The sequence below is a fragment of the Apodemus sylvaticus genome, chromosome X (genome assembly GCF_947179515.1).
Source record: "Apodemus sylvaticus chromosome X, mApoSyl1.1, whole genome shotgun sequence".
In the NCBI taxonomy this organism is placed as follows: Eukaryota; Metazoa; Chordata; class Mammalia; order Rodentia; family Muridae; genus Apodemus; species Apodemus sylvaticus.
Window position 1 is genome coordinate 18,106,225 of NC_067495.1, and position 131,907 is coordinate 18,238,131.

The window sequence follows — 131,907 nt, forward strand, 5'->3', positions numbered from 1 at the left end:
TGGTAGAGAGATAATTCTCAGCCATTTTCTTTTTTTAAATTTTTCTGTTCTTGTCTAGGACATAGGGTGTATCACTTTATTTATTTTTGACTCTATTTTCAGTATCAGACACAAGCTCTTTTCCATGATCAGGCCTTAAGACCAATTAGCCTGCCTTTGGATACTTCTAAGACAAGTGCTGCTTTTACACCCTTGAGTGTATCTCACCGTGCTCATCATTGCTGTGGTTGGTTGCCTTTACAGCTGGGTTTGACTATTGTCTTTCCTTTTTCTCTTGACAGCTTACAAACCATTGGCTAGGAGTAGGAGTAATCCAATCCTTGTAATGAGGCTTCCAGAAGAGTTCCAGATCAACGTCTCCAGTCTCATGTCTAACATGTACATAGTTATTAGGCACAGGGGCTTACCTCTAGTTCTGGGAGGCAGGCAAGAGCAATGGAGACAGCCTCCCTTTTCTCTGGACTCTCTTGGATCAATAACAAAAGGGAGGATCCCTGTGCCAGGTAATAGTATTTTTGCTTGATATTCAAGGATTCATGGGGAGGCTCATTTCCATTTATCAAGATACTTTAAAGATATTATTAATAAAATCAACTTGGTACTGGCACAAAAATAGACATGTTAGATGAATAGGACAATGTGAATATAACTATAGTAATCTGATATTTGACAAACACCCATTGGAGAAGAGACAGAATTTTCAACAAATAATGCTAAGAAAACTAAATTCCTGCTGTCCTGGAGTTCACTCTGCAGACCAAGCTGGCCTTGAACTCAGAGATCTGCCTGCCTCTGTCTTTCCAGTGATGAGATTAAAGGCGTGTGCCTGTACTTTCAGGGATCATTTCTACGGTTCGTTACTGAACTACACTCTTAGTGTTTGAAGAAGGAAACAAGAAATATATACAGAAAAAACTACTTAGCAAAATATTGAAACATGCAGTTGATAAAACACTGTCATATGATTCTGAACAATGAAAATACACAGGTCCTTCTTTTAGCATGAAGATATTATGCTGTATCAGCACAGACATTTGGTGAAAATGTGAGACTAGAGAGATTTGCTCAGTATTAAAGATCACTGGCTACTCTGTTCACTGATTAGTCTCCCAAAGGACCCACATGGTAGCTCCCAAAAATCTCTTTCTCCACTATCAAGGGATTTTAAACTCTCTTCTAGCCTCTCAGGGCATAGCACACACACACACACACACACACACACACACACACACACTGCATAGACATTTTTGTAGGCAACAAACACTAATGTATTAAAACATTCCAATTTCAAATAAAGTATAGATATTTTCCATAGTCCTCCCTTATCATTAATATTTTGTTTCAATGTTTTGAGGGATTGGCTAGCCTATCAAGTGATAAAATGAGAGAACACAGAAAATACCATAGTTTATTCCATTTTAATTCCATTCACCATGTCATTACTGGTTTAGGGACATGTTATTTGAAAATTGGGATATGGAAGCCCAGCGTGGTGGTGCACGCCTGTAATTCCAGCACTTGGGAGGCAGAGGCAGGTGTATTTCTGAGTTGGAGGCCAGCCTGGTCTACAGAGTGAGTTCCAGGACAGCCAGGGCTATACAGAGAAACCCTGTCTCGAAAAAAAATGGGATATGTATGTAATAGAGGAATACAACCCAAGAAACAATCTTTGGAAACTATATATTTTTTTGTTTTTGAAATGGGGTCTCCCTTCCTATTTGGGATGTTCTGGAACTCCCAGTGAAGTCTAGGATAGACTTGAAGTTATATAGGTTCACCTTCATCTGCTTACCAAGGGCTGTGATCAAAGGCTTGTGACCTCTTGCTCAGGAGTATCATAATTTTGAAAAGAACAATGCCAGGAATGTTGGGTGAAAGTGATGATTTTTGAGGGTGAAGGAAAGAATGAAGAGAACAGACATGAAAGAAATCTTCATTTGAGAAATTAGCTCATGGGCATATCTCTGTATGGTTTCTCCTCTAAACTCCTTAAGTTCAGTCCATCATATTACCTGCTTAACCTTACAGGGAATGATCTTCAAAATATGGTACTCTTGCAGCATTGGGATGGGCTCACAGACCCCAGAGTTTATGCTTACCCATCATGGTGTCTTGGTAGTGAAGCTTTCTAACAGAACAATTCTGAACCATCCCCACTCTCTTGCTATCTCTTGACTGGTGATATTCCCCAGCTTCCAATCGTGATCTCCTGTCCATTATGTGATGGGGTTACGTGTGGTATATCACAGTAAAAGCCTTTAACTGCAATTTTTGGGAGAGTGGGCATATTTAGCCACCTGGTCATTAAGGGAGCTTGAATGACTCACAGCTCAGTAAGACTTTGGATGCCTTTTCTCCCCTACTTGGCTTGATTACAGTTTTCTGATTGTATTTAAGGCCATTCAACAGGAAGGAATTGGTAAGAGGCACTGTAAACTCTGCCAAGGCCTGAAGCCTGGGAAGGTCATATGCTCAATGGGGGATTTATGCCGTATTACTCTTATTGTGCTAAATTAACATAGTTTCAACCTGCCCTCTAAATATCTAAATCAATTGAGATGAGTCTATGTATAAAGTCACTTGCTTAATTTCAATCCTAACAACCTAAGTTCAATTATTTCTGGCACTCTCATGGTAGGAAACTAATAACTCCCAAGGCCTTCATGAATTCATGTCCCTGAATGTACACACACACACACACACACACACATATACGCGTGTGAGAGAGAGAGACAGAGACAGAGACAGAGAGACAGAGACAGAGAAACAGAGACACAAAGAGACATGCAAATGAAGATAATAAATGTAAATACAAAACTTATACCTCTGTTTCCATATATGAGAGAAGCTTTCACCCCTCAGCAGAGAAGCATTTTCAATGGTCAGAAGTCAAAACTGAGACTCACAGCTACTAAAAATTCAGAGAAGAGGTGACAGTGGAGTGCTCAGCCCCAAGTGGAACATCTCTACCACTCCCCTTCCCTTAGGGCTCAGGGAAGATCAAGAGGTGGCAGAAAGATTGTAAGAACTAGATGTTGTAGAGGACAGGAACAGAACACAGTAGTGTCTTCTGGATATGACAGGATGATCGCAGTCATGAACTCACAGCAATTGTGGTCATCTATCCAAGACTGGCAGGAGATCATCCAGTTATCATTTTAGCATGCAGAGAAGAAGGGATCCTGAACCCCAATCTGTAGCTGAAAGGTATGGGCATTTGGTGGTTATAACAGAAAGCAGAGTGCAGTTTTACTCTTATAGGTTGCCTTGATTCTGGTGGATGGCCTTAAACTCAAGAACATATTGGCAGTTCTGATTCCAGAGGGGTATAAATAAAAATGAGGTCGGTAAGTTTAGAGGAACCAAAGCTGTGTGTATCAAAAGACAGGAGGTATAGGGTGGATATGTTTAAATATATTATATACATATTAAATTCTCAAAGAATAGATAAAATTACAATATTTAAAGAACCTTAATAGAGGGCAACAGAACATTTTTCTTACCACACTCAAGAGCCCCATGAACTTCTACTTTCTGAAGTGTCTAAAATTTGGTATTTCACAACAGAAACACAAAAGGGGGATTCCAAACTAAGGACATTGTAGAGAACTGTGGGTATACTCATTCTCGATGTGATGAGTACATAGGTCTAATGCATATACAAATGGCATCAAAATATACACATTTAATGGATTTACATTTTATTGTTTATTTTATATGTGTGTCAGTATGCATGTGTCTTTCTGGGTATGTTTGGGTGCATGAAGAATGCCTATGTGTATACACCTCTGTGTGTGTGTGTGTGTGTGTGTGTGTGTGTACAGCAGAAGACAACTTTCTAGATTTTCAGGTGCTGTCCTCATTTAAAACCACAGAATCAAAAGAATAACAACAACAACATCAACATCATCAACAACCCACCAAGGTCTCTCAATAGTCTGGGACTTACCAGGTAGATATGCTAGCTGAACAAGGGTCAAGGATTAACCATTCACCTCTTCCCCAGTGCATTAACTACAACTTTTAAGCCCCAGTTAGATTTTTTCTTTTTTTTTCTTTTCTTTTTTTTTTTCTTTTTTGGATTTGGTTTTTTTTTTTTTTTTTTTTTTTTTTTTTTTTTTTTTTTGAGACAGGGTTTCTCTGTGTAGCCCTGGATGTCCTGGAACTCACTCTGTAGATCAGGCTGGCCTCGAACTCAGAAATCTGCCTGCCTCTGCCTGGGATTACAGGTGTGTGCCACCACCGCCCGGCTAGATATTTTTTCAAGCATTAGTTTTTGAGACAGGGTCTCATTATGTAAACTCATAGTTATCTACATGTCTCTGCCTAACGAGTGCTGAGATTAGAAGCCCATGCCACCATGCCCACCTTAGGGATGGTGTCATTTTTAAGGTGAATTCTATGGATCAAACTTGTGTTTCTCATTCCTGTGAGGAACAAACTAAATCATCTCTCCAGCCCCAATTTACTAATTTACAAGTAATTCTCCAATAAACTGTTTCCAGGATACCTCCTGAAGGGAATAAACAGGTGTTAGAACATGCAAAGTGAAGCTATATGGAAAGACATGGTTGTTTTAAAACCTTTAGACATTACTGCCTTCATGTCTGTTAGGAGTACTGGTTGACAGACCACTCCTTGCTGACCTATTCCTCCCGCAGTTTCTAAAGTAGTAGGTTAAACCTTGGCTGCACTTGCAGCTTCCAGTCAAGATTACTGTCTTTGTTATACATTGGGACCTTTGATGGGATGAAGTCTTTGGCCCTTCTGAGGGTCTAAGTACATGAGATCATCATGAGGAGTGTGAGAAACACAAGGAGGTAGGAGTCCTATAGTTGATGTGCTGCCTGTCTTGGGACTTGGATGCATATTAGATAGGTCTAATGCATATACAAATGGCATCAAAATATACACATTTAATGGATTTACATTTTATTGTTTATTTTATATGTGTGTCAGTATGCATGTGTCTTTCTGGGTATGTTTGGGTGCATGAAGAATGCCACCCACAGTTCATATCGATGTAAAAGCCTTAAACCATGGTTCATGCATAGCCACAGACCTGTACGAATACTCAGGGCTTTCCTTGTTCTTCAGTAAAATAAATCTTCAGGGGGATGAATAAGCTAGTTCAGTTCTGACCCTCCAGTGCCTGCCTATAAAGTGGTTGTTCATCCCTCTCTGAATCTTGTAGAAACCATAGTCCTTTCCTATCATCTACCTTGTCTTCCCTTCCCTGAAATGCCCCTCCCACTCCCATTAGAGACTGAGAGTGACATATATATTTTCTCATCTGATTGATTTTATTGTCACCATCACACAAAGTAAGTGTGGTCAAATTTGCCGTGATATCAAGACCATGGGTCAGCTCCCAGACCTATTCATTGATGTTTTCTGGGTCCTTGGACCGGCTCGGGGTCGTAGAGATGGCCTGGTCTTCATGAGGAACCTTGGCATTGTTGGTGGATGGTGAGGCTTCCTCTAATACTATAAAGATCGCATTATCATTCATTGGCTCTTGAATGAGTAATGCCAGAACAGGTTCGCAGGTCTCTTCATGAATTCTAGCACTGAAAGGTATCTTATTCTTTGTCCCTTTAGCCCTTCGACCGGATCTCTCACCCTTTGTCGTTATCTGCGAGAATGATATAGTAATTGCGAAAACTACATAAGTAATGTCATCAGGGCACTGGTTTGGGACAATGATAGATAGAATGTGGATGGGGGATTCATGAGAAGGGGCAGAGGTAGATGTGAAGTTTACAGCAGCCTGAAGTCTTAAGGGAAGGCATGGGTACAGAAGGGAGGGAATGAGATTAGCCTGGGAACTCTCACCTTAGCGGGGCATGGGCAACAAGAGCACTGTTGACTCTTCTTGGGACTTTTTGACCTGGATGGGCATAAAGTTCTCTGATTCCTTTTCGACTTGGCTTTTGGCACTGCTCCTACTGACGCCACAGCACTAGGCTTGTGGCCTTTATTGACCTCGCTCGCCATACGGAGCTCTCCCAGGGAGTGGCTTCAGAGCTCTGCTTATCTCCCTGTCAGAACAATGGTTGGCCACACCCATCAGTTATGATTGGTCAGAACGTTCTCCCTAGCCAATGGCAGCTAAGCTGTGGCTGAGACCTCCCAAAGCCCTTCCTTTGGGGATATCTTAACCTATGCCAGGTATGGTTTGAAGGCTTGCAACAAGATAGTTCATGTAATGGGTTCCTGCCACCATGGTCCCTGAATCTGTGCTCATTGATCCTCTAACTGCTTCAAAACATAATCTCCCAATTAAATCCTTTCCTTTGTAAATTGCACTGGTCATGGCATCTCTTCACAGCAAACAAAAATAACTAAGAGTTACAAGCAATGGGAAATTTATATCATGAAAATATGTCTTATGTTTGCATAAAATTATCACAGAGTGCACTGTATGAGAAAAAAGAAAATTGCTGAATGGTATTGTGCAGATTGAAAATGACAAAGAAAGAATCAGTGAACTTTGAGGACATCAAGAGAATTTGTCCTTCTTAGTCTAAGATATACTGTATTTTATGTTATGTGTGTAGGGGTCATGTCTGCCTGCATGTCTTTGCCCCTATTCTTTCAGAGCTCATTGATGGAAGAATAGGGTGTTAGATCCTATGCAACTGAAATTAGAGACATCTGTGAGCTCTAATGTGTGTGCTGAGAATAAAGCCTGGTTTCAAAGAGAATATTATTCATTCTAAATGCAAACATGGTATCTTATCAGATTACAATCAAAGAACGAACTTTAATATCATCAGTACCCTAGATGGAAACTACATTCCCCCCAAAAACACCCATAAACCTTGGACCTAAGAGAAAGAGAAGAGTCTAAATTGGATGGTATATAGAGAAAATTATTTATATAGTGTTTGTGTTGGCAAATACAGAGGAAAGGCTCATAAGATTCACAGTTCAGGGAATTTCCTGTAAGATAGTGGCCCCTGGTTCTGGAAAGGCTCAGTGCATCAGTATAGTGCAATACCAGAACATGGAAGTGGGAAGGGGTGGATGGGGGAACAGGGGGAGAAAAGAGGGCTTATGGGACTTTTGGGGAGTGGGGAGCTAGGAAAGGGGAAATCATTTGAAATGTAAATTAAAAATATATCGAATTTAAAAAAAAAAGTATACAGACTGGACCAGAACAGAAATTCCTCCTGTGACATAATAATAAAAACATCAAATGCACTAAACAAAGAAAGAATATTAAAGGCAGTAAGAATAAAAAGGTCAAGTAACATATAAAGGCAGACCTATCATAATTACACCAAACATCTCACCAGAAACTATGAAAGCTAGAAGATCCTGGGCAGATGTCATACAAACCCTAAGAGAACACAAATGCCAGCCCAGACTACTATACCCAGCAAAACTTTCAATCACCAAAGATGGAAAAAACAAGACATTCCATGACAAAAGCAAATTTACACAACATCTTTCCACAAATCCAGCTCTACAAAGGATAATGGGTGGAAAATACCAACACAAGGTGGGAAACCAAACCCTAGAAAAAGCAATAAAGTGATCTTCTTTCAACAAACCCAAAAGAAGATAGCCACACAAACAGAATTTCACCTTTAACAAAGAAGATAACAGTAAGCAACAATCACTATTCCTTAATATCACTTAGCATCAATGGTCTCAATTCCCCAATAACAGACTGGATCCGTAAACAAGACCCAACATTTTCTGCATACAAAAAACCTACCTCAGTGGCAAAGACAATTACTACCTCAGAGTCAAAGGTTGGAAAACAACTTTCCAAGCAAATGGTCCCAAGAAACAAGCTGGAGTGGCCATTCCTATATCAGATGAAACAGACTTTAAACCAAAAGTTGTCAAAAAAGATAAAAAGGAACACTTAATACTCGTCAAAGGAAAAGTCTACCAAGATGAACTCTCAATTCTGAACATCTATGCTCCAAATGCAAGGGCACCCACATTCATAAAAGAAACTTTACTAAAGCTCAAAGTACACATCACACCCCACACAATAATAGTGGGAGACCTCAAAACCCCACTCTCAACAATGGACAGATCATGGAAACAGAAACTAAATAGAGACACAGTGGAACTAACTGAAGTTATGGAACAAATGGATCTAACAGATATCTATAGAACATTTGATCCTAAAGCAAAAGAATATACCTTCTTCTCAGCACCTCATGGTACCTTCTCCAAAACTGACCATATAATTGGTCACAAAACAGGCCTCAACAGACACAAAAAAATTGAAATTGTTCGATGCATCTTATCAGATCACCACAGCCTAAGGCTGGTCTTAAGTTCAATGGACAACACACAAACACATGGACTTTGAACAATGCTCTTCTCAGTGATAGCTTTGTACAGGTAGAAATAAAGAAATTAAAGACTTTTTAGAATTTAATAAAAATGAAGACACATCATACCAAAACTTATGGAACATAATGAAAGCAGTGTTAAGAGGAAAACTGATAATTCTAAGTACCTCCAAAAAGAAAATGAAGAGAGCGTACACTAACAACTTGACAGTATATCTTAAAGCTTTAAAACAAAAAGAAGCAAATACACCCAAGAGGAGTAGATGTCAGGAAATAACCAAACTCAGGGCTGAAATCAACTAAATAGAAACATAAACTATACAAAGAATCAAAAAAAAAAAAAAAACAGGAGCTGGTTCTTTGATAAAATCAACAAGATAAATAAACTCTTAGCCAGACTAACCAGAGGGCACAGAGACAGTATCCAAATTAACAAAATCAGAAATGAAAAGGGAGACATAACAACAGAAACTGGGGGAATTCAAAAAATCATCAGATCCTACTACAAGAGCTTATATGCAACAAAATTGGAAAATCTGGACGAAATGGACAACTTCCTAGATATATACCAGGTGCCAACATTAAAACAGGATCAGATAAACAATCTAAAAAGTCTCATAAGTCCTGAAGAAATAGAAGCTGTTCTTAATAGTCTCCCATAAAAAAAAAAAAAAAAAAAAAAAAAAAAAAAAAAAAAAAAAAAAAAAAAAAGCCCAGGACCAGATTGGTCTAGTGGGGAATTCTGTCAGATCTTCAAAGAGCTAATACCGATACTCTTCAAACTATTCCACAAAATAGAAACTCAAGAAACACAAACACTACCCAACTCATTCTATGAAGCCACAATAACACTTATACCTAAACCAAACAAAGACCAAACAAGGAAAGAGAACTTCAAACCAATCTCCCTTATGAACATCAAAGCAAAAATACTCAAAATTCTGGCCAACCGAATCCAAGAATGCATCAAAACAATAATTCACCACCATCAAGTAGGCTTCATCCCAGGGATGCAGGGATGGTTCAATATATGGAAATCCATCAATGTAATCCACTACATAAACAAACTCAAGGACAAAAACCACATGGTCATTTCATTAGATGCTGAAAAGGCTTTTGACAAAATTCAGCACCCCTTCATGATAAAAGTCTTGGAGAGATCAGGAATTCAAGGTCCATACCTAAACCCATACCTGAAAGCAATATACTGCAAACCAGTAGCCAACATCAAACTAAATGGAGAAAAACTTGAAGCAATCCCACTAAAATCAGGGACCAGACAAGGCTGCCCACTCTCTCCCTATGTATTCAATATAGTACACGAAATCCTAGCCAGAGCAATCAGACAAAGAAAAGAGATCAAAGGTATACAAATTGGAAAGGAAGAAGTCAAAATATCACTGTTTGCAGATGATATGATCATATACTTAAGGGACCCCAAAATTTCCACCAGAGAACTCATACAGCTGATAAACAACTTAAGCAAAGTGGTTGGATATAAAATTAACTCAAACAAATCAGTAGTCTTCCTCTACTCAAAGGATAAACAAGCTAAGAAAGAAATTATGGAAATGACACCCTTCACAATAGTCACAAATAATATTACATACCTTGGTGTGACTCTAACCAAGTAAGTGCAAAATCTGTATAACAAGAAATTCAAAACTGAATAGAACACCAATGGCTTATGCTCTAAGAACAAGAATCAACAAATGGGACCTCATAAAACTTCAAAGCTTCTGTAAAGCAAAGGACACTGTCAATAGGACAAAATAGCAACCAACAAATTGGGAAAAGATCTTTACCAGTCCTACATCCGATAGAGGGATAATATCTAATGTATACAAAGAACTCAAGAAGTTAGACTCCTAAGAGTCAAATAACCCTTTTATTAAAAAATTGGGTACAGAGCTAAACAGGGAATTATCAACTGAGGAAAGTTGAATGGCCCTGAAGCACCTGAAGAAATGTTCAGCATCCTTAGCTATCAGCGAAATCCAAATCAAAAACACACTGAGATTCCACCTCACACCAGTCAGAATGGCTAAGATGAAAAACTCAGGGGACAGCAGATGCTGGAGAGGATGGGGTGGGGGGAGGAGGAACACTTCTCCATTGTTGGTGATTGCAAGCTGATAAAACCATTCTGGAAATCAGTTTGTTGGTTCCTCAGAAAATTAGACATAGTACTACCTGTGGACCCAGTTATACCACTCCTGGGCATATACTCCGAACATGGTCCAACACGTAATAAGGACACATGCTCCACTATGTTCATAGCAGCCCTATTTATAATAGCCAGAAGCTGGAAAGAACCCAGATGTCCTTCAACAAAGGAATGAATACAGAACATGTGGTATATTTACACAATGGAGTACTATTCAGCTATTAAAACCAATGAATTCATGAAATTCTTAGGCAAATGGATGGAACTAGAAAGGGTCATCCTGAGTGAGGTAACCCAATCACAAAAGAACACACATGGTATACACTTACTGACAAGTGGATGTTAGCCCAAAAGCTCAAAATAAACAAGTTACAATTCACAGACCACAGGAAGCTCAAGAAGAAGGAGGACTGAAGTGGGGGTGCTTAGGTTCCTCTGAGAAAGGGAACAAAATACTCACAGGAGCAATATAGGAGACAAAGTGTAGAGCAGAGACTGAAGGAAAGGCCACCCAGAGACTGCCCTACCTGGGGATTCATCCTATAAACAGTCATCAAACCCCGACTCAATTATGGATGACAAGAAGTGCATACCAAAAGAAGCCTGTTATGGTTTGCAAATCGAACCATTATCTCCTCGTACAAAGCTCAAGTCCAAATAGATCAAGGACCTACACATAAAACCAGACACGCTGAAACTTATAGAGGAGAAAGTGGGAAAGAACCTTGAATACATGGGGGCCTCCAGAGGGGCCCTGCCAGAGCCTTACACATACAGAGGCAGATGCTAGCAGCCAACCATTGGACTGGGTGTGGGGTCCCCAATGGAGGAGCTGGAGGGAGGACTGGAGGAGCTGAAGGGGTTTGCAGCCCCATGGGAAGAACAACAATGTCAGCCACTCAGACACCCCAGGACTCCAGGACTAAACCATCAACCAAGGGGCACACATGGTTCCAGCCAAAAATGTGGCAGAGGAAGGCATCAGTAGGAGGAGAGGACCTTGGTTCTATGAAGGCTCAATAGAGGCCCCAACAAAGGGAAATGAGGGGGGGATTCGAGTGGGTTGGGTGGAGGGGCATCTTCTTGGAGGCATGGGGTGGGAGGATGCATTGGGGGTTTTCTGGGAGGGGGGAAACCGGGTAAAGGTTTTACCACTTGAAATGTAAATGAAGAATATATTCAATAAAAAATGTTTATTTAAAAAAAAAAAGAAAAACCCTTCAAAATTGGAGGATTCAAAATTCTCAGCTTCAATAGGATCTAACCATACATCCCCATCCCAAAGTACAGGATCCCATCCTTTACCAATAAGTGCCCTTAGTTTGACCACCAACACCCTCTGAGGCTAGAACGTGAACTTTCACTGTAATTTAGCCAGTCTTATAATGTGGGATTAGGTTTGGTTTTTCTGCTTACTCGAGCTCTGTGGCTGCTGGAGAGATTTTCTTTCTGAGCACACTCAGAAATCTTTAGACTGTTTCTGTGCCTCTGGAGCCAATTCCACCACTGAGTTCACTCTTTTCCTTTGACACTGTATCCTAGGCTACTAGAAGCTGATTAATTTTATGCCAAATCTTTTTTTTTTTACTTTGTCAGTTTATCCAGAATTGCTGGAAACAAGCCATTATTATCCTTATTTTTCCAGAGTTTTCAAAATTTTTATTTTTTAAAGATTTATTTATTTATTTATTTATTTATTTATTCATTTGTTTATTCTATGTATGTGAGTCACTGTTGCTGCCTTCAGGCAACCAGAAGGGGTCATCCGATCCCATTACAGATGGCTGTGAGCCACCATGTGGGTGCTGGGAATTGAACTCAGTACCTCTGGAAGAGCAGTCAGTGCTCTTAACTGTTGAACCATCTCTCTAGCCCCCAAAATTTTATATACAGAGCCACTAAATTCCTTTTTCTCCACAGCAAACTGTTCAAATATTTCTAACCATGGTCTTTCAGTGTTCTCCCTTCTACCAAGGAAGTCTTAGGTAACTGTGGGTGTTGGTGAATTGCCAAACCTGCTCCAGAAAAAGTCATCCTCACAATTCTGTTTCTTTAGAGACACTCCTGTTACTACAATCCGTACTGGTCATAGTTCTCTAAAGGTCCAAGTAGACAAACAATGGTTGTCTCTTGACAGAAAGACCAAGGAGCCCATAATTGTTCCATCCACAAGACTGGTATTCTCAGCAGTCTGAATCCATTGATGGAGTCCTAGAGAAGTCCTAGAGAGATGCTGGGTTTCAGTCTACATTGGAATCCCAAAGAATTGGCTTCTAACATGAATGAAGGAATGGCCCAGAACAGGGGAGATAAATCTGCCAGCAAGAGACCGGTCAAGCAGACAAAAGGGTCAGGGCAAGAAGACAAAAGGCAAAAGCTTCCTTCTTCCATGTCCATCTTGGAAGATGCCACCAGAGACTCTGTGACAGCTCACATGTAGGGTGGGCCTTCCACATCAAATGATTCAACCAAGAAAATAAGTCCCTCAAAGGTGTGCCCAGCTGCTTGGGTTTTAGTTAAATTCCAGATTGAAAAAAAAAATCCTATATGCAGAGACATTGAAATGGTCTTATTTACATGGAAAGTTTATTCTAAAGCAAAAATATTTCAACAATTTGGAATGTATATGTAGTCTGCCCTATGGTAGAACAAAATTAATTTTAACATGATCTGTTAAGTGTTTATTAAACTATTTAACAATGCACTCTGGATTAAGAGATACTATAGAATTTAATGTGAATACTGTCAACAAAAATAAAATAATGTCATTCCCATAATAGAAAAGACTCCTAATTCATCAAACTGCAGAGAATAAGAGGTTGGGGAGAACTGTTTTGAAACTATTGGCTGCACACAGCAAGGCCATTGCACATATGAACTCACGGGCTGTGCCTGCACACCAGACCTACATTAGGTTAGGATAGTCAACAGTCCATCAGTAGTAGGGGAGGGGTTCATGAGCTCCCACTCTTAGCTGAGGAAGTACTGACAGTTGATGCCTTCTAGGAGAGGGAATGTCAGTTTTCTTCAGGGATGCAGCCCTAGGTAGGTTGCACATGGCCCAAGAATGGATAGCCTTACACTTATACCCACACTGGTAGCACCAACTGAACTCATTTTTTCAGAGTACATAATGAGAGAACAGTACATACTTTCTCCAGACACAAATGGGAAGCTGATTACCTCCTGCCTCACCAAGAAACTTCTAAAGTTCCTGAGGGATCAAAGGAAATAAAGACATAATAAATGAAGATAAGAGCCATGACAGCTTCGAAGGCTGTGGTGTATGTCAAATTATTCCATTGTGATGGTCCTGAATTCATTGTAAAAAGAGAACACATACTAACATCAGGAATAGTGAAAGCCATGTTGAGTGGGCTCTTTCTTCCTTTAGTCCTTCTCCTTCCTAAAAAAGTTCAGTGGTGTGTTATCTTAAAATAAAATACTCCCAGTGCCAAAGAAACTATTCACGAATGCTGACATTCATAATAACAACTAGAATTACTGCTTTGACTGACCCAATCCTTTTACCAGACAAATGGCTCCCATTCCTTTGCATTTAACAGAACTTAAGAAAGGCCTTAATGATCCAGAGACTGCCCCACCTGGGGATCCATCCCATATACAGTTACCAAACCTAGACACCATTGTGGATGCCAACAAGTGCTTGCTGACAGGAGCCAGATAAAGCTGTCTCCTGAGAGGCTCTGCCAATGCCTGACAAATACAGAGACAGATGCTCCCAGCCAACCACTGAACTGAGGTCCCCTAATGGGGTCCCCAATGCAGGAGTTAGAGAAAGGACTGAAGAAGCTGAAGGGGTTTGCATCCCCATAGGAGGAACAACAGTATCAACCAACCAGATACCCCAGAGCTCCCAGGGACTAAACCACCAACCAAGGAGTACACATGGAGGGACCCATGGGTCCAGCCACATATGTAGCAGAGGATGGCCTTGTTGGACATTAATGAGAGGAGAGGCCCTTGGTCCTGAGAAGGCTCAATGCCCCAGTGTAGGAGAATGCCAGAACAGGGAAGCAGGAGTGGATGGGTGAACACCCTTATAGAAGCAGGGGGAGAGGGGAGGGGATAGGGGATTTTCAGAGGGGAAACCAGGAAAGGGAAAACACTTGAAATGTAAATAAAGAAAATATCTAATAATAAAAAAAGAATCTAGTAAGAGCCCAGAGGAATGGCTCTGTAAGAAAAGAGAAGAAAGAAAGAAAATGAAAAAGAAAAAGAAAGAAAAAGAAAAAGAAAAGCTTTAATGAGTTATCAGCTGGCACATCACAAAAATGATTTTTGAAGACAGAATATTGACTGAGTTTTGGAAAATATATGAGCTGGTTTTCATGAAGCACAGTCAATATTGTGAAAATTATAGTACCTCATAAATTGAGAAGGATGGGATGAGTGGGTGGTTTTTAACTTATTAAATGATTACTGGACTACATAGTTCTTGACAGTGTGTTTTCTAATATTTGACTGGCTTTGATGACACTAAAATAGAATACCAGAGATCCCACTTATATTAAGAAAGAAGCCAGGGACCCATGAAAAAATTAAATTCAATGCTCAGACCTTAACAGGATCTCTATATAAAACCATCTCCTCCCAAGGCTCAGAGAGCATTGGAGAGGGTAGAAAGAGTCTTTAGCAAGAAGAGATGGATGGCTTCAAGTAAACAGTATTTTCTAAGCACAGCAGGGCAACCATGCACATGAATGCACAACAGTTGAGACAGCATGCAGAAGCCCTGTGCATTCTCAAGCCAAACAGAATCCCAGCAAGAAGAGGAGAGGAAATAGACATGGAGTCCCACTCCTAGATGAGCTGCTATTGGCAATTGATACCTACTAGAAAGGAAAGTTGGTTTTCCTTAAAGAGCATGGCCTCTTTGAAGGTCTGGTAGAATTCTGCACTAAATCTATCTGGCCTTTGGCTTTTTTGGTTGGGAGGTTTTTAATGACTTCTTCTATTTCCTTGTGCGATGTGGGCCTGTTTAGTTTACCTGCTCTTTTTTTTAATTAGATATATTCTTCATTTACATTTCAAATGCTGTCCCCTTTCCTGGTTGCCCCCCCCCAAAATCCTGTAAGCCCTCTTCCCTCCTCCTTTTCCCCAATCAACTCGCTCCTGGTATTCCCCTATACTGCTGCATAGAGCCTTTCCAGGACCAAGGACCTCTCCTCCTTTTGATGTCCAACAAGGCCATCCTCTGCTGCCTATGCACCTGAAGCCATGGGTCCCTCCATGTGCACTCTGGTTGATGGTTTTGTCCCTGGGAGCTCCAAGAGTACTGGGTGGCTCATATTGTTGTTCCTCCTGTGGTGCTGCAAACCCCTTCAGCTTCTAGGGTCCTTTCTCTAGATCCCCCATTGGGGACCTTGAGCTCAGTTCAATGGCTGTCTGAGAGTGTCCCCCTCTGTATTTGTCATGCACTAGCAGAGCCTCCCAGGTGACAGCTATATCCGGCTCCAGTCAGCAAATACTTGTGGCCATCGATAATAGTGTCTGGGTTTTATAACTGTATATAAGATGGATTGTTAGGTAAGGTAGTGTCTGGATGGTCTTTCCCTCAAGACTCTGCTCCACACTTTGTCTCTGTATCTTCTCCTGTGGTTATTGTTCCCCCCTCTAAGAAGGACCAGAGTATCCATACTTTGTTCTTCCTTCTTCTTGAACATCATTTGGTCGGTGAATTGTGTCTTGGGTATTCCAAGTTTCTGGGCTAATATCCACTTATCAGTGAGTGCATACCATGTATATTCTTTTGTGATTGGGTTACCTCACAGAGGATGATATTTTCCATTTCCACCCATTTGCCTAAGAATTTCATGAATTCATTGTTTTTAATTGCTGAGTAGTACTCCATTGTGTAAATATACCACAGTTTCTATATCCATTCCTCCATTGAGGGACATCTGGGTTCTTTCCAGCTTCTGGCTATTATAAATAAGGCTGCTATGAAAATAGTGGAGCATGTGTCCTTATTGAACGTCGGGGAATCCTCTAGTTATATGCCCAGTAGTGGTATAGCTGGGTCCTCAGATAGAGAACTATTGATTTTACTTTGGTATGTGGTATCTGTCTAGAAAACCACCAGTTTCATCTAGATTTTCCAGTTTTGTTGAGTATAGGCTTTTATAGTAGGATCTGATGATATTTTGATGATATTTCTTCAGTTTCTGTTGTTATGTCTCCCTTTTCATTTCTGATTTTGTTAATTTGGATACTGCTTCTCGGCCCTTTAGTTACCTTGGCTAGGGGTTTACAAGTGAGGATGCCTCAGTCCCACTTGGGAGGGAGAACAAAGCAATCATAAATGGGGAGGGAGGGAGGGAAAGTGGACAGGGGTGAGGGAGTCGGGGGAGAGGGGAACATGATCTGATATTGGGTGAGGGAAAAGGACTGAAGCCCTGAGAACCAGCAGAAAGAATGGAAATAGGCAACCTCAAGAGGTAGGATGTTGGGGGGGGGGGGGAACCCTCCAGAATACATCAGAGACCTGAGAGATGAGAGACTCTCAGGACTCAAAGGGAGGGACCTTAGATGAAATGACAGACAGTAGGGAGAGGGGACTTATAGAGCCCACCTCCAGCAGGACAGGGCATCAAATGAGGGAGAGGGGAGCCATCCCATGGTCACAACTCTGACCCATAATTGTTCCTGTCTGAAAGAACTGCAGGGATGGAAATGGAGAGAAGGTGGAGGAAAAGAAGGTCCAGCGACAGGCCCAAAGTTGAGTGGGATCCAGCTCAAGGGGAGGCCCCAAGACCTGACACTATTACTGAGACTATGGAGTGCTCACAAAAAGGGACCTAGCATGACTGCTCTCCGGAAGACCCAACAAGCAGCTGAAAGAGTCAGATGCAAATATTTGCACTCAAGCAATGGACAGAAGCAGCTGACCTGCTGTTGGATTAGGGAAGGCTGAAAGAAGCTGAGAAGGGCAACCCTGCAGGAGGACCAGCAGTCTCAATTAATCTGGACCCCCAAGATCTCTCAAACACTGGACCACCAACCAGGCAACATACAGCTGGTTCTGATATGAGGCCCCAGCACACATCCAGTAGAGGACTGCTGGGTCTGTGTTCATTCACAGATGATGCACCTAACCCTCAAGAGACCGGAGGACTAGAAGTCAGGTGGGGTGAGGGGTGGGGACATCCATGTGGAGACAGGGGGAGGGGAGGAGGTATGGGATGTGGAACACTCAGAGGGTGGATGGGGGTGGGAGGAATAAAATATGGAGTGTCAAAAATAAATTAATTTATTTATTTTTTTAAAAAAAAAGCATGGTCTCTGCTAGAATGACTGCAGACCAGGGGAAGGTCAGACATACAAAAGTAAGTGGGCAGCACAAGTTAGACTAATTCGAGAGGGGAGGAGGGAGTGGGAGGGTGGGTGGGAGCACACCCTCATAGAAGCAGGAAGGGGGTGGGATAGGGGATTTCTGTGGGGGAAATCGGGAAAGGGGATAACATTTGAAATGTAAATAAACAAAATTAAAAAAGAGGACACAAAGGTGGGTGAGTGAAAAGTGGGTGTGGAAGAAGTTGTGGGAGAGGTATATATGGTCAAAATGCTCAAAGAACTGAACACAGCATGGTGAGGCACGCCTTTGATCACAGCACTCAGGAGGCAGGGGCAGCCCAATTTTTGAGTTCAAGGCCAGCCTGATATACAGAGTAAATTTGAGAACTACACAGAGAAATTGTTTCAAAAACAGAAAGGAAGGAAGGAAGGAAGGAAGGAAGGAAGGAAGGAAGGAAGGAAGGAAGGAAGGAAGGAAGAAGGAAGGAGGGAGGGAGGGAGGGAGGGAGGGAGGGAGAGAGAGAAGGAAAGAAGGAAGAATGAAGCAAAGAGTAAAAAGAAATCCTCGAAGAACTACTATTATAAAAATAAGTAAATTACTACAAAATGTACAAAGATGAACTAGATAAAAGAAGAAACCTCTATTGCACACATACACCACATTTACTTTACTGAACACCTGTCCATAGGCCTCTAGTCTGATTCCACATCTTGACTACCGTGAATATATGGATATTGAAGTATCTACATGGTATGGAGTATACCACATAATGTATTTGGGTTAATGGAAGAATAAATAAAACAACACTAAAGATGGTTATCACAAATGCAAAATGAAGACAACAGATTCTATTTATCAAGGTTTTCATAATAGAAATGGGCAAGAACAAAAGCAATATACAGATTCAACACAATCCCCATCAAAATCCCAACTCAATTCTTCACAGAGTTAGAAAAAACAATTCTCAAATTTGGAATAACAAAAAACCCAGGATAGCTAAAACTATTCTCAAAAGTAAAAGAACTTCTGGGGGATTCAGTATCCCAGACCTCAAGCAATACTACAGAGCAATAGTGTTAAAAACTGCATGGTATTGGCACAGGGACAGGCAAGTGGACCAATGGAATAGGATTGAAAACCCAGAAATGAACCAACACACTTATGGTCACTTGATCTTCGACAAAGGAGCTGAAAACATCCAGTGGAAAAAAAAGATAGCCTTTTCAACGAATGGTGCTGGTTCAACTGGAGGTCAGCATGCAGGAGAATGTGAATTGATCCATTCTTATCTCCTTGTACTAAGCTCAACTCCAAGAGGATCAAGGACCTCCACATAAAACCAGTCACTCTGAAGCTAATAGAAAAGAAACTGGGGGAAACCCTTGAGGACATGGGCACAGGGGAAAAGTTCCTGAACAGAACACCGATAGCTTATGCTCTAAGATCAAGAATTGACAAATGGGATCTCATAAAATTACAAAGTTTCTGTATGGCAAAGGACACCGTCAAAAGGACAAAACAGCAACCAACAAATTGGGAAAATATCTTCACCAACCCTACATCAAATAGAGGGCTAATATCAAATATATACAAAGAACTCAAGAAGTTAGACCCCCAGGGAACCAAATAACCCTATTAAAAGTAGGGTACAGATCTAAACAAAGAACTTTCACCTGAAGAAATTCGGATGGCTGAGAAGCACCTTAAGAAATGCTCAACATCATTAGCCATTAGGGAAATGCAAATCAAAACAACCCTGAGATTTCACCTCACACCAGTCAGAATGGCTAAGGTTCAAAACTCAGGAGACAGCAGGTGTTGGCAAGGATGTGGAGAAAGAGGAACACTCCTTCACTGCTGGTGGGATTGTAAGATGGTACAACCACTATGGAAATCAGTCTGGAGGAAATCAGAAAACTGAATGTGACACTACCAGAGGACCCTGCTATACCACTCCTGGGCATATACCCAGAGGATTCCCCGGCATGTAATAAGGACACATGCTCCACTATGTTCATAGCAGCCTTATTTATAATAGCCAGAAACTGGAAAGAACCCAGATATCCCTCAATGGAGGACTGAATACAGAAAATGTGGTACATTTACACAATGGAATACTACTCAGCAATTAAAAACAATGAATTCATGAAATTTTTAGGCAAATGGTTGGAACTGGAAAATATCATCCTAAGTGAGGTAACCCAGTCACAGAAGAATACACATGGAATGCAATCATTAATAAGTGGATATTAATTAGCCCTGAAGCTCTGAATACTGAAGATACAATTAGCATATCAAATGATTCCCATGAAGAAGGAAGAAGAGGGCCCTAATCCTGGAAAGGCTTGATCCAGCATTGTAGGGGAGTACCAGGACAGAGAAAAGGGAGGGGGAAAGACAGGAGAATGGATGAAGAGAAGAGGGCTTATGGGACATATGGGGGGGTGAACTGGGAAAGGGGAAAGCTTTTAGAATGTAAACAAAGAATATAGAAAATAAATATAAAAAGAGAGAGAGACTAGAGGCCCCAGGGAGTTTACAGGCCAGGTGGGGTTGGGGGTGCGGATATCCAAGTGGAGACAGGGGAGTGGGGAGGATGTATGAGATGTGGAACAGTTGGAGGGTGGACAGGGGTGAGGGGGGATAAAATATGAAGTGTAAATAAATAAATAAATATCAAATACCCTAAAAAAAAAGAAATGGGCAAGAAGAGACTTGACATAAACTGGAGAAAGCATCTCACACCCTGAAAAACCTCCACTCTGAGAGTTAAATGATTTCAACTACCTTTCCATACCAACAGAGGTCATGTAGGGAAACTGAAGTTGCTACAATTCTGCAGATTGTGTACTTTACCCTGCTAAACAGAGTCAGGGTTCTCTGGGTGGTATTTAAAGAAAAGGACAACATGCCTAACAAGAGGCTGCTTATCTAAATGTTTGTGGACTGTTAAGGAAAAAGTACGACAAATTTTAAAACTGCTTATTATTTAGCCCAACAATTCTACTTATAGGAATTTGTCCCACAAATATATTCAAATATGTACAAAAGGCAAAGAAATTCACAGAAACAATTTGCAATGCAATGTGGGAGAGCCTAGTCCATTGTGGGTTGTGGCATCACTAAGCTGACAGTCCTGGATTCTATAAGAAAGCAGGCTGAGCAAGCCATGGCAAAATGAAGGCAGGAGGAGACAGTAAAATTCAGAAAGCAGCAGATGAAAATTTCCATTTTTTAAAAGATTTATTTATTTCTATGAGTACACTGTAGCTGTCTTCTGACACACCAGAAGAGGGCATCAGATCCCATTATAGACGGTTGTGAGCCACCATGTGGTTGCTGGGAATTGAACTCAGGACCTCTGGAAGAGCAGTCGGTGCTCTTAACCACTGAGCCATCTTTCCAGGCCCTCTGACTTTTTAGTAAGCATCTCCAGAGAAGAAAAACACTGTGCCTCTAAAACTAGATCCATTATCATTATTAAATAAATAAGCAAGCCAGAGAAGACAGTACTATTATCAAAACAGAAGGAAATATTTCAGAAAAAATAGGAAACCTATTTTAAAGAACTATTTACTTATATTGTTTATGTGTATGGGTGTTTGCCTGTATGTTTGCTTGTGCATCACACGCATGCCTAGTGCCCCTGATGGTTAGGGGATTAGATGCACAGACAGTACATCAGTTAACTAATAAACGTCCAGAAAAAGAGATCCAAGTAACTGGAGGCAAGGAAGTGTGTGTGTGTGTGTGTGTGTGTGTGTGTGTGTGTGTGTGTGTGTGTGTGTCTTTATTCTAGACCTGAAGGACATGGCTCTCCAGATTGGTACATTATATCTAAAATTAATGGTTTTGATTTAAGACATGGTGGTATGTGCCTATAATCCCAGGTACCTGAGCGGCTGAAGCAAGAGACTTACAGGTTTAAAGCTAGCTGGGACAGTATAGCCAGAGTCATTTCAAATGAATAGTTTATAATTCAAAGAATATTACACAAAATTGAAATGAGAAAAATATTTGTATTTTTTCCTCAGAGGACCTGGGTTCAATTCCCAGCATCTACATGGCAGATCCCAACTGTCTGTAACTCCTGTTCCAGGGGATCTGATACCCTCACACAGACCTACATACAGTCAAATACATATAAAATATCACACTAATGAATATACAGGGGATATGAACAAAGCCTACAGGCATGTGAAAAGCTGCTGAATATCATAAAACACCAGGAGAAAAAATAGAAATCATCAAGAGGTAGTAAGTAATTCCCATTCAATAGGATTGCTATAAAATATATTGTGTGGACAGTGAGCTCTGCTGAGGATGCACAGAAACTGCATTGGAAAACAGTGCAGCCAATTTATTGGTAGTTACCTAAAGGAATTAGATGGTTGCATGACCAAGAAATCTCAATCTTAGAAGAGAAAGCAAGCAATAAAACAAACACACATAAATATTTATAATAGCAGAAATGTAGACTGATGTGTCCATAAATTGACAAATGGGTATACAAACCATGACGTAATTGTACAATGGAATACTAGTCAGCCATTAGAGAGAATGAAGTACTGAAAATGGGGGCCAAGTATTCATCTGACTCTTTTTGACCAGGTATACACAATGAGATTTAATTATTGCAGCTTTTCAATTTATGTCCATGATATTTGGGGCCTTCTCCCATTCTGTCCCTTGAATATACTCTGGAGAAGTCCCCAAATGCCAATGAGCATAGATTAAAAGGTGACACATTAGTGTAAATGCAATTTTTTTCTTTTTTGTTTTGTTTTTTTCAAGACAGGGTTTCTCTGTGTAGCCCTGGCTGTCCTGGAACTCACACTATAGACTAGGCTGGACTCAACTCAGAAATTTGCCTGCCTCTGCCTCCCAAGTGCTGGAATCAAAGGCATGCGGCACCACTGCCCGGCTTTTTTTTCCCTTTTTCTTTTTCCTTTTTTTTAATGCATTTTTTTATGCCCATACTTCATCCCCTTCTTCATGGTTGCATTAATTTGCATTCCTACAAGAGTGTAAGGGTTCCCATTTCTCATACCAGCATTTGTATGGGGAGAGGGCTATATATAACAGCCACTCTAACTGTGGATACAAGGGGCATGCCTTCTGTGCTTGATTTGTATTACCATTGTATCTAATGATATTAAGCAATTCTCATACATTTATCAGTTTGTCATTCATATTTCTTCATTTGAGAAGTCACTATTGAGATTATTTGCCAATCTTTAAATTGCTTGGACTTTTGTTCCGTTTTGGGGGGATGTAAATCCTGGCAGATAAATAAATACCTAGCAAGTATTCCCTTCCATTCTACAGACTGTCTACTCACTCTCCTGTTCCTTTGCTATGCTTGATGAAATCTCATTCATTAATTTTTGCTTTTGCTCCCTACACTGTTCACATCCTATCTAGAAAAACATCGCCTGTGTTTATATTTTGAAGTATTTTGTTTATGATTTCTAATAACAGTTGAGTTAGTTTTAGTAGAGAATTAAAACTGTGCATGTCACTTTTCAGTTTTCCCAGCCCCAGGTTTGAAAGAGGATGTCCTTTCTGCAATGTCTGTTTTTACCAACGTTCATCAAAACCTACCTGATTGTAAACTGCTTTGTTCGTTTGTGTGTGTGTTCTCGATTCTGTTACTTTGCTCGTTTTCATGCAAAGATTATGCTATTTTAGTACTAAAACTTGAAACCAGGTATTTGACACCTACAGTATTAAATCAATCTCCCTCTCTCTCTTTTTCTCTCTGTGTGTATGTGTTTGTGTTTGTGTGTTACTCTTTTCACACCAACTTCATTTGTTTGTTTGTTTGTTGAGACAGGGTTTCTCTGTGTAGCTCTAGCTGTTCTAGAATCCACTCTGTAGACAAGACTGGCCTTGAACTCACAGAGATCTGCCAGCCTCTGCCTTCTAAGTGCTGGGATTAAAGGCATGCACCACCAGCTCATAGCTCTTTACACCTATATGCATAAATTCTAAAAAAGCAAAATAGTGCGGTACTAAGCACTAAAACCAAGCATGTAGACCAATTGAACAGTATAGACTACACACAAGCAAACCCATACATTTCTAGCCAACCGATTTTTTAAAAATATTTCAATAACAAACCATCAGAAAAGCATAATTTTAAATGGGATAAGTGAATACCCATAGAGAGAGGAATGAAATTAGACATTGTCTCTCATCATACATAAAAATCAACTCAGAGTGGAAGTTCTAAAACCTTAAAATGACCACAAGAAAACACAGAGGAAATACTATATGCTATTGATCTGTCCAAGGATGTTTTTGAAAGAAAACCTCAAAAGCACAAACAGATGAACTGGAGGATAGCAAACTTTCCAGGATGATAATAAAACAGGACCTTAACATAGTAAAGACACGGCCAACAGAAGAGAGGGAAATATTTGCAAATTCCACATTTGACAAATGAATAATATAAGAATAGATATAAGAAACCCCAATGATTCAACAACAAAAACCAATAAGCTAATTTCAGAATAGGTTAAAGGCATGAGCAAACATTTCAGAAAAGATATACAAATGGCCAGATATCAAAAAAAAAATGCTCAATGTTAACTATCAAAGAAATGCAAATCAAAACCAGAGTGCAATATCATCTCAGCTCAGCTAAAATGGCTATTATCAGGAGGACAAAAAAATATATAGTTTCTTCGCTAGAGGTTGGGACTTGATGTCCACTTCTCAGTTCTGGAATTGTATCTGGTTTATACCTGCACAGGTCTTGTGCACACATGTTGTCACAGTCTCTGTGGGTTCCTGGATGTATCAGTCTTGTGTCTGGAAAACTGTTTCCTTGGAGTCACAGCTGACACTTCTGATCCTTCTCACTCCTTCCTATTTCATTCCATGAGGTCTGTGTGCTTTTGGTTTTGGTTTTGGTTTGTGTCGTAGTCGGGGTTTCTATTCCTGCACAAACATCATGACCAAGAAGCAAGTTGGGGAGGAAAGGGTTTATTCAGCTTACACTTCCACATTGCAGTTCATCACTAAAGGAAGTCAGGACTGGAACTCAAGCAGGTCAGGAAGCAGGAACTGATGCAGAGGCCATGGAGGGATGTTTCTTACTGGCTTGCTTCCCCTGGCTTGCTCAGCCTGCTCTCTTATAGAACCCAAGAGCACCAGCCCAAAGGTGGAAACACCCACAAGGGGCCCTCCCCCTTGATCACTAATTGAGAAAATGCCCCACAGCTGGATCTCATGGAGGCACTTCCCCAACTGAAGCTCCTTTCTCTATGATAACTGCAGCCTGTGTCAAGTTGACACACAAAACTAGCCAGTACAGTTTGTTTTGTTTTTTGTCTTAATGGTTTGTTTGTTTTGATTTTCATTTTGTTTTTTTGTTGTCGTTGGTGGTGGTGGTGGTGCTGCTGCTGCTGTTTAGGGAGTTTTTTGTTTTTTAGATAGAGAGAAAGAAAAAAACATGATGAAGATGGTTAGGTAAGGAGATGGGAAAGGCCTGAGAAGAGGTAAGGAGGGAAAATATGAACAAAATATATATTGTATGAAAAATCATAAAAATAAAAAGATAAAAATAATGATTCCTTGAAAGAATGTGGAGAATGAGAATGCTTGCACATTTTTGGTATGAACATAAATTAACATACTCGTGTGAAAATGAATGTGACAATTCATGAAAAAATAAACACAATTTCTGTATAATCCAACAATCCTACCAGCCATGGGTTTTATTGTCATGCTGTTTATAATTATCCAAAATATAAAAGTCAGTCTAAATGTTTATAAAAGGATGATTAGATAAAGAAAATATGCTGTATATACATAATGGATTATCATTTGGCAATAGGAAGAATGGAAGCCTATCATATGCAATTATATGAATAAGAAGAGGACATGAAGCTAAGTGAAATAAAACAGGCACTGGGGGAAATTCACAGCATTCCTATTACCTACAAAATACTCAAAACGTTGCTTTTATAAAATAGTGGTTAACAGAGGCAGTTGAGAAGTGGGTGAGAAAAGACCAAAACAGAGATTTGTCAATGGGTACAATGCTACAGCTAGAAAGAATATGGACTAGAGTCAGGTGTGATGGCATATTGACTTAAATCCCAGCACACAAGGCAGGCAGAGGCAGAGGCAGAAACATAGGCAGAGGCAGAGAGGCAGAGGCAGAGGCAGAGAGGCGGAGAGGCAGAGAGGCAGAGAGGCAGAGAGGCAGAGAGGCAGAGGGGCAGGGGCAGGGGCAGGGGCAGGGGCAGGGGCAGGGGCAGAGGCAGAGGCAGAAGCAGAAGCAGAGGCATGCAGCTCTCTATGAGTTTGAGGCCAACCTGGTCTACAGAGTAAGTTTCAGGACAGCAGGGCCATACAGAAAAACCATGTCTCAAAAAAAAAAATTGTATGCTTGTAAAAATCTTCAAATAACAAATATGAGTATAAGAACACAGCAACAAGGATCCAAGTATCTCAATGAAGCCGGTAATGCCAGCATGCAGAAGACTGAGGCGGGAGGGAGAGATTGCAATCTATCTTGGGCTACATGTGAAGATCTCACCTAGAAAAAAAAACAAACAGAAAGGGAGAAAGGGAGAAAGGGGGAGGGGAATTAACAAACAAAAACCATTCTGTTCTGTTTCATGGAAGACATTGTCTAGAGAATGAAAGAAAGGTCCCAGGATGAAAAAAACATAAAGCAAAAATATGCCAGCATGCACTTATTTAAAAAAATATGTTTTCTCTTGGACCACATGAATACTTGCAAGTGCTCTACACCAAGCCAAAGAATAATGACTGAGTTGTTTTAAACTGACAAAATGACGAGCTGGTAAAGTAGCTCATTGGGTACCTGCCTTCAACAAGTACCTGTGCTTGGAACATAGTACTGACAAATTGTCCTCTGACCTCCACATGCATGACCACACACATTCACCCACCTACATCCACTTATACATACACATACACACATGCACGCACACACGCACACACACAAATAAATAATAAACATAAATAAAGGAGTTTGAGACATGGCTTGGTGGTTAAGAGTGGTTGCTGCATAACCGTGTTGGCTGGAGTTTGGATTCCAGCACTCACATAAGAACCCGGATGTCCCCAGCACGCCTGCAACCTCAGCTTCTAGAGAGGCAAAGACAGGAGGATGGCTAGTGCTTTGCTTGTTTCCAGGCCTTGCTGAAAAAAATATGAGGCACAGGTTCAAAGAGAAACTATGCTTGACAAGAATAGATCAAGAGTAGTAGAGGACATCCAGTGACTTCTTCCAGTTTTTGCACACTTATGTGCCACAATTATGAGAACCTGCACATGCATGCACACCCTTCGTAATACATTAAATAAGTAAATAAGTAAATAAATAAATAAATAAATAAATTGTAATTGGCAGAGTGCCTGGAAAACACCTCATCAAAGAAGATATTCAGGTAGCAACTTTCTGTCCTCTTCATGCTATCCATCTTCCTTTCGTCCTCTTGCCCACCTCCCAGCTTCTGACTATTCTACATTCCTACCATTACTCTGTATTCAGATTTACTATTGCATATGAAAGACAAAGCACAGTACTTATTTGTCCAGCTTATTCTGTCTATTTCATTAGAGCAGCGAAAGCTCCAACAATAATGAAACACCACTCCACATTTTAAGAAGTTCTGGAAGCACCGAGGGGTGGTGACTACAGAACAACAAAACTCTCATGCACTGCTGAAAGAATAGAAAGTAGCCTGGACCCTTCAGAAGACAGGCTATTTCTTTCAAAGCTAAACATCATGTTTACCTTATGACCCTGTAATTACACCCCTGCTGCTTACTCAAGTGAGTTCAAAGTTATGCAAGAGTCTGCACACAAACACTTAGAGAGGCTTTATTCATAATTGTTAAACCTTGAAAGAAATCAAGAGTCCCTTTAATGAGTAAACAAATTCTAGGGCAAATGCTATTCAATGATTTAAAAATGGAGCTTTTGAAACATCAAAGAGCCTTGGATAAAGCACATATTCCCAAACAAGTACATAATTGTTAAAGAATGTTATTTCTAACCAACACCAGTATCAGGATAAATTATGAAACATGAGAATTTTTAATAAAGTCAGAGAAGGGGATAAAGCCTCATCATCACCACAATGACTATTCTGAAAACAGTTTATAATACCATAGACAAAAGAATGAAAGGAGGCATAAACTTCGAACTAGACAACAATCTTATTTGTTGATGGCAGGGGAATATACTGTGGTAGCATGATGGAATCTGTACAAAACATATTCGAAGCAATAGCAAGCTTGAATGATGTACTAATAATCACTGTTCCACAATGAGTAAAGAAAATATTAAGGGAAGCTTCTACACAGCAACAACCAAAAGTATTCAGAGGTATTTCAGAAATATTCAGAAATGTTCAGAAAAATGGATCTAGGAAACTTAAAATACTGTTGAGAAACAGAAAACACAGGAATAATTTGAAACTCAGACCCCGCTCTGGGCTAGGAAGACTCAACATTCTCACAGCCAGATGAAAATCTTCTCCAAATTCACTAACAAACTCAATATCAAAACCTCAGTGTGTATTTTGGAATAATCAGACTCACAGGGAAGAATATGCAGAAATATCCAAAAAAATGTTCTGGAAATGAATCAAAAAGAAGTACTGCCGTCCAAATATGAAAATGTATTATAAACTTCTGTTGATTAAAACAGGACAGCACTTGTACAGGTGTAGACACCCAGGTTGACAGAGTAGAAGACAAAGGACAGAAAAAAAAAAAAAACAGAGTGCATATGAAACCTCGATGGCAAGAACCCAATTCTATGGGTCCAGGGAATTACTTAATAGCTGTTGGACTGAAACAGCAGACCTAGCATTTGAAGGGCAAAGAACTCTACCCCAAAATAAGTTCCACATAGATCATAGGCTTAAAACTGTAAAAGTAGAACCATGAAAGCATTAGCAGAAAGGTTTGGTAAATCACTTTTAATATTAATATTTGGAACTAATAACATCTTTGTAAGGCATAAAATGAAACCCAGACCCCATAAAGTTAAGGATCAACAAACATGACCAATATAACTTTAAATAAAGTTGGTCATCACATCTATGACAAGGAAAGTTAAAAGACAACAAATGGGTATGGGAAGCATTTGGGGAAATAATGTATTTGACAAGAATATCTATTCAACATCACTTCTTACAATAAGAGGAAATAATATCCACTAAGAAAAACTTGGTTACATAATTTCTGGTGTATACACAGACTGACATACTATAGGGTTATCGTTTTAATGAGGTTCTGCTACACAAAGATTTTATTGATTAACTGTTATACACTGCATAAAAACAAGTTGCAGAATTTCCATTGTTTTTTTTTTAAAGTGATCATATGTATCTTTATAGAAAGATATATGCACACTTGTAGAGTCATACAAAATGCCTCTGGAGAAACATTGAGAGAATAGGGTTGATGAAGGACTTTTTTTTTAGTTTATACATTCATTCATTCATTCATCAAATAGCAGCTTAAGTTGTTCTATGGAGTATCTTTTAGGTCCCAAGGATACAGGTAGGGCTTCGGCTGTTATTTTTTGAAGGGGAGCTAGACAACAAGAAAATTATACAAATGAGCAGGAAGATTTTAGACAGTGAGGCTGTGAAGTTGACCAAAGGCCTCTCTGAGGAGATGACAAATAGAGACTTAAATGACACAAAGGGGGGAAACTACCAGAAAATCAAGAGGAAAAGCAGTCCAACTAGAAACTGAATGGGACAGTTGGAGTAGCTGATTGACAGTTGGATCAGGTAAAATCAGATAAGATTAAGCCTATATCCTCCTTTACTTTTTTATAAATAAAATACTGGTAGCAATTTTTAAATAAGAAATTAAGAAACCAATTCAGGGACACAGGTAGACTGGGCACATCCCTTAGTCACGCTAATTCCATTAAGCCTCAGCTTGTCCACTTTGTAAAATGAGGAAAAGAACACTCACCTCTGAGGGGACGAAGCACAAATTAAATGGAATCTATGGAAAGGGTTGCTTGGGTGGGGCCTCTTTTGGATGCAAGAAACAGAAACCAAATGAAGCGAGATCAGGATGCAGAAGTCCAAGGGTAGGAATTCAAATAGAGCTCATTGTACCTGGAGCTTGAGGAAATGGCTAGCTGTAGCATGAACCTCTCTGCTCTAGAGGTCTGTCGTTCATATAGCTCATCCTTGTCACATGCCTGCTTCTCTCTGCACAACTGCCCCATGCTCCTTGCTTGGCCAACTACATTTAGCTGTTCAATAGGCACTTGACCTAGTCCATAGCACTCCCAACCCAAGCAACATCTTGGTGTACTGGACCTCTCAGCTTAGCTCCCCACAACTAACTGGCAACACCCCTCTGCATCTCTTATTTCACATTCCCAAGGAGAGCAGATCGGATTGGTCCACCTCATCTACTAAAGCTGGCCCATTCACTCACAGGTAGTGGGACTAGCCTTGGGTTGGGTACTGTGCCCTAAACTGAAAGATGGGCTGCATAGTTAGTCCTTGCTTGGCTGTTTAGCAAGAGTTGTCTGTCAGTAGAACTCCTGGACTCCACAGACAAGGAGATGTAAGGATGGCAAGCAAGAATTGGCATCTCTGATGCATTTAGGTAACAGAGGAAATGGCATGTGGTACACGTGGTACAACAAATGGTCGTAATTATTAACAGTAACATTATGCCACCTCTTACAGGAAGCCTTCCTGGAACACTGTCAAGCTCCCTAAACTTTTCCTCTCGAGTCAGAGCCCCAACAACAGGAATCATCCAGTGCTTTCAAGGTGGAAAGTACTGTGCTGGACACACACACACACACACATACACACACACACACACACAGACACACACACGCACACGCACACACACAAAGCAGGCCTTTATCCTAGCCTGAAGGGCACACTGCAAGGTAACAGGCAACATATGCCACAGAGATCAAGACAGGGGGCCCTGGGAGTTCAGAGCAGGGCAGGCTGTTGTTTATCCATATGTACTCCCGTCTCCTAGTTACCTCCCCTTAGACGTCCCAAAGGCACTTAGAACTAAACATATTTAAAACTGATCTCATCTGCTCCCTCCCAAACCTGTTCCTCATCTCAGATTCCCTCTCAGCAAGGCAACTTCACCCAAGCCACTTGCTCGAGCCTGAAACATGAGCTGCAGTGGCTCATGTCAGCTGTCGCAGTTGCTAAAGTTGTCCCTGAACCTTTGGTGTGTGTTTGCCTTGCCCCAAAGGTCAAAACTAATAATAAAGTTGAGCCGAGCAGCAGGGCAGGGAAATTAAACCCAGCCTGGAGACAGACAAGACCCAGCGTCACCAGAGTCAGTTTCTGATTTGACCTCTGATGTCAACCCATATAATCCCTTTTGGGAAAGTGGGTTGACAAAAGCCTAAAAAAAAAATGTTCATGGTATTTTTCCCAGAGATTCTGCTTCAGAATCAACGACCATTTATCTGTGTCCCCTCCTGAGAAACAAGCATTCTAAAAGCAAAATTATCCCTTGTGGGGCCCTTTTTTCCCTCTGATGAATTACTGGGAAGTGGTCTCAGCATCCAACAAAAGTAAAAGGGTTAAGCACAGCTGCCTACAACTATTACCTAGGGAGGAAAGCTGTGGAGATTCTATAGCAACAAGGAAAAATTATTATGCTGTAACTAAGGATACAGGGTTATGTGTATGCTCTGAGGGCAACAATGTAAAATTTGTGGGAGCATAGGATTGGCTGGGGCGTCATTTAAATTTTCTTCTCTGTGAAGTTAAAAAATAAAGATCCAAACATTGCCATTTAATGAATTATCCTTCAGCTGTTGATTTATTTAGCCAGTCTCATCTTTCAGTCAAGGGTCTTAATCATGTCTGTTTTCTATCAGATCTTCTCTGAGAACTGCTCTGACAAAGGCCAAGTCACGCAGTATCCATTTTCTCTCGTATGTTGGGGCAAGAAAAGTAGGATACAAAAACAAGCGCTTTTAAAACATATGGTGCAGACTGTATGGAGCCCATTTGGAGTGTTTTGCAGGCATGGTCACCCCCTGGTGGCCACTCGCCTGGTTGCCTTCGGGTGGACACAGCGGGCTCACCTCTCCCTGGCCCAGCCCCAGCTTTTTCCCTGGCGTCCAAGACTCCTCCCTTTCTGTCCTTCTGGGCGGGCTCTCAACAGTCTGCACCGCTGGCACAAAATCCCCACCAGGTTGCGCTCTCACACCTTCCTCCCCAAAGTCTCCTCCAGTTGCAATGACGTCTTTGTCACTGGTTCGCATGCGCCCTCGCCACCGACCAATGATGGAGCATCACTGCCAGAGGCCCCGCGGCATCCCCGCTGATCGCCCCCCATCCCCGTAATTGGAAAAAATGGAGAAAATCTAGTACTAAGGCGATCCTCCAAATTCGCGGTTCTAAAAGACAGTGACACACAAGAAAAGCTACAGTCCCCAAGCCAACTACTTGTTTGGCCATCGTACCAGTACCCGCAGCTCTGCAGCACAGAACGCCCACCCTGCCTATGCCTGGCGGCCCCCTCCTCCAGACATCCAGACGAGGCCCCGCCCTCCTTGCCACTAGCCAGCTGGGTGTGTGAACACCAGGGCAGGCTACACTAGGCTGATGCAATCTGAAAGCTAGTGGAGAACATCTGGTGAAAGGGGTGCTGGGAAAGAAAAGAGTTCCTGCAGTAGCTGTCCCCCCAGCAGTCCCATTTCTGTAGATGCATACAAACCTCGGATGCCTATCTCCCGTAATGCTTCAGAATCACCTTGTCAAAACAAGAAGGACTGTTGGGAGTCATGAACTGTCAGGGATTCTGTGTCCATTGGTTTAAAATGTGCAGGAGGATCACTAATTTGAGGCCAGTCTGGATGCTGTATCCAAAAAACACAGGCTATGCTAACACAAATTAATATGGAAAGATACTCTGTGATAGAGGCAGTACATTATCCGAATGATAGCACAGACACCGCAAAAGTCTTATTTCTCCATAGAAACACTGCCATGGAGGGGTACGCCTTACTGGCTAGTTCTCCATGGCTTGCTCAGCCTGCTTTCTTCTAGAACCCAGGACCACCAGCTCAGGATGGCACAACTAACAATGGGCTGGGTCCTCCCTCCTTGATCACTAATTAAGAAAATGTCTTACAGCTGAATCTCATGGAGGCATTTCCCTGACTGAGGCTCCTTCCTCTCTTGTGACTCTAGCTTGTGTCAAGTTGACACAAAACCAGCCAGCAGAATAGGAAAGCTTATGAGAATCTTTACTTGGCCCCCCAGTCTATAGAAAAGAGAAGCCTGCATTCCCTTGTGGAAGCCTGGTATTTGATTCTGGAGGAAAAAAGCAGACTCGATGGGTAAGTTACCCTTCACATGTGTTCTAACTTGCTTAGACTTGGAGGAGTAACAGAGGATACTGATCTGTTTCACTTCACTGAGACAGGAAAAAGGATCAAAATAGGGTGAAGGAAAAACTTTGAGTAAAAATACCCATGTATAAAATTTTCAAAAAAAATGAAATTTTTTATTTAAAAAGTGAGATTTTGCTGGGCGGTGGTGGCACATGCCTTTAATCCCAGCACTCTGGGAAGCAGAGGCAGGTGGATTTCTGAGTTTGAGGCCAGCCTGGTCTACAGAGTGAGTTCCAGGACAGCCAGGGCTACACAGAGAAACCCTGTCTTGGAAAAAAAAAAAGTAAGACTGGATTCCTCAAAATTAATGTAAGAAAAACTAGGAATACACATAGATGCCTAGAGTAAAAGACTGAAGCAGAATGTAAAATGAACCACTTAAGGCCATTTTTCAAAAAAAATGAAATTTTTTATTTAAAAAGTGAGATTTTGCTGGGCGGTGGTGGCACATGCCTTTAATCCCAGCACTCTGGGAAGCAGAGGCAGGTGGATTTCTGAGTTTGAGGCCAGCCTGGTCTACAGAGTGAGTTCCAGGACAGCCAGGGCTACACAGAGAAACCCTGTCTTGGAAAAAAAAAAAAGTAAGACTGGATTCCTCAAAATTAATGTAAGAAAAACTAGGAATATACATAGATGCCTAGAGTAAAAGACTGAAGCAGAATGTAAAATGAACCACTTAAGGCCTGGGGACAGAGCTGAGGTGGGTTTCTTTGAGAAATTGGAATATTCAAAAGAAAAAAACATAAATGGCAGAATTCAGGAGACATTCTCAGAAAAGGACTGAGCAGAGCCCAGCCATCACCATGCATGATTCTTAAGCCAACACTACTGAACACAGGGCAGTTTGTGCACAACTAAGAAGATAAGTTTTCTCTATTACTTTTGACAAATTGTTTTTGTACATTTGGTTTTTGGCTTGCTGGAGGGTTTGGGGAGGGAGTGTATGTGTGTTTTGGCTCCTTATGTTTAGGAAATCTCTATAAAAACACCAACTAAGAAACAGAGACTTCAGTAAGTACACATAAGGAATACATTGTTCACAAAATTAGTTTGGAAAAGTCACCTAACAAACACATTATTAAGGCTTTAAAAAACAGCAAACTCAGTATGAAGGGAAGAGGAACTATAATTTGCAGCATAAACATGTTAAGACATTCAAATGTATTCTCCTTTGTCTGATCTGGAACTTACTAAGAACCACCCCCCCCCTTCAATCTTTGGATCCTACAGCCTCAATCTCCATCTAAATGTAAGGTTTGCCAGAAAAAATAAAAATCACAATGCATGTTAAAAAGAAGAAGAAGAAGAAGAAGAAGAAGAAGAAGAAGGAGGAGGAGGAGGAGGAGGAGGAGGAGGAGGAAAGAGCCGGGCAGTGAAGGCGCACGCCTGTAATCCCAGCACTTGGGAGGCAGAGGCAGGTGGATTTCTGAGTTTGAGGCCAGCCTGGTCTACAGAGTGAGTTCCAGGACAGCCAGGACTACACAGAGAAACCCTGTCTCAAAAAAGCCACAAAAAAGGAAAGAATAGTCCCGTTAAAGGAACAAAATAAGGAGCCAGGAGATGGCTTGAATATTTTAGATTACTTGCTGCTCTTGGGAGGCCTGAGACTAATTCCCAGCAACCATGACAAGCAGCTCACAACTACCTGAAACTCTAGCACCAAGTAATCAAATGCCCTGGTCTGGTCCATACAGGCACCCACACACAAGTGCACATACTCACACAGAAACACACACACAGACACACAATAAAAATCAGTCTTTTAATAAAGGAACCAAATAAATAGGTAGAAGCCATTCCTTGGGAAGTATAAAGAATTAGGTTTATCAAGTAAATACTTTAACACAATTGGCTCAAATATGCTCAGATAGCTAAAGGAAACATGGGCAAAGATTGAAAGAAAAAAATGTTCTAATCGTGTGTTAATGTAAATGTAAATGATAGAAACTATGAAGGGACACCAAAAAGAACTGCTGACTATGAAAACTACAGAAACTGAAAAGCCCATCAGAGACATTTGAACAAAAGCTCTAAGTATAAAGATTAGAACAGAAATAAAATATAAAAAAGAACAGATAAGTTTTGATTTTTGACATGATAAATGCTTTACTACCCCTAACAAGCCTGAAATATATAAAATCCAAACGGAGGGCCAGTGAGATGGTTTAGCAGGCAAAGGTGCTTGCAGCCAAGTCTGACAGCTTGAGGCCAATTCCTGAACCCTGGAAGAAGAAAACAACTCCCTTCCTTTGGCCCCTGAACTCCACAACTTTCTAAAGTGGAATAGGAAAAAAAATAGCAAGAAGAGACAAATAACATAGATCAAAGTAATGATTACAAAACTCCCACTTCTCCAAAAAGCCCAGGGCAAGGTGGCTTTACAGCTGAATTGTATCAAACTTTCAAATAAGAATTCACACCATAACTGGCAAGATGGCTCAGGGGGTAAAGGCACCTGCTGTCTAGGTTCAATCCTCAGGGACCACATGGTGGAAGGAGAGAACCCACACTTGATTGCCCTTTGACCTTCACATATACACTGTAGCGTGTGCACAAGCACACACACACACACATGAATACCAACATCTTTTGAATGATTTCAAAACAAAAAGAAATTTGAAGCTTCTCTTAGCAAGCAGTGATGAATAACACGAAGGCCCACAACTGGCCAAGGTGTAGAGAATAAGAGCCTGCAAAACACTCAGCCCTAAAAGGAACATCTGTACTGCAGCCCCTCCTCACAAGTCTCGGGGATCTTTGCAGAAGAAAGGACAGAAAGACTGTGAAGGCCGAAGGTGGTAGGTATCTACAAGGAAATGGCGTCCTCCAGACGCTAGAGGGCATCTGCACACACGAGCTCACAGCAGTTATGACAGCATGCACAAACCTTGTGCCAGCTCCAGCCAGAACAAATCCCAGCATGGAGAGGAGAGATGAATATTAAGTCCCACCCTTAACCAAGGAACTACTGACAATTGAGAGCTGTTGGGAGAGGGAGAGTACGTTTTCTTTAAGACTGCAGCTGTTGATCCACTGACTAGACTCCAGTGGAAGGTGACACATCCATGAAAATACGGGGCCAAATTGGACTTGATGGCTGAAGAGGGGAAAAAGGGACACAAAGTTGGGTATGTAGAGAAAGACTGGGGATCTGGAAAGAGTTGGGGGGACAGGTGAATACAGCCAAAACTCACACTTTGAAATTCCCAAAGAACTAAATTAAAATATATATATATAAGGAAAAAAATTACAAAAAGATCTGAAGGCACTTCTTCCTACACACTTCATGAAACTAATGTCACTTCATACCTAAGGTGGACAAAGACATTACCCAAAAATATCTACAAAGCAGGATCTCTGATAAATATTTATACAAAATTCTTAAATAACATAAAACAAGTCGGGGCTGGGGAGACAACTCATTAAGGTACTTGCCACCCAAGCATAAGGATCTGTATTCAGATCTCCATCACTGGCATAAAAATATGGAAATGGAACTGCACAGTGGTGGCGCACGCCTTAATACCAGCACTCAGGAGGCAGAGGCAGGCAGATTTCTGAGTTCGAGGCCAGCCTGGTCTACAGAGTGAGTTCCAGGACAGCTAGGACTACACAGAGAAACCCTGTCTCACAACAACAACAACAACAACAACAACAACAACAACAAAGACATTGCAGCAAGCACCAGTAATCCCAGTGCTGGGAAACAGACAGGAGAAGGCCAGCGGCTTACTTGCCAGCCATTCTATAGTAAAATAGTAAAATCAACAAGCTCTAGGTTCGGTGAAAGACCTGTCTCAAAATATATGGTGGAGGGGCTAGAGAGATGGCTCTGTGGTTCAGAGTACATGTTGCTCTTTGCAAGGGACCCAGGTTCAATTCACAGTATCCCCACGGTTTATCAACCATTTGTAACCCTGGTCCCCAGGAGTCCAACACCCTCTGCCAGTACACATGTGGCACACACACATACATGTAGGCAAAATAATTATACATGCACATAAAGTAAAATGAATAAGTATTTTAAAACATTTAAATATCAAAATATATAGATATAAATTCAAAAGGGAAATTGGACAGTTTATACACTGAAAACTATAAATACTAATGAAAGAATTTGAAAAAGACATAAATGTTCAGTGCTCATAAATTGAGAGAATATTGTTTAAATGTCCATATTTCCTGTAATATATAAGTTGAATGTCACCCATATAAAAGCCTCCATGTCTTCAGAAAAATAAAGATAACCTTTGTAACTAATCACTTAATTTGTTTACATCTCAAATGATATCCCACTTCCCAATTACCCCCCACCAATCCCCCATCTGCCCCCCCTCCCCTTTGCCTGTATGAGACTGCTCTCCCACCAATCCACATTTGGGAGGCAGAAGCAGGTGGATCTCTGAGTTCGAGGCCAGCCTGGTCTACAGAGTGAGTTCCAGGACAGCCAGGGCTACACAGAGAAACCCTGTCTCGAAAAAACCAAATCCAAAAAACCAAAACCAAAAAAAAAAAAAAAAAAAAAAAGATACATTCATTTATTTCAAGTGCTTACATTGTTGCTGTCCTCAGACGCCCAGAAGAGGGTGCCAGATCCCATTACAGATGGTTGTGAACCACTATGTTGTAGGGAATTGAACTCAGAACCTCTGGAAGAGCAGTCAGTGCTCCTAACCACTGACACTGAGCCATCTCTCTAGCTCCAAGATGTAGCTTTTTAAGGAACTTTTATTTTTTTTAAATAAAGAGTCTGACTATGTAACTCTGGTTGGCCTCTCACTGTATAGACCAGACTGGCCTTAAACTGCCTCTCAAGTGCTGAGATTGACAGTCTGTGCTATAATTTTTAATTAGCATGTATGAACTTTACATATACTAAGTTTAGTGTGATATGCCCCTATATATACAGTCTATACCGATCAAATCCTATTATGGGATATCCAGCAGAGAAGAATGTTTGGGCACAGGTGTAAGCCATTAGAAAGTCTTTATTAGTTGGTCAGCAACTGCATCGGGTGTTTGTGATCCCAGGGTAGCCTTGAGTTTTTCCTCATTCCAATCTGAATCCCCATGAGAACAATACTTGCTATCAACATTTGTACAAGCATTCTGGTCTTTTCTTCTCCCAACCAAGATGGCCTGTTACTCTCTGCTTATAGCTCTCTGGGGCTTCTCTAGCCCACAGCTCCAAACTCTTTTCAACATTCGTCCTTTTTTGTTTGTTTTTGTTTTTCGAGACAGGGTTTCTCTGTGTAGTCCTGGCTGTCCTGGAACTCACTCTGTAGACCAGGCTGGCCTCTAACTCAGGAATCCACCTGCCTCTGCCTCCCAAGTGCTGGGATTACAGGCGTGTGCCACCACCGCTCTGTCTTCTATACTTCTAATGAATGAAAATTAAGAAAACAATTTCATTCACAACCTCAACTAAAGAATAAAATAGTTGGGGCTGCAGCTATGGCTGTTCTTCAAGAGGACCCAGGTTTGGTTCCCAGCACCCACATGGCAGCTCACAACCATCAGTAACTCCAGTTCCAGCTCTGATGCCCTCTTTTGGCCTCCATGGGCACCAGTACACATTCATACATGCAGACAAAACACATATAAACAGAATATAAAACTTTAAAAAGTACTCAGGAACAAATTTAATAAAGGATACAAAAGACCTGTTAGTAAGAAATACAGAGCATTACTGAAAGGAATGAAGTAACATCCTGTGCTGAGGAAGACTTACATGTTCTTTTAGGAGTTCATTGGTTTGAGATAAGGTCTTCCTATAAAGTCATGGCTGACCTGGTATCGCCATGAATTCAGAGCCCCCAACTTAGATACATGCTCCACTATGTTCATAGCAGGCCTATTTATAATAGCCAGTAGCTGGATAGAACCCACATGTCCCTCTATGGAGGAATGGATACAGAAAATGTGGTATATATACACAAATGGAGTAGTACTCAGCAATCAAAAACAATGAATTCATGAAATTTTTAGGCAAATGGTTGGAACTGGAAAATATCATCCTGAGTGAGGTAACCCAATCACAAAAGAACACACATGGAATGCAGTCACTGATAAGTGGATATTAGTCCAGAAGCTCCGAATACCCAAGACACAATTCACATATCAAATGAAGCTCAAGAAGGAGGAAAACTGAAGTGTAGGTCCTTTGGTCCTTCTTAGAAAGGGAAACAAAATACTCATGGTAGGAGATACAGACGCAAAGTATGGAGCATAGACTGAAGGAAAGGCCATCCAGACACTGCCCCACCTGGGGATCCATCCCATATACAGTCACCAAACCCAGACACTATTGTGGATGCCAAGAAGCGCTTGCTGACAGGAACCTGATACAGCTGTCCCCTGAGAGGCTCTGCCAGAGCCTGACAAATACAGAAGTGGATTCTCTCAGCCAACCATTGGTGAGCATAGGGTCCCCAATGGAAGAGTTAGAGAAAGAACTGAAGGAGCTGAAGGTGTTTGCAGTCCCGGAGGAAGTACAACAGTATCAACTAACCAGAACCCCCCTCCCCGATCTCCCAGGGACTAAGCCACCAACCAAGGAGTACACATGGAGGGACCCATGGCTCCAGCCACATATGTAGCATAAGATGGCCTTGTCATGCATCAATGGGAGGAGAGACCCTTGGTCCTGTGAAAGCTCAATGCCCCAGTGTAGGGGAATGTCAGGGCAGGGAGGCGGAAGTAGGTGGGGAAGTGGGGGAACACCCTCATAGAAGCAGGGGGAGGGGGATGGGATAGGGGATTTTCGGAGGGGGAGAACAGGAAAGGGGATAACATTTGAAATGTAAATAAAGAAAATATCCAGTTAAAAAAAAAGAAGAAATGTAAATAAAGAAAGTAACCAATAAAATTAAAAAATAACAAGTCAAATGGAAAAATAAAGATGCCAACCCTAATCCAACTCAATTGCAGATTCACATAATTATTATTAAAATTCCCTCAACATAGTATTAATATGTCTCTTACAGATCAGATTCAGGGAAATCATCTCAAGGAAGAGCCCTGTGAGCACAGCAATCAGAATTAACTACTTAAATAGGGAAAGAGCCCCGTAGAAGGAGCAAAGGAGGGAGGTGGGAATGGATTTGGCTTAGAGAGCAGGAAGGAAGCTCAGTAGGCAATAGTGACCAGATCACACACTTGTCTGTGTGAAGACTGCAACTTTTTAATAAAAGTTGGGAGTCGTATACACGTTCTAAGAAAACGGGAGACAGTACTGGATTCCAATTTTAGCAGTTTTTCCTCTCTGATCAAGTGTAGTAGAAATTATTTTAATGCTGGCCCAGGGCTTCTACCCTGCCTTGATATTGACTTCCTGGATGAAGACACACTCATAGCCTTGATATGAGCTAAAGAGCTGCCCACCCTCCATGCTATTAGAATCTACTTTCCTATTGATAATCCTGATTTATTACTTACTAGTTACTATGTTTCATCTGGGCTGCTCTTAACTCCAATTGGGGCAGCCCTTAGGGCCACGATCTCTTGACCTTTATCCCATGGAGGCTTTGACCAAAGCAATAAATAACAATGTGATGCAAAATGGTAATCATTGGTTTGGTTTGCTTTTTGTCAAGCCAGCAAGTAGTTGAATGTCCCCAAGATCAATCACAAGTGGACAAGAGGTGGGAGATGAGGGAGGAGGTGACAGATTATCAGATCAAAACAGACATTGAATTCCAGCCACAGAAGCTTAATGTCTATCCTATAAACAAGAGAAAATTAAAGAAGTCTGCGTATAGGAGAAATTCTGTCATATCTGAATGTTAGAACCACCCCACAAGAGCTAATATGAAGAGCAGGCTGGCTATCAAAGTCACAGACAAAGGATATAACCCAAGGTAGTTGAGATGTGAGGATGAATGAAAGGGGTACAATTTGCAAGCTCTTAAATAGGCAAAATGGACCACATTTGGGAAAGGCATATATGAAGATTTAGTGATCTTTTATTCATTCAACCAACTCCAGCCTTCAAATAGCCCAGTTAAAGTAGTACACATAGCATATTCTATTCCCCTTACCTTGCTTTATTTTTCTTCATAGTACTCATAACTGCCTTACACAATACTATGAAGTCATCCCTCTATATCTTCAATTTCTACAGCTGCAGATTCAAATAACCACAGACTGAAAACATTTGAAGATATGTTTCTATTCTACACATGTATAGATTCTTCACCCTAAACAATACAGTATAACTTCTGTTTCTATGGTATTTACATTGTTAACTATTATAAGTAAATTTAAGCCGGGCAGTGGTGGCGCCATGCCTGTAATCCCAGCACTCGGGAGGCAGAGGCAGGCGGATTTCTGAATTCGAGGCCAGCCTGGTCTACAGAGTGAGTTCAGGACAGCCAGGGCTATACAGAGAAACCCTGTCTCGAAAAAAACAAATCCAAAAAAATAATAATAAGTAATTTTAAAATGATTCAAAATTTACAGAAGAGCCAGGAAGGACAGACAGCACAGGAGATCACCTGAACCCATAATTTTGAGACCATCCTGGGAAAAATATTAAGATCTTGTCTCAAAATTAAATTCATCCAGCCAAGTAACTCAGACCTGTAATGTCAGCAACTTACTCAAAGCTGTCAGCAACTTATTCAAAACCTGCCTGAGCTACAGTAAATTCAAGTTTAGGTAGAGTAATTTTAGTGAGGCCATATCTCAATATAAAAATATCAAAAGAAGGTATGTGCCTAGCATGTACAAGAAAATACAATAAAAACCATGAATGCTATTTTATATGTAGAATCTTGTTTGTATGACATGAAAAGAGAAGAAGGACCATTTGGACAAAGGAAGGAGTGAACAGAAAGGGAGAGAAACAACAAACTAGGGGGCAAATATGAGCAAACTATACTTGTATATATGGATGAAGATGTCATAATTGAAGCCATTGTTTTGTAGCCTAACTAAAATAATAACAAACAATGCAGAACATGCAAAGTCTATATGCAAATGTTACCCATTTTTATAAAACAGTCTTAAGCATGCATAGATATTAGTATTTGCAAAAAAGACCTGGAATCAAGTCCCCAGGGATACCTAGGGACAACTGTGTTTTTCTTAATGACTATTGTCGACTTTTGTCAACCTGGGCAAATCTTGTCTCCTGGACCTGAGATCTGAGGACCTAAAATAGGGTAGATTATAGTGTGATACTATCGACAACCTTACTTCAGTTTCAGAGTACTTGATACAGGAATGTAACCAAGAAAGCAATGATCCAAAGAAGGCTGCCCAAGTTCAGAAAAATATGATCAGAAACACGTAAATAAGCACCAGTAAGAACATACCAAATATTAAGAGCAGCCCCTTTCCAGAACTTCCTGAAGATAGATGAATTTAAACACAACTTCCTGGTGGCACATACTGTAGATTATATCTGGGAAGGCACAAAAGCAAGGCAGAGGGCCATATCCAGGTTTAGGGTACACTGACCAGATTGGGTTCTAAAGCTCTGTTCTGATATCCAACAAGAATAAAGATGCCTTATTAAACTGAATGTAAATGTTTGTGCCAGGAATCATGAAGTCATGTCTAAGGACAATCCAGGGAACAGACTGCACCTCAGGTAAAGGTGCTCTGCCTTTTTCCCTGGAGCCTCCCTCACAGTTCCTCAAGGCATTGCTCACCGTGCGTCATTCTTTCGCCTGTGTTCCCATATCTCTATTTTTGTTTGTTTCAACTTTAAGCTATTTAACCTTGTTTGGAGCCATCACAATCCTAAGAGAATTATGATCAGACATATAAGTATAAGATATAAGAGCATTATGCATGGTACTTTACCATCAGGAAAAAGGATCTCCTTCTCCTATTGCTTCTCCTCAAATTCCAGGCAATTGTTTGGAAAATGTCTGAAAATTTTCATCCTGGTACCCAGTGGTCTAGTTCTTTATACCATATGGGACACACGGCAATGGTTGCATGGATCAGTATCCTGTCTTGGGGCAAAAGGTTTAAGTAAATAAGGTAATAGCAAGGGGAATATCTTGAGAAATAGTTCCTTTCCCCCCCCCCTTTTATTTTTTTTTAAATTGTTTCCTTCTTTATATATTTATTTTATGTGCATTGTTGTTTGACTGCACGTATGTCTGTGTGAGGTTGTTAAATTCCCTGAGGGTGTCAGATCTCCCAGAATAGGAGTTACAGATACTTGTGAGTCACCATGTGGTTGCTGGGAACTGAACACAGGTCCTCTGGAAGAGTAGCCAGTGCTCTGAACTGCTAAGCCATCTCTCCAGCCCCTAAAAGTTGCTTCTTACGGGTAGAATGTGTATGTTCTACAAATGTTTGACCTTACGGGTTATAAGAGATTCTAATGATGTGTTTAATTTGCCATTCTTCATAGAATTTCTTAAAATTCCTACTAGTAAGAATTGGACCATTATCAGTTTTTAACTATGTAGAAATACCCATAACAATATGTCTGCAATAAGATGGGAAATAAAGCTTTGAAGGAGGGTAAGTTATCTAACTTCGACTATTGAATAGTTACTATTTTATCATGTAAGGCTTGAACATCAATACTTAAACTGTCAAGTGACCATCTTTCCTTGAGAAACAATATAATTAGCAATGGGGTACCCAAGATCTCAGAGTCAGTGGCATAAACTGGGATGTTAGTCTCTTCCCAATTAACAAAACAAAACACAGGAGGATCAGGTATACAAGCCCAGCGTGTCTCCAGAGCAACAAATGCATTCAACAGAGACAACATAGCAAGGTGCAGCCATTCTGCCGCCACGCCCATCCCTGAAATCCATCAACTCTTTTCCTCCAGTCACCAAATTCTTCATCTGAATCTCTGTCCCTTGGATTTGCCAGCTCTGTCGTTCCATTCTCTATCTTTTCCTCAGGTGCAGCCTTTTGAAGACGCCTTGGAACATCTTTACCCATCTGCCATAGGTCAAGTCAGTCTTTTAGATGTCCACACTGGCTTTTCAGCAGTCTGAGGAAAAAGCGCAAGCACAGCCTTTGCTCAAGTGAATTATTGGAGCCAGGCAACTTGATTGGCCACACATAACATCTTTCTAAAGAACTGTGACACTGAATTGTTTCAGAGCAACCCCAAAACATTCTGCAGCATCCTTGCAGGTTTTTTTTAAAAAGTATATAATAGAAGATATTTTGAAGAATAGTCGAACTACGCTACTCCCGCTCCTTTATTTTTAAATAATGTTTAAGTTTTCCATTAGCTCTTCCTACAAACGATTGACCCTGACCAGTATAAGAAATGCTTGTGCTATGGGCTATATAAGACTGTTGGCAAAATTCCTGAAAAAGAGTAGCAATGTATACAGGAGCGTTGTTAGTTTTTAAGTATTTTACAGGGGCACAAATAGCAGATCCCACTGTTAAGTCATCCAAAGTATTTAACAAAAATTTTAAAGCCAGGCAGTGGTAGTGCATGCCTTTAAGTCCAGCACTCGGGAGGCAGAGGCAGGAGGATTTCTGAGTTCAAGGCCAGTCTGGTCTACAGAGTGAGTTCCAGGATAGCCAGGGCTTTACAGAGAAACCCTGTTTCAAAAACAAAAAAACAAAACTTAAAATTTTGAATTTTATTTTTTAATGAGGAATACAAATTTAAAGGGTTAATCTAATATTTATTTTTGTAAGCAAATCTGTTAGCATTGTATTCTTTTCTGTAGAAAGCAGAATATCATTTATATGATGGAATATCATCTATATGATGTATAGTAAAAGCAAGAAGAAACAGCCCTTCAGCTCTTTTTAAAGCAAGTTAAGCCTTGAGTATAGGATGGCCTACTATCAGCACAGAGGCAGATTTCATCATTAACATCTCCTTTCTTTCTAAAGGGATGGATGAGAGTCTGGCCTGCCACATTAACATTCTCATATGCCAGTTGAGTACAAATAAGTATTTCTGCCTCTATAAGACATCAACTATAAGACATTTGACCAGCTGTAGCAAATGGGAAACAAACTCTTGATGTGACTCATCAGGCCCCTCTCTAATTTCTCAAAGTTCCACTATTTTTCCAGAATCTAGTAACTTCATGCCATGTGTTCTCACTCCCAGAAAGCTCCTCACATGCCATGGCCTTTTCTAAATCCACTGGCTTATCCCCATTTATTGTTTGTATCGCATTGTAAACCATTGCTCAATCACCCAGAACTGTATTGGAATACTTCCTCCTTGACTATGGGGTTTTGCTATATTTTCTTTAATTTGATCCCATACTCCAGGATTTAGGATGGCCTTTCCATGAAACCAAGGATTTTATTCTGTTATTGAATCCCGACAGTCTTTCAGCTGGCTTTAGACGTGGCAGCACTAGTCTTTTTAAAGAAATGATGTGTCAACTCATACATATGGTGCCATCTTCCAACTTTTAGCCCCATATTAATCCCTGCTCACCTCCTCCTCCTCCAAGGGTCCTTGTCCTCTCATGGCTTTTCATTTAGGTCCCTGACCCCTTGTCAACATTTTGGGTGACCTGAGCAGATCACGTCTGCTGGACCAGAGATCTGAGGACCTGAAAGAATAGGGTGGGCCACCATCTAATGCTGTTGACAACCTTACTTCAGTTTCAGAGTACTTGATACAGGAATGTAACCAAGAAAGCAATGATCCAAAGAAGGCTACCCAAGTTCAGAAAAATACGATCAGAAACACGTAAATAAGCACCAGTAAGAACATACCAAATATTAAGAGCAGCCCCTTTCCAGAACTTCCTGAAGACAGATGAATTTAAACACAACTTCCTGGTGGCACATACTGTAGATTATATCTGGGAAGGCACAAAAGCAAGGCAGAGGGCCATATCCAGGTTTAGGGTACACTGACCAGATTGGGTTCTAAAGCTCTGTTCTGATATTCAACAAGAATAAAGATGTTCTATAAATTGAACGTAAATGTTTGTCTCAAGAGTCACAATCCAGGGAACAGACTGCACCTCAGGTAAAGGTGCTCTGCCTTTTTCCCTGGAGCCTCCCTCACAGTTCCTCAAGGCATTGCTCACCGTGCGTCATTCTTTTGCCTGTGTTCTGACAACTATGCACTCATTAGACTAAACAGTCCACAAGGACAGCTAGTCTACCTATCTGGTCCACCATTTTATCTTCAATCCATAGATGTGTGGGTAAAATGTAGGAAGGACTAGAGATGGCCTTTGGAAAGTTTGAAAACCACATGAGGATCTCAAGATTTTTTCTGAGGTTCTTGAATCTCTAAGTAATCCATTGTCATATCATTAAACAACACAACCATGTTATTAATACAAGCCAGCAAGTCACTGGTTTTTTGTTTTGTTTTGTTTTGTTTTGTTTTGTGGGATAGGGTCGCATGTAATCCAGGCTAACCTCAAACTTGCTATATGGCTGAACTTGAACTCATGATCTGCCTGCCACTACCTCCCAACAACTGGGATTACAGGCATGGAACACCACACCACACGCAGGATCACCCAGTATCATTTCATTCCTAAATGTAGGAAAGCATCGTGAGAGCAAGCTGGAATGAAACCTTTTAAGGCGGGTGTGGTGGCTCACACCCAGCACTTGAGAGGCAGAGACAGGAAGATCCCTGAGAGTCTGAGGCCAGTGTGATATGGATAGTGATATCCAGGCCAGCTAAAGAGAAGATACAGCCTGGCGGTGGGGCTGTGGTGGCACACGCCTTTAATCCCAGCACTTGGAGGCAGAGGCAGACAGATTTCTGAGTTCCAGGCCAGCCTGGTCTACAGAGTGAGTTCCAGGACAGCCAGGGCTATACAGAGAAACCCTGTCTCAAAAAACAAAAAACAAAACAAAACAAAAAACAAAAAACCAACAAAAAAAGAAATCCTATTTTTTAAAAAAAGACATGATAAGATCACACTTTATTTTAGATTGGGAATTAGATGCTGGTGTCTCAATTAGATATTGGGAGCCTCAACAAATGGAATCTGGAATTCACTCAGGTTTGGCCCAAATTGTCCACTCCCACTAGACATTACATGTGTACATAGAGTCTCTTGAGACAGAACAATTATTTTAATTAATTTATCTTTCCAAGTTTCCAGGCATTCCCTCCTTAAGCAGAAGTCTGATGCTAACAGACAGCTGACTGCATAGTTAAACTCTGATCTGCCAAACACAATTTATGTCAATCTAGATTAAAGAGAATGCCATTTCTCTGACCTTATCCTTCTACAGGGCTCTGGTATACAGAACAGCAAGCTGCACAATTACATTTCCTCTTGCTAAACCAAGAATTCTGCTAATAATAATGCTGAAGAATTTCCCCCATTAATGTTGTCTCTTAATGCTCACCATGACACTATAATTGAGGAGACCTGATGGTTGACTTCTGAATTTATAATAGCCAATAAAAAGTATCCTGAGCTCTTACTTCAAACCAAACCTACTCCATGTAGTAGTGCACAGTGGTGACCAAAAAAGTCATCAACCTTGCAAATGCCTATGACAAAGCCTGCCCAAATTTCATCAGATGGTTATGTTGCCTGTTCTTTTCCCCTATTAAGAGTAAATCTGCCCCAATCTTATTTCTCTAGGAATTCTAGTGGCACCAACAGTGTCACTTTTTGCATGTTACAGATGCTACCTTGTACACACACCAAGGATCCATGCTACCATCACAGAGCCTTCTTATGCTCTGGATCTTTGTTATCTACTAAGTTTTATCATGGCTTCTTAGATTGACCCTTTTCTGACTCACTAAAACCTCTTCTAAGCAGGGTGATGATGGCACACTCCTGTAATCCCAGCACTTGGGAGGCAGAGGCAGGCGGATTTCTGAGTTTGAGGCCAGCCTGGTCTACAGAGTAAGTTCCAGGACGGCCAGACAGCCGGAGCTACACAGAGAAACCATGTCTCAAAAAAACCAAAAAAGAAAAAAACCCTCTTCTACATTGTGGTTCCTTCAGTCAGTTCAGAAGCAGTTAGGAGTCTGTGCCCAAAACCCCTAACAGTAGTAGGGTGACTTATAAGAAGGGACTGGGCACTAGGAGTTGGGCAGACTTCCTCGTAGGCAGACAGATAGGGAGCACAGCTATGGCTAAGGAAATAAAGGTGGTGAGCTTCCAACATCCAACATGGCTAGCTCCCTGCTCACCCTCCTGGCATGTGTGTGTGTGTGTGTGTGTGTGTGTGTGCTGTAAAAGAAACTGTTGTCAAAGAAACCAGACATCTATGACTCAGGGAACATTGTGGAAGAGGGGACAAAGGTTCTAAGAGCCAGGAATAAACATGACTGCATACACAAGACTGGAACAAGAGCCATATCAAATAGATAGGCCAACACTAAAAGGGGGAAAATCTCACTGGGTTCAATACCTATACAAAGAGCTACAGGCAATCAATGACTTCTGAAAGAGGGAGAATTAGCCTTTCCCAAGACTGAACCCCTTAATTGGTTATCTAATACAAATCATGCACACAAACAACAAAAACACATTCAATGAGTTCTCTGTCTGTCTCTCTGTGTCTCTGAGAGAAAACCCACTGAATATACATTTACACATACACATATACATAAACATATACATATATATGTATACCACAAATATAATCAAGGAAAAAGAAGCCATCAACTTGAGAAAATGCACAGGAAGGTTTGAAGGAGACTCTAGAGAGGAAAGGGAAGGGGAAATAACATAATATTATTTAAACTAAAAGCATTTTAAAAGTTGAAAAAAATAATTTTTATCTAGAGAATATGCTTTGTCACAAAAGGCATCATAGTCATCAAAGTCACCTTTAAATATGTAACTTTGGAATTGTACTGACTTTTATATCTATAATACTTTTATTAAAAAATACTTTTTTCACTACAAAAAGAATGAATACACAAGAAGAAAACTTTCAGGCCAGGCGTGGTGGCACACGCCTGTAATCCTAGCACTTTGGGAGGCAGAGGCAGGCGTATTCTGAGTTTGAGGCCAGCCTGGTCTACAGAGTGAGTTCCAGGACAGCCAGGGCTATACAGAGAAACCCTGTGTCAAAAAAACAAACAAAAACAAAACAAAACAAAAAAAGAGTGGTGTTTAGTGTGGTGGCACATGCCTTTTATCCCAGCACTTGGGAGGAAGAGGCAAATAGATCTCTGTGATTTCGAGGTCAGTCTAGTCTATAGAGTGAGTCCCAAGACAGTCGGAACTACACAGAGAAACAGTGTCTCAAAACAAACAAATAAAAATCATCTTGATTGAGTTGTTTTGAGTCAGTTTCCTCCTCTGGGACACTGGCACCTTTGTGACATCCCTAAGGTTGTGGTGGCAAATACATGTTCTGACTTGTGGAAACAGTAAATGCTGTGCCGTGTGTTTTCAGTGTCCAGAAAGGGGGCGGGGGAGGGGGCATAAAGGACCCAAGTGAGAAATCCTGGGGACACAGACTGGTTGGAGTTGGAGGGTAATAAAAATAGGCTTTCTGAAGTAAGGCCAAAGGGGTGTGGAATGAGTGACTAAAGCAGAGAAAAGAAGACTATGGCTTAGGTGCAGTTCAGAGAAAGCTGTGGAGGTGACTTATATGGGCATGTCAGGGGCAAACTGCGCGACTACAGGAAGAGGCCCATGCTTCTGTAACACTCTCTTTGAAACTCATACCTCTTATCAAATTATAAAGGAACACAAGACTAGGAATATCACAGGGACCTTGTCGTCCCTCCTAGAGGAGAGGAATCATCAGTATACTGCTAGATCCTAGAGAGGAAAGAAGACGTTAATGGAGACCGAGGAAAGCTGAAAAGGCTAGAATGTCGCGTGACTAGTGATCAACATTCTTTTCTTCTGACTCATGCTGGGGACCTCACACAAGAAACAGGATATGTATAGAGCACAGGGACCCCTGCTATTTTTGCAACCTTTCTATACATCTAAAGTTTTTCACAAATAAAATACAAATCAGCTGGGCGGTGGTGGCGCACGCCTGTAATCCCAGCACTCTGGGAGGCAGAGGCAGGCGGATTTCTGAGTTCGAGGCCAGCCTGGTCTACAGAGTGAGCTCCAGGACAGCCAGGGTTACACAGAGAAACCCTGTCTCGAAAAAAAAAAATCCAAAATACAAATCAGTATTTTATGGGCCAGATCTCCATGGTGAGCCCCTGGTCCGAGTTAGAGATCCTGTTTGGAAAAACAAGATGAGTGGTTCCTAAGGAATGACCCAGGAGGTTAACCTCTGGTCTCCACATGTACACATACACAAACACACACACACACACACACACACACGCGTAAACACACACACACATACATACACAGAGAGAGAAAAATAAAATATTTTATCATTCTTAAATCTCCCAAAAAACAATTCATAAAAAAGTAACAATCCTATGTATGTATGTATGTATGTATGTATGTATGTATGTATGTATCTATTATGCATCAGACAACAAAACTGTAAAATTTGCAAAAACTGATACGGTTCAAAAGAAAAGTAGGCAAATTTGCAGTTAGAATTGAATATTACGATTTTACATGTATTACGCACACATACACACACCATGACATGTAGAGAACTTGCTAGAACTGCTTCTCCCCTTCCAGTATGAGTACTGAGTCATCAATCTTGACAACAGGCACCTTTACCTGCTGAGCCATCTCTCCAGCAGAGCTGAATATTCTAAGACCCTTCTGTTAACAATTGATACAATAATAAGAAAAGAACACAGTAGCCCACAATCAATAAACAAGAAGTAATAAATACAGGCTACTCCATCCAACAGGAGTAGAATATGCATTATAGTCTATTACTAATCAAACAGCTAACAAAACAGGTCATGTCAAAACTCGACAAAAACATGAATTAACTATATTTCTATATGCCAGCAATGAAAAAGTAGAAACTAAAATAAAATAATCTTTATTTCAGCTCAAAAAACCTAAACACTTAGAAATAAATCTAACACCGGGCTGTGGTGGTGCACGTCTGTAATCCCAGCACTCTGGGAGGCAGAGGCAGGAGGATTTCTGAGTTCGAGGCCAGCCTGGTCTACAGAGTAAGTTCCAGGACAGCCAGGGCTATACAGAGAAACCCTGTCTTGAAAAAACCAAATCTAAAATACAAATACAAAAAACAAACAAAAACAAAAACAAAAAAACAAAAAAACAAAAACAAAAAACCCACAACAACAACAAAAAAAAAAACAAATTCAAAAACCTAAAAAAAAAAAAAAAAAGAAAGAAAGAAATCTAACAAAACATATACAGGGTTCATATGCTTTAAATTGCAAAATAATGCTAGACATAATTGTGCATAGCTATAACCTCATTACTTGGGAGGTTGAGGCAGGGGAATCATAAAATTCAGGGTTACCATAAGCAGCATAGTGAGTTCCAGGACACCCTAGGCTATGTAGTGAGAACGGATCTTAAAAAACAAAAGCAAACTATTTATCGTACATTACAAACTAAGTCAAGACTGATGGTTCAGGCCTCTAATCCTAGCTCCTCAGGAAGCTGAAGCTAAGGCAAGGGAAGTACAGGTTGCCTGGGAAACTTACAGAGACCTTGCCCACCCCCACCCCCACCCCGCGCATGCCCCAAAAAGGAAAACCAGCTGGCTGGAATATAGATCAATGTAGAACATTTGCCTAACAAACAAGGTCCTGGCTTTCGGCTCTAATATTAAAAAAGAAATTTTAAAAATCCACAATTCCACAATAAATTGTTGAAGAGTGAAATCAAAGAAGACTTGCACAAAATGGAGATCTATTGTCTTCCAGTTTGGAAAGGCTTGTTGCATAAGTCTTTTTTTAAAAGAATATATATGTATATATATACATACACACCTCATTCTGTTATTTGCTAAACCCAGTTTTTCAAATAAATGAGATGAGCTGGGTGTGGTGGTGCATACCTCGATCCCAGCATCTGAGATCAAGGTAGAGGCTGGCAGATCTCTGTGAGTTTAAAGCCAGCCTGGTCTACATAATAGTGAGTTCCAGGCCAGCAAGGACTACTTGGTGACACCCTGTCTCAAAATAAAATGATATAAAATGGATGAATGCTTAAATGTAAAGGCACCTTAAGGCCTTCTGTGAGACATCTCAGAACGAGTAAGGCACATCTGGACATCAGTGTATCTCTAAAGGAAATGAAACTTTTAATTTTGGTAGATGAAGTGTTCCATTCTCCCTAGCTTATCAGCTCTTTTCGATATTATCTTGGATAAATGTCATCTGTAATTTCCTCCCAGACCTTAGACTCATTGTACTCTGTGTCACTGTGTGTGACATCACTGAGTTGCTATGGATACAGATCACTCACTTTCCTGTGGAAGTGGGGAAAGGGCAGAAAACAGGCAGGACGCTGTATCCCAGACAAAAAGCAGCAGCTGGAGATGAGTGTTCTCTTATACAGCATGACACTGCACCCGTCTCTTTGTGGCCTGCTCATAAGCCACCATCTTTGCAGATGAAATTAGGAGGCAGACTGAAGGACAGGAATGTTTTTTCAAGGACTGACACAGCTGCGGCTGTGTCCATATGGAGAAGATAGCTTTGACCTTGGGCCTTAAAAAGGCAACTATCTAAAACAAATGCATTTGGTTAGTGTTATTTCTACCCAAATCTGAAATTCCTTATAAGATTTTTAAGAAGCTAGTAAGCAGCTTCCAAAGCCTATATGACAATGCTGAGAAATGGGATGTCCATAGAATCCTCGAAAACTCCAACATATTTCCAGCAATTTGGAATATTCCATGCTATCCAGGGCTGTGCTCATACATAGGGATGTGTACACTGATGGGCAATGAGGGTGCCATAAAGCACATATGTGACTGAAACCAGAGAAATAGAAGTTGTGACAGAGCTGTGAGCTGCATTACAAGAAGGGTGTGCCTCAACAAAAGATGGGCACGCTTGGAAATGACAGTCACTGGTTCTAGACACTTAAGGAAACATCTGGGCAGCCATTAGCTGACCATGTTGCTCACCAAGAAGAAGCTTCAGTGGCCACACATGACAAATGATGAGTTTACAAAATTAGTTCAAAAGCCAGGTAGTAGTGGCAGAGCACTTGGGAGACAGAGACAGGTGGATCTGAGTTCGAGGCCAGCCTGGACAGCCAAAGCTATACAGAGTAACCCTGTCTCAGAGACCATCCCCCAAACAATAGTTCATTAAAGACAATAAACAAAAAACCAACAATATACCAGAAAGAAACAGAAAAATCAGATTATCAAAACTGCCATTTATTTTATAAAAAAAAATGTACATGACAGGGTCTAACTATGTAGCCATGACTTTTAGAACTCATTATATAGACAAGTCTGACCTCTCACAGAAATTAGCCTGCTTCTGCCTTTCAACTGCTGGGATTAAAAGCATATACCACCATGCCCAGCATACTGTATACTTTTTAACTTGCACTTTTCAATGCAAAATTAGAAGGTATAAAAATAGTAAGCAGTATGATTCATAGGCAATCAATAGAAACTGGTGGGGTGGGAGGGACAGACATTGGCCTGTGAAATGGCTCAATGGGAAAAAGTCCTTGTGCTAACAACACAGCAAATGTCATGCTAAACATAGAGGAATTCAAAGCTTTCAATAAAATCAGGAACAAGACAAGGCTGTCCATTCTCTCAATACCTACTCAATATAGTACTTGAAGTCTTAGCTAGAACAGTAGGACAAGTAAAGGAGATCAAGGGGATCAAACTGGAAAGAAAGAAGTCAAAGTATCACCATTCCCAGATGATCTGATAGTATACATAAGTGACCCTAAAAATTCCACCAGGGAACTCCTATAGCTGATAAACACTTTCAGCAAAGTAGCTAGACACAAAAATAACTCACAGAAATAATCAGTCTTCTTATATAAAAATGAAAAATGGACGGAGAAGGAAATCAGGAAAACAACACCCTTCACAATAGTCTCAAATAATGTAAAATATCATGGGGTAACCGTAACAAAGCAAATGAAAAACTTGGATGCTAAAGAGACCACCTCCAGTAGATAGGCACGGCCCCTAGTTGCCCAGAATTGTTCCTGTCTAAAGGAAATACAAGGACAAAAATGGAGCAGAGACTAAAGGAAAGGCCATCCACTGAATGCCCCAACTTGGGATTCATCCCATGCACACACACCAAACCCAGACACTGTTACTGATGTCATGTTGTGCTCACAGACAGGAGCCTGGCATGGCTGTCCTCTGAGAGGCTCTGCCAGCAGCTGACCGAGACAGATGTATATACTCACAGCCAACCATTGAGCTGAGATCAAGGACCCCTATGGAGGTGCTAGGGGAAGGACTGAGCGAGCTTAAGGGGATTGCAACCCCATAGGAAGAACAACAGTATCAACTAAACAACCAGACCCCTCAGAGCTCCCAGGGACTAAGCCACCGACCAAAGAGTATGCATGGGCGGGTCCATATGTAGCAGAGACTGCCTGGTCTGGCCTCATTGAGACAGAATGCACCTAATTCTGTAGTAACTTAATGCCCCAGGGAAGGGGAATGCTGGTGGGGGTGAGTTGGGGGTGAGTGGGTGGGTGGGTGGGGGAGTACACTCTTAGAAAAAAAGGGGAGGTGGAATGGAGTGAAGAACCCAGGGAGGGGGACTGGGAAGGGGGGCAATATTTGGAATATAAATAAATAAAATAATTTAATAAAAAGAAAAACTTGTATGCTAAAACTTTAAGGAATTTTTATTTTATTTTTATAATATATTTTAAATTTATTTTTATTTTTTAAGGCAGGGTTCCTCCGTGTAGCCCTGGCTGTCCTGGAACTAGCTCTACAAACCAGGCTGACCTCAAACTCAAGAGATCTGCCTGTCTCTGCCTCCCAATTGCCGGGATGCACTACCACCACCTAGCTTGAAGAAATTTAAGAAACTATCAGAAGATGGAAAGACCTCCCATACCCATAGACCAGTAGGATTAATATCACTGAGGTAGCCACCCTATCAAAAATAATAATCTACAGATTCAATGCAATCCCCATTAAAATTCCAACACAATTCTCCCCAGAAATTGAGATAAAATCAATTTTCAGCTTCATATGGAAACACGAAACATGAAACATAGCTAAAACAATCTGAATAAATGACGCTGCAGATCTCACCATCCCAGATTTCAAGGCATACTTTAGAGCTCTAGTAATAAAAACAGCATGGTATTGGCATAAAAACAAATTCATCAATAGAATTGAATTGAAGACACACATATAAGCCCACACACCTAAAGACACTTGATTTTTACAAAGAATCCAGAAATATACACTGAAAAAAAAGGCAGCATCTTCCACGAATGGTGCTGGTCTAACTGAATGTCAGAATGTAGAATACAAATAGACTGTTATTTATTACCCTGCACAAAATTCAATTCCAAATGGATCAAAGACCTCAACATAAAACCAGATATACAGAACCTGATAGAAGAGAAAGTGGGGAATAGCCTCAAACTCATTGGCACAGGAGAGGACTTTCTGAGCAAGTGGTACAGGCACTAAGTCCCACAACTAATAAATGGGACCTCATGAAACTAAAAATCTCCTGTACAACTGAAGACCATTATTCAAGTGAAGAGTCAGTCCACAGAATGGGAAAAAATCCTTATCAGCTATACATCTTACAAAGGGTTAATATCTAGAATATACTAAGAACTAAAAAACAAAAAAAACCTCTAAACATTAAAATTATTTTTAAACATGATTTTAAGACAGGGTAAGGAACTAAACAGAGAGTTCTGAAAAGATGAAATACAAAGGCTGAAAGATAGGGTTTATTTTTTAATGTTCAATTCTTTAGACACCAGGGAAATGCAAATAAAAACTTCTTTTGAGATTTCATCTTACCCCAGTCAAAATGACCAAGATCAAATAACAAATGACAACAGATGCTGACGTGTATGTGCAGGAAGGGAGGGAGTACTAAATGACTGCTGGTGAGTGTGTAACCTGGTACAACCACTATGGAAATCAGTGTGTAGGTCCTCCACAAAACTGAAAGGAGGCATACCATACCTTTTTTAAAAAAGATTTCTTTCTTTCTTTATTTTATGTATATATGTACACACACTGTAGCTGTACTGATGGTTGTGAGCCATCATATAGTTGCTAGGAATTTGAATTCAGGACCTCTGCTCGCTCTGCTCTCTATGGTTGACCCCGATCACTCCGGCCTAAAGATATATTTATTATTATATCTAACTATACTGTAGCTGTCTTCAGACACACCATAAGAGGGTTGCTGGGATTTGAACTCAGGACCTTTGGAAGAGCAGTCAGTGCTCTTAACCACTGACCCATCTCTCCAGCCTGAGAATTACTTTTCATACTTGTAAAACATTCCCACTGAATTTTATGGTTTCAGATGAAAAGTATAATGTCATTTAAATTGACCTCTCATTGGTCAATATGCCATAACTTTCAGTATCTCAGTAATTTTTCATTTGAGGAAGATTCCAGAGGATTGATTATAATGTAGTCTAGTATAAAACTGATTTTTCAAGTTTGAGATGTGCTATCACTTTGAATTTGTAATTATGCCCACAACATATTGGACTAATTTTTAGTCACTATTTCTTGGGCCTTTTTCTTAGATTCCTACACATCTCTGCTTTGGGGATTTGAGATTATTTTTAAAGATTTATTTATTATTTTATGTAAGTATATACACTGTAGCTGTCATCAAACACACCAGAAGAGGGCATCAGATCTCATTACAGACAGTTGTGAGCCACCATGTGGTTGCTGGGATTTGAACTCAGGACCTTCAGAAGAGCAGTCAGTGCTCTTAACCACTGAGCCATCTCTCCAACCCCTTCGACTTAAGTATATACCTACTCAAAAGACTCCATATCTTGCTAGAGATACTTCTCTATGTGTACTGCTGCTGTAGTCACAATAGCTAGGAAATGACAACAGCCTAGATGACCATCAAGTGATGAATGGATAATTTCAATGTGGTAGATTTACATTCAACTGTCAATAACTATGGAATTCTCAAGTCAAAGAATAGAACCAGAAACAATCATTCTGACTGAGGTAACTCCAGACCCAGATATGCAAATGTTACATGTTTTCTCTCATTTGTGAATCTCAGCTCAGAATCTTCAGCTATATGTGCTCAATTCAGAATACCCCTACCTAGAAATATTTTAAGAGTCCATGGTTAGCCGGACAGCGGTGGCACATGCCTGTAATCCCAGCACTGTGGGCTGAGGCAGAGGCAGAGGCGGGCGGATTTCTGAGTTCGAGGCCAGCCTGGTCTACAGAGTGAGTTCCAGGACAGCCAGGGGCCTATTCAGAGAAACCCTGTCTCGAAAAAACCAAATCCAAAAGGGATTGAAGGGGACTTGCAATGGGAAGATAGATAGAAAACAGTGGTATAAAGAAAGAAGAAGAATGGAATAGGAAGGGTTAAACTGGGGTAGGGGTGTGAGGGTGGGGTAGAGAAGAAATGAGGGATAACTAATATGGATGGTTTTTGAAAACACCATATAGAAACCAAATACTATAGATACCTTCTAAAAAAAAGGTTTAATGGAGTTAACATTCACCAATGGTAGAAGACAATACCCCAACTAGATACCTTATACAAAAAGTAAAAACCTTAGCACTTAGACTAGGTTATCCCTTTTTGAGTTGTTAGTCCATGGGGTCACACAGACACCCTTCCCTAAGCATTAGAGGCTACTGCAAATACTCTTGGCTACTCTAAGACTTGATGGTTAGACTCTATGGCTGGAGAAATACTTGAGTTCCAGGACATGAAGGACTCAAGCTGGTACTCACATGGAAGCTTCCTCCCAACTGACTAGCACTCATGGTGCTTTGTGCATTCAAGCTGCCATGCATACCACTGAAAGAAAAAAGTAGTAATCACACCCAGCTATGAACCCTACAGATTACACACACACACACACACACACACACAAACACACACACACACACACACACACACACAGAAGTGATTCATTAGAAATGCTCACAAGCTCTAGCCCATCTAGTCCAACAATGGCTGTCTACTTACAGAAGGACCAACTATTTAGTAGTTGTTCAGCTCAAAAGACTGGATGTGTCATCTGGTCTTCAGTATATGCTAGAATCCTAAAGAAGTATGCTCTAAAACTAGTGAAGGAACAAACTTGCCAGCAAGAGCCAAAAGGCAAGGAGCAAGCTTCCTTCTTCCATGCCCTGCAGAAAAGGTCTATCTTCTCACCTCAAAGGATCTGAATTCAAGATGGCTCTCTGCACCTCAGAAGATTCAGACTGAAAGCAGAGCTTCTCACTTCAAATGATTTAATTAAGAAAAAGCCCTTCACGGGCATACTCAGCCAAGTTGTTAATTACAGTCTTAGTTAATTACAGATGTAGCCCAGAATATCCATCACACCACAGATCAAAGCATCTCTCAATCCTCATCAGCGAAGTTTCTCCATGCAGTTGATGACAATTAACACAGAGACCCTAATATACAACTACTAAGAGCCTGGTGTGCTCAGCCTAAATGGGACATACAGAGTGGACTGCCCCCACCCCCCACCCCAAGGCTCAGAGACCTTGGAAGAAGAGAAAGCAGAAAGATTGTCAGAGGTGGTAGATACCATCAAAGAAAACAGTGTTTCTGCAGCCACAACATGGCAGGTGCACATTTGGCCTTACAGTGAGTGTGAGCTTAAGCCAGATCAAATCCCAGAATGAATTTTGGACATTTAAATTGTCACAAAAATAATAAAATCAATGTAAAAGAGGTGGGCACAAAATCCCACCACTAGCTGAAGAACCTTTGGCATATGACAGTTGCCATGAGAGTCAGCTTTGTTTATGTGACCCCTGGTTAGGTTGACCACATGCTTGAGCAAGCCCTGCTCCCAAGACTCCTGAGACTAGTTGGAAATACAAACTCGATTCAATAGAGAGAGAGAAAAAAGGAAAGAGGAAGCGTCAAAGTTGGGTAGAAAGGGATGGGAGGGTGGTCGTGGGAAGATTTGGGAGAGGGGAGATGAAAATGATCAATATACATTGCATACAAAGATGGCTCAGAAGAGCACTGGCTACTCTTCTAGAAGACCCAGATTTGAGTCCCAGCACCCACATGGTGACTCACCATCTGGAACTTCAGTTCCAGGGAACCTGACACCCTCTTCTGGTCTCTATAGGCACCAAGCACACAAGTAGTGCACAAACATACAGGCAGGCAAAACACCCATACTCATAAAATAATATAAATTTAATAAGTATAAAAGCATAGGAGTTAGATGCCTCAACCATTAAGACCACTTGCTGCTCTCTCAGAGGACAACGACGGTTCAGTTCCCAGAGCAAACATGACGGCTTACAACCAACCATAATTCCAGGGGATCCAACATCCTCCTCTGACCTCCACGGGCAGGAGATAGCACACATGAATGTGTTATACATACTTGCAGGCAGGCAGGAAAAACACTCATACACCTAAAATTTAAAAAAAAAAAAAACCTTTTAAAATATTTAAATCGTTACAACAATAATAAAATCAATGTAAAAGAGAAAGGAGAAGGGAAGAAAGGGAAAAGAAAAAATACAAATAAAAATAAATGGACAGATATTCTTGTTCAGATAGCGTGGAAATAAGTATTGCTAAACTGTCCATACTACCCAAAGTAATCTGTAAGTTCAATGTAATTGCTATCAAAATCCTAGGAAAAAAATTCTAAACTTCAAGACAGTCCTTAATAAATAAAGCAGTCCTGAGCAAGAACAAAGCTGGGAGAATCCTACTTCCTAATTTCAAATTCTATCACAGGCCTAATAAAAACAAAGTCTAGTACTGGCATCAATCCATGCACCTAGATCCATTTTGAACAAAAGTGCCAAGAATAAACAATGAGGAAAAGACCATTTCTTTGAAAAATGGTATCTCTTGCTCAAGAAATGAGCTGCTGGCCTGTATCTGCTGTTTGCCTAGCAGGACTTTCACACGCCTTTCCAGTTTCAGCTCAAAAGCTCACTCTTGCAAACCTTCTCCTTGCCAAATTTGGCCTTCTGTGTCCCATGTTAGAAGACTGCAGAGATCTCTGCTGTAGCAACAAGCATACTGGTATTTTCACTATAGACCAAGAACTTCCTGGGGGCACGAAACTTGTCTTCTCATCTTGGTATAGCATGCCTAACTCTGTACTAGGAATGTACTCCATGCCCAGTTAAGTTTCTGTTGAAGAAAAAGAAGTAACATTGGCCAAGTATATTAATAGCTATAATGAAGAGATGCCAAATCAAAATCACAATAGGATATCACATATTAGGATGGATATTATAAATAAGGTAAGAGAAGCTAGACATAGTAAAACACCCTTTGTCACCCAAGTAATCAAAAAGCAAAGGATTCTTAGAAGTTTAAGACCAGAGGCTGGAGAGATGGCTCAGTGGCTAAGAGCACTGACTGTTCTTCCAAAGGTCCTGAGTTCAATTCCCAGCAACCACATGGTGACTCACAATCATCTGTAATGGATTCCAATACCCCTTTTCTGGTGTGTCTGAAGATAGCTACAGTGTTCTCAAATATATAAAATAAATAAATCTTTTTTTTAAAAAAAAAAAAAAAAAAGTAGTTTAAGATCAGCCTGGGCTACAAAGAAAGACTCTTGTCTCAAAAACCAAAGGGAGGAAAACTGTCAAAAGACAAGTTTTAGAGAGGACACAGAGAAAAAGAAACTCATTTTCAAAGTTAAGATTTATTTTTATTTTTAAGACCTGGGGGGGGGGGGGGCAGTGCACATATGAGTTCAAGTGCTCGAGGAGGCCAGAAGAGGGCATCAGATCCCTTGGAGCAGGAGTTGTTGTTTCCCAGTGAAGGTTCTGGGAATAAAACCAGGCCCTTTGGAAGACCCCTTAACTGCTAGACCATTTCTCCAGCCTAAGAGGACGTCTTATACACTATTAGTGGGAATATACATTAGTACGGCCATTACAAAAGCAGTATGGTAGTTGACCCAAAACAAAAAATATATCTCTATGTGATGTTTAACCCTACTTAAGACGGTTTATGTCCAAAAGATAAATCATCTCTATGTGCAAAGCCAACCTGGATTACATGAGACTCTGTCTCAAAAAAAGTAAAAACAAACAAACAAACAAACAAACAAAGTACCTTAAGCATGTGTTTTTGGTTGTTATTGTTTTGGTTTTTGTTGTTTTGGTTGTTGTTGTTTTGGGGAGCAAGGGGACTGGTTTTGGTTTTTCGAGGGAGTATCTCCCTGGCTGCCCTGGAACTCACACTGTAGGCCAGGCTGGCCTCAAACTCAGAGATCTACATGCCTCTGTCTTCCAAGTGCTGGGCTTATGACTTTTATCTATTACAGTTCAAATGTTGAAAACTACATAGCACCTTAGAAAGGAAATGATAAGCTGGGGATGGTAGTACATGATTCCTTTTAATTCCATGTTAGTGCCACACTGGAAATGAGTTAGCAAAGACATGCAGACAAATGGAAGAGAATAAAGGAGCCAGAAATAAACCCACACACCTACAGCTACCTAATCTTTGACAAAGCTGTCAAAATAGACACTGGAGAAAAGACAGCTCTTCAAAACATGGTACTGATGATAGCCTGTAGAAGAATGAAACATGACCCATCTCTTTCACCCTGCACAAAAATCAGTTCAAAATGGATCAAAGACTTTAAAGTCAGACCTGAAACTGAAACTGCTAGTGAACCATGGGGGTAGGGGAACACTTAAGGTACACACAGACAAGGACTTTCTGGAAATGACTCCTAGAGAACAGGAAGTAACTCCCCGAGGCTGATAGATGGGAGTGCACAAAATTAAAAGGTTTCTGTACAGCAAAAGAAACCATCAGCAGAGACAGCCCACAGAGTGACTATCTTTGCCAAGTATACATCTGACAGTGCATTATGAAATTCTCCAAAAAAAAAAAAATAATGAAAACATTTTTAAAGAAGTAGCAATTGGCCGGGTGGTGGTGGTGGTGCAGGCCTGTAATCCCAGTACTCTGGCAGGCAGAGGCAGGCAGAGGCAGGCAGATTTCTGAGTTCAAGGCTAGCCTGGTCTACAGACTGAGTTCCAGGACAGCCAGGGATACACAGAGAAACCCAGTCTCAAAAAAACCAAATCCAAAAAACCAAAAAAAAAAAATAATAATAATAACAATTGGCAATATTGTTTTAATGTTCACCACCCTTAGCCAACAGGGGAAGTAGCCCCTTAAAACTGCTTTGAGAATCTATCTTATCCCAGTCAGAATGGCCATCATCAGGAAAACAATAAATGCTGGTGAGGATGTGGGGAAAGAGAAACTACTAGGCACTGCTTTGGAAAAGTGAAACTGGTTTAGCCTCTAAGGAAAGCAGTATGGAGAGTCCTCAGAAAGTTAAAAATTCAACTACTAAGGCTGGAGAGGCAGCTCAATAATTACAAACATTTGCTGCTCTTCCAGAGGACCAAAGTTTGGTTCACGACACCTATATTACAACCTGTAACCCCAGCTCCGAGGAATTTGATGTGCTGGTTTCTCAGGCAAGCCACCCACATGTGGTATTTACTCTCACACACATAAATCTTTAAAAAGTACAACTATCATACAAAACAACTATACTAATTCTTGGATATATACTTGAAGGAATCCAAGTCAGCAGACCCCAGGAGGAGCTACACATTTATGTTTTTTGGTTTGGGGGTTGTTTTTGTTTTGGTTTGTTTGTTTTTTGTTTTTTTCAAGACAGGGTTTCTCTGTGTAGCCCTGGCTGTCCTAAAACTCACTCTGTAGACCAGGCTGGCCTCGAACTCAGAAATCCCGCCTGCCTCTGCCTCCCAAGTGCTGGGATTAAAGGTGTGTGCCACCACCGCCGGCTAGATTCATGTTTATTGCTATACTGTTTACAAAAGACAAACTAATGAACCAGCCAAGATAACCATCAACAGATGGGGAATGTGTGTGCATGTATATATACATACATATGTGAGTATGCACACGTGTTTGCATATAATGTCAAAATGAAAACCAATGTTTTGCACATGAATTTTAAAAGTTACTTTAGAGCCGGGCGGTAGTGGCATATGCCTGTAATCCCAGCACTCTGGGAGGCAGAGGCAGGTGGATTTCTGAGTTTGAGGCCAGCCTGGTCTACAGAGTGAGTGCCAGGACAGCCAGGGCTATACAGAGAAACCCTGTCTCAAAAAAAAAAAACAAAACCAAAAAACAAATCCTAAAACAAAAACAAAAAAGTTGCATTAGAATCCAGAGAGATGCAGGGCAGTGGTGGTGCATGCCTTTAATCCCAGCACCCTGTCTTGAAAAACCACAAAAAAAAGAAGAAGCCAGAGAGACAAGATTTCTCTGTGTAGTCCTGGCTGTCCTGGAACTCACTCTGTAGACCAGGCCGGCCTGGAACTCACAGATCCACCTGCCTCTACCTCCCAAGTGCTGGGATTACAGGCGTGTGCCACCACCGCCAGGCATCACTGATTTTGAAGAGGACTCAAGTTCTGTTCTCAGCAACACAGTGGCTGACAACCAACCATCTATAGCTTCAATCCATAGGATCTGACACCTTTTCTGGCCTCTGTGGGCATGAAGTCCTGTGCATGGTACAAAGACACACATGCAGGCAAAATAATATTTTTAAATGTACATTAAAAGAACAAAGATGTTTAGCAGTTGCTTAGATTGTTAGTCATATGCTTGCAATACTACTCTAGGTAGTAATGCCAAAGAAATGAAACCAGTCTCACACAAGGATTTTTAGCATTTTTATTTATAACTTCCTCCTCAACTGTAAATAATATCATCCACTTGGGGTTGAATAAGCAGTAAGACATCCACACAATAGCATATGAAACAGAAATCAAAACTACTGATACATCCAGTGATACGGATCTCAAATCTATAATTTATAACACATTCTCAAAAGTTACATACTATTAAATTCCACTTACAATTCTTTTCAAAAGACAAGCCATAAAGTGAAAGCACAGGTCAGTGAAAGCACGGGGAGAGAACACGATTTGACTGTAAAACACCAGGAATGGTGGAGGGGCAGCTGATAGAACTCTTCTGTCCTATGTTCATGATTACTCATCTTTGTCCACTTAGCAGAGCTTATACAACTACATCTAACTTGAATGGAATATTTAAAAGGAAAAAGCTAAAAGCTTAATGCCATAAAATAAGCCCCTCTGTGACTTACGGCATTCATACTAAGGAACAGGAAAGAGGTCTGTGCCTGCTAGGATCTAAGGATGGGGGCAGGACTATATATACTACAAGAGGACGCAGTAAGTTTGGGAAAATGCCACAAAAATTCTCTATCTTGATTATGATGGCAGGCCACCCCTGTTAAAAGGGTGTCCAACTTACAAGATTAAAATCATGAAGGATGAGATTTATTGTATGAAAATTATTTTTTAAGGGGAAAGACCCAAGACATTATTTTAAGAATAAAGACATAGCCAGGCATGAGAGCAAACACCTGCAATCCCAGCACTTGGGAAGCTAATCAGGGGGCTAAAAGGTTCAGGACCACCGCAGGTTATTCAGGGAACCCCTCTCTCTGTGCACTTACACGCCCCCCACCCACCTTGAGCTACATTAGAGTTAAAATACCTAGAGCTCCACAGCATTTTGTTTTGCTCTGAGTCTGCCTCTGACTCTGCAGCCCAGGCTGGACTCGGCCTCACAGCCACCTTCCTGCCTCAGCATTCTTAGTGCTTGCAGTACTGGTAGGAGGCGCCCACCTGGTTTTAGTTCTATTTTATTTTAGCATGATTATGTTCCCAGGAATCTAGATCCTTTTACTTCTAATACATTATTATCTATCAAAGCTTAAGATGAAATCAGTGAATTATGTTGGACATTATTTAAAGAGATTTAGAAAGCATAGGTTTTTTTTTTTATAAAATACTACCTTTTTTTAAAAAAAACAGAGTAAATATATTTAAATATATGACAACAAAAAACACCATAGAGTAGTGCTCCTTGTTGAGAAGGCAAAATAATGCAAACCAAAAGGCTAGCATAAGATTTGAATTAGACTCAAGTTTTAAACCTAGCACACCAGCACTTCTTTCAGCTTTCTGAGCCTTACCCCTTCCTGATACAGATATATTGAAGGTTAAAGGTGGTAACTGATTCTCAGAGTTTAGTAGTTTGTGCTCAGTCCCTAACCGTCCAGAAAACAGGTTCAGTCTACATTTCCTGAATGTCCTGCAGCCAATGGCTTTCCGATTTACTAGATAGATATACCCCTTCTAGAATCTTCATCCTCTACCCTATCCCCAGACACTTCTAGAGACAAAAGACTCACCACTGTCCTTCTGTACTCCTACACTGCCCAGATGAGGACCTACCTATTGATTTGGAAAATACTCAGGCAAGGGCCTTGGCACTGAGATCTTGTAGGGTGATAAAAACAAGAGGCTCACCCATCCAGGAACACCCACCAGCTCTGCTGCCACTGCCACCAGGTTTCTCAGCAGTCTAGCCTTTAGAACATTTACCTGTCCAAGAGCTTAACCCCTGTCTTAACTCACAGGGTAGGACACAGGAATTTAGAGTGCAAGGTCCACTCTCAGCACTTAGGCTCTGCTTATTTGCTTTTTTAAAAATTACAAATTATTTTTGTTGTTTTATTGTTCACTTTTCGAGACAGGAGGAGCTACACATTTATGTTTTTTTGGTTTTGGGGTTGTTTTGTTTTTGTTTGATTTTTGGTTTTTTCGAGACAGGGTTTCTCTATGCAGCCCTGGCTGTCCTGGAACTTGCTCAGTAGACCAGGCTGGCCTGAAACTCATGAGATTCACCTGCCTCTGCCTCCAGAGTGGTAGGATTAAAGGTGTGTGCCCAGCTGGACTCTGCTTATTTGTTTTGAGCTGTTTTGTTTAGAAAGGGTCTTGCCAGATAGTTCAGGCTGTCCCATAACTTACAGTCCTCCTAGCGCCAGTCTCCCAAGTGTCAGGGTTATAGGTATGTTGCCACCATGCCAAGCATCTGCTGAGTTTATTTACCTTGTAAAGCACAGTGGGAGCTGGGAATGGTGGCAGAAGCCTGTAATTCTTGTACTTGGAAGGCTGAGTAAGCAGCACCTCCCTCAGTGATAATGATGGATGTTGATGATGATGATGATAATACTACATCACGGTAATAGAATGATTGTCTAACATGTGTGAGGACCTATTAGGTTTAATCCTGGCACCACAAAAACAAACACAAGATCACTTTCAAAGACAGGAGGGATTAAGTAGAAGGTATTGGGGTTCAGCAGCTGCAGACCTTTAATAAGAATGGTGGACTGCGCAGCAGAAGATACACACTATGGAGGTGTTCTACTATGTAGGTACTTCGGGGAGAATAGAAAGGCATCTGGATTCCCCCATCCCACAGGAAGCAGTACTTGCAGTATGAGGAGAAGGTCAGCTGCTCAGTCACCAGCACAGTCATCGGAGTTGCCAGAGAGGTCAAGCATAGACATCATGGAGTCAGACAACTTAGTGGCGATTTTATCTGTAGATGGAGAAACACAGGCAATCTTTGAGTACCTGGTTTAGTTAACAGGCCTGCCACAGGCAGCTTATCACTAACTTGGCCCATACCAACCTCCCAACTGGCTCAGTTAATACATCTAATCATTCAACAAAACAGATGGGCCATTAAATTTGTCAACCTCACAGGGAGATCCATTCACCTATAAGTGATCACCCCAGCAGAGTTTCCTTCTTGTGGTTTCAGACTCGAAGGATTCCAAGTATTTTTGTGTCTTCTGAGTACTAAAATAGTAACTTCCTTCTATTGTGTGAACTTAGCACTCCTCCATTTCCCCTACCCACACCCAAACAATGGCTCATAGCAAAGGAGTGCACAGTAGTACCAGCTTTGAACTTGAACGCTTACCACTCACAGTCATCCTCGAGATACACTCATTCCTCGGGGTTCCCTGAGACTTCTCCATGAACCCTCTGCTGATCAGCCCTATCTCCAAGCTGGGCTAAGCTCCCTAGAAGTGCTTGTTGCATGTGACCTCATAGTGACTGTTCTACACAGCCACTGTTTGTTTTGTCTCCTCTTTACTCTCTAACAAGACTTGGAGTTCAAGGGCAAGTCACCCTTGGATGCCCAGGACTCACTGTAGAGCCAGAACAAGATAGCTACAAAATATGGCCTAGCTAAACAGAATAGATGACAATCAACCAACACTACCTACATTTTTATACTGAAGCCACGGATACTGAGGCGTGAGAGTACTCACCTTTATTAATGCACTTAAAACTGTTTTCTTACTCCTCAATAACCATGGGGGATAACAAAGCCACAGCTTTGCTGCAAATACTGCAATATCTTCATATAACCTATATACAACTTCCTGCATAACAAGATTCCTTATCATACAACATAATACAAACACTACAAAACAGCTGCTATACTGTGTCATTCAAGAAATAATGACAAGGAGCATAGCCTGCACCTAGTTTAACTTTAAAATTGTACTTAGGCAGGTGTAGTAGCACATGCCTTTAATCCCAGCACTCAGGAGGCAGAGGCATGTGAATCTGTGAATTTGAGGCCAGATTGGTCTACAGAGTGAGTTCTAGGCCAGTCAGGGCTACACAGCAAGACCCTTTCTTGAAAAATTATTTTATGTATATATATATGTGTGTGCCTGAGACTATTTATGTGAACCACATGCTAAGTGCCTGCAGAGGTCAGAAGAGTTGGATGCCCTAAATCTCCAATTACAGACACTTGTGAGTCATCTGTGGGTACTAGTAACCAACCTGGGTCCTTGACAAGTATAGTCCCTAAGAGATGGGATTTCTTCCAAATGTTTTTTATTTCCACTTAACTGAATCTGTATTACAGAAGCCACAGATATGGAGGTTACTGTAAGTAACCTGAAAACCTGTAGGGGTCAACAATAAAATCTCTTAAGGCTTGTCATAGGCAGCTGGTTAATATAAAGAGATGATTTATATAGTGTTGTGGAAATATTCTTAAGATACAGAATGGAGAAATTATGAAACAAAAACTGTATGCCCAGTGACAAGCATTTGTGTGGAAAAGAAATTCAGAACATATGACTTCTCCATATATCTGTCTTAAGAAGGGCAAGAAATTAACCAGCTGCCTATGACAAAAAGCCTTAAGAGATTTTATTATGCATCCTCTGTGTTTTGGATGCACTGCCTAGTTATAGAGTACAAATGATAATATGCATTCTACCTAACAGAAAGCTCCCAAAAAATGGGGACATGATACACAGACAAGGTCAGTGGTTCTACAACTGTAGGCTCCAAATATCTGTCTTAACGAACCCTTCAGGTGACATTGATGCAAGCCAAAATTTTGAGAACCACTTGCCAGTCCATTAGTTTCCTAACACCATCTCTCTAACTCTTTCACCAAGCACATGAATGGTCAGGTACACCTACCTGAACGTTTCTGCAATTTTTTCTTATTCTTCAAGGCAGATGCCAGAGCCTGGCCTTGTTGAAGTGGGTCTGTCTCCAGGATCCTCTGCAACATCGGGCGGCGGTCCACTGAACTGACCTCTACTACACGGTTATTTTGGGGGCAATGGTGGTCCACATTGCGTTTAGGCCACCCCATCTGATGACGGTTTGGTTTGGTACAATACCCAGTGAGATTTCCAATCTGGGAAAAGAAAAGAACAATAGTGAGGTTTTGATCTCCAAACACTCCTACCGAGAAACCAAATATAGAGATGGGTAAGAAGGAATCTGGAGCCAATTATGCCTCTGCCACACTCTAACTGAGCTTAGTGAGCCCATTGGCCTCAATTTGTTCATCTTGTTCATTTGTAAAGCTTTTTGTTGTTGTTTTTCAAGACAGTTTCTCTGTTTAACAGCCCTGTCTGTCCTGGAACTCACTCTGTAGACAGGCTGGCCTTGAACTCACAGAGATATGCCTGCCTCTACCTCTGGAGTGCTGGGAAGGCTTAAAGGTGGATGCCATGACCACCTTGGCTACAAGGCTTTTACAAGAATTTGATAAAGGAAAAGGAAGCCGTGATTTACGCCTGTAATCTTAGTAGTCAAGAGGCTGAGGCACGATTGCCATAAGCAGAAGGCCAGCCAGGACTAGATGGATGAGTTCTAGGTTAGCTCGAGCTACAGAGACCATCGAGAGAGAGAGAGAGAGAGAGAGAGAGAGAGAGAGAGAGAGAGAGAGAGAGAGAGAGAGAAGTATTTACTTGATTAGTGACAACTAACAGTATAGTGATCCTTTGTTGAAGTAACCTTCTAGGCCTTACTCAGGTAGTACTTTTAACACCTACTTTGGGCCCAGCTACATGGGACAAACCTGGGAACAAAGATATGTTAGTCTTACTTCCACCTTCAGTAACTAACTAGGCTAAGCCTGACCAAAGCATGCTGTCTACCCATGAGGGCAGTCTGAAGGGATCTGTGTGGTGGGGACATGTTAGTAGTAAAAGCAAATATTAACAGAGCATTTACTATGTATCATGTACCAATGTACATATGAATATACACACACCTAAGGAAGTACACAGTCACATAAACATGATTCAGGCAACAATGAGCCACATACTGACAGTGGCCTGCCATGAGCATCTTAGTTTATGGTAAGTTTATGGTAGGACACGCTACGGTATTTCCACAATGAAGATCCTGTCAAGGTAGGCAGACATGGTAGCATACTCATACAGTATTCTTTGAGAGTTGTGTAATGGGGAGGTCTGCTGAGGGCCCTGAATAGAATCTGGAACTTGAAGCACAAAAGTGGGAGCCTACTGTCAGTTTCTAAGAAATACACTATGTTCAGGCGCCTATGGCTCAGTAAAAAATATTATGTGGGAAGGAAGCCTTAAACAGACAGGTTTGTAGTTTTTTTTTTTCTTTAGGCATGAGAAACTTCTAGCACTACATGAAGATGGGAATAGTGTGATCCCAGACACTACATACTTTCACACCTTACCTTCTATAACATACTGTTTGGAGGTGAGTTTCCTCCCTGGCCAACCTGAACCCCTTTCTTTCCAAATGACTATTCTCATTCACTGGCGGGATAAGAGATGTTTGTTAAATATTTCCAGATATTATGTCACCAATGAAAAATAAGAGGTCTTGAAGTAATCACTAAACAAATAGTGAAATTTGTTTTCTAAGTGAAACAAATAAAGTACAGAACAATGGGAAAAGCCTCCTCTATTTTAATTAAAATAGTTACCTGGGGCTGGATGTAGCTCAGTGGTTAAGTATATAAGTGATTAAGTATATAAGAATCTGGGTTTCCTCAGCACTGACAAAAAATTAAATTATCTCAGCCTGGCATAGAGTGGCACACACCTTTAATCCCAGCACTTGGGAGGCAGCAGCAGGTAGATCTCTGTGAGTTTGAGGCCAGCCTGGTCTACAGAGTAAATTCCAGAACAGCACATCCAAGGCTACACAGAGAACCCGTTTCAAATTTTTAAAAAGGGTTATCTCAAACTAGTGTGTGTGTGTGTGTGTGTGTGTGTGTGTGTGTGTGTGTGTAAATAAATAGAAGATAGGTCTGAAAGGACATCACAAATCTGATAATAGTGACTGTCCCCAAAGAGGGAACAGAGTGAGTGGGGGACAGAAATAAAAGACTTACTTTTCATTGTGCAGCCTTCAGTCCATTCTCAATTTTAATAAGTATATATTACCTAGTTTAAATTTTTTATTTCAATATGTAAAACTAGAGAGTAGATTTGACCCAGAATGAAGACAGGCAACCATCAATGCTTTCCTGTTGCCTTAAGGGTCAAAGTCAAACTTCAGGCATGCATTCTATGCTCACACTCCAGCTTCATCTTTTTCAACCTCTACTCCAGTCACCTAGTATCATTAGCGATTCCCTCCAAACAGCAGCTCTTTGAGCCCTGTTACAAGCCCAGAGAACTCAGCCTTCAAGATGGAGCTTAAGGTTCTCTGACCAATTAACAAGTAGTACAGTTTAGGGCACTTAAATACAGGCCCTTCCCATATTATTGCCTACCCATAATCACCCCTTCTATGTGTCTAAAATAAAAACTTTGGAGGAGCACAGATGCGAGACTTAAAGAAAAAATGCTGGAAAAACCAAGTGGCCCAACCATGGAGGAACATGCTTTAATCCCAGCACTTAAGACACAGAGAGGGAGGTGGATCTCTGTGAATCTGAGACCAGCCTGGTCTACATCAGAGTCGTTACACAGAGAAACCCTATCTTGAACAAGAAAATAATAACAAAACAGAGTCATATGATGCTATGAAGGTATTGTATAGCAAACCATGAAAAGGTGTTTAAGCAGGGAACTGACATGTTCAGACTAGAACCACGGAATAGCCAGGCATGATGATGCACACCTGTAATCTCAGCACTGAGGAGTTGGGAGGCAGGAGGATCAGGAGTTCAAAGTCAATTTTGGCTATATGAGATCCTGTCTCAAACAGTAACAAAAGAAACCATGGAGCATATGTACAGGTAAGTTGAAGCCTAAAGGCATACTCTAGGATTATAGGAATCATAGAGATGAGAAATTTTTGACCATGTCTCAAGAAATAAGGTAAGGAATAGCCACAGGATTTGGTGACTAACAATGTATGGGATTCTGGATACTAGTCATCTGTTCATTAAATGGGTTAGAAAGGTGGATGTGCCTGTGCTGTGGACTTAAACCAGGGCTGGGAAAGCGTGCTTGTAAGAGCTCCTTTAGACATGTCACTGTCTAGCCAGAAAAACACCAGGTCAAGCATCTACAAGTCCACAGGAAGTATGTAAGCAACTCATACCTCACCACCCCAGAGGAGATATGCAGAAGGAACTGACTGCTTCCCAGAACCCTGTGCATGAGACAGCTGCCATGAAGAGGTGGATAGATAGATAGATACCTTATACTGGGTGGCTTTATTTTCAATGGCATCTGCTATTTTCACCAGTGGAGAATGAAGCCACCTGATCTCCATTTCTTTTGGATCCATGTCACCCAACAGCTCATCGGATTCTCCCACAGCTAAGCCTGTAACACAAACACCACTGTTAGAATCCTAGCCCCCCTTGCTGGCAGTCTTCTGGTTAGGTCTCAGCAGAAAGGATGTGAGGGTGCCACCAGTGGTGTGGGGGTGGGTGAGGTTGTTTCTGCCTAGAGGCTACAGAACAAATATTTAAAAGCTTGAGTAGTAAATCCAGGTGGTGCATACCTATAATCTCAGCACTCAGGAGGGTAAAACAGGAGGATCATGTGTTCAAGACCAACCTGGGCTATATATAGGGAAAGATTCTGTCTCAAAATAAAAACAGAACAAAGGCATGAATATTAATAATAGGACACTTGCCTGCTGAGAGTTAGCCTTAATGCTTCAGCCTTCTCCTGTGAGAAATGGGAATTCCACAACTCTTACTTGGGATTAAGAGAAAACCAAGCAGAAGGCATCTACTGTACTCTGCCTCAAATGTGATGAAGACAGCCATGAGGATTCCTTCCTACAACCAGGCCTCTGTCCTCTGGCCCCTTGCCTAGAAGAGGCCTCCACTGCACCCTCAGCCATTCCTATCGATTCCCGCCACACTGCCTCAGACCTCACCTCTACTAACCTTATCCCACCTACTTTAAGGCATGCCTGAATTCCTGCTCACCCTTCAGGATGCCACCCTAGGACCAACTTCTCCAAATACTTTTTACCCATAACCTCTTCCCCACCCTCATCTTCTCCCTACAGTGATGAAACTCCTTTTGCCCTTAAAAATCCAGGCTCAAGCATCACCATTAAAACATAATTTTAAATCCCTCTCAACTGCCCACTTGACAGAATCAGAAATTAAAATTCAGCCAGCAAGCAGGCTGGCTTGACTCAAGTCACACACAGAATAAACTAGAAGGCAAGCAAGTCCTCTTGTCCTCATTTATAATCCAGGACTTTAGAGCACTCACAGAAGGAAGTGACAGTCCTCTAACAGAAAGAAATAGGACTGCAGGTCAAACAGTGCTTTCACAACTGTTCCCTAATGTGTGACCAGAGCAAGTCCTGGACAGAGGAGAGAGTGAAGTAGAAACCACAGGCACAGACCAGGACTACAAACAGTAGTGTCTAAGAGCAGAAACCTAGCCACCAGTTTTGGAAAGTCACACCTCCATATCCCCCAGACAGCATCTACAGAGCACTGGTGTACTATATGCCAGCCTCCACTGTATGCTTTACGTTTTTTTAGTGCTGAGGGTCGGACCAGGGCCTTATGAATACTAAGCACAGCTGTATCCTGGAGCTATATACCCCTGGCCCTCACTTACAAATTAGGCAAATCAACACAATACCCTTCGGGAATGGGTGCTACTGTTCTTATTTTACAAATGGTATCACAGAGACAGAGTGAAGTGAACAGACTTAACCAATATCATACAACTAATGAGGAACAAAACATAAATTTATTCAAATGCAGGTAGTCCACACTTGTAACCACCTCACCACTCCGCTGAGGAATTTAAGACAACAGAACAGAAGAGCTACGGTTGGCTATGTGCTTCTTTTTTCTTTTCTTTTCCTTTCTTTCCTTTTTTTTTTTTTTTTTTTTTTTTTTTTTTTTTTTTTTTTTGAGACAGGGTTTCTCTGTGCAGCCCTGGCTGTCCTGGAACTCACTCTGTAGACCAGGCTGGCCTCGAACTCAGAAATCCGCCTGCCTCTGCCTCCCAAATGCTGGGATTACAGGCTTGCGCCACCACGCCCAGCTTATGTGCTTCTTTTTGACACAGGGTCTCACTGTGAAGTTCTGGCTATCGTGGAACTCATAGAGATCACCTGCTACTGTCTCTCAGGTAATGGGATTAAAAGGTGTGGTCCACCACACCCAGTAAATATAATCTTTTTTCACTAGAATATCTTACTAGCCAATGGAGGTAAAAAAACAAAATCTAAGCAAGCTGAGCATACCATAGAACAGTCAGGTACAGTGGCACAGACCTACTCAAAAGCCTGATTGGAGAGAATATCTAAAGTTCAAAGTCAGCCGGGGCTATACAGTGAATACTAGGTCAGTTAAAGCTACACAGTTAAAATCCTGTCAAAATAGCCTAGAACCTGTGGATGTAGCTCAGCAGTGGAGTGCTAGGATAGCGCACTAGGCTCTGGGTTTAATCCTCAACATCATTTTTTCAAGCCTAGGGCAATAGGAGGGAGGAGAATAGGGAGATGGACCATTTAGTTGTTTGATTCAGTTGTTTGGCTGCAATTACATGTAAACATACACAGCTATTTTTGAGCCTTTAATCCCAGCAGTTGGGAGGCAGAGATAGTTCATGGCCAGCCTGGTTTACATAATGAGTTATAGGCCAGCCAGACTACATAGTGAGACTGTGTCTCAAAACCATGCCCCCCCACACAAACAAGAGCTTTTTAAAGGGATGTTTCAGACCAAAAGAAATGGAGCCTCACTTCCAGAGAACCTAAAAGGGTTCCAGTTAGTCAGCCAATCTACCAAAAGTTCATCACCAACACCACTCCTACCCACAGCCTCACAGCCCAAACTAGAATTTTCTACCTTGTAGGACAATGAATAAATTTTAATACCAAATCCCAAGTAGCCCCAGGAAAGGGGAGATCAAATGTGTGCTCTGACATTAACTCCATTAGGACAAAACAGGTGCCCCGCCCATCCACACTTACATTCCATGGTGTCTTCATTGGCCTGCTCAGTATCTTCTATATCAAAGACCTCAGTCATCTCCTTAACAATCTCAGCACTGAGATGGGTGGGCAGAGTGTGAGTAGGCGGTGGTGGTGTATAGAAGCTGATCTTCCCACTGTATTGGAAGATAAGAGGGGGGGGCATGTCACTGAGAACAAATAACCTACCAAAAGAGGACGCAGGATAAGAAAGTCCAGACAACAGCGTCTCAACAATGTGTTGAACTGCTGAATAACCACTAGGCCCAGAATGCTGAGCAAGGCATGACCAGTTTCTTTGGCTGACCCAGGAAGTCAGACATCAGTAAATACCACCTCATACTCAAGCCCTTCCTCACCTCACCCAGTCAGCCAGCACAGCTTTGGCAGCCTGTTCTTGACTATATACACCGCCCTTCTTCTTCTTTCCCAAGCGCTGGGCCACTGCAGTCAGAAAATGCTCAGTCGTCTGGAATCCAGATACACCATAATAGCTGGAAATCTAGCAAATTGAAGAAGAAAAGCCCTGAGTAGTGAAGGACCTGTGAAGTGGTGGGATAGGGCATGTATTCACCGAGGACCCTGCTCTATACCTCCTCCAGGTTGCAGCGCTGAAGGATGGTCTCCACCGGGGTCACAGGGTCTGCCAGCTTCTGCACATGGATGCAATTACGCAGGATGGTGCCCACCTCTGAATTGGGTCCTGGGACAATGCCTGGTGCATCCAGCAGCCTGATAAACTTGTCTAGGTAGACCTCCTGCATGAATCTACAGAGAAAAACAAGGTCCAGCCTTATGATATCAAGTCACAAATGTTGGGTCTTGGGGGAGGGTGGGGGAGGGAGATCAACGAAGAGAGGGAAGGGTAAATAAGTCTTAGGTGAAGTGGAAAGATGTAGGGCCAGGAAGGGAGATCTGAGGTGCTATAGACCCAGGGCTAATTCTAAAATTCATTCTGAATTGGAAGCTTACCTGCAGGATCTCAGACACGTTTCTGATTCTCTGGGTCTCTGCTGCTTCATCTAAGCAACAGAGCTATCTGTAGGTGTTGGGAAGGACCCAACAGGGACCAACCAAGCCTACACCCAGGATGAGCCAGGTACATGAGGGCTATTAGTAGGATTCCTAAACCCAGGGCATGAATCCGAGGATAGTCCACAATTAGAAAATGGGGCAGGGGCTGATGAAGGCATGTGAACTTGGATGGAGTGGTAATGTAAGGAAGTGGGCAGTGAGCAGATCTTACTTTGTGACACCAGGAACAGCTCCCACACTACACGCACGGCTGCGCTTCAGGCTATTGATCAGACTGCTCTTCCCCACATTGGGAAGGCCTGCAAAGTAGGAGTGAGCGGAATACTCAGGGCAGAAAGGACTCACAGGAATTCAGGCCAGCATGTTTAAGAATAGGCCTGGCAAAGGCAGTAACCAGGCCATGGATGAGCCAAAGTACACTCCTGTCTTCCCACCCAGACCCTGGCCAAGGTCTTTCTAGTTCTCTCTTCTGTCAACATTCTAGGCACGCATGGCCCTCTCTCTAAATGTGCAGTTCACCTCCCACCACAACCAGCCTAGAGGGGTATTCCACATATGGCCTCACAGACATGACCTAACAGAAGGTGGATATCAAGTGTTGAAACAGGCCCACCTGTTCAAATTTGTAATTCCCCTGGGAGAAGGGACTACTTACCAGATGACCCCCTCTCTGCACAGCTGTCTTTGCCTGTGGAATCTTTGTATCTGAGCACCTGTGCACTACTTTCAGTCTGGGGCTGTCTTTGTGAGTTTCTGCCTCACTGGATATCATTCTCACTGCCCTGATGGGTAGTGAAGTTTACCGGTATGCACTACTCTTTTACATGTGTGCCCAGGAAGATCTGTGGTAGAAACTTGGAAGTCTATACATCTCTATATGTCTCCTGGTCCTTTTCATTTCAAATGTGACCACTTTTTCCTTGTGTTGGACCTCTCGCAGCTGTTTCTGAGGGTATCTAAAATGTCCTTTCTCATTCTGGACACTATTTCTTCTGATTCTCTCCACCCCATCCATTCCACTTCTGACCACATGACCATGCTGTTCCTTTCTCTCTGGACTGTGTCTACAGATGTGTCCCCATTCGTATTTCATTATGGCCTTGTTTTGTGTGTGTGTGTGTGTGTGTGTACATGCCTAACAAGGTCTTTAATTCTCACTGTACAAACATTTTGTCTCATCACAGGCACGTCTGCCTCTGTGTGATTCTAGGCTGTATCAGAGACTTACAGTGGGTCTGGGCACATGTGGTATCCCTGTGGCTTCATTTGCTTTGGGGCATCAGAGACAGTGTGAGTGTGGCAGAACTTGGTTTGCACATTTTGCCTCTGAATCTGTCTGTGCCTGCAGATGTGTCCTTTAGAGGCCTGTACATGACACTATGCATGGGCGTTTATATGTTCTTCAGGATCTGTACGTGTATGTAGACCTATGTTATATATAGACAGCCTGTGTCTATATCTATCTTTTTCATTCAAACTGTCTACATTGCTGTGTTTTGTTTAGGCGTACATATCTACACAAGTACATACCCTGAGTGTCCCTTCTTCCCCAACCTCTCTGCTTGTGTTTGTACATGTGTCTTTATCTCCTGTTGTTTTTAACACCAGTGTCTCATGCATACTAGCAAAGTCCTCCACCACTGAGTAGCACTCCCAGCTTTTTTTTTTTTTAATGAAACAAGGTCCCATTAAGCTCCCTAAGGCTTGCCTTGAACTCGAACTTTCAACCTTCTAAAGCAGCTAACACATAGGTCTGGGTCAGAAAGTCTGGCCAAATAATAGTTTTAATGTCCATTTTAGCATTTCTTTGGAATAATATCTCCTTCATTCTCTTTATGACTGCAACTTAAATTTGTCCTTTTCATTTTCCACCAACTTCACAATCTGGCCTCCTTGTTCTTTTCCTGTTGTCTAGTCAAGAGTGTGGTGTGTAGCTACAGAGTCTGTACAGTTTTCTTCAGTGTCTCAGGCTGAGACACTTTCCCTCTCTGATAATCTTTCCCTGCCTCTCAATTTTCCCATTCTCCTTCATCTCCTACAGTATTTGGGTTTCAGAAAGACAGAGACTTAAGCCTCAGCTCCGCCTTATTTCCTTTTGTGGATCTCACTGCTGTCTCACTGTCTGGAAGAGGCGGGTAGATCACACTTCCCTCCCACAGCTCTGACAGCCTGTAGTGTTTGGTACCAAGTATTTGGTTCTAACAATGAATCAGAATATGCCTTCCCATGTCCCACTAGCCAAATTGCAAATACAAAACCACTCCAGAACTCTTTCCCAAAGACACTTCACAAAGTTCCAATCCCTTTCCCTCAATGAAGTCACTACCCAAGGAAAGAGTCTGGGCCCTGTGCCTAATTTATCCAGCCTTACCTACAACACCCACACGAATGTGGCCACGCACTTCCCCCAGGCGACAATAGTTCCCCAGGACCCTCATAAGGTTTTCAGCTCCAAAGCAGGCTTTGCTTTTCAACAGTGCCTCAGAGGCCTGGTCCACTGGAACTTTACTCCGAGTCTGAAAATGAAGAATATTACAAAAATGTGCATCAAAGAAGAGATAGAATTTGAGCCTAAATTTCCAACTGTCAGTGGAATATTCAGAGCCACCCTGGGATTGTTAAGCTTGGTTGTCTATCACACTGACTCCTTCCCAGCACTCCTTGGTTTCAGTTGCTGTTGTCTATAGTTCTCCAAGGTCCTATGCCCCTGCTTCTAACTCAACATGCATGACTTTTGACTCCCATAGCAGAGGCACAAAGGCATCCCAGCTTGAGGCAAAACAGGTTTCATTTCTATCTCTCTCACTCACAGGCCTATGAGGAAATATTTTCCTTCCTGGGCCCTTAGTGTTCATATGCACAAAAGAGAAGCCTGACCTCTCTGCCTGTGCTGAATGAAAGGATGCCAGGCCCAAAGCTGATCTTCCCTGATCCCTCACACAGGACAAGGCCATCCCAACTTCCCTACTTTTAGTTTTGATGGGGGGGGGAACAGGGAGCCACAAAATTGTGAGACATCTTATACTGGCAAGAGTGTAGGAAAAGAGGTTCTTTTCACATACCCATCAACCCAAGTGGGAGGAGGATTAATTGGCATTGCTATCATAAAGAATAATTTGTCATTGTCTAAGAAAATATCAAAAGCATAAGTCCAATATATAGCCCAGCCATACCATTGGCCAGTATTTAGCCCACATTAACACTAGTCCACATCCCAAGGAGATACAGGCAAGTGGACTAATAAAAAATACTACTTAAACAATAATGAAAATTGAAAAATAGGATCTCAATGGTAGAGTGTCAGAGCAAGATGCTCTGAGCTCCATTCCCAATACTGTAAAAAGAATAGTGCAACATTGAAAAGCTTGGCCCCAGTAATCAATTTACCTCCCCAGAAGCAACCAATGCTACTATAATACCTTAGTGTTTTACAAATATTTCTATATTGATATCAATAGGAAGTACTATGCCTTGTTTGAAGTATTGTTCTGTGTTTCTTTGTTTCTTTAAGACAGGGTTTCTCTGTGTAGCCCTGGCTGTCCTGGAACTTGCTCTGTAAACCAGGCTGGCCTCGAACTCAGAAATCCGCCTGCCTCTGTCTCCAGAGTACTCCGGATTAAAGGCATGGGTCACCACCACCTAGCTTTGGTGGGTTTTTTTTTTTTAAGATTGATTGATTGATTAATTAAAATTGTGATTGTGGCATACACCTTTAATCCCAGCATCAGGATGCACAGAAGGATCTTTAGCCTCAGTTCCAGGACAGCCAAGACTACACAACGAAATCCTGCCTCAGAAAAACAAAACAAAACAGAAAAAAAAATTATTTATTTTTATGTTTATGAGCATTTGTGTGTGTACATGTCTGTGTGTCACATGCACGCCTTTTATCTGGAACTAGAGTTGCAGATGGTTGTGAGCACCATGTGGACGCTGGCTACTGAACCTGGGTCCTCCAGTAGAACAGAAAGAACTCTTAACCACGGAGCCATCATCTCTCCAACCTCCTATGCCTTGTTTTAAAGAGGGACAAAAATTCAAAAAATGGATATTTTTGGAAGAGTTAAGAAATAGTTAATTCAATTTTCCAGATCTCCTATAGATATAGCATGCATTATTACATACATCCTCACAGGTGGAAAAACATGCTTTCGGAAGGGCAATAATACAGGAAAAAGTTGAAATAAAAATTAACAAGTCACCCACTAAAGAAAATAACTCAAAGTTGGAAGCCTAATCTAAATCTTAACACCTACAATCATGGCCCCAAACCACAATGAAAGAGGCTAGACAGCCTAACCCAAAGCTTACCAAGTTTTTGACCTGATGATGCTGGGTGCTGGCCTTGAAAGCCACAGTTGGCAGTTCATTGCGAAGGTATTCCAGCCACTTTTCCACAATCTCCTTGGGAACCAGGTCTTGGAAAAATAGAAACAGCCACAACTTATAAGATCATTACTTTGATGGCTTCCCTCAAGCCACACACCCATGTCTAGGTCCACCTCCTACTAAGAAATTCTACTCTTGTCCTAACTGACCCTGCCTAGTCTCCAGGATGGAGTTACAAAGAACAATTTGATCCACAGGCCCAGCTGGCCATCCCTGAGGTTTATTCTCTTCAAGAAAATATGTAAAGAAGTGGTTTTATCCCAGTCACCCCGTTCCATGTCAAGGCGCACAAATATTTGATTCCCATTTCCTTTCCCAATCACTCTAAATGTCAAGAAAAGCCATCACCCAGAATGGCTATGATCTGTGGCAAGTAGATCATATACAAAGCTCTGCATTAATTCTCACAACAAAGCTATGAGTCTGAGATGTCCATGACCTTCTTTACTATTTGAGAAATAGTTTTCAAGAGTGATACGATCTATCTGATATCCCAAAGAACCTAGCAACAGTAGGATAAGACTAAACTTCCAATGAGTTCCAAGCCATGTGCTTGCCCCAGTCTGAGTTCCAGTCTGTGGAAACAGGTCTCTAAGAATGACCAGCCATTGAACTAGCTCAAAATTGCAAGGAAAGGGTGCTGAAAGGCAAACAGGTTCAGACTCTAGTCTGTACCCCCAACCCATGTTATACTCTGTGTATGTCTTTGTGTATATCAGACAGATATTTCTGGCTTTGGAAATTTGAACAATTTCTAGCATGAATGACTATTCTGAATGCCACTGAGTTGCTGGGTCTCAGCACCTAATCTCAGCTAGCCTTAGTTTAACCATTCCCTGCCTTACCAAACCCTTCCAAAACCTACCTATCTTATTTAAGACCAAGACCAGCTTCTTGTTGCCTTCTGCCCGAAGGACAGTCTCCTCCATCTGGAAACAGCGGCAGCCCAATGGGTCTCTGGCATCTAGGACTTCCAGAATCACATCACAGTACTCTACCACCTGCAGGAGAGAGAATACAAGGGAAGAAGGTTGAGAGCAGATGGGGTCGTAGTCTCCATCTCAGTTAGGAAAAAAAACAGGAAGAAGAAATGGAAATAAACTGGGGTCCTCACCAAAGGGCTTTAAGAAATGGATACTTAGCCGGGCAGTGGTGACACACGCCTATAATCCCAGCACTCTGGGAGGCAGAGGCAGGCAGATTTCTCAGTTTGAGGCCAACCTGGTCTACAGAGTGAGTTCCAGGACACCCAGGGCTATACAGAGAAACCCTGTCTCAAAAAAACCAAAAAATCAAAAAGAAAAAAAAAAGAAATGGATACTTGCTATACAACTCAATCGTATAATTCCAACACTTGATGAAGCAGGAGGATTGCAAGGAGTTCAAGGACAGGCTGGGATCTAGTGAGTTCTAGGTTAGCCTAGGCTAAAGAATAAGATCTTAATCTAAAAACAAAAAACAAAAAAAGAAAAAGGGAAAATGGATCCTACCTTCCGGAATTCCTTGTAATAGGCCTTCCTTGTGGCCTCATCATCCAACTGAGGAAACATATTTAATTCCTGCAAAACTTCCTCCTGAAAAAGAAAGAGAGAGAGAGACTAGCCTAGGGGAAACGGGGCCATGTAAGGAAGGAGAAGAAAGAAGCGAAGATAAGGAAGGAGGGAGGACACAGCAGAGCAAAGACTTTGGAAAACTGTAGAAGGGCTGGAGAGTTGGTTCAGCAGTCTTGAACACTGGCTATTCTTCCAGAGGTCCTGAGTTCAATCCCCAGCAACCACATGGTGGCTCACAGTCATCTGTAATGAGATCTGAGATCTGATGCCTTCTGTTATACAGGCATACGTGCAGATAGAGCACTCATATGCATAAATAAATATAAATAAATAAATAAGTAAATAAGTAAATCTTTAGAAATAAATAAGTAAATATTTTTTTAAAAAGAAAAGCATAGGAAGCTGGAGGATACAGGTAAGTCCCAGACCACCTAAAAGTAGAACTGACCGGGCCAACCCGATGGCTCAGCTACTAAACACACTTGCTGTGAAGTCTGATGATCTGAGTTCAATCCCTGGAACCACAGTAGAAAGATAGAACTGACTCCATGTGAGCACCAGGCATAGGCCTGCTTGGTCGCAAGGGGGTTAGTAGGAAACAAAAAGAAAGTGTGAAAAAATAATGCAGGAGGGACATGGGGCCAGGAAACAAATCCTTTACTGCATGTCATCAAGGGCGCGGGAGCTGCAAGTGCACATCCTGTTTGCGAGAAAGAGAAAGACATGCACAAGGGAGGAAGGCAAGACACTCCTTTGTCTCTCAATCCTCCTTCCTGTGCTCCCTCCTGCCAGGTCCCCTAGTCATACCTCTCCTGCTCCCTAGTCCACTGCCATCCCATCTTAAGGCTCAAGCTTATGAAAGGCATTCTCCACATCTGTGGGCACATCTGCTGCAAATGGCCCCCTCCCTCCCTCTTCTCTCACCTCTCTCTCACAGTTGTTTTCCTTCTCTGCACTCATCCCTTTCCTCTCCTGACCTTACTATATCCCTTCTTTTTCTCTTTTTCCCTTCCTTGAGACAAAGTTGTCTCTATGTAGCTATTTCTATCTTTACTGCAAAACAGCAAATCTACTCCAATCACAGCCAACAACAAATACTGCTTTCTTACCTTTTGCTCAAACTCCTGCTGGCGTTTCAGAACATCCTGACAATAGCTCTCCATGGTCCTGTGTCTCTGTCTCTCTTGCTCCCGGGCAACCTGCTGCTTCTCCCTCATCTCCTCCACCTAACAAACAAGCACACGTGACAGGATCTGAGTAGGTCTATAGGACACAGGAGGAAAGAAGTAGAGATAGAGGGGAAAGGACAGATAGGAAGCAAAAATACTCCAGAAGAAAAATGAAGTGACTAAGAGAAGGAGAGTGGCATACAACTCTAAATCCAGAAACTTGGGAGGTTGAGGCAGGAGAATTGTCATTATTAGATCAAGGCCAGCCAGGACCACATACTGACCTCTAGGGTACCAGGCCAGCCAAAGTAGATAACAAGACCCTATATCATTCAAGCAAGTCTAAACATTAAAAGGAGGTGCGGGCTAGCAAGGTGGCTCCATGGGTAGAAAGGCTTGCCACTCAAACCTGACAATCCAAGTTCAATCCCTGGAATCTCTACTGGAAGGAGAGAAGCAATTGCCCTAGCTTGTCCTCTAACCTGTACATAAGGACCACCGCATGTTCGAGCTTCATTTGCCCCTCCCACCACCACCTCCACCTCCACCCCCACCACAAAGAAAGAAAAAACAGTATATTTTAAAAATTAGAAAAAGTGTTGAGTGACCGTGGTACACACCTTTAATCCCAGCATTTGTGAAGCAGAGGCAGGTGGATCTCTGAGTTCAAGGCCAGCCTGGTCTACAGAGTGAGTTCCAGGACAGCCAGAGCTGTTATATAAAGAAATTCAGTCTCAAAAAATAATTATTAAAAATGAAAATAAAAGGACAAAAAAATAACAAGAGTACCTCCAAGGCAGAGAGAAAAGCACTTTGACAGGAAAACACTTAAAATCCAAACAAGGACAAGGTCAGAGGAGGGGAGAAAGAGGCAGCTGCCACACTGGCACATACCTGTAGCCACAGCTACTCAGGGTTTGAGGCAGAAGGATTTCACACAGCCAAGCATTTAAGACCAACTTTGGCAACAAAGCAAGATCCTGCCTCAACAAAGGAAGCGAGAAAAAAAGCCGCAAAAGACTGCAAAAGGCTAGTCACAGAGGAGGGAGCCATCCGGACACACAGTGGGAAATGACAAAGACAGCTCAGAGTGCTCTGAGGAAGGCACGGTGGCCAATGTGACACAGGAGGTTCAGAGGCCAGAGCAGCAGCAGAGGTTTGAGTGGCCCACTGGGAACAGCAATGGACAGCAATGGCCCGGGAGGGCAGAGCAATGGACTGGGAAGGCAGAACAAGGTGAGCAAACGGGAAAATTAAAACCAGCATCAAGGTGACTGTCTCACTCTCCCCCACCTCAACCACGAAGGGCAGCAAGAACCCTGCCCTTCTGCCCAATACTATGCAGATCTGAGATTCCAATCAGGCCATCACTCCCCAAAGACAAAAGGCTCACCCTTTTCTTCTTTAATTCGGCCTCACGACTGGCATGGTCATTGCCATGAATGATCTGGGGAGCAGAGGATGGTCTGGAGGTTACTTTCTTCCCATTTTGCCTTGCGGGCTGGTTGCCAAGCAAGAAAAGAAAAAATTAAACACAGTTGATGAATCCATGGAAACCACCTCCCACCCAGAGGAGCAGGGAAGATAGTGTGGATGAGGGCTGAAATCTGCTTGGGCAGAAATCTTGCTAGGGCAAGGCCCTTCTCTAATAACCAGGCAGGAACTGAGAGGAAAGTGGTAGGGACAGGGGCAGCCAGGAAGGTTTCCCCAAGGCCAAAGAGAAACCTTTCCTGACAAACAGCTCCCAAAATGAGGTCTTGGAACCCAGAGCAACAAGCTCTGAGAACTGACCAAAAATAGAAATTTGGAGGGTGAGGGTGTATGGCTCAGTGGTAGAACACTTGTCCAATAAGCTCAAGGCCCAGTATGGCTCAATACCCACCCTACAAAAGTAAACAGGGATGTCAATAATCTCTTACAAGGAAACCAAGCACAAAGCAGTATACAGCTTTCTCAGAAAAAAACCTCAGATATTCAAGTAACTCTCCTACAGCTATATGGACTGGGAGAAAAGGGTAGATCTGTCCATCCTTTTGAGGAGTCACCCAATAACTAACCTGACTCCCAACAATACACACACCTTACCTGAAGGTAAAGGCCACTTACCTTCTTACAGCCTTTGGAACCTTTACCTGGTTTTTTGTTTTCTGCAGAGACGAGAGAGAGAGAGAGAGAGAGAGAGAGAGAGAGAGAGAGAGAGAGAGAGAGAACGAATTACTATCACCCCTCTACCCAATGGCAATTAATACTTTAATCAGAAGGCCAAGCCAACTAGGAAATTTACAAGCCTCAGACGCTCTGTCTGTGTAGATCCAGCATAAGATAGAACTACAGATGGCGAAGACCATCACATGTCAAGAGGAAGTAACTAGGCACAATAGTTAGCGAATTGTCTCAGTGTAAACTCCATAAATTCTTAATGAAATTCTCTTGGGTGACCTGAATGTGTGTTTGTTACTACCTCTCCTCACCATGCCCAAAGTACTGCTTAAAACGACTAGGAAACACGCCTTTGGGGGTGTCGCTAGCGGTGTCTCCACAGAGGTGGAAACATGGGTAGAAACATCATCCAATGGACTAGAGTCCCAGACTGAATCAGAGGGAGAGGAGACAGAAGGCAGCTGAGCGCCAGCACTCACCTATCCTCACTTCCCAACCATAGCTGCCAGTGGGCAGCTGCATCACGTTTTACCCTCCATGACTTCCTACCACAGTGGAATGTAACCCACCAAATACTAAGTCAAAAGAAGCCCTTCATTAAGGACAGCAGCAACAACTGAATTGATAGGCTAGAAAACCACGGAGGGAGCTTATTTGGAATAAAAATCCAAAGAAAAGAAATTATAAATGAGAACAAAACTGGAAAATGTAGAAACTAATCTTCAAAAACAGACTTCTTGGAAAAGAAAAGGAACAAATAGAGAATCAAGCATTTCTAAATAACAGATGAAAATTCTTTACCTTGAAGATAGGCTTAAGGTTTCAGATGGGAAAGGTATATAGAGCATCAAGATTAAAACATGGGTGCCCAGTTGATCTTCTGGTCAAAGTGAGGCAAGAGGGAGAAAAGGGAACTACACCTGAGAAAATCTCTCCATAAGACTGGCCCATGGGGCATTTTCTTAGTGACTGATGGAATATGGTGCAGGACATTGTAGGTGGTGCCACTGCTAGGCTGGTAGCCCAGGGTTCTATAAGAAAACAGCCTACACACTCGAATGCCAGCGTGGCCTCTCAGTCACAGAGTTCCAGCCAAAGGAGAATGAGTAAAAAAATAAAATAAAATAAAAAGCTGGGCGGTGGTGGCGCACGCCTGTAATCCCAGCACCCTGGGAGGCAGAGGCAGGTGTATTTATGAGTTGGAGGCCAGCCTGGTCTACAGAGTGAGTTCCAGGACAGCCAGGGCTATACAGAGAAACCCTGTCTCAGAAAACCAAAAAAAAATAATAATATATGAATGAAAATACATTCTATAAAAATACATAGTTGTATGAGAACATACATTATGCCAAGTGTGTGACATAAAATGTGGCAGATCTATTCTTAGGTTTCTGAGGAACCTTCACACTGATTTCTAAATTGGGCTTACCAGTTTCCACTCCTACCAGCAGTAAATAATGCTCACCTTTCCCTATATCCATGTCAGAACTTATCATCAGTATATTTGGGGAAGCTGGCATTTTGAAGATACCAACCTATGTGCTATCCATGCCAAACATGTAACAATTATGCCAAAAGATATCCAGCTAGCATGAAGAGTATGTGCTTCAGAGTTCAATGAGGGGAAACATTTCATTCTCAAAAAAATAAATAAATCCCTCTTCCTGTTATCAGTAGGTCTGAACATTAGATTATTTTTTCCATAGGGTCAAAAGATCTGTAAGTATATGGCTGTAAGTGGAAACACAGGGGGCAGAATCCGGTGTTGTCAGTTTTTCTGTTTTTGTTTGTGTGTGAATTTTTTAAAATATAAATAAAAGATGTTAAAGCATTAATGTAAGCAAAATGTTTCAGAGAACACATTTCAACAGTTCAACTTTATAACAATTATAAATAAACCAGTTAAAATTTTCAGAACAATGCCAGCATTTGGATTTTTTTTAAAAGTAAGTAAATTTCTTATTGACAACAACTAGATGATGTTTGTAGCATTTTTACCAGACAGTAGATTCTATCTACTCACTATACCTTTTGAAGTTATCCTATATACAAGTATGTTGTCTATCTCTGTTTCTGTAACTCTGCTATTAAAATACATTAAACTAATTTTTTTAAAGCTGGGCGGTGGTGGTGTATGCCTTTAATCCCAGCACTCAGAAGGAAGCAGGTGGAACTCTATAAATTCAAAGCCAGCCTTGTCTACAGAACAAGTTCCAGGACAGCCAAACTGTTACACAGAAAACTGTTGCAAAAAAATAGAAAAGAAAGAAAGCAGGCTGAGCAAGCCGTGAGGAACAAGCCAGTAAGCAGCACTCTTCCATGGCCTCTACTTAAGGTTTTTGTTTTGTTTTTTTATTTTGTTTTTTTGTTGTTTTTTTTTTGCTTTGTTTTTTTTTTTTTTTTGGATTTGGTTTTGTCGAGACAGGGTTTCTCTGTGTAGCTCTGGCTGTCCTGGAACTCACTCTGTAGACCAGGCTGGCCTCCAACTCAGAAATCCACCTGCCTCTGCCTCCCAGAGTGCTGGGATTACAGGCGTGCGCCACCACAGCCCAGCTATCTACTTAAGTTTTTGCCTTCAGGTTCCTACCTTGAATTCCTTCCTTCAAAGACGAACTGGGTGATTAGGACATGTAAGCAGAAATAAACCCTTTCTTCTCAACATTGCTTTTTGGTAATGGTGTTTTACCACAGCAATAAAAACCTAAGAGTGGGGTCTGGGAATGTGCTCAGTAATGGATTAAATGCTCAGCAATGACCTGGGTTCTATCCCCAGTAGTGACAAAATAAGAAAAAGTTACCAACAACAAAACCTATCCTAGCATACCTGACATAATTTCTGAACCCTGAGAATAAAGAAAAAAGTTCCAGGCTGGGAACTATGGTACATGCCTTTAATCCCAGCACTCAGTAAGCACAGGCTGGCGGAACAGTACAAATATGGATCTCTGAGTTCAAGGCCAGCCTAGTATACACAGTGAGTTCCAGGACAACCCTGGAAGAAAAAAGAAAAGAAAAAAGAAAAAAAAAGCAACCCTGTCAGAAAAAGAAAACAAAAGAAAGGCAGGCAATCGTGGTATATGCCTGTAATCCCAGCACTCGAGAGGCAACAGCAAGTGGATCTCCAAGTTCTGAGGCCAGCCTGGTCTACAGAGTGAGTTCCAGGGTAGTCAGGGTTACACAGAGAAACCCTGTCTTGAAAAAAAAAAAACAAACAAACAAAAAGAAAGTGGGAAAGGAAGGAGGAGAGACAGAAAAGTTTTCCAAGTGTCCAAATCAAAGTTCCCAACAAAAAAGAAGCAGAGTCTGAATAGTTAAGAGCAAGGCCACTGTGACTGGGATATCTCTTATCCAAAACACTTTTCATCAGAAGTAAGTCAGATTTTGATTTTTCTAGTTTGGAATGTTTATATATAAACAATGGGATATAAAAGGGAAGAGCTGAGGATATAATTCAGTTGATACAACACTTGCACAAAGCCCTGGGTAAAGAAGAAAATCAGTTGTGTTAGAAGGTGTTTTATTGGTCAGATCTACTCAAGTTTTGTTGGTAGCCATATTTTCTCCTTCCCAGTAGATACATAAACACAACCACTTCCCCATCTTAAAACTATTGCTGGTTTCCATTCTAATGTCAACAAATCCTTAAAGTATACTGGCTGGCCCAGTTCCTCAGTTTTTTTTTTCCCTTGGCTGCTGTCATTCCTTTTTCACCAACATTAAGAAAATTGAGAGGAAACACCTGGGTTCTTTACCTAGCACCACAAAACCCAGCATGGCGGTGCACATCTGTTCTATCGGCCCTTTAGGAGGTGGAGGCAGGAGAACTAGAAACTCATATTAATTCCTTGGCTGTGTAGTGAGTTCAAGGCCAGTGGGGGCTACTTAAAACACTGTCTCCAAAAAAACAAAAACCAAAAAAGAAAGAAATGTCTTGAGAGAAGAGAGCCAAGTTAAACTATGAAAGTCGTTTATGTTTCATATATACCTTAAACCTAGACTAAAGATAATTTTTAATAATTCTGTGTACGTGACAAAATTTCAGTGTAAATTTTTTACTTGTGACATCATATGGGCACACAAATCGTTTCAAGGTTAAAGCTTAAATTAGGAAGTCCAGTAAGTCCTGAGGAAAGGAACTAATTATGTTCTAGCCAAATTTCTTGATCTGATCACTTTTATGTTAAAAATATTTCCTTCCTTGCAAAACTACTGCCAAAAAATAAAAATCAGGGACTATGGTAGAAATGTATTCAACAGGTTCCAAGGTCCAAGTGAGGGTGGGGTAGGAAGAGGAGGAAAGGGGGAGGAATAGGAGATAAACAATAAAATTAAGTCTGAATAAAGGCTGCAAACAAAGTAAATCAAACAAAATAGGGTTAAACAGGAAATTGGTAAATTTTGATTGATTGGTGATGTGGCTGAGAACTGTAACTTAAAACCCAAGAAGAAAATCCTCAGGGACTTGCTCAGAACTAAGACGTTCAACAAACTCGAAGAATCAAGAGATGGGCACCAGAAAAATAAACCGCACAAAATGTGCTACAAGTATCACTCTGAACGGGTAGAAACAAAAGAGCTACTACTTAACTCTGGCAACATGTTTGTGATCAGTTTAGCAAAAAGGAGGGAGTTAGAGGAAACAATATCCAATGAGATGGTAGAAATCTGACCAGAATAGTTGCCATAGCAATACAGTCTCATTATGTAGCCCAGACTGGTCTTAAACTTGCAGCAACCTTCCTGCCTCAGCCTCCCAAATGCTGGGAACACAGGTATGAGCCAGCAAACCCAGCAATGTCACTGCTTGAAAAGTCTTTATTTCCAAAGTATTTTGTTGCAACACAAAGGAAGGTGATAGCTAGAATGAACTAGGTCTCAGTATTTCTACTCAACAATTTCCACATCTCTGACTTAATTGACAAAGGAGCCCTAGCACTGGATATAGGCAAGCAATGAGAGAAATGACATCACTCAGAAGAAAGTATCCACTTCAAAGAGGAAAAGAAAGCGTGGGAGGACAAAAGGGGATAGTCAATCACTACTCAGCACTCACGATTCTCTGGCCACTGGCTTTACTACAGTTTCTTAGGGAAAACATCCACCACTATGTAGCTGGCAGATCGGCTTCTTACTCTGCCACAACACCTACCTAGATATATGATTCTGAAGAACTGTTTTTGTTTTAGAGAGGTAAGTCTTACTATGTTGCCCAGATGGGTCTGAAACTCTGGCTCAAGCAATGCTCCTGCATCAGTCTCCTCTATCAGCTAAAGATAGAGGTATACACAATCACATACATACATGACTGAATTTTTTTTTAATTCCTGAGACCCATTGCATGCATCTACTAATATCTGGGCCTAAAATCATCAACTCAAATATCATTATCTAACACAGATTTGCCCCTTATATCTTCCATATTCTCCCCACCCAAATGTCCCTGCATATCCACAGATGTACTGACTTTATCTGTCCCTTCTGTCCTCTTCCTGGCATCTAACTTACCTTGATGTCCTCTAGAGCTTCTGTATATAGGTGTTCAGCACTCGTAGATGCCTTTAGCCTCTCCTCAGGACAGCTGGCCAACCTCCCACCCTTGATCTTGGCTCTCCAAGCAACAAAAGTTTACTTGTAAAAGTTTTCAAAAGATAGATGTTCTTTCTGGAACATTAATCTTGAACCCAGAAGGGAAAGGAGGTGTCCTCCAGACTCACCATTGTCAGACTGGATCTATATCTCTACCTCTTCTTAAAAAAGAAAAAAAAAGTACAATAAAATCCCTGCTGCTCTTCTAGGGTCCCTACCATTCTGCTGCATCTGTCACTAAAGAATCACTTTTCCTCATTTACTGAAGTTCATGGCTCTCTGCTTCGTTTTCCAACCAAGTTCAATCACCATCCACTTGGAGGTCACCAGGTAGCCCTTCCAATAACCTGGGTTTCCTACTTCCTTGGTATCCTCACCTCCAAAGATCTCCACTAACCATACTGCTACTCCTAGCCCTTCTAATACACCAACCCTAATCCCTACCCCTACCTTTATACTTAAACTTACCTCTTACCCATATCCTATCCTAAACCAGACCCAACCCTAATTCCAACTCCAACACATACACCTACCCTTTCCCCTACACCTACCCTTAAACCTACACTTACATCTGCATGCCTAACTCCAACCTGACCCCTTCCCCATCCCTACTATTTTTTTGGGTTTTTTTTTTTTTTGGATTTGATTTTTTCTGAGACAGGGTTTCTCTGTGTAACAGGCTGTCCTGGAACTCAGTCTGTAGACCAGGCTAGCCTCGAACTCAGAAATCCACCTGCCTCTGCCTCCCAGAGTGCTGGGATTAAAGGCATGCGCCACCACCGCCTGGCTTCCCATCCCTACTATTAACCTTACACTTACACTTGCCTTTACTCCTTAGCTTACCCTTACCCCTACTGTTAACCCTACCCCTACCCCTTTCCCTACTACAACACCAATTCCGAACATACTATCCCTTAATACTTCCCCTAACACAAACCCTTCCCTTTTCCCTAACCCTTAACACTAACCCTAACTCTAATCTGTACCTTCACAATTACCTTACACTGATCTTATGCAACTATCACCCAACCATCCATTCACAACTAGACTAAAGGGGGCACCATGTGCAGTTTCCTGAACTTCTTTCTGAAAGTAGTCTCAGACACCTCTCCCATAGTCAAGTTTATGAGTCCAGTCTCCTAGATACTCAAACCTTATATTCATTCTTTACTAATCCAGGTACCTCCTTTCCCTCTGTTGCCCCACCAGGATACCTTTACTAGTACTTATTAATCAAGTAGTCAGCAAACAGCCTGCCTCCAGATTATAAACCTCTGCCACCAACAGTTGCAATTATGAGGTTTTAGGTTTGGGGCTTTTCTGAGTTTTTCTGATACAGTGTCTCACTTTTTATCACAGGCTTACCTGGAACCCACAGCAATTCTATTGATTCAGCATCTCAAGTGCTAAAATTACAGGTGTTACCTTCCACATCCAGCTAATAATTTGCTTTTTATTTTGCATGTGAATGTGGATATGATGCAAGTACTGCACATGTATGCTTACATGTGTGAGGCACAAAGTAGGCATGGAGGCACATGTGCATGTATGTTCTACATTCACATCACATGACTTCTTCAGTTCCTCTCCACTTTATTGGAGCAGTGCCTCTCAACTGGACCCAGAGCTAACTGATTTGGCTAGCGTTACCTAGCCAGCTTACCCCGGTGGACTGCTATCACTGCCTCTGAGGTACAGAGATAACAAGAGGCTACCATGCCTGCCAGCTTTTATGTGGGTCCTAGGGATTTGAACTCTATTCTTTTTTTTTTGGTTTTTCGAGACAGGGTTTCTCTGTATAGCCCTGGCTGTCCTGGAACTCACTCTGTAGACCAGGCTGGCCTTGAACTCAGAAATCCACCTGCCTCTGCCTCCCAAGTGCTGGGATTACAGGTGTGCACCACCACCACCGCCCAGCTTTGAAACTCTATTCTTCATGTTTACATGGAAGGTACTTTATCCACTAAGCTGGGTCCTCAACCTAGATTTTTTTTTTCTTTTTGAGAAGTATCTCAATATGTAACTCAAGTTAGCCTAAAATTTGCAGTAATCCTACTTCTGTCTTCAGCATACTGAGATTAGAGGTGTGAATCTCCATGCTTGGTTACTGTAAACTTTTTATATTATAAAACACTCTGCCTTTTAAATAACCACTCAAAACTATTCAACTAAATTACCTGGGGATAAAGTTCAGTTATAGATCACTTGCCTAGTTCACACGAAGTCCTGGATTTGATACCCAGCACTACAGAAAATGTTCCTAAATACTCTTTAAAACTCCCCAGCAGGGTGTGGCTCATGCTCTGATCTCAGCCCTTGAGAGGCAGAAGTAAGAAAATTGCTGCAGGTTTGAGGCTATTTCCGTAGTGTGTTGGGGCTGCCTAGGCTACAGACTGAAACACTACCGCAATAAAAACAATAAGAATAATGGAAAACATTTCTGATAAAATAAATAGAAGAAATATATAGAAAAGCATGTTAAAGTTGGAAGATTATCATAAAAAATAATGCAAATAAAATTGTAGACATAAAAAATTACTAAATTAATTTAAAGAGGAATTATAAACAGTTTCTGATAAAATTGAAGATTTACATGAAAAGTATTTCTGCTAGTCTATGTCATTTTATTGGGGAATTGAGTCAGTTGATGTTAAGAGATATTAAGGAATAGTGATTGTTGCTTCCTATTATTTTTGATGTTATTTTTATGTTTGTGTGATATCTTCTTTTGGGTTTGTTGGAAGATTACTTTCTTGCTTTTTCTAGGGTGTAGTTTCCCTCCTTGTGTTGGCGTTTTCCATCTATTATCCTTTGTAGGGCTGGATTTGTGAGAGGATGTTGTGTAAATTTGGTTTTATCATGGAGTATCTTTGTTTCTCCATCTATCCATGTAAATCTCAAATTCTATCATAACATGTTTCTACTTCCTTTCTCAATTTTTAGCAATGTTTTTCATGTCTACCACTTTACACTTCAATTTTCCATGAAAATTTTCAATTTTAACATGTTTTTCTATATATCTCTTCTATATTATCAGAAATATTTCCCATGTAAATCTTCAATTTTATCATAAAATGTTTTTACTTTCTTTTTCAATAAAAGAACATGCTTTTCAAAAAGGAAAAAAGACAGAAAAAGAAAGCAGGCTCAGCAAGCCAGGGGAAGCAAGCCAGTAAGAAACATCCCTCCAAGGCCTCTGCATCAGCTCCTGCTTCCTGACCTGCTTGAGTTCCAGTCCTGACTTCCTTTTGTGATGAACTGCAACGTGGAAGTGTAAGCTCAATAAACCCTTTCCTCCCCGCTCCCCACAAAAAAAAAAAAAAAAAAAAAAAAAAAAAAAACCAATAAGAATAAAAAAAATGAGAGAGAAAAGAGATAAGTTCTGAAAGAACAGCAATTCATCCACTGGGCCTGATTTAGTTAAGAAATGTCTAACATTCAGAACTCAGGCAATGTGGTGGCAGTATCTTTTAGGGACCTAAATTCAGAGGAGCATGAGTCTGGCAAAGTGTTTTAAAACAAGTTCTTGCTGTATAATCTAAGCTGGCTGCAATTCCCTATGTAGTTAAGACTTCAATTTGTAACAAATTCTCCTACTTCTATCTTCTGAGTGCTAGGATTATTAGTATGCATCTGCATGCTAGTCAAACTGGGGAAATATATATTTGTATATTTGTATTTTTAAGACAAAGTTTCTCTGTTTAGTCCTAGTTGTTCTGGAACTTCCTCTGTAGACCAGGCTGGCCTTAAACTCAGAGGTTCATCTGCCTCTGCCTCCTGAGTGCTGGGATTAAAGGTGTACACCGCTATGCCTGGCTCAATTTTTTTATTCAAATACTTATAGCACAGTTAGCTCTCTCTATATATATATATGAGTGATGTATCCAACTGACTCAACTAACTGAAACAGTAACTGCATCTAAGGGCCAGCAAGATGGCTCAGTGAGTTAAGGAACTTGCCACCAACCCTGATGGTTGCATCCCGGGGTCCACACAGTGGAAGGAACTCACTCCCTCCTGAAAGCTGTCCTCTGAGCTGCACGTGTATACCATGGCTTGCACATATACAGACATTCATAAATTAATGTAATTAAAAAAATGATCTGTACTGCATATTATTCATCATCATTCCCTAAACATGTCTAACAAACATTTACTTGTACTATTTTAATAGATTATACTATTGTATTACATTGTATTAGATTATTACAAGGAACCTAGCAATGTTCTGAAATACAGAGGAAAATGTGTGTGGGCTAGGAGACAATACTATGCTGTTTTATAGAAGAGACTTGAATGCTCACCAATTTTATATCTGCCAGAGATCTTGAAAAGAGTCTCCAATGGAAATGCAGACAGAAAGTGCTTACCAATGCTAGGCACTACTCTAAGCATTTCATTTCTTTACATTCATGAATTATTCATCATTCTAGAAACTCAGGAGACTAGGGTAAAAGGATGGCTTGTGCTCAGCATTTGAGGGCCAGTCTAAGAAAAGTTGCAAGACCCAATCTGAAAAACCTCTCCTGGGCCCAGCAAGATGGTTGAGTGGGTAAAAGGATGCCTGCCTTCAAGCTTGACAGCCTGAGTTCAATCCCTTGGCCCACGCATGGTAGGGGAAGAGAACTGCTTACCACAAGTTGTCTCTGACCTCCGTGCATGTGCCATACCATGCAAGTACACACATAAACATTCACATGCGTGCATAAATGAAGAAACAGTTTTTAATCCTATACCGGAAAAGGTTTCATCAGCCTGTAACCCTAGGACTAAGGCAATGGAAACAGAAAGGTCCAGGCCATCTTCACAGTGACTTCAAGGCCAGCTTGAACTACATGGGACATTGACTCAAAAAGAAATTCCTCTTGGCAGGTGTGGTGCCTCTTGACACCTATAAAGCCAGCAATTCACGGATGAAGTCAGGCCACCTGGAAAGACCCTCTGTCAAAACGACAACAAAATCCTCAAAATACAATAGGTGGATATAATTAATACCTCTGTGCTGTAAATAAGGAAAATGGAGTTAAGGAGTTAAGTGACTTGACCAAGGCTATACAGCTAATTTAAAAAAAAATAAGTGAGATGAAATCAGTGTGGCTCCACCATAGAACCAGTACAACTTATGGGAGCAACTGAAAGGTATAAATTATAAAGACAGATGTTAGGGCCTACTATGCAGCATCACATGATATTAACTGCTGTTTACCTCATATTCAGCCACTTAATCTTGCTGAGTCTCCATTTTCCCATTTATAAAACAAGAACGGGAGAAAGAACCACAAGGCATCATAAGAATACCAAAGATATCATATGTAAAAGACCCAGACTGAGAGCAGGAACATACTGAGTAGCTTTGGACTTGTGAGCTGAGCACAGCAACACACTCCTACAATCCCAATACTTGAGAGGCTGAAGCAGGATGGGAAGGGAGTTTGAGGCCAAAATAGAGTACTTAAAAGAGCTCGAGGCTAACCTCAAAAAAAAAAAAAAAAAAAAAGCAACCACATGTGGTGGAACATGCCTGTAATCCCAGCACTTGGGAGTCAGAGGTAGGTGGATCTCTGTGAGTTTAAGGCCAGCCTGGTCTACATATTGAGTTCCAAGGCAGCCAGGGCTACACAATGAAACTCTTTCTTGGGGAGAAAGAGTTCAAGACCAGCCTCAGCCACACAGCAAGTTCAAGGCCAATCTCCCATAAATAAATAAACAAGACAGCAAAGTTGTTGCCAGGCAGTAGTGGCACACACCTTTAATCCCAGCACTTGGGAGGTAAGGGTGGGGGGAGGGAAACAGCAGCAGCAAAGTTGTTGTGAACAAAATACTATTGATTATTAAGTGTTGAGAGGATAGCAGAAGAAACTCACTGTTCCTAAGTTTCATCATGATGATCAGAGAAGCTGGAAAGAGATGTTCAAATCTGTCCACTTCCTCCTGTTGGAACAGAAGCAGGAATTTGAAGATAGACCTAGAAACCACAATTCTCCTTGAAGTCCCCAAAAGGCAAAAGAAAATGTCACAGAACATGATCAGGAAACCCTAAACAATTGGGAAATTGGGAGAATGGGCTATTCTGGATCTAGGGCCTGATATGGCTTAGCAGACGAAAGGAAAGGAGTATCTATCACTCAAAGAGAGAAACAGATCAGGACCTTTCTACCTGGATGGAGGCCACACCTCCAAAACAATTAATGGGTACTTGTAAGCATCATATCCCAAGTTAAGACTGGTGCTGAATGCCTCCACACTGGGAAGAACAGATGATATGTTTCTTCATTGAAGTGGAGTGATAGTGTGTTTTTTGAAGGGAGCTTCTGCATGTCATCTACCCTTCAAGATAGGGAAGGAAACAAATCCTAGGAGTCAACCTGGAGAAATAGATTCTCAGAATTCTTACTTATGGCTGCATAGACTGAAGTCAATGCTAATGTCAGAAAGTGGTACAGGGGTATCTCACTTACATATGTGGCCAGGGTCTGCACCCTGGCAAGAGGAGGAAGGATTTGTCATTTGTCCCTCCATTCTTGGGTCACCGACTAAAAAAACCCAGCACAGTGGCTATGTGTCTATGTGAGTCTCTGCTACATGGGAAAACACTAATCCAGGTAATTCTTAATTGCTGGAAAAGGTGGAGCCTAGGTCTCTTTGCTCATCTGTCAATGAGGGGAAAGGCTGCTATGCTTATTTTCATGATGAGGTAGAATGAAGGGAAGTGTGCAGGTTTGAATCAACAGGGTCCACACACTTTTGCCTGATTAAACCTATTCTGAATCCTTCCATAGGTGGTGGACTGGAATGGTGTGTGTACATTTCATTTGTGTTGAAGTCAACAGCACATTAGTATTGAAGGGACTAGGGCCTCTGGTTCTCTTACAAGAGTAAGAAACAAGGCATAAGGCTATGCAATTATAAACTCAATGAATTTGCTCTTCCCTTGGGAAGTGTGCATCTCTCATTTTACCTTAGGTGAGAAGAAATATGTCTGGCAGTTGTGATGCATACTTTTAGTCTTTCTTTCTTTCTTTCTTTTTTGTGATGCATACTTTTAATCCCAGCACTCAGGAGGCAAAGGCTGGCAGATCTCTATGAGTTCGAGGTCAGCCTAGCTTACACACAGAGAGAGAGTTCCAGGACAGTCAGGGCTGCACACACATGCCCCACTCAAAAAAAAAAAAAACCTGTCTCAAAAACAGTAGCAATAACAACAAAAATTAAGGGGCTGGAGAAATGGTTCAGTGATTAAGAGCACTGACTGCTCTTTCAGAGGTCCTAAGTTCAATTCCCAGCAACCACATAGTAGGCTCGCATCATCTATAATGGAATCCGATGTCCTCTTCTGTTGTGCAGGTGCTCATGTAAATAAAGAGAACATTTATATACATGAATAAATAAAATTTTAAGCAGGAGAGAAAATCTGAGCTCTTGTGTTATGGATACGGAGAGATTTCTAATGCAATGCATTGTGGGATGATCAGTGATATCACTGGCTTTCTGAGCTAAATGGGAGGGGAGAGTCATCTGCATCTCTACTGCTCAGATGCCCCTCTCTTGGTCAATCTGGTGATTATAAATCATTTGGAGGGTGGGGTTCTGTCTCTACCTCAAAAGGGATGAAAATAAACCTGAGTTTCTCTACCCTGAGGTCTGAGAGGCATAACATTATCTCAATTACCAAAGTCTATTCCCAGGCACTGTAAGCCAGTTTGGGTGGGCCTTTACTAAGACAGAAAACAGCAATTCTTTACGGGGTATATATGGGGTCTAATTTTCCATAATGAAGAGTCTCCAGTGCAGGAGGAGGGGTAAATCTGTGTGGTTGCCCATAAGTCTCTGTCTCCGATGATTCTGAGGGCTTATATTCGGGCCGATCATATCGACTGGTTACTCTGCAAGAAGGGTAAATATGGGAAGGGCAGGTCTCTACGTTAGGAGCTTTCTTCCTCGAGATCTTACACATTTCTGAGCTCCCCTATAGCCGTATGGAGAAGGACAAGCCCAGTTGAAGACCTATGCCTTAATAAGGCAGAAATCGGCCTGCTCAGCCTTGTATTGGAAATTATTTTCTTATAGGGCAGGGATGATATCATCCACCATTTGATGGGTTGACACCTGTCTCCATTACGCAATGAAAATATAAACGTAATAGACCTTCTCACACATGGAAAGGGGGCGTCTGTCTACATGGGAGAAATGGCAGTAATGCAGAATGACGCCCAAATATTATGAAAGGCGGAAGGCAACCGACATTTTGTCTCATACGCATGGTCAGTGCCTCTCTACATATCCAGGGTGCACCTTTAGAGCCTCTCTGAGGCCGCCAGAATGCAGTTCAGTGCATCGCCACATGTGGAGCTATCCGTATCCCTCTTCTAGGCCCTTCTACCTTACAAACGAGCCAGCTTTTCACCTCTCTAGTCCAGGATGGCAAGCATCTCTGGTTTCACCTTAAGAAAAAAAAAAAAAAAAAACAATCCTATTTCACTGCTGGCCTGGTGAGCACGCACCACGGAAAAAAAAAGAGAGAAGTCTCTTACCTACACTTCCGGCAGGGACCTCGGAGGGCAGCTAGAAGCACGATGTCGATGTCGGCGGTTGAGAAGTGCACAGCTAGGCTCCGCCCAGACTTCCGGATCCCAGCCCAGCTCTTCGCTCCGCCTGATTTGCGTAATACGCAAGGGAGGAGTTTCGAGATAATTGCTGCGTCGCGCAGTCCCGCCCCCGCTCCCACGCTGGCCCCGCCTCCTGGCTGCCTGCGGTTACAGAATAACGAAGAGGGGGGCGGGAGCCTGGCGATCGGGGGATGGGGGGTGCGGGGATGATTTGTGTCTGTGTGTTTGTGTGTGTGTTTGTGTATACTCATGTGACCACAAAAGCTATTTGTAAGATGAACTCTTTTGTGTGGCCTCCTGGCTAGTGTTAAAGATGTATCTTCTCTTGTCACCGTTACCAAAGAAATCACCGGCGACATTAGATGAGGGTAGGGGGCAATGATTTGTCCTCCTGGAAGATGGCGACAGACCGGGTGCGAGAAAATGGCCGCCGGGATCACGTGTCTATTTGGCTGCGTATTTCCCACCTGAAGTGAGTTAGCTGTTTTCAGCAGCCTTCCAGTCTCACAGGGCCCTACAGCATGGCAAGGCTCAGCCGGGAGCAGGAAATGAAACTCTTTGGGATTGTCACTCACCGTTTTACCCTCTTCTCCCATAATATGTGATTCTTGTGTATGCAGAAAATAAACCTATCCTTAAAGCGAGGTTAGGTAAGGGTGTCTTTAAAATCCATTTCAGGAAACTCCTGACTTGACTGGGAAGTGAGATAACCCTCCAAAAAGCTATTAATTCCTTCCTGATCTTTTTCTTCCAGTCCCTTCCCCCTCCTCAAAGTCTAAACCTTAAGGGTGGGGTTGGGCTAGATAAAGCAACAACCCAGAACGTGTGTTCTTCACCTGCAACTCATTCCTGCTGAAAATAAGCTCTTTTGCTCTCCTTCTCCTTATAATACAGGATTCGCTGCTACCTTTCTCTCTAGACACCAGATTCTTCTGGACCCCCAAAGTAGCCATAGTATTTACAGGCTCTATTCACCTATTGTTGCTCTATGCAATTTCTAATACAATCTTTTTTTTTTATGACTCCCAGTTGAGTAAGAATCACAGCATTCCTTGTCCTTGTTTATCACAATAATACACTGTAGTAATTTTTTTCTTAAATTTTTTTATAGATTTGTTCTAGTTTGTGTATGTGTGTGTTGCTTTTATGTATGTATGTGCACTATATAGATGCCTGATGCATGTGGAGATCAAAAGAATGCTTTGGATGCCCTGAATCTGGACTTGGCAGATGGTTGTAAGCCACCATGTGAAAGCTTGCAGTCCAACTCAGGTCCTCCGCAAGAGCAACAAGCACTCCTAACTGCTGAGCCATCTCTCCCTGTTCACTATAGTTCTTTTTGTTTATTTGTTTTTTGGATTTGGTTTTTTCAAGACAGGGTTTCTCTGTATAGCCCTGGCTGTCCTGGAACTCACTCTGTAGACCAGGCTGGCCTCAAACTCAGAAATCCTCTGCCTCCCAGAGTTCTGGGATTATAGGTGTGTACCACCACCACCTGGCTTCACTATAGTTCTTAATGTAGCTGCATGACCACAGGAGAGAGGACTCTTCAAAGAAAGAACAGTTCATCTTTGAACTCTCAAATCCGGTACAACACTGACTTCAAGCAAATTTGTTAACTGAAATTAAGAGCTGCACCATAAGCCAGGCGGTGGTGTTGCATGCCTGTGATCCCAGCACTTGGGAGGCAGAGGAAGGTGGATTTCTGGGTTCAAGGCCAGCCTGGTCTACAGAGTGAGTTCCAGGACAGCCAGGGCTATACAGAAAAACACTGTCTCAAAAAAAGCAAAAAAACCAAAAAGATAAAAAAAAAAAAAAAATTAAAAAGAAAAAAAGAAAAAAACCAAATCCCCCCCCCAAAAAAAACAAAAAACAAAAAACAAAACAAACAAACAAAAAAAGAACTGCACCACAAACCAATGGGGATTGAACAGTTTAATAAGTAGCATTGGGAAAATTGGACCAGGATAAAGAAATATAAATACCAGGTATGGTAGTACATACTTCAGACTACGGAGTCTGAGATTGAAGGATCAGGAATTCAAGGTCATCCTGGTTTGCCAGGGTGATTTAAAAAGGAAATTCATGATTTTTGAGACAGAATGTCTTCTAGCCCAGGATGTTCTCAGAATCTTTGTATAGCAAGGATGACCTTGAACTTCCTCATCCTTCTCTGTGCAGCTCTGGAATAATAAGATTATAAACATGTACCACCACACCCAATTTCAATGTATGCCCTGCAATGGATCCGACACAATGCCTCTTGCATGTTAGGCAAGCACTGTACCATCTGAGCTAAATACCCAAGTTCAGTCCAGTATCTTAAATGATTGTCTCCAGAGGAACAGGAAAGTCCAGAGTACCAATGAGAGAGAGTTATGATACAACAAAACCTGTAAAGTAATACAAGCTCATCTGGTGCACAAAAAACACAGAAACAGAAGGAAGATAAAATTTGCAAATAATCTCATTTTTTTCCATTAGTGGTTCTCAAACTGTGATACTTGGACTACCAGAGGATCTTGGAAATGCAAATTCATGCATCAAGCCTAATTTTCTCAACTAGAACTCTGGCTGTGTACACCAAAGTTATTTGATAAAGCATCCAGGAATCATTATTTTTTAACTACCTAAAATTATGTATATATACATATATGTATATGTACATAAATGTATACATATACATTTATATATGTGTATGTATATAAATGTATATGCATGTATGTATATAAATATGTATATGCATGTATACATATTTCATATAATATATATTGTATGAGTATATATCTATACAATATATAATACATAATATTTATTATATCTTAAAGGACGTTGACTTGAGCTGGCAATACTTCCCACAAAAACCATAGCTTAACAAAACCCCAGTACCTTGCATGAGAAACCTCCTTTCAGATGATTGGGTCAGGGTAGTCAAAGTGACTCAGAAAACAGTATAGATTATTGATGTAGGTCTTGGTTGCCTCTCAGAGCTTGAGGGTGAAGACACGGTAAACTTAAGACAAACTCAGATGATTTGATCCGGGTCTAGCCTGAAAGCCTGTTTCCTGTATTTCCATGCTTCCAAAAAATACTATACAAGCTCCCCAGGGAGGAAGGCAATTAAACAGTTCTATTCAGCTGCAATACCTATGAGCCACTATATTACCAGTATTTTATCTATTTTATGTGTATTGGTGTTTTGCCTTTGTGTATGTCTGTGCACCATGGGCATGCCTGCTGCCTAGAGAGGCCAGAAAAAAGGTGTCAGATCCCTGGATCTACTGTTTCAGTTGTGAGCCACCTTGCAAGTGCTGGGAATCAAACCCCCATCCTAAAAAGCTATCAGTACTCTTAACTGGTAAGCTAAATTTGCAGCCTCTATGGCGTACTTTTTAGTAGTAAGTTTGAATTTTGAGCTTAAAGTGTATTTACAAGCTGGGCGGTGGTAGCGCACACCTGTAATCCCAGCACTTGGGAAGGCAGAGGCAGGCGGATTTCTGAGTTCGAGGCCAGCCTGGTCTACAGAGTTCCAGGACAGCCAGGGCTACACAGAGAAACCCTGTCTCAGAAAAACCAAAACAAACAAACAAAAAAAGTGTATTTACAAACATTCTACCACTGAGCCAAACTCACCCCTAGTCCTACAGTCTGAGCTACAGAATGAGTTCAAGACCGGCCTGAGCAACTGACCAAGACCCCGTCTCAAATTTTAAAAAGTCAAAAAGGAGGCTGATGACATAGCTCAATAAGAGAGCACTTGTCTAGCATGGGCAAGGCCTAGATTTCAATCCCTAAGACTTCAGAAAACCACAATAATTTAATAATGCACTTAAATATTGTCTAAGGCTGGGTTTGTAGCTCAGTGGCAGAATATTTTCCTAGCATGCACAAGGCCCTGAATTCCACCCCCAATACAGCCAAAAAGTTAAGGCAAATTAAAAAAAATATATATATATATGTATATATATATATATTTAGTGCATAGATCATCTGTATAAAAATATGTGCATGTAACATTCTCAAATTACCCAATTATCCTCAAAATGTTTTAAAACTACTTCTATTTTTCGATCCCAGCATCTCATCAACACGCATGCATTACACCTAACCTGTTTTAATGTGCAAATGGACTCCTACATTTTGTCAGGAATTGTATGTTTTTCTTTTAATTCTTATACCTCTTCTGTATTTTGTGAGCTTCAAATAATATTGATTGTTTTTTGAGACAAGTTCTCATGTAGCCCAGGCTAATCTCAAACTGGCTATGTATTGGAAGATGACCTTGAATTTCTTCTGATGCTTCTGCCTCTACCTCCTAACTACTAGAATTACAGATGAGTGTCACCCTGCCCAGATATTGTTTGAATATATTGATAGATTGGAAGAATCTAGGCTATCTGACTTATAGAATGTCCCACATTTGAAATTTATATTCTTTTTCTATGTAATTATATTAAGATTGGGTATTTTCAGCAGGATAGTACATAGGAGTATATAGGGAATCTCCATCACATCTAACTTGCATTGGCTGCTGGAGAGGGCCTTTACTGCATTGTCTCTGCAGATTTAGTTTGGGGATTTTATTTTTTAAACTAGTTCCCTTATAGGCTGCAAAGAAATTCTTTTATTTTCCTGTTAATATGATTAGTTTTTTTAAAAAAGATTTACTCATATGTGAGTACATCGTAGCTGTCTTCAGACACACCTCAGAACAGGCATCAGATCCTATTACAGATGGTTGTGAGCGACCATGTGGTTGCTGGGAATTGAAATCAGGACCTCTGGAAGAGCATACAGTGCTCTTAACCACTGAGCCATCTCTCTAGCCCCCTGTTAACATGGTTTTAATGGTTAATTTTAGATCTCTGTCTATGTAGGATCCACATTTTTGTTTTGTTTCCTTTTGTTTTGAGACAAGACCAAGCTGGCCTGGAAGTCAACAGATCTGCCTGCCTCTGCCTCCTCTGCTGGGATTAAAAGGCTGTGCCACCGTGCCTGGTATATTAAACTCACACTTTTAAGCAGTAGGTAGAAATGCAGTTGTGTTTCTTTTCATGTAATGAACCAGATTTCCTGCCATCAAATACAAAATAATTTCTTTTTTCCCATTAGCTTACCATGACAAATATATATATAAAGGTCTGTTAATGTCATTTTGATTGTAATGTTTTATAGTGTAACTTAGTATCTGATAAGGCAGTTTCTTCTCTTTAGTGCTTTAAGGTGATTTTATATATTATCACATAAATTTCAAAAGTTCAATTGGGATTTTTAGAGGAATTTTGATGAATTTATGAATTATCTTAGAGGTTTGAGGACTGAAGAAATGACTTTGTTGATTTCTGTCTAAGTATAAAGACCTGGATGCAGGGCTGGAGAGATAGCTCAGAGCACTGACTGCTCTTCCAGAGGTCCTGAGTTCAAATCCCAGCAACAACATGGTGGCTCACAACCATTTGTAATGGGATCCAATGTGCTCTTCTGGTGTGTCTGAAGACTGCTACAGTGTACTCATATACATAAAATAATTAAATCTTTAAAAAAACAAAAGACCTGGATCCAGATCTCCAGTACCCAAATAAAACTTAAGGTGTGTCTGTGAACCCTCTAGGGCCCTATGGCCACCAGGCTAGCTGAATCTGTGAGCTCGGATTCAGTGAGAGACCCTGCCTCAGAAAATAAGGTGGGGGAGTCTTCTGATTGGCCTCTGGTGTGCTTGCGTGGACACACACCAAAAAATAATTGGTATCATTGTAACAACAGTGGCTATAAACTATTCAATTCACCTTTACCTAACTGTGTTCTTTATTAAACTTTAACATTTTTCTTTTTATAAATCAGTCCAGCTGCCAATTTATATGAAAATCAGTGTGGAGTAGGACATGGTATTGCACACCTTTGAACCTAGCCCTTGGGAAGCGGAGGCAGGTGGATCTGAGTTCAAGGCTAGCCTGGTCAGCAGAGTGAGTTCCAGGATAGCCAAGGCTACACAGAGAAACTCTCAAAAGAAAGAAAGAAAAGAAGAGAGAGAGAGAGAGAGAGAGAGAGAGAGAGAGAGAGAGAGAGAGGAAAGCAGACAGATAAGCCAGAAAAGAACAAAAGAAAATTGATATAGGAGTACATCAAAAAACTAAGACCAGTCGGCGGCAGTGGTGGCGCATGCCTGTAATCCCAGCACTTGGAAGGCAGAGGCAGGTGAGTTTCTGAGTTTGAGGCCAGCCTGGTCTACAGAGTGAGTTCCAGGATAACCAGGACTACACAGAGAAACCCTGTCTCAAAAACAACAACAACAACAACAACAAAAACCCTAAGACTAAAAATTCAACTACCATAAAGTCCAGCTATACCATTCCTGGGAATGTGCCAACGGAACCTAAGGTGGCACTGTACAAAGGGACCTGCACATCCGTGTTTAGTTCAGCAATGCTCAATACCATGGCTTGGACCACGGACTGAAACCTTTCTCAGAAAGAAAAAGAACTGTTGCATAAAGATTTATAATTACATTCCAGTTTTCATCATTGTTGAATTCTGTTCTTAATATATAACACATATTTTGCACATCAAAGCTGTTTTTAAATATACTTTTGGGAAGAACACTGTGTTCAAGGGTACCCTGGGCTACATAGTGAGAATCAGGCCAGCTGGGGTTACACAGCTGCCTAAGAATACAACCAAACAAAACAGAAACAGTAAAGAAACACAAATTATGTTCTTTTCTTTTATATGGCCTTTTTTCATTAATTGTCATGGTATGTATATATGTGTATGTATATACACGCATAATCCTAAATACAACCTGTTTAGTCAGTAGAATGATTTTATATATATATATATGTATATATACATATATTATATATATATATGTTTTCAGGGCTGACCATTTGGTATTGGACAAACCAATTAGTGTGCTCTTCCCTGGGGAATTCTATTTCTCTCCCATTCTCAGCATCCCTTAATTGCCTACAGTTTTTTGTGTAGCTTTGAAGGCATGAGGGCCTTTCTTTTTTTCTTTTTTTCTTTTTTTTTTTTTTTTTTTTTCCCCGAGACAGGGTTTCTCTGTGTAGCCCTGGCTGTCTGAAACTCACTCTGTAGACCAGGCTGGCCTCGAACTCAGAAATCTGCCTGCCTCTGCCTCCCAAGTGCTGGGATTACAGGCATGCGCCACCACTGCCTGGCATGGGGGCCTTTCTCTGTCCACTTTGGCATGTTTATTGCTGTTGTTCATGTTCGCCTAATGCTTAGGCAGTCATAGATGTAATAAAAATTAATTTTTAAGATTCCATTAGGCCAGCCTGTGTGACCTTGGGTTTGCCTCCTGGAATGTGCCCAATTGATGCCTGGTTCGGATACTGCACATCGCCAGGGGATCGCAGTCCCTGATGGCTTCCTGCACGGATGAGTGCTTGGGATTCCATGTGTTTTTGCTGAACTTGTAAGAGACACCTGGATGGTGGATTAATAAGAACACTGACCTGTGGGCAGCCTCCTAGCTGAGAACATTGGATTTTCACTCTAGTCCAGCAACTCCACTGCTCACATAGATGCAGATGAATGAAGACCCCACTCAGGAAGACACATGGCCAGCAGTCCAGAGCTGATGCAGGCCATGCTGGAGTATCTGCAACCATGATGAAGAAGAGGACATCTCACAAAAATCATTGGACCAGTGTGGGACCAAGCAAACCTGTGTCCCAGCCCCAGTGAAACATCATAGGCTGCAGGATCCAGCATGGGTGGAGAGAGGGCAATGGCCCTGTCACTCAGTAGAAGGGGACTGTCCTGGACCAGGTGCCTGTGAATCCTTCCCTGTAGGCTATAAAGTATGATGGACTCGACTGTGTTTATGGATTAGAACTTAATAAGGATGGAAGAGTTTCTGATCCAGAAGTCCTCTCTGATAGAGTTGCAACATCTCAGATCAGCGATGCACACTTAGTGGACACAATGATTGGCAAAGCTGTGGAGTACATGTTTGAAACAGAGGATGGCTCTAAAGATGAGTGGAGGAGAATGGTCTTGGCATGAGCACCTGTCATGAACACATGGTTTTACATCACCTATGAGAAAGACCCTGTCTCGTACACATACCAGCTCCTAGATGATTACAAGGAAGGCGACCTCCAAAGATTCGCCTCCAGCAGAAAGGGAGCCTGGTAGGCAAGCAAGTGGAATATACCAAAGAAGATGTCTCGAAAAGGACTGGCATGGTCATCCATCAAGTAGAGGCCAAGCCCTCTGTGTGTTTCATCAAGTTTGATGATGACCTCCATATTTACATCGACACTTTGGTGACATTCTAGATGTCATCACAAACTTTGCCAAATTTGTGGAACTATTAAATGTATAATTTGGAGACATAAAGACTTGATTGCTTTCCAGTTTAATGAAAGCTTCGATGTCCCTGTGAACCCACAATCTCCACTAGCAGAGCTCGTGTTGTTCTGACTAGTGCAGACTGATTCGAACACAAGGCATCCGTGATGGGAGTCTTCTATCTTCAAAGTATCTGAGTGAGGAGGTCCTCCCTCTTACAAGAAGGCTGTCTGTTGGGGGTTACAAGCGAGGTGGTAAAAGTTAAGATTGTATCATAGTCATTTAAACCTGGATAGGTTGTAACCATTTTCCCTTCACTCTGACACTGTCTTACTCTGCTGCCACAATGCAAGCATAGTTTGTTATTTTTGTTACTGCCTTTTTTGAGAGATGATGTATCTATATAGCTACCTGTCTAGATCTGCCTCAGTGTGCCTATGGATATATTATACACCCACAGAGGCACTCACCGCTGGCACTCCTTTCCTTGCGGATTGGGGTGGGGGTGATAATGTTTTCTCCAGTTCAACAGGAGTGCTTGACCCAAGTCAGTCCTATTTATAATATGCCTGCTTTTTGTTTAAAATTAACTTTGGGCACAGGAAGCACACAGAGACATTTAAGTTGTTTCAAAAGTCAGAATTTCTGAGTACCATTTCAATCTGGAGGCTTTTAGCTGATTCCAGGTATAAATTAGCCATAAACAGTCAATGACCACTGGGCGGTGGTGGTGGTGCACACCTGTAATCCGAGCACTCAGGGCTACACAGAGAAACCGACGCAAAAAGCAAAAATATAAAACAAACAAACAAACAAAAAAACAGTCAATGACCACAGTAGAATTTAGTAAACTGTTGAGAAATCTGGCACATTGGTCCATTTGTTGTTGTTTTGGGGGGGGGGGGGCTTTTTGGAATTTTTTTTTCTGAGACAGGGTTTCTCTGTGTAGCCCTGGCTGTCCTGGAACTCACTCTGTAGACCAGGCTGGCCTCAAACTCAGAAATCCGCCTGCCTCTACCTCCCAGAGTGCTGGGATGCCACATTGGTCCACATTTGTACACACCTGTCATTGGGATCTTAGTCCATGGACTTAAGAGGTAATAATACATCAATGGTTCATATATGTGGTAAATTCCCGCAAGACCACTGCAGTTATATTAGAAATATAAGCTTTAAGTATGGCCTTGTTGCCTTCTATCAAAAAAATTTTCATTTTGTTGGCCACTCTAGTCTTAAAGTGCAGGATTTGAGCAATGCCATTTCAACCTCCAAGTTAGCTTGGACTACAGATGTGTGCCACTGGGCTTAGCTTTTATTATGAATTAATATTCATAATTTTAGTACTAGAAGTTCTAGCTAGAGCAATTAGACAACAAAAAGAGGTCAAACGTAGACACATTGGAAAGGAAGAAGTTAAAATTGATTGAAAACAGTGCATGACAATGCCATGATAAGCCAGGATGATGGTGCACGCCTTTAATCCCAGCACTTGGGAGGCAGAGGCAAGCAGATCTCTGTGAGTTCAAGGTCAGCCTGGTCTACAGAGGAAATCCCAGAAGACAGACAGACAGACAGACAGACAGAGACAGTGACAGAGAAACAGAGAGACAGAGAGACTCCTTAGTTGTGGTGGTATAGGACTTTGATTCCAGTACTTGGGAGGCAGAGACAGATAGATCTCTGAATTTGAGGCAAGCATGGTGTACAGAGCAAATTCCAAGTCAGCCAGGACTACACAGAGAAAAAAGAAAAGAAGAAAAAGGCACAATGCAATCCATTACTTAGTATGTTAATTTAAAAATTAATAAACATAGGACACCTGCATTCATGTGTGCATGCACATACATATACATACAATTTAAAATAAAATAAATCAGGGGCTAGATAGATGGCTTAGTAGTTTAGAGCATATGTTGTTCTTGCAAAGGACCACAGTTCAATTCCCAACACCTATATGGCTCACAACCATTCATAACTCCAGTTCCAGGGAATCTGATGTCTTCTGACCTCTCTGTGCACTAGGCACGCACATGGTACACATAAAATACACTCATATGAATAAAATAAAGAAAAATGTAAAAACAATCTGGGTCACCATGGTGCACACTTTGACTCCTAGCACTTGGGAGGCAAAGACAGGAGGATCTCTGTGAGTTCTACAGACTGGTCTCCAGAGCAAGTTCTAGGACAGGCAGAGAAACCCTGTCTTGATTTTTTTTTTTTAATTTTAAAACTCTTAAGAAAATTGATTGCGAGCAGCCATTTGAAAGTTTAAAAAAAAAATACTGAGGCGGGCGGTGGTGGGATTACAGGCATGCGCCACCATTGCCCAGCTTCAAAAAAAAATTTATGAAAAAAAAAACAATAAATAAAAGGTGCCATCAGCTGGGCGGTGGTGGCGCACGCCTGTAATCCCAGCACTCTGGGAGGCAGAGGCAGGCAGATTTCTGAGTTCGAGGCCAGCCTGGTCTACAGAATAAGTTCCAGGACAGCCAGGGCTACACAGAGAAACCCTGTCTCCAAAACAAAAAGAAAAGAAAAGAAAAAAGAAAAGAGGAAAAAAAATACTGAGCACCAATAAACATAGCATTTGGGAAGCGGAGTCAGGAGGACGAGGAGTTCAAGGTCACCCCCAGAGCAAGTTCTAAGCCAGCCTGAGTTCAGAAAACTCTACCTCAAAAAACTAAAGTCATCACTGACGAGAGTTTTCCTTCTAGGTATTTAATAAGGTTCTAGAAATAAAGAAAATCCAGCAATGGCAACAGAAAAAGGAAGAGAAGATAGCTAATTCATGGAAAAAGATAGGTGGTTTTTACATTTTTTTTATTAAAAGTTTTTTCATGCCGGGCGCTGGTGGCGCACACCTTTAATCCCAGCACTTGGGAGGCAGAGGCAGGCAGATTTCTGAGTTCGAGGCCAGCCTGGTCTACAGAGTGAGTTCCAGGACAGCCTGGGCTGTACAGAGAAACCCTGTCTCAAAAAAACCAAATCCAGGGCCAGGTGGTGGTGGCGCACCCCTTTAATCCCAGCATTTGAGAGGCAGAGGCAGGCAGATTTCTGAGTTCGAGGCCAGCCTGGTTTACAGAGTGAGTTTCAGGACAGTCGGGGATACACAGAAAAACCCTGTCTTGAAAAACCACAAAAAAAAAAAAATCCAAAAAAAAAAAAAAACGTTTTTTCATACAATCTATTTTGATCATTTTCTCCTCTATCAACTAATTAAAAGGAGAGTTTGAAGGGGCAGAAATTGTGTAATTATAATATCAAAAAGAAAAGAGACACTATTCTGTTTCTTCCACTCGGATGTTATGAATGTTTCTCAGAAAGGTTTTGGGTATTTATTTTGGAAATTGTTTCTAGGTATTTTATTTTCTACTGCCATAGCAAATGGAGCCTTCTCGGTCACGTGATAGTGACACATGTCTTCTTGTTTAGTTAGTTGGTTGGGTTTGTTTTTATTTTTTTTAATTTTTTTGTTTTTGGTTTTTTGGGTTTTGGGGGGGGCTTTTTTTTGTTTTTTTTTTTGTTTTTGTTTTTTTTTTTTGTTTTGTTTTGTTTTTTTTTTTTTTTTTTTGAGACAGGGTTTCTCTGCATAGCCCTGGCTGTCCTGTAACCCAGGCTGGCCTCAAGCTCAGAGATCCTTCCTAGTGCTGGGATTAAAGACATGCCAACAAGACAGAGGCAGGCAACCTCTGAGTTTGAGGCCAGGCTGGTTTACAGATTGAGTTCCAGGACAGCCAGGGCTACACACACACACAAAAAAAAAACTGTCTAAAAAAAAAACAAAAAAAATGCAGGAAAATTGAATGTCTTAAAATGTATAATATTCAGCAAGGTTATTCAGACTCAGAAAGAAAAAAAATATTCAGCCAATTGTGTGTGTGTGTGTGTGTGTGTGTGTGTGTGTGTGTGTGTGTAAACAAATGTACATGTGGGTACAGTATAACATAAAGAAGAAAGAGAACAAAATATTAAATAAATATTAGGGTATGAGGAAGGCCTGAATGCAGGTAATGGGTGTGAGTTTTGAAAAATAATATGAAGCTATATTTTTAGTTCTAATTCTCCTATAGATTTTTTTGTTTTAGTGGTACATTAGTGTATAAAATATATTTGCTGCTAAAAGTATACAATTTAATGTGACTCTCCACAGCTTCTATTTCAAATGCCTATTCTAACTATATATAAGTTGGATAGATTTAGGGTTTGGTTAAATTTAATGTTTTGTTTATTTGTAAATTTTTAATAAAATTTAAAAAGGAAGAAGCCATATTCCTCTTTCATTAAATTTTATTTAAAACTTATTTCTTTTTTTGTATGTGTGAATGCCACATGAATGCCTGGTGCACGTGGAGGCCAATAGAGGGTGTCAGATCCTTTGGAAATGGAGTGAAGGATGGTTGTGAGCCACCATGAGGGTGCTGAGAACTGAACTCAGCTCCTCTTCTAGAGTAGCAGGAGCTATTAACCACCATTGAATCTCTCCAGCCCCTCTTGTTGATTTTATTATTGATTTTTTTGTGGGTTTTTTTTTTTTTGTTTTTTTGTTTTTTTGGGGTTTTTTTTGGATTTGGTTTTTTCGAGACAGGGTTTCTCTGTGTAGCCCTGGCTGTTCTGGAACTCACTCTGTAGTCCAGGCTGGCCTCGAACTCAGAGATCCGCCTGCCTCTGCCTCCCAGAGTCCTGGGATTACAGGTGTGCACCATCACCGCCCGGCAAGTTTAAATTTTTTTAGGGTGCTGGAGAAATGGCTCAGCAGTTAAGAGCACTATATCTATTATTGAATTTTTTGAGACAAGATCTTAATACATAACTTGAGATTATCCTTAAATTCACAGCCCACCATACTCAGTCTCCCAAGTGGTAGGATTATGTTTTTGTTGCTTTTCAAATGCTCTGTATACTCTGGAGGTCATGATATAATTATTCTACTTGAGTTATATAATGTTAGGTTTTATCAGTAGGTTTGCTAGTATTGAAATGATTCTTATATCCCTGGAACAAACTGCCTCCATCCCCCCACCCCCTGCACAATCCCCAGTTCTGTTATTTAGGATTCTGCATCACTAATCACAGTGAGGCTTAGTCTACATGATTCTCTTTATTATGGCATCTTTGTCAAAGCTTTAAAAGTGGGCTGGACATGGTGACATATGTCTTTAATCCCAGTGCTTAGGAGGTAGATATAGGAGAATCTTTGTGAGTTCAAGGCCAGCCCCAGCCTGGTCTACAGAGCAAGTTCTAGGACATCCAAGATTGTTACACAGAAAAACCCTGTCTCAAAACAAAACAACCCAAAACAAAAAACAATTCAAAGCTATGAAGTGTTCTTAATGGCAAAGCATTTTCCCAACATGAACAAGGCCTGGGGCTTGATCCCTTGCATAGAACAAAATTATTGGAGTTCTGTGCTTTTTTGGTATTAATGGGCCTCCCTGTGTACAAAGGTCTTGGAGCAGTACTTTGGGGTGGTAGATAGCTTCTTATAACTATCTCTGTGTCTTCTAAGGACATTGTTCCATATGGAAGTTTTGTCTTCTTAGGGTACACAACATTTTCTTATGACATTATCCATTTCTTCCTGGTCTTTAAAACCCTTTGCATGGAGTTACATAAAGGGTTCATTCTGCCTGGCTTGAAAAAAAAATTTATGAAAAAAACAATAAATAAAAGGTGTCCATCAGCTGGGTGGTTTCATCCCAGCACTCTGGGAGGCAGAGGCAGGTGGATTTCTGAGTTCGAGGCCAGCCTGGTTTACAGAGTGAGTTCCAGGCCAGCCTGGTTTACAGAGTGAGTTCCAGGACAGCCAAGGCTACACAGAGAGACCCTATCTCAAAAAAACCAAATCCAAAAAAAAAAAAAAAAAAAGGTGTCCATCACTTCACTCAATGAATGCAGGGCACTAGTGGCCCATACCTTTAATCCCAGCACTTGGGCACTTGGGAGGCAGAGGCAGGTGCATCTCTGAGTTTGAGGCCAACCTGGTCTACAAAGTCAGTTCTAGGGCACCCAAGGCTACACAGAGGAACTCCATCATATAAAACCAAACAATAATTAAAAAAAGAAAAACTTTTATGATATTTAAACCATCCCTTTACTATAGCTTTATTCAATTTTTTTTGTTTTTGTTTTTGTTTTTTTTAATTCGAGACAGGGTTTCTCTGTGTAGCCCTGGCTGTCCAAGAACTCACTTTGTAGACTAGGCTGGCCTCGAACTCAGAAATCTGCCTGCCTCTGCCTCCCAAATGCTAGGCTCAAAGTTTTGTGCCACCACCGTCCGGCTTTTATTCAAATGTTTAATTTCTTATTTTGAATATTGGTGCTTTTGTACTTTTTCCTCTTCTTGAGCATGTAAACTATTTTATATAATAGCCTTTTTAAAAAAAAAAAACAGAATTAGTCTGTCTTTCTTACTTCTTTGTTTCCCTTGATTTTTTTCCTATAACTTTTCAAGTCTAATATTTTTTTCACTGCAGTTTTCCTTTTGATTCAGTGCTGGGCAAACACATTACTGTAGAGCTATATCACCAGCATTCTTTAATTGTCTTTATTTGTTTTGAAACAGGTCTCACTAAGTTACTCAGGCTGGCCTTGAACTTGGTAACTTCCTCATGCTTCAGCCTGCCAAGTGCTGAGAGTGTAGTCCCAGGTCTCCAGGCATGGCTTTCCTGGCTTTCTTTTTTCTTTTCTTTTCTTTTCTTTTCTTTTCTCTTCTCTTCTCTTTTCTTTTCTTTTCTTCTTTCTTTCTTTCTTTCTTCTTTTTCTTTTTTTTTTTTGTGGTTTTTCCGAGACAAGGTTTCTCTGTGTAGCCGTGGCTGTCCTGGAACTCTCACTCTGTAGACCAAGCTGGCCTCGAACTCAGAAATCTGCTTGCCTCTGCCTCCCAAGTGCTGGGATTAAAGGCATGCGCCACCACTGCTGGGCCTGGTTTTCAAATTTGTGTTTAGGCGATACATTTTTCTTTCTTTGACTACTCCTTTAGTTGTATCTACCAAATCTGATATTGATAGTTTCCTTAATTACTTTTCTGCTGCTGCAAGAAAACTCCATGACCAAGAAAACTTATAGAAGGAAGGGCTGATTTGGGCTTAGAGTTCCAGAGGAATAAGAGTTCATCAATGGCAGCAAGCAGCAGGCATGGGAGCAGGAGAAAGAGCTGAGAACTTACATCCTCTGCTTAAAGCACAGGGAGCAAACCTGAAGTAGGGCTTAGAGAGGCTTTAAGCTCTCAAATCAATTCTTGGTGACATATTTCCCCCAGCAAAGCCATACCTCTTAAACCTTCCACAGTTGTGCCACCAACTGGGGACCAAGTATTCAAATCCTGAAACCTATGGGAAGATGTTTCTCATTCAAACCACCACGGCACTGTTTCCCTAGCACTGTGGTCTAGAAATTCAGATTTTTAGTTGGATTTCTCCTTTGGCCCAAGAGTTGAGAGGTTTTTGTATAGTCAAATGGAAGATACATTTAATATCGAGTGCTTGTTTTATCCAGTTGTAAGCAAAGAAAATTTTCTCCGTGTTGGTTTTTGGAACTCAGTGAAATTTTCTTATGGTTAATATTGATTTGGTGCTTAGGTTTTCTGTATTATTGCTGGCTGGTGTGTGACATTTCCTGGAGAGATATGAACAATATCTATTGAATAGCAGATAGGGCACCAATAAGAAACCAAAGAAACAGACAGGTGTTGGTGGCACATATCTTTAGTCCCAGAATCTGGGAGTCATAGTTGGAGGCCAGCCTCCAGAACAGCCAGGTCTATGCAGAGAAACAACAGAGCTGGAGTGATGGCTCAGTGGTTAAGACTACTGACTGCTCTTCCAGAGGTCCTGAGTTCAATTCCCAGCAACCACATGGTGGTTCACAACCATCTGTAATGGGATCTGATACCCTCTTCTGGTGCATCTGAGGACATCGACAGTGCACTCACATACATAAAGCAAACAAATATTAAAAACCAGAAAGAGAGAGAAAAGGAGGGGAGAGGGAGTGACGAAGCATAGAAGGGATGAAACATGAATTTCGCTGAGTGAACCAGTGAATTTGTCAAGGTTATTTACACTGAAAAACTTGTGGCGGTAGCCATACAAATGAGGGAGGATTTGCTACTCCTCACTGACAGGCATAGTCTTATAATGTCCACCTGCACAGAACAGGTTAATTTATGTGCCTGTCCCATCAGAGCCTCCATCTGTCAAGATTCTAATCAGGATATGTTGTATATCTGGAGTCTATCATGTCAGGAAAGGTATGACATAATATCAGGAACAGGAAACTGGCCCATCATATTTTCATCTACACACAGGAAATGGGGAGGGGAGAGTTGGCTGAGACTCAGACCCTCAAATCCTGCCTCCAAGTAATATATATGTACTTCCTGTAGCAGAGCTCATCCTTTCAAAGGTTGCATAGCCTCCATAAACAGCACCACAAACTGGGAATCAAGGATTTAAATACTGAGCCTATTCAGAACAGTTCTCATCTAAGTCACCACAACAACCCAGTCCTGCTAGTGCTCTGACTTACGCCGTCTATGTATAAGACAGGAATGTATGATGTTTCCTTCCAAAATTGTATCAGCCTTAGCTATTGGTTTATTATTGGAGAGGACCAGTGACTTAAAATGACAATGGTTCCAACCCAGTCTGCATGGCATTGATGACAGGGCTCACAGACACTGCTCTAAGTTGTTATAAATGTGTATGCCACCTTTGCAGAGTCTAGTTCTCTGCTACCTGTCTTAGGGTTTCTATTGCTGTGATGAAACATGAAAAAGCAATTAGGAGAGAAAATGGTTTATTTCACTTATAGTTCCATAAGACCGTTCATCACTAAAGGAAGGCAGGACAGGAACTCAAACGGGGTGGAAACCTGGAGGAAGGAGCTGACACACAGCCACGGGGGAATGCTGCTTACTGACTTTCTTTCCATGGCTTGCTCAGCCTGATTACTTCCGGAACTCACAACCACCAGTGGGGGGGGGGGGCACCACCCACAAAGGACTGAGCCCTCCACACTCAATAACTAATTAAGAAAATGCCCTACAGGCTTGCCTACAGCTTGATCTTTTACAGAGCCATTTTCTCAATTGAGGCCTGTCGACACTGATGACTCCAGCTTTTGTCAAGTTGACTGATTATCCATCATCACCCCAGAAAGAGGCTTGATTAGATGGCTTCCAATCCAACCTTTAATTGGACAAGCTGATTTTACTGTTATGAAGTGGAACCAGTGAGGGAGCCTTCCACCTGTTGCAGTTCTCATTCGCTATTAGCAATAGCTGCTGTAAAGTTGTTAGGCGAGCTGCTGCCCATTTCCACAACTGGACCCCAAAGCCTATTGGAACCATTTGCTCAGGTTGGTTGCTTGTTTTGTTTTGTTTTGAGACAAGATCTCAGTATGTAACACTGGCTAGCCTACAACTCACCCTGTGTCCCCAGGATGCCTCCAACTCACAGGGATCCACCTGGGTTCTGCTTCTTAAGTGCTGACTACTTGAATTCTGTGGCCCATATGTACCTACACTCACATGCACACAGCATACACACACATTGTACACACTCCTAGACGTAATGAATTAAAAATAAAGAGAATTGGCCAAAAGTAGAGCACAGTTAGTCTAGTGCTCATGAGGCCCTGGGTTCAGAGTCTAGCATCAAAAGAGGAGAAGAAAGAGGAGGCAGGGGCGGGGAATAGGAGGGGGAGGGGGAAGAGGAGGAGGAGGAGGAGGAGGAGAACAACAACAACAACAACAACAAGAACTTGTTTCTGGAGAGTCTAGAGCAAGGCGCCTGTAAACCCAACTAGGTCTATGTTAATGGAGAACGGAGGCTCCTGACTGCCAATATCAGATTTGTTTTCTTGAGATGATCTCTCACATACCCTAGGTTGGCCTTAAACTCCCTATGTAGCCAAAGAACATCTGATTCTCATGCCTCTACCTCCCAGAGGATCATAGGCATGAGCCACAAACCAAAGCTTCGGACATGCTGGGTAGGTAATAACTCTACCAATTGAGTTAAATTCCCAGCTCATGAGTTACACTTCAATGTTGTCAATTCTTTTTATTGTTATTCGTTTGGTTTGATATGATTTGGTTTTTGTTTGTTTGCTTTTTCTCGAGACCAGGTTTCTCTGTGTAGCCCTGGTTGTCCTGGACCTAGCTCTGTAGACCAGGCTGGCTTTTGCCTCCCAAAAGCTGGGATTAAAGGGGTGCACCACCTTCTCCCAGCTAGTTTTGTTAATTCTTGTTGAACTGTTCAAGTTGATTTTATAATATTTTATAACATTCTTGTTCTTTTATAATTCCCTCTCTTATCCAAGGTTCCAGTTGATTTCTGTCTAGTACCTAAAAGTCGGAATTCCGGCTGGAGTGCTTGGCAGTGCCTTCATAAAGGCAGGAGGAAGGTGCCAGAAGAACAGCCTGCCTATCATTTGGGAGCTGGAAGGAGTTTGGTTTCCTTGCACTTCCAAAACTTAGCTATGTGTAATTCCCTGACTTTGAATATTTGTGACTCCATAATTGTGTACACTGGTTTATGAATGTGTGCATTTATACATGATGCTCTGCTCTCCTCACGATCTGACAGCAATAGAAGACTGAGGGAGAAGTTTTCAAAGGGACGGAGTCAGTGGGATGACTCTGTGTAGCTATTCCTCTGTAGCAGTTTACACAGATCTCTGAGCCGGAAGATGCAATTCCATGGCTTTTGAATGTCCCTGTGTATTCTTGCATCTCTGCCAGTGAATGATGAATTTTGTGTGCTTTTCCATGCCTAAGTATCTGCATCTGTGAAAGTTAGTGTTTCTGAGTATTTGTATGTCTCTGCTTGTGTGTGGGTTGCTAAGAATGGGGCAGGAGGGGGGTTCTGAGTGCACCCCTGAGTTTCACTGAAGATATATATGTAAAATGTGCACTGCTACGTGGCAAGTTTAGACTCTCCCCGTCTGGAAGAAACATTACAACAGGAAATAGTCTAGATTCCGGCTTCCGGATGGAATTTCACTCTGAAAAATACCCCTTCCCGGTCCTCTCAATAAATGCAGCATTCTTTGTCTTTTTTCAAGAGGCTGAGTTGAGGGGGTGTATGCTAACCTTGACCTCGGAGGCCATGCCTTTCAGGAGGTTTTGGCAGAACCATGAAATTCCACACCCTGCCACTTGCCTTTTGCCAGGCCTACTTCTTCCTCCTGAACCCTTTTATAGCCTCACATTATCTACCAGATTAATTCCAGTCTAAACTGTTCAGAGTGGCCAGATGAAGACACAGGACGATGAGACAAATGACCAGCACCAGGTTTTTTATTTTGTTTCCAGCAAATACATTTATACAGGGGAACAAGGGACAGATATGAGACAGAGACCAAAAAAAAAAAAAAAAAAAAAAGGTTTCTGAAATGGAGAGTAAAGCAAGCAAGAGGTGGAGAAAGATATACAGAGATAAAGTTATATTGATGCAGAAAGAGGACATAGCTTAGATGAGACCAAATGTAAGAAGAGACACATCCAGCCAGATATGGTGGCTCACACCTTTAGTCCCAGTGCTCAGGAGGCAGAAGCAGGAGGATCTCTGAGTTTGAGGCTAGCCTGGTGTATGTATGGAGTGAGTTTCAGGACAGTCAGGGCTACGCAGAGAAACTCTGTCTTGAAAAATCAAAAAGAAGGAGAAGGAGAAGAAGAAAGAGAGGTCATTAGGGTGCACCCTTGTAATCCCAGCACTCAGAGGGCTGAAGCAGGAGGACTAGGAGTTTTGAGGGCATCCTGGGCTACACATTAAGACCCTATCAAAATAAAAGGCTAAATATGATGTCTTTTATCTGTAATCCCAACATTCAAGAGGCTGAGGTAGGATGATCGTCATGAGGTCAATCTGGACCACATAGTGAGTTGCAGTACAGCCTGAGCTATAGTGTAAAAGAGAAGTAAAAGAAGACTGGAGAGATGGCCTAGTGCTTAAGCACTTGCTGCTCTTGCAGAAGACAAAGGTTTATAACTCCAGTTGCAGAGTAATCTGGCATCCTTTTCTGGGCCTTCTTGGGTACCGTATGCATGTGGTGTTCATGCATCCATGCAGACAGAACATTCATACACATACAATAAAAATAGATCACTGCATCTCAGGTGGCTGTGGCATAGACCTTTAATCCCAGCACTCAGGAGGCAAAGGCAGGTGGATCTTTGATTTTGAGGACAGCCTGGTCTACAGAGCAAGTTCCAGTACAACCAGGGCTATTACATAGAAGAATTTTTCTGGAAAACAATAAATAAATAAATAAATAAATAAATAAATAAATAAATTCAAAGGAAAGAAATGAAGGGTAAGAAACATAGATTGGGAGGGAGTATGTGGAATTAGACATAGATGGATATAGGCTGGTGACAATGGGCAGAAAGGTATTGATGTTGAGCATTTGTTCTTTCTGAGGTATCATTCTCCCAGTTATCTATATATTAATTCATTAACCCTCACAGTGACAAATGAAGCATGAGAACGGCTATCATTTGTCTTATTCTACAGATAAGGACACCACAGCAAGGCAGTAACACCACCACTAAGATGGAATCCAAACAACCTAGCCCAGGGAACATGCAGTTCACTGTTCTGTCATGTTCAAGACATGAACAAAGGATGTGAGTGAGGAAAGATGGAGGTGAGGACAGATATGTAAATTGAAAGAGAAAAGCTAGACTAGAGAAAGACAGTAGGAGACACATGGATGAATGAACGCAACAACACAATTAAGGAAGATGAGTTGGAGAAAAGCAGAGAGAAGACAGATGAGAACAAAGTGTAGGGACAGGATGCGAAAGAACCAGTGGAAATTGAAAGAGAAATAAGACAGAAATTCTGCAAGAACAATGTGGTCTGTGTATAAGGACAAAGAGACAAACCAAGATGAAGACCATGCATTAGAGACATGTCATAGACAAGATGGCCCAAAGCATAGCTAAAGAAAGTAACAGAAAAAAGAACAAGATGAATAGAGAATCTTAGAAAAAGAGCAGGAGACCTGGAAAGACCAGGGTTCAATTCCTAGCACCCACATGGCAGCTTACAATGATCTGTAACTCCAGTTCCAGGGGATTTGGCACCCTCTTTGGGCCTAAATGGGCAGCAATTGTGCATATGGTACACTGACATACATGTAGACAAAACACCTACACACATAAAATAAAGAAATCGAGAGGGGGGAGGGAGGGAGGGAGAGAGAGAGAGAGAGACAGACAGACAGAGAGAGAGACAGACAGACAGACAGAGAGAAAGAGAGAGAGAGAGAGAGAGAGAGACAGACAGACAGAGAGAAAGAGAGAGAGAGAGAGAGAGAGAGAGAGAGAGAGAGACTGTTCTCCCAAAGATCCTAAGTTCAATTCCCAGCAACCACATGGTGGCTCACAACCATCTGTAATGGGATGTTTGTGTGCATCTTCTGGTGTGCATGAAGACAGTTACAGTGTACTTATATACATAAAATTACTAAAAAAAAAAAAAAAAAAAAAAAACCCTTGTATTAAACAAAAGCCAGATTCCAGTCAGTCTGCTTCTAAGGCTACATTTTTGACCAGGGCATTCCGCTTGAGTGATGGCTTGTTGGATACTGCAGGGCCTCCAGGACAAGTGATCTTGGTCCTCTGGAGCTTCTGCCATCTCCAGATAGAGACAGATCTAGTTTTTTCAGAGTGGGAAAGTTCTATGAATTGCAGAAGTTACCCACTCTGGGGGAATGTTGGCCAAGAGAAAGCAACGAAAGCTTCCCCAAGTAGGATACTTGAGGGACCAATTTACATGAGAGCTGAAAATCTCGTTTCCATAGGTACTAACTTATCTTACTATAAGAAAAGTGAGCCCTCAGCTGGTCATGGCAGCTCATACATACCTGTAATCTCAGCATTTGGGAGGCTAAAGGAGCTCAAGCAGGATCCTGTCTGAAAAATAGATTGAAATACCCCAAAATCTTACACTTCATAGGTAAAAAGACAACAAAACAAGTTCTATTGAATTTGACTCTAGTTTTAAAATATACACATTGTTATTGTGAAATTGAAACTTTTTAAAATTACCAATGTTTAAAAAAACCACTAACAAGGTGGTGATGGCACATGCCTTTAATCGCAGCACTCAGGAGGCAGAGGCAGGCAGATCTCTGAGTTTGAGGCTAGTGGGTCTACAGAGTTTCAGGACAGCCAGGGCTACACACAGAAACCCTGTCTTGAAAAACCTATAAATAAATAAATAAATAAATAAATAAATAAATAAATAAGAACATATTTGGGGGGGGCAATGAGGGGGTTCAGTGGGTAACATACCAGCTACCAGGTCTGTGGATCCTAATTAGAGTTCCAGGCTCTGTATAGTGGTAGGAAAGAACTGACTCCTGAAATTCATTCCCTGACCTCCAGTCATGCATCATGGCATGCACACCACACACACACACACACACACACACAAACACACACACACACAAACACAGAGAGAGGGGGGGGAGAGGGAGGGAGAGGGAGAGAGAGAGAGAGAGAGAGAGAGAGAGAGAGAGAGAGAGAGAGAGAGAGAGAAAGATGCACACACAATTTAAAAATAAATGTGAAAATAAATTTCTTTCAACCACAGTATTAAGGACTGTATACTAGTTTTATTCCTTCTGTAGAAGATGATATTATCATCTCATGCTTCTGTGACAAAAATAGAAGCCTTCAGATCCTAAGAATTGTTATGGAGAGAGGCATTGTGTTACTTCCCTTTTAATTTCAGCATTTGTGAATCAGAGACAGATAGATCTCAAGTCAAGGTTTGTCTTGAAAACCAAACCAAACAAACAAACAACTGTTACTGGACCTTTATCTTCCCATAGGCTTCTGTTTGTTTGTTTGTTTTAAACTATGTCTTCCTCACATTTATTGCTTGCTTTAAATCTTTTTGTTCAAAGTGATAATCTTCATAAGAATATTCATCGCCTCCTCTTCACCCCTGAATCTGATTTTTCTGGGGTCCTCTCTAGATTTCAGTAACAAGTATTTACTTGTGGGTCTGTCAGCCCCTAGGCTAGGCTCCATGGGACCAAAAAGAACAATCAGATAGAGTTGCACTGGAGGCGAGGAAACAATTTTCCTATCTGAGAGGAAGAAAGGGTGACCCTGGGGACAAAGTGCTCTGTGAATTTGGGGGTGAGGAAGTTGACTCGAACATGCAGTACGCCTTGTATTCTTTTGTATGGCCTTGACTTCACTGCTGGAGGACAGCTGTACCTCCCTCTACAAGTCACTCACCAGCTCCTTTGAGACAGGGCTGGAAACATTATAGGTGTGTGGTTGACAGTAGGCTCCACGGACTTTAGCTTCTAGTTCCGGGCGGTTTGAGAATCCAGGAAAAAAATCAGACAGCTTGGTTGGTGGGTGAGGGTCTGGTCTCTGTTTGCAAGTTGCTTCCTTGAACACCGAATTGTCTGGGGGAAAGGAACTTGGTTTTCTTTCTGGAGCAGGAGAGCTCTACAGCTGCCTAGGAGGAGGAAGATGGAAAAAAATAGAGACAGAGTTATGCTTTTGAAGCTGGAAGTCCAGGGAAGCAGTCAGGCTCTAGGAGTCTGAGAGTTGCAGGGTGGGTGGAGTGTCTCTAGAGAGTGAGAATGCAGCGTCCTGACAAGGAGAATTAGGACCTTTGTGGCTGTCTGAAGGGAGATAAGAAATTTACAACTCAGAAAGCCTGCAAGCCCAGCAGTGAGTCTACCAGCACCTGCTAACTCCATCACTTTACACGCTTGTTCTTTTCTGGAATTATGGCAATTAGGGCAAGACAGACAGAGGAGGGTGGTTCTCCTTTCTTGGGCCCAGTGCCCCAAATCCCAGCCTCCACCCTTTCTCCCATACCACCCTCAACATGGTGTCATGTCCTCTGGGCTGGTGGCAAGCTCACTGTTTGGTTGAGTACAACACTGAACTTCTGATCCTCCTGTCTCTACCTTCTTAGTGCAGATTACAGGCATGTGACACCACACCCAGTTTCTGTAGTTCTGGAGATCAAACCCAGAGTATTGTGCAAGCTAGACAAACACTCTCCCAAGTGAGCTATGTCCCCAGCCCCATTTCTCTTTCTTTCTACTAGATCATTCCCAGCACAAAATAGTCTAGTATCTCCTGTCTTTTGAAAAAAAAATTCATTCTTGCTGTACATGATGGTTCATGCCTTTAATCCTAGCACTGAAAGGCAGAAGCAGGCAGGTGAGGCAGGGAGAATCAAGTCTCCATTGAGTTCCAGGCCAGCTAAGGTTACACAGTGAGACCCCATCTCAAAAATAAAGAGGACAGTGATGGCACACACTTTTAATCCCAGCACTGGGGAGGCAGAGGCATTAGAATCTGAGGTCAAGGCCAGCCTAGTTGACAGAGCAATTTCCTGGACGATCAGGGCTACACAAAGAAGAAGAGGAGGAGGAAGAGGAGAAAGAGATAGATAGATAGATAGATAGATAGATAGATAGATAGATAGATAGATAGATAGATGGATGGATGGATGGATGGATGGATAGATAGATAGATAGATAGATAGATAGATAGATAGATAGAAGATAGATCATGTTAGAATACTCAAGAAGGCTGAGGTTGGGAGATTATGGAGTTAAAACTAGCCTGATCTACACAGTGACACCCTGTCAAACACACACAAAAATAATTATTTACCCTCCCCCTAATATAACCCTGTGGCTTGACTGTTTTCTTTTACAGCCAAGTTTTTCAGGGGCTTTGTCTACATAGCCAGCCCAACTTCAGTGAGGAGGAGGGAAGGGGTTCTGATCCTTTGACCTCAGGGAGAGTCCTGTGGCAATCCTGTGCAAACAAGTACTCTAGTCCATTAGTCCTGTTTGTTAAAATATAATGCATGTTAAACCGGGTGTGGAAGTATATGCCTTTAATACAAGCACTTGGAAGGCAAAGATCTCTATAAATATAGAGGCAGATTTCTATAAATACAAGGCCATACTAATTAATATAATAAGTTCCAGGCCAGCCAAGGCTACATAGTGAATCTCCTCTGAAAAAAATACATCCTACTTTTTTTTCATGATATGCATTATAAAGTCCAGAATACTATTATACTTACAATTGGAATACACAATAAAACAATTACCTGAGTACCCTAACCACCCAGATTCAAAAGCAGATTATTTACTGATGACAAAATCACCTTTGGAACCTTCCCCAGTTGCATCTCTTTCTCCTACCTGAAAGTTAACCACTTGTGTTGGACTTTCCTTTTTCCTTCCTCTTTTTGTACTTTGAGAACATATTGCAGCATCTGTGTGCGGTTTAATTTGCACGTACTTCTTCTTTAAATATGTTTTTGGTAACTGTTTTTGAATCAGCACTCAATTTCCAAATCCTGCCAATATTGGTACATGTATCTGCACTTCATTATTTTTTATTCCCTTTCTGTGTTCTAACATAGAAAAGTGTCTCCCTGTATTCATGTATTCCCTGTATTGCTTGCATTTCCAGCTTCTTGCTGTTATAAACAGGCCTTTGTGAGCCTTACTATGCACTCTCAGTACATATATGCATGGAACTCTGTAGGAGACCATTCCCAAACTCTTTGGTCCCTTAGGCACACCTCCCATTTCTCAGACACAGCTTTGCTCTGTTGTTCAAGCTGACCTGGAACTCCTGGGATCAAGTGATCTGCCTATCTCAGAGGAGCTGGGACACTGTTGTGTAGCACCATGCCTGTGTGCATTCTGGAAAGACTCAGTGAAACAGTATTCGGCAAAACCAGAACGGGGAAGTGGGAAGGGGTGGGTGGGAGGACAGGGGAAGAGAAGGGGGCTTACGGGACTTTCGGGGAGTGGGGGGGGGGCTAGAAAAGGGAAATCATTTGAAATGTAAATAAATTATATTGAATAAAAAAAAAAGATTTGCTTTTTGCTGGGCGGTGGTGGCACACACCTGTAATCCCAGCACTATGGGAGGCAGAGGCAGGCGGATTTCTGAGTTCGAGGCCAGCCTGGTCTACAAAGTGAGTTCCAGGACAGCCAGGGCTACACAGAGAAACCCTGTCTCAAAAAAACACAAATCCAAAAAAAAAGATTTTCATTTCTGTTTCTTTGTGTGTGTGTGTGTGTGCGCGCGCCTGTGTGTATGTGTCACATGAGTGAAGATGCTCATGGATGCTAGAGGTACCAGATGTTCTGTCTGGAACTGGAGTTACTAGCAGTTGTGAGCTGTCCAAGAGAACTGAGTTGAGAGCTAGGAACCCAACTCAGGTCCTTTGGAAGAGCAGCAAGCTCTCATAATTGCTGAGTCATTGCTCCAGCCTCCTGGGCTTTTTGTTTTTTGTTTTTGTTTTTGTTTTTTTGAGACAGGCTTTCTCTGTGTAGCCCTGGCTGTCCTGGTTTATGTTCTTTAAAAAAAAAAAAGCACTGAGCCGGGCGGTGGTGGCACACTCCTGTAATCCCAGCACTTTGGGAGGCAGAGGCAGGCGGATTTCTGAGTTCGAGGCCAGCCTGGTCTACAGAGTGAGTTCCAGGACAGCCAGGGCTACACAGAGAAACCCTGTCTCGAAAAAAACAAATCCAAAAAAAAAAAAAAAAAAAAAAAGCACTGAGACCCTAGAGAACTTTGGTTTGGGGGAGCTGGAGAGAGCTCAGTAACAGTTAAGAGCACTTCCAGAGGTCATGACTTCAATTCCCAGCAATCGCATGGTGGCTCACAACCATCCGTAATGAGATCTGGTGCCCTCTTCAGGCAGGCGGATGTATATGCAGCAGAACACTCAAACTTAAAAAAGAACTTTGGTTTATGTGAAATATAGCAATTGATATTTGCATATTAGAAATTAAAACAAAAGATTAAATATATTCATTTAAAACTAAATAATAAATACATTACATTAACACAGCATAATTTTATGAACATGTGGCTTTTGGGGCTTTGAGACAGTGAGAACGCACTCCACAATCCAGTCTGGCTTTGAACTCACTGTGCAGCACACCTGACCCTGAATTAGAAGTCTCAACCTTCTTAATTCTGGGATTGCAGGTATGAGCCACTGTGTCCAGCAAATAACCACATTTGGCAAAATAAACATGATTTAGTTAGTAAAGTAGCATTATTTTAGATTTTTTTGTAAATCTCTTTATTTAGTGTATGACATAATGAAAGATAGTTAGGTTCTCATATCTGCCTCTGCACTCAATCTCTTGGGTGCATATGTAACCTCTCAAAGTTCTATCCAAATTCTTTAGAGAATGAAAGTTTTAAAAGCGAATAGCTTCCTTTTAGTATTCTGACTGCAGAGTTCCTTGGGTCCATGGGCTCACTAGACAACACTATGAGAAACACTGTAGTGAGAAGGATGAGTGCTTAGAGTATTGGAGCAGAGTACTGGCATCATTCAGTTGTACTGGAGAATGCCAAATATGCTTCTAGAGGTTGTATTAATTTACACCCTCATTCATGGTGTATCCATTCACTCTTGATCTATTTTGGTGTCCACCCTCTCCACTCCATATAAGGTCACCAGTGCTATCCATGCTGCTGGTGCCAATGGACCCTTCTCGTTTCTTTTCTTATTCCACTTCTCAGTGCTCTGGAGACGTCCCAGACATACACCACATCAGGACTCTTGAACCTCTGTTTCAGTCTCTTGCCCTTGATCCTTTATTGGAGCCCAATCACGAACACTATTCACTTTTCTTTCTTTTTGCCCTTGTTTTTAAGGTAAAGTTTATCTGTGTAGCAGCTCTTGGCTGTCCTGGAACTTGCTCTGTAGACCAGGCTGGCCTCATACTGAAAGATCCACCTGCCTCTGCCTCTAGAGTGTTGGGATAAAAGGTGTGCACCACCATCGTCTGGTTCTCTTTCTTTACTTTATCTCAGGCTAAGTTTTTCTTTGAGATATGCCTATTTCTGGCACACAGGTGTTGGAATTAAAGGTATGTACCCCCACATCCAGCCCTATTCTCGGGACCTTTATTGCCACTTCTGTGCTGATGACGTCCGTTTACATCTGAAACCTATACCTCTCCCCTCGGATGCATATACCACCACCTGTGTGACTTCTCCACTTGGATGCTAAAAGGTGAAACATATAAAACTCAACATTTTCAGTGGCAGGGTCTTACTCTGTGCTCCAGGCCAGCCTCAGACTCTAGGCAATCCTCCTGCCTTGGTCTCCCAAATTTTGGGATTACAGGCATGAGCAACCACACCTGGTTTTTCTACAAATGAACCACTGATCTCCCCTTGAAAACCTGTTTTTCTTTCTATTTAATTTCAAAGACTGAATAATAACAATAATAATAACAACAACAACAACAACAACAACAGCAACAAGGTATGGCAGCACATGAGTTTAATCCTAGCATGAGGGAGGCCGAGGCAAGGGTTTTGAGTTCAATTCCATCCTGGTCTACATAGTGACTTCTAGGCCCGCCAGGGCTGCATAGTAAGAGCCTGTCTCAACAAAACAGTAATAACTGAAAGTAAATAGTAAAAACAAAATCAAATTTTCAATAAAATTATGGCACACTACTTCATTTTCTCTGGGCTTTTGTTTCTTGGTACTGAGGACTGAACTCAGGGCCTTGGACATTCTAGGCCAGTATTACCTGCCAATTTTACATTTTTTTTTGAGACAAGATTTTACTAAATGGTACAAGCTGGGCCTTGAACTGAACATAACCCAGGCAGGTTTTAAACTTGTGACCCTTCTTCCTCAGTTTCCGATGACATCATGCCTAGCTCCATTATGACCTTTTTCACTTGTTTCCCAGATTGACTTTAGTATTTTCCCATGTTTGAGCCACATCTAAAATTACTACTTCACAGCCCATGGGTCAGTTGGTAAAAGCACAGGCTACATAAGTCTGATGATGAACACAGTTTGACCCCTACAACTAACATAAAGGTAGAAGCAACTGTCACAAGTTGTCCTCTCATCTCCATATATATGCTGGAGCATGTCCCCATTACCACACACAACACTACTAATATGACTACTATTATTTTAATTAATTAAAAATTAATTAAAAATAAAATTACTACTTTAATAGATTTCCATTGTTTTTAGAATAGAATCCATTGTCCTTAGCATGGTCTAAAAAGCCCTACATAATTCACTTCTGTCTACTTTGAACTCATATTCCAATACTCTCCATTTGCTGTAGCCTTCTCACAGCTCGTAATTAAAGTTGTCCATTGGCGACCTTCAGAAATTGGTTACAGGACACCTGCCCAATGAATAACAAACTTTACCGATACTCAAGTCCTCTATATAAAATGGCATGGCCAAAAGGCAAAAACACTATAACATTTGTAACTAAACTATACACATCATCCTGTATGCCTTTTCCATTTCTAGAGGACTTATAATAGCAATACAATGCAAGACTCTACAAATACTACTTCTTCTTTTTTTTTTTTTAATTTTTATTTTTTTGGTATTTTTTGAGACAGGGTTTCGCTGTGTAGCCCTGGCTGTCCTGGAACTCACTTTGTAGACCAGGCTGGCCTCGAACTCAGAAATCTGCCTGCCTCTGCCTCCCAAGTGCTGGGATTAAAGGCGTGCGCCACCACTGCCCGGCTTTACAAATACTTCTTATGGTATGTTGTTTAGGGAATGATGACAAGAAAAAAAATCTATGCATATTCATTACAGTGCTTTCTGTTTTTGTTTTTGAGAGACAGGGTTTCTCTGTATAGCTCTGACTGTCCTGAAACTCACTCTATAGACCAGGCTGGCCTCGAACTCAGAAATCTGCTGGTTTCTGATCCCTGAGTGCTAGGATTAAAGCCATGTGCCACCACACCCAACCCACCACATCCAGCCTTTTTCCAAGTCTTTTTGACTTGAGGTTGGAGGGTCTTCCTACTTACTGAGGCCTTTCCCTGGAATATGTTCTTTCTTTTTTAAAATAAAGGTTTATTTACTTTTTTTAAAAATGTATAAGTACATTGTCACTGTCTTCAGACACACTAGGAGAGTGCATCATATCCCATTACAGATGGTTGTAAGTCACCATGTGGTTGCTGGGAATTGAACTCAGGACCTCTAGAAGAGCAGTCAGTGGATCTGCTTAACTGCTGCTCTTAACTGCTGAGCCATCTCTCCAGCCCTCTCTGGAACACTTTCATCTGCATTCTTCACTTGCTGATTCCTATCCTTTCAAGCTTTGCCAGCCCCCTAAAGCTAAACAGGACCAGCTCCCCAATTCTTTAATTCCTATCCCTCTGTTCTGTTCATTCATAGCCTTATGGCAATTGATCGTTGTGCATGTTGATGTGTTGTAATCATGCGCGCATTTGTGTCACGTCATCTCTCAGGTACTGGACTGGTCATCGTGGAGTGTGCTCAGAGCACTTTCCTGTTTGTGATCCTTATTGCAGCATGACGGCTGCCTCCCATGGAGCCTAGACTACACGCTCAAGAGCTATTCCCAGAGTCAGCTGAAACTTAGGCAAGTGAAGTGGAATGAGGGAACAGTGTGCAGCGGCAGCAAACGTGCAAAACCTCAGCCTTCATCCCGACACGTAGGAGCCTGAAGCAAGAGGACTCACTGCAGTGCAAGGTCAGCCTAGACTCCAGAGTGAGGCTCTGCCGCTAAAAAAAAAAACCCACAGAGGCATAAGAGAACAACAACCAAAACCCTCCAGAGGTTATATGTATGAAATTGTTAAAGAATTTTAAAATTAAAGCTAAAAAAAAAAAAACTTCAGAAGCTAGGTAGACCAAGGAACAGTCTTACAATTTTTCAACTTTGACTCTCAAGCATTAGCTTTAGAAAGGCTGGTTGAGATCTCACCAGATCATAAAGAGCCCTGCCGAACCTTCAATGTAAGGTAAATTTTCTTTTCACCCCTTGGGGACTTGAAAGATTCTAAACATGTAAATGATATTTGATTTTTGAAAGACATACACTGGCCAGATGTGGTGGCATATGCGTTTAATCTCAGCACTTAGGAGGCAACCACAGAGGGATCATAAGTTCAAGGCCTGCCTGGGCTACACAGTGAGAGCTTGTCTCTAAAAATAATAATAATAAACACTACCTACAGTATAGAGAATAGATTCCAGGACTCTGTGAACACTTGCCTCTCTTGCCTGAGGCCTTGGGTTTGATACCTGACAATGAAAAATAGTTAAGAATAGATTCCAGAGAACAAGACTGAAACAGGACAGCTGTGAAGGTATTGTAGATTAGAAGCTGTACTGTCCTACACCAGGGCAGTGGCAATGGAAGTGAAGAACTGTATAAATAGATGATGGGGATGGTCCTGTAGATGATAGCACAACTTGGTAATTGCATGGTGGGTGTAGAAGAGACAGAGAAAAGAGCCAGGGTATAGCTGGGGTCTCTACTTTGACCAAGACTCTTCAGTTAGGAACAACTCATTGAGAGGAGGATTTCTTGAGTTGGGGAAGAATGGAGATTCTAGGTTTCTCTAGGATATTTAAGCAATGCTGTCTTCTAACCAGTTAAATGTATGGGCCAGGAAAAATGTTTTTGATTTGAATTATTTTAGAGTAACCATCAAAGAAGTAGTAATCGAAGCTGTAGAGGATATTGAAGGAAAGGCCAGAGAGAATACAAGGGAAGACAAGAGCGCTCAGGCCAAAGCTCCCAAGAACACTACTAAGACGAGGAGGAAGCTGGAAAGGAAAAAGGAGAAAAATAAGCACAGTATGTCATAGGGAAGTAATTTCAGGAGGAGGGAGAGGTCACTGGTGCTACCTGAGTGCTAGCAAATCCCAGTAGGATGACCTCTGAAGAGATTCTTTTGGGTTTAGTAATGTAAGCTATGGAAGACCTTGAGAAGAAAAACAGCTCGGAAGAAGTAGCAGAGGTGAGTTGTAGCAGGGTTGAAGATAAGTGGGAGGTAGGAAATGGGACACTTGACTATGAGCAAGTCTTGAGTCATCTGTAAAAAAAGAGAAGAGAGATAACTTTTGGTGCTTGTTTTTTAGATGGGAGAAGATACCTGACTGTTTAAAGCCCAAAGCGAAGGGACTCGGAACAAACTCAGAGGTCTGTTGCTAAGAATTCCAGACCTCTCTTCTGGCGTCTTCTGTTCACTCCATGTAAGTAAGACCCGCTAAGTACCGCAGGGGCGAGGAGGGCACAAATCAAGATGTTGGGGAGACTAGATTTGATATGGCCACTGTGGATGAGGGTTATGTAGGCAATGGGAGTGAAACTGAAAAGAAAGTTGACTAGTAGTAGGGTGATGGGTCAGTTCTGAGGGACTTGTAGAAGGTGGGAGATGATGGCTTATCATGACACAATTGTGGAAAATTGTAGTATTATCCAG

The 131,907-nt window shown here is 41.5% G+C and overlaps 1 protein-coding gene across 2 annotated transcripts; it reads right to left on the bottom strand.

The window, feature by feature from the left end:
* Positions 1-63,898: 63,898 nt before the first annotated feature.
* On the bottom strand, positions 63,899-99,336 carry Gnl3l (G protein nucleolar 3 like). 2 transcript variants are annotated; one of them, XM_052170703.1, is made up of 16 exons: positions 99,222-99,336; positions 96,555-96,621; positions 85,051-85,091; positions 84,338-84,445; positions 82,885-83,001; positions 81,713-81,796; positions 81,088-81,223; positions 80,145-80,251; positions 78,205-78,349; positions 76,045-76,132; positions 75,392-75,566; positions 75,158-75,300; positions 74,799-74,935; positions 72,033-72,160; positions 68,583-68,805; positions 63,899-66,660 (listed from the first exon to the last, which is right to left on the bottom strand). In XM_052170703.1, the coding sequence occupies exons 2-16, from the start codon at positions 96,571-96,573 to the stop codon at positions 66,578-66,580; spliced, it is 1,734 nt and encodes a 577-aa protein (XP_052026663.1). In that variant the 5' UTR covers positions 96,574-96,621; positions 99,222-99,336; the 3' UTR covers positions 63,899-66,577. The 2 variants fall into 2 exon arrangements, with proteins under 2 accessions (XP_052026663.1, XP_052026664.1); XM_052170704.1 differs by lacking the exons at positions 84,338-84,445; positions 85,051-85,091; positions 96,555-96,621; positions 99,222-99,336 and adding an exon at positions 82,224-82,475 and having other exon boundaries at positions 82,885-82,970.
* Between the last annotated feature and the right edge of the window lie 32,571 nt (positions 99,337-131,907).

Excerpts from the sequence above, each read along its gene's own strand:
- Gnl3l (XM_052170703.1), bottom strand. Across the intron at positions 84,446-85,050 it reads GTTCCAAAGGCTGTAAGAAG|CCCGCAAGGCAAAATGGGAA; the intron begins GTAAGTGGCCTT and ends CTTGGCAACCAG. Across the intron at positions 80,252-81,087 it reads CTTGGTCTTAAATAAGATAG|ACCTGGTTCCCAAGGAGATT; the intron begins GTAGGTTTTGGA and ends TATTTTTCCAAG.